This window comes from Phallusia mammillata, chromosome 8, assembly GCF_965637545.1.
Source record: "Phallusia mammillata chromosome 8, kaPhaMamm4.hap1.1, whole genome shotgun sequence".
NCBI lineage: Eukaryota > Metazoa > Chordata > Ascidiacea > Phlebobranchia > Ascidiidae > Phallusia > Phallusia mammillata.
This window is the reverse complement of record NC_137259.1, coordinates 17,515,915-17,635,177: the sequence shown is the minus strand read 5'-3', so window position 1 is coordinate 17,635,177 and position 119,263 is coordinate 17,515,915. Positions and strand designations below refer to the sequence as shown.

General features: G+C 37.4%; 5 protein-coding genes and 2 long non-coding RNA genes across 14 annotated transcripts; 5 read left to right on the top strand and 2 right to left on the bottom strand.

Annotated features, from left to right (window-relative positions):
* Positions 1-2,307: 2,307 nt before the first annotated feature.
* On the top strand, positions 2,308-49,628 carry LOC145204341 (atrial natriuretic peptide receptor 1-like). Its single transcript, XM_080076852.1, has 23 exons — positions 2,308-3,175; positions 6,529-6,685; positions 13,293-13,441; positions 14,926-15,083; positions 27,515-27,678; positions 30,927-31,036; positions 31,245-31,353; positions 31,633-31,831; positions 34,976-35,056; positions 35,520-35,663; positions 35,768-35,849; positions 36,304-36,583; positions 36,999-37,070; positions 37,492-37,569; positions 40,284-40,461; positions 41,016-41,171; positions 41,544-41,699; positions 42,612-42,780; positions 44,371-44,517; positions 44,631-44,823; positions 45,258-45,432; positions 45,885-45,983; positions 47,969-49,628. Exons 1-23 carry the CDS (start codon positions 2,661-2,663, stop codon positions 48,145-48,147), a joined length of 3,750 nt encoding a protein of 1,249 aa, XP_079932978.1. The 5' UTR covers positions 2,308-2,660; the 3' UTR covers positions 48,148-49,628.
* A 627-nt stretch (positions 49,629-50,255) lies between these two features.
* Positions 50,256-58,786, bottom strand: LOC145205231 (uncharacterized). 5 transcript variants are annotated; one of them, XR_013853620.1, is made up of 8 exons: positions 58,728-58,768; positions 58,634-58,663; positions 58,422-58,573; positions 58,236-58,345; positions 57,923-58,102; positions 57,822-57,853; positions 57,306-57,385; positions 50,256-51,637 (listed from the first exon to the last, which is right to left on the bottom strand). It is a non-coding gene; the product is annotated as an uncharacterized LOC145205231 (long non-coding RNA). The 5 variants fall into 5 exon arrangements; XR_013853618.1 differs by having other exon boundaries at positions 58,236-58,351; positions 58,634-58,786; XR_013853617.1 differs by having other exon boundaries at positions 58,634-58,786.
* Positions 58,787-59,116: 330 nt separating this feature from the next.
* Positions 59,117-68,592, top strand: LOC145203738 (activin receptor type-1-like). The gene is made up of 15 exons (XM_080076023.1): positions 59,117-59,245; positions 59,507-59,610; positions 59,684-59,805; positions 60,124-60,260; positions 60,877-61,004; positions 61,092-61,169; positions 61,645-61,741; positions 62,460-62,650; positions 63,767-63,913; positions 64,364-64,448; positions 64,580-64,671; positions 64,904-65,012; positions 65,850-65,980; positions 66,170-66,277; positions 67,398-68,592. The coding sequence occupies exons 1-15, from the start codon at positions 59,164-59,166 to the stop codon at positions 67,509-67,511; spliced, it is 1,725 nt and encodes a 574-aa protein (XP_079932149.1). The 5' UTR covers positions 59,117-59,163; the 3' UTR covers positions 67,512-68,592.
* A 384-nt stretch (positions 68,593-68,976) lies between these two features.
* LOC145203737 (uncharacterized) lies at positions 68,977-85,392 on the bottom strand. 3 transcript variants are annotated; one of them, XM_080076019.1, is made up of 15 exons: positions 84,966-85,392; positions 83,237-83,408; positions 81,807-81,949; positions 80,828-80,857; positions 78,723-78,879; positions 77,219-77,376; positions 76,609-76,660; positions 75,362-75,524; positions 73,854-74,020; positions 73,200-73,368; positions 72,563-72,633; positions 72,014-72,191; positions 71,449-71,568; positions 70,961-71,063; positions 68,977-70,346 (listed from the first exon to the last, which is right to left on the bottom strand). In XM_080076019.1, exons 1-15 carry the CDS (start codon positions 85,021-85,023, stop codon positions 70,231-70,233), a joined length of 1,857 nt encoding a protein of 618 aa, XP_079932145.1. In that variant the 5' UTR covers positions 85,024-85,392; the 3' UTR covers positions 68,977-70,230. The 3 variants fall into 3 exon arrangements, with proteins under 3 accessions (XP_079932145.1, XP_079932148.1, XP_079932146.1); XM_080076022.1 differs by lacking the exon at positions 84,966-85,392 and adding an exon at positions 84,494-84,658; XM_080076020.1 differs by lacking the exon at positions 84,966-85,392 and adding an exon at positions 84,259-84,310.
* On the top strand, positions 81,946-83,050 carry LOC145203740 (uncharacterized). Its single transcript, XR_013853378.1, has 2 exons — positions 81,946-82,214; positions 82,551-83,050. It is a non-coding gene; the product is annotated as an uncharacterized LOC145203740 (long non-coding RNA).
* A 3,010-nt stretch (positions 85,393-88,402) lies between the features above and the next one.
* Positions 88,403-104,778, top strand: LOC145203739 (glial fibrillary acidic protein-like). Of its 2 annotated transcripts, XM_080076024.1 has the most exons (13): positions 88,403-88,482; positions 90,289-90,375; positions 90,871-91,000; positions 94,654-94,852; positions 97,447-97,604; positions 98,189-98,345; positions 98,975-99,139; positions 100,183-100,308; positions 100,960-101,040; positions 101,519-101,658; positions 102,084-102,169; positions 102,341-102,451; positions 103,722-104,778. In XM_080076024.1, exons 1-13 carry the CDS (start codon positions 88,464-88,466, stop codon positions 103,811-103,813), a joined length of 1,551 nt encoding a protein of 516 aa, XP_079932150.1. In that variant the 5' UTR covers positions 88,403-88,463; the 3' UTR covers positions 103,814-104,778. The 2 variants fall into 2 exon arrangements, with proteins under 2 accessions (XP_079932150.1, XP_079932151.1); XM_080076025.1 differs by lacking the exon at positions 102,341-102,451 and having other exon boundaries at positions 88,408-88,482.
* Positions 104,779-110,340: 5,562 nt separating this feature from the next.
* On the top strand, positions 110,341-114,725 carry LOC145205354 (uncharacterized). The gene is made up of 3 exons (XM_080078048.1): positions 110,341-110,425; positions 111,057-111,371; positions 114,493-114,725. Exons 1-3 carry the CDS (start codon positions 110,349-110,351, stop codon positions 114,581-114,583), a joined length of 483 nt encoding a protein of 160 aa, XP_079934174.1. The 5' UTR covers positions 110,341-110,348; the 3' UTR covers positions 114,584-114,725.
* The last annotated feature ends 4,538 nt before the right edge of the window (positions 114,726-119,263 follow it).

Sequence of the window (119,263 nt, the reverse complement as noted above, 5' to 3'; positions counted from 1 at the left end):
TGCGGAAAAAAATGATTATTTGTATTTGTCATAACCTTTTTTGGTAAAACAACTTACCGCCCAAACGTTAGCCTCGCAACGGTTTGTAAAATGGATGATTCTGTATAATACTTTCCGTATAATTTAGATGGATTGGTGAAGTTGTTTCAAATCAGTATTTGTGCGAATTTGTTGAAATTATCTTCAAAACCCAGTCGTAATGACTGATTCAAAGTCACTTGGCATTCTTTTTTGGTTTTTGGTTGAATAAGGTAGCAATTTTCTGCATTAAAAAACAGAATTTTGCATGGTATATTTTAGCAAAACGTAATGATTTTAGATCTCGACTAGTGTGACATTAAAAACTCGTGTAAATAAAACGAAGTTGCGTTTGTAATAAATTGTTGAACTGGCATTTCGAAGATCTGACGGAATGCCATTCCAGGTTTTCGGACCAATATATCGCACAGATTGCTGATGGGCACTAGCACTAACAAAGGTTTTAAACAGCTGGAATCGGCACGAGTCGGAATAGTTGTAGCTTTGATCTTAAAGAAATCCGCAAAAATAGCTGGAAGTATGTTATTGATTGTGCTTGCACATAAAAGTTAATATTTCAAGCATATAAAGCTGGTTAATTATGAGCTGCAAGCAACTTGGAAGGTCATTGACATGTATACATATATTTAAGTAGGGGACCTAACAGAAAGCCTTGGGAAACTCTTAGTGGGATGTCCATTTTGTTGGTTGATACACAACCATCATAAAGAACTCATTGTGATCGACCATTCAGGTAGCTCCTAAACCAATCCAGTGCCACACCTCTAATCCCACATGAATACAGAGTTTTAACATTATCTCACGATTAATTGTGTCAAGGAATATGCCCATGGTATATTGCCTACTGCTTAAACTCTCAGTACATCCGGTATTAATTTACTTGCAACCTTTTTATGTTTTGGAGTTTACTTTTGCCTTTTCAAAACCAGTGAAAAATGTACCAGATTGGAGTGACAAGTTATCCCAGTTAATAAACTAAATATAAGCATTGTTAGGGTCATTTTGGGTCATACGTTGTGAAAGGTCGACTTCTTTAAGTAGCAATTCAAATTCATAATTTATTTTTTCCCAACCCCACCCCTTTTAGAGGCTAAACAAATTATTCAGCTCCTGCGCCACCTAGCGAAAATTAGCTTAATGTGCGGCTGACGTGAGTTCTGGTGTCAGTAGCTCTACCCGATAATAGCTAGTGTAATTAGCCAAGCGTGCAACTATCCTGTGAAATAAATAGAAATCAAATTACTTAAAAATGTAAAAAGTTTACAAACAAGTTTAGATTACAACGCAATACATCCCTTGTCACCTACACAGTGTTTTAGCTTTATATTTAGGAAACAAAGTTTACATGAAAATTTAAAGATACAATTTCCACTAGAGGACGTTTCGGGGCTGTTTTTTTGCTGCGATTTGCAAAGGGAAATTCCCTAATACCACGCGTGTGTGTAAAATAGGAAAATGTGAGCAATTAGGGCAAGTCGTACGTCATATTATTAGTCTCAAGCCTGTCACACGGCCATTATTTTGACGTTGAAATTGATGCCACAATGCTTCAGAGCGATTTATTCGAGCAATTATGATCGGAATGATAACGGTTTCGACTTGCTGACGGAAAGAACGTCTGCTCTCAGGAATTTGTAACTGACCAAATGTGGCTAAAACCACTGGTAAAAAATTACGATTGATGAAAACAACACTTTTAGAAAGAATCTGTAGCTCTATATTAAGTTTCAGCGGTCGCTTGCGAATATTTTTATCTAAATTACAATCTAGGGGGAGTTTTGTTCACAATTTTTAGCCGAAAACAAAATGTTTTTCCGTTTCAAATACAGGTTACAGCAAAATGACACTTATAAATTAAGCTGTTTTTACTGCTACATTTACACCAAAAATAATGTTTTGCAAATAAAAGAACAAACAAAAGGTCTTATTTAAGTGATTGTGAACGGAAAAAAGCATGTTTACGCCTTGCTTACTTGTGTTGTTAATCCATTATAATAGACAGTTCATTATTTCATATTTATCACCAAAAAGGTGATCTATAAATGCGTTATGTGCAATTGCAAGTAACGTTTTTTATGAAACAATAGCGATTCTTATTCGCGAATTAGAATCTATTCGGTGCGCGTGCCAATCAAAGCGACCTCACAGTCTTGCCTTTGTTCCGAAAGCCGAAAAACTGACAGTTTCAATGAGATTCGGAAGCGGTACACAAGCGGCCTCGCGCCATACCCGTCTGATCTCACTCAGTGACAAGAGAATTCACAGTCCTGCGGTGCTCGACTTAATGTAACCAATGAAATGGCGCAAATCGACAGCTAAGAAACGCCCAGCTTGTAATAAGCTTACGAGATGTGTTGGTGCCGTTTGGCGGCGGCCGTCGTTGCTTGCTGACGTCTTTGATTTTCCACGCACACAAGGTTACGTAAGAGTTTGCTTCTGCCTTCTTCACTGCTCGGGCAGTTTTTAGCAGGTGTGCGGGCCGGCGGCGCCATTACACTGAGTTTCGCTTTGCCAGAAGCCAAGTAAACTAACAAGGCCGATACAGCCCTTTTGAATGATACTATACAGAACTTTTAGCAGTTTATAGCGTTCGGTTTGACAAGTCGGTCCGTGTTGAAAAGATGTGGCGCGTTTTAAGCGTTCTGACTCTGATGTCAGCTTTCTTGGGCTCCATAAATGCAGAAAAGCAAATTAACATTACAGTTATGGTGCCTGGTATTCAAGCGTTCACCTATTTGGCATTAGATACAAAGCCTTTGCCGGGTGATTTGGCTGGGGACTATCAAGACGCGTTGTATTCTCAAGATCGAAAACATAATGAAGATTTCAAAACAGAAGAGCCAACTAAAGCGGATGACTTAGGGATTATAAACGACTCTACGCATGGAGACACCTATGATGAAAGCATTTACAACCAGGACTACTTACATGGATATTGCATTGGCGAAGACGGTTTACCTGATATAGAGTGCTTAGCGCACGACTATAATATCTACCCTTGGTCATACTTGTTTGCTAAGCCAGCGCTGGACCTAGCACTTGAGAAGATACGAAATACTCCAGGCTTGTTGGATGACTTCGACATTCAACTTCATTACTTCGATTCGAGCAACGACAACGGATTTGCATCGTCAAGGTAGAGCGATGATTTTTCATATCAATGCGTGTGCAGAGTAAAATGTCAGCCTTAATGCCCGCAAAGCGCATTAATTTTGGCGTGTGTTTGTGGTTTGTTTATCCGACCTGCGTTCGACCTTGTGCAGCTTTGACGCAAACGCGCCTACAGAGTTGTAGCCTAACGAGTTTGCTGCTGAATGTCACATGACTAGAATTCGGTTTTGCGCGAGTTCACAACACAAATAATATTACGTGCTAAACGGGTTCGAATAGGTTTCATTTTCACACCGATAGACAATAAATTCAGATGCAATTTTATTGAAAATTTTGCTGACTACAACAAATAATGTATTTGACCAGAAACTGATTAGATTTTCACTCTTAATTTTTTTTGATGCGATATAAATTGACATTACTTTCACTTTTACGTGCCGGATAAAAATCGAAAAAGAGAAAAATCGTGCTTTTCGACCTAAAAGTTAAATATGAACTATGTTTGCAATTTCGTGATTCAATTTTTTTCACCGGCCGATTCCTGGTATATTTTTTTCGTGGCTTACGTCAGATGCCAATAAATTCGTGCGCAAAAAAGATCAGACGTTATCGCCATTAAAATGAACAGCGTCAACGTAATCATGTCGTCACGAGCACTTAATGCAACCAACCGCACATCCGAAAATTTGCCAGTAACCGTTTTCCGCTGTTTACCACTCGAACTGAAAATCATGATAAGGATTTGCCCATCGGGTTTCATCGAGCTGTTTTCGCGGTGATAAGAAATCGTTTTTTTCGCGTGAAAAGGCGACAAGCGACTGAAAACAACTTCCCCATTCCTGGCGCGTTTTATCGCATAAGTCTACACTTTTCAGTGTCCGCATTTGACTCGCGCCTGTGACAAGCATCGTTGGATAATCATAGATTCCCGGAAGTCCATACAGGATGCGAATACTTATGGGGCTTTATGACACAACACAGCCCTCTTCTTTAAGTGCACGCCTGGTCAGTTTTTGTGACCCACGTGACCTAGGAAAGCGAGACACGTGATCATCTAAAGATAATCAGTGAAAACCGGATATGTGTCGCTTTGCTTATATTATGTTAGGAATTTGGAAATTACTGATTTTTGGATAAAAACTAAAAGCATTTGTCTTTTCCCTTTTTTGATTAAACAAACAGTGCCTATGATTGCCGTAGTTTATTTATAAGAATGCGGTCTTATTTGAGTTTTAATTAATACTATCGCAAAAAAAGTCAAAATTTATATAAAGCGGTTAATATTATTACCACTTACAATTAATCTTGAACGTTTTCTGGATAAAAATATATTAAAAGAAGTGTTTTTAATATTAACTTTACATGATTTAATAACTAGGTAATTGCTCAAACTATTTTGTCTGCAACGAGATTTATCGATCAATACCAAATTTATTTTAACCGCCGCTTTCAATCTTAGCAGTTCTTGTCAATCTTAATATTTAAGAAGCCCCAATAAAACCTATCCCCTCATATGTGAGTTATTGCTAAAGTCGTCTCGTGGTGTAGTAAAAGCCGCAGAGATAAATAGATAATGTCACAGTCATGTGTAATTGTACGGTGGGCGGTGGCCACCTGCACTGGTCCGCGCGATCAAATATAATTGTAAGTTATTGCTGCCATGTAGGTCGGAAAATGATGGGATCCGTTTTCTAGCACCTTCATGTAATGACATATTTGCAGGCGCCGGAATAGCACAGTTTCTCCCAGCGTAATCCGACAAAACCGGCAAAATACGCCTTTAATTAGCGCTGAAATTCTGACTTAAAGGCCTATGGTGTAGATAAACTTACACATGCTCATCAAAATGGCTCACCGTAAAACCTTCACTTGCGCATATTTACAATCTTCTTACCATTAATGAACCATTACAGCTTATGAAAGTTAAAAATGCCAGATAGCTTGCGCATGACCGTTAAATTTTATTGCAGACATTTATACCACATATGCGTTCAGGGTTAAATTACTTTCTGCAAGATATTTTGTTTTTATTAAGGCCTGTCTCTACTTAAGGTTTCTGTAGTAAGTTATTAGATTTTGAGTTAAGTATTGAATGTTTTTTGCTTGCAAACAAACATATTAATAAAATAATACTAAAAAGCGCATGTCAAAACGTTAATTGTTGTCAAAAGAAATTCAGTTAAACGGTGTAACGTTTTTAGACACTACGGCTAAACGTTGAAACCGCTATTGACGACTGTTACATCTTCGTTGCCGAATCATATATTACGATAATCGAGAAATAAAAACCTTAACATGTAGAATACATAACATGCAATTTGATAAGAGCGCAAGATTATGCAAATTGTGTTTCCTGTTTAGAGTTGTTTTTCTCAGAAACAAAGATAACAAAACATAAACAATACATCATTATCTTTTTCAGAGCAAATTCTATCACTTAGAACCAACTGTTTATTATTGATTACTCTAAACAAGTAAAATTGCTTCCGTTCTGTGAAAACCGGTTCCGAATATCGGCGAACAAAGTACATCCATTTTACAAGTTACTTCCTTTGTGGCATGCCTGTTCGTAAAACAAATCGATCTTTAATTTGGTCGCTTCCTTTCCTATCACCCCAACCCGTCGCGTCTACTCTACACTTCGAACTGGTGTTTGGCGCCTATTTTTAACTCGCCTATAAACAAACCAGTCAATTAAGATCTTGAAGCTATGCTTATGGCACGACAGTATCCTCTGGCTTGACGCAAAAATTTGAGATAAGGTATGGAGTGTAAATACATAGCTGTCGTTGCTCCTGACACATTTACCGCCGGAAGTAAACGGTGTCAGACCTCTTTGGCACGTTTCCGAAATTCTCCTGCGGCATTTATGCCTTGCAAACGCCCAATGTAAACTGAATTATGAGACCACACCCTTGTAATGTACAGGTTGTGTACACTATGAATACAAACGCACTGCCATAACAGTGAATATATGGGTTTTGTTTTCAGCAACCTGTGATGAAACAGGTGTAAGTAGAGAAAAAAGATATGCTTACTTTCGAGTGTCTTAAAATAGTCTTACAACATATATTTTCTTTGAAATTTTTCTCGTTGCACAGCTGCAAACTTTACACACTTTAAACCGGGGAACTTTTACAAACTTTCGCTGTACTAAAAGATGGACGTTTTTACATTTGTTTTTGAAACCTTTATTTGGATTTTAAGCACTACAAAAGGCAAATTTTGCACGGGAAACTATAAACTTTATAAAGTTTATTTCTTTTAAAATTGATTTTCATAAGAATCCTTCACATAGTTGCCAAAACGAGCTTCCAAAAAAATACATTATCTTGCTTGTGTAAAAAATCATGATTTTTGTACTTAAACTTTTCACAGAATATCACAAATCGCTTCGGTGGACGCCATGATGCAGGATCATATGACCGCCATGATTGGACCCATGGATGCATTCTCAATGTCTCGCGTTGCTTCGTTCAGTTCTCATTGGAATCTTCTCAACCTAACACCTGGTGCTGTGTCCAGAGGCTTAAGGGTAAATCAATGCATTCAATTTCTAATTTTAATTTGTTTAAGTTTATTTTTGTTAAGGCGGTGTTTGGTTAAATATTTGAATGGGTTACCTGGTTTGAGTTTAATTTTATTAAGCTACGGAGTTTTGCAGTGCATTATTGGCTTTATGTTGGGTATTAAACTTTGGGTAATTTGGTCTGGTTTGTTGAGTTGTAGAAATGACAGTTTGCCATCAAGTCTAAACGCTATTCAGTCAGTTGCTATCAAATACAAAATTAGTTAATTTAACAATCAGTCCCAAACCGACAGAACCAGCAAACTCACAATTAATAATGAAAAACTTGGCGATAAAAATATACTTGTTACATTCTTTTATCGGTAAGGATACATGAAAATCGTTTTTGAACATTTATGTGGCTTTGTCAATTGAAATCACATTGGTTGTCTGTTTCGTTATGGGAGTTGTCGCGCATTGTCATTCAACACTAAAGAACTCTGCGTGGTGGACGTGAGATTTTCCATGCTATGCTTACCGGGAATTTTTGACTTCTAAACCACGTACTTGACTGTGGAATGTATGCGGTCGGTAACAATCTCACGATTTGATGCCGTTTTAATCCGGACCTTTAGGAGAAAGAGCCACAGCCCAACTAAAATTGACTAAATATTAGTTGCAAAGTTGCAGTGTTGTTTGAGATTTCAAACTATTGGTAAAGGAGTGTTTTTTCTGGCTTCGTTGTTAAGTAATAAATTACGAGGTGTATTCTTGGAGTCTCTTAATACGCTGAAAGGCTATCTTTATCGCTGCAAGGTTTGTGTTGCGTATTAACTTGGCGTTCTAAATGACGTTGTAAATACCGGTGTATAGTGCGCATGCGCAGTACGGTTAATTTATCACCCTTATAACCTTGCGTATAAATCTTGACATTGAAGAGATGTCCAATAATATAATAGGGTAAATTATTTATATGGGCCTACTGCGCAATATACGGAACCAGTGCCATCAGCAAAGGTTTAAACAATTCTTTTTTCTTATCATTTTTTTTAATGGTAAGTAAAAATGTATTTTTTAAGAGTATATAAAACAAAGTGCGAATTTATTTTGTATGTCATACGGTTTGTATGTCACGGAAAGTTTTGATGGGCTCATTCGAGTACGTACACCCTTCAGTTAAAATGAAACGGACTTTGATTCGGGCCTGATTTTACCATCGGCCCAATTTGTGTCGTAATTTACTAACATTTGGACCCAGTTAGGGCTTTGTTTCAAAAACAATTTTCGTTTAGTCCGGGTTTCGGGCTTGTTCTTTTTAGTTTAGGTCCGAAATTTGATTGTTTACAGTTCTTATGCGAATTCTGGGCTAAAAAAAACAAAGCCCTAAAACTGTGTTTTTGTCCACCATAAACATGTCTTTTCATCATAGATAGAAAATAGGCTTTCAAATTCCGGAAAGCACCTTGTCTGTCAAGTAGGTGCTGACAAAAGCAAGCGGTAACTATAAGCGATAAACAATTGATGCATCTCTGTATGAAATACACTTATCGCCAAAACGAGCATTGTATATGAACAGGCTGCACAATTAAGGAGAGAAGATTTAAATCGATGCCAGTAACAAAATAAACATTGGCAAGCGTCGGTTTTGCGCGCGTACGATATGTTTATTGTCTTGTTTAGCTTGGCACGTAGGTTAAACTGGTTGGCTTGTGCACAATTGCAGTGTGATGAAGAGACAAGATACCGTCCTACGAGCGGACTTTGCTCAAATACAACTTTACTTTAATTCATGAATGACGAGTAAGTTGTTTGTTTTCGTAGAATTTCCACAAAATAGCAAAGTCCGGTTTCGCACTTCGATAACACGAGATGACTTAACTTGATAGATATACATTTGTCTTTACCCTTACGCCCGTTTGCTCGGTTAGATTTATATGTTTTTTGCCATTTCAAACCTTAACTGAAAAATAAAGGATTTTTAAAATTGAGATTTGCATTTAAGAGCACTGATTATTTATATTGAAAAAAAAGTAACAAGCTTTTGACATGGTTGTTTGCTAAGCTGCTTTAAATCTTGTATTTACGTATTTTGGGTGCGCTATTTGGGTTGTAGACTGTTATGTTGTGCCAAGCGTCAGAAACTGTAGATAGTTTGCTGGAATACGAGTTCAAAAAGTAATTCCGTCGACACAACTTCAGATGACGATTTTACTGAAAATATTACCACAGTTTTCGGCGATAAAAGTTTAATCACTATAAAAGATCACAAAAAACTCTCAGAAGTTCTGGTTAAGTTATAGATGTATATTTTGTTCACTTAACAATTCGGCTTAACATGAAAAACGAATTTCGCATTCATGACCTAATCTACTATACTACGCAGTGGGGAACTTCACATGAAAGAAACCTTTACTAAGAAGGCGTTTCTACACTCAATCGGCAATTGGCAGCGCGTTAATCTTTCGCAGAAGCACTTTATGGCCAAGTGGCTTAGACCGCATACCAGACCACATGCGTCCTCAGTGGCCAACAGCTACCTCGACCTTGTATAGGACACGCCCTCTAACTAACCGCCAATCAAAAGGTTATTTTGGTCATAAAAACGTTTAAAGGGAAAGTTTGGCTAAAAAACTTTTAAAGGCAAACTAAAATTATAAATATTATCAATTTTTTTAGCACTCAACAAGTATATACAGGCTATTTGCTTTTTATGGTAACTTTACAATTTGGAGACAATTAATGTAACTTTTTAGTTTTAGTGCAATAGGTTTACGATGTGATATACAAGTGTACTAAAAGAGTTTTAAAAACTAAATGAATGCAAACGAACTATCAAGTGTTTTTGGTATTTTTGAGCCTTGGTAGAAAACAATTTTTTTATCAAGTATTTTTTTTTTGGTTTCTCGTTAATCTGTGAACGCAATTCTTATTATAACGGATGTTAGGCGGCAATTTTATCACTCTTAAGCTGAGAAAATTCCAAGAGGACGCATCAGTTTTTCTTTAATCTCCAACGACAACATGTTTTCCCTGGTCATGGAGGCTGCAAATTTTGGGCTGCAACCGTATAATTACTGCCCTCTCATGCGAAAAGCTGTCAAGGGCGCGATAATTGTGGTTTATCGGTAGCTGTCGTAGGAAACATTTCTTCGAAGAAATTTTGGCTCGCCAAGCTAGTGGTTAAACCGAACTCACTGCAAATCAACGCATTCTGGTGACATTCAAACAGTTTGGTGCAATTACATTCAACTCGGAAATTCTGTAATCGGATTTTGATCACGATATTATCTGGCTTATGTAAGTTTTCGCGTTTTATCGATGACTTTTTACCTCGATTTGCGATCGTTTTGAATACAAACTCTTGCCACAGGAGCAAGAAATTGCATTTATATCTCAATGCGCGCTTGTTTTTACCCAACACATTTGTTCGCGCAATGAAACTGATAAAAATGTTCCGGGACAAGTGTAATGTCACTCGGTTGGGCAATATCTCCACACAAACGAGAAAGCCTAAATAAAGTTAACATTTATAACATAACTTTGCATACATATAATATTGCTTAGTTATTTTCAGACAATGCTGTATGCTTCAAAACAGCTGACACGGAAAAGAAGCTTATAGTGTAACAATATTTTATTAAAATATATCTGTACACAAAGTGACAAAGCCTAAATAAAGTTAACATTTACCACATAACTTTTGCGTACGTTAGACCATTGCTTAGTTATTTTCAGCAAATGCCATGTGCTTCAAAACAGCTGACACGAAAAGAATTGATAACGGTTCAACAATCGCTGTGGTGATTATTAGTGCCAACCGTTGCAACTTTTAGAACAAATACGTCTATGTGTCCAATATGAATTCTTTGGCAGTTTGTTGTTGATCAAATAATGTGCTTATATGTTTTCTAAGATTGGATAGCATAGAACGAAAATCCTCTGTCAAGTATTGTTCCTTTGTATATCTGATCTATGTTTATTTAGTTTGTTAGTGTGATTGGTAGATGTATTCAGCTGCAAAAATGCAACAGGCCGCTATTGGTTAACCTTGAGTGGGTGTTTTGTTAGGATAACTCACACATAACCAGGATAACCAGTATTTCCTGGAACTTTATAGATTATTTTGATTAATGAGTTTTCGTTTTGACAGGGTGCGGTTAATAAAGCTTAACCTAACTCCGCAGTTGGGTAAATGTTAAACCGTTTACACCTAACGACCGCAAAACAATAATATTTGAATATTCTTCAAGCGCGACACCATATTCAGGCAGGTGTTAGCCCAACAGGTAGCTGCTATTGATTTTAGGATAAACTTCGTTGTTATATAATTATCAGCTGGTACCGAACGTAGCTTTAGTATCTCGCTTCTCCGAAGAACGATATGTGCTTATTTCTAGGTAAAGGCTGACGATTTGAAGTTTGTTATCTGGTGTGACGAATTGAACACGAATAGATTTCCACTGAGACATATTAAGGTCATGAAATGTTAACATTTAGTAAGCAGTAGGTATACTTTGTATGCTGTAGATAGATAGTTAGTTGGGAAGGTTGTTGTTTTTGCCAAAAATACTTGTTGTGTGTGTTTTGCGGGTAAAGAGAAACGTTTGTGTTGTATATCGTGGTCAAGGAGGACAATAGTTGACCTATTGGTGGTATTTTCTGTAGCAGGTGTATTTAAACTGTCAGTGCCCTTTTAATACATGTGTTTTGCTACCTTACTATCAAATTTAAATATCAAAACATGGAAGCGCCTAAAAATGGTTTGAATCTGTGATTTGCTCTTGTAACCTTCGGGCTTCTAAAGTCAAAAAACGTTAGAATTCTTGGAAATTTTCTAGGGTCTTGCCCATATTGGGTTTGGCCATGCGATATATCGGACCTTAAGAATGCGAAAACTACACCAATAGCGATTGCATAGTGCACACCTTACATAAGAAATCGTTTATATCATGTCAATACACCCTATTTTGCCGAAATTCACTGCACCCTTTCTCCGCAAAGACTGGGAAATAACTACAGTTGACCTACTTCCTGGAAAGTAATCGCACAAAAATCGGCAAACGCCAGGTCACAAGTCATAGAAATCATAACAGCGATTCGGCACTGATGGGAATCAAAACGGTAGGGGAAGTCCCATTTAACAAGATCTCCGCGATCTCGGGTTCATGGGTCACACCGGCGTATCGAGCAGGGCTAACCAAATAAGGTAAGGGTCACAAGTGGACTGGCCCGCACCCCGCGTGGGCACGCAAATACCGTGGCGACAAACGACGTCGCGTCGCTAAGGAGAAAGTGTGGCGTGTCGCGTCGTAAACAAGTTTTGACGTTTTTGTGTCGGAATGAGACCAATGATTGTTTTCGTTGCAAGCCGTCATTAGTGAAGTATTTTGATAACGTATGTGGCCTTTTACTTTGTTGTTTGTCTGATCTTTCCACTTGATAAGTTGCTTTTTGAAGTTGCAGAATATAATGTTGACTGCTTTCCTCGCTATACTTTCCATTCTTAGTTACATGTAAAAATATTCTACAAGGAGCATTTCATACATTGGTAAAAACAATTGAGATATAATGTTTTCATGGCTCCCAGGCAGTTTTGTATCTGATTAACTCCTTAAAACTAGTCGCAATTATTTGTCGTCAATCCGGAAGTCGTTGCCGCCCGCCTTTTAGGCGAAAAAATTCCCAACAACAAGAGTTTGTGGCAAAAAAATGTGAGTCCTTGCCACAAACACTAGCGTCAAGCAACCGTATAAGCAATAATGCGGTAGCTTATGTAACCCTGGCGAGTGTTCGACGTCACGAATGTTTGTTGTGCATCGTCATCGGAAAATAAATTTCGGTTCATCTTTCAGTGATGCGAGAAACAGAGACACGTTTCCTAAACGCCTTCTCGGCCGCAAAACAGCCCACTCTCGGGCTAGAACTCGTTGTTTTTGAATAATTCGGAGACCACGTTGACAGGCACAGTTTATTTATCGCGCACTGACGAATGTACACAGACTTAGGTCTTCCGAACGTCTGTGTCCGTTTTGTGCTGCTTCTGCTTTCGCCGTGTTGCTGTAGATCGCTCGACAAGATGACCTTCTCCGCTCTGTTCGCGTTTTAAAACCCAGGGCTCGAATTTCTTTGCTGTCAGGCTACATTGCTGTCCGTACAAGCAGCTAAAATGCCTTTAAGCGTGAATTTGCCTCGCAGCAAAACGCTACAACCTTCAGTTTTTAGTCGTCAACCGAACAAACACATGACCGAGATAATTCAGTCCACTTTGAAAGGTTTGTGACATTTTCCCGCCGAAACATAAAAATAATGATGTTTGTGAAAAATGTGGTTGTGTTGCATCCGCGGGTTCACGATGGATCATGTGAGATCATTATCGTGACAATTCATCATTCTGATGATGTTTTATCATAACCGTGATACGCCAGTTACTCATGCTCAAATTAGATTACATTCGGTTGCATAACGTATATTATGAAATCACTGGGCTTTTTCTTGGTAATTGTTTTTCCCAACTATTCTAGAAGTTTGATCAAATTTAGTATGCGCTCCTTGTTTATGCCAAAAAGCCCCTCTTTAAAGACTTTGTAATCACTTTTTTCCCTGGTGAAATAACTTTTTAATGTTTCCTCGACAGTTTCCTTATAAAGGAGAGAAGGTTCCGGCTACGATGGTCCGGACTGGCCCGGTAGAGATGGAAGTGGGAAACTGTCTTGAATCTCTTCTCTCGTATTACAACTGGACAACCACAGCCGCAGAAGTGTTTGTGGATGATATGCAAGAAAGGTGATTTGTTCATAATACTTAGATTTGGTTTTTGAATTGGTTTCAAGGACACACTGATGTTGTGGTCATAATCTCTGCTGAAAACTTAAAGTCTAAAGATTCATTAAAGTTTCGTGTGACAACCAACCACTCATGCCGCTTTTTGTATTTCAACATCCACAATGTTATAAGTACATGCGATTTGACTAAGTCAGGTTGTTTTAAACCGTGGATTTATTGTGTAAGGCCTTGTAACATAACGTTTTCAATTAATTAGCCTACCTTTAAGCTAAAACAGAAAAGTTACAAAGACCCAAATTGAAACATAAAGTCGTCTGAAACGTTAACATACAATATGCAAATATGGGTAGCTTGAACGGTTTAATTTTTAACAACCACACGGCTATCTACATTATAGTATATAGGCTAAGACGTTTATTTGGTCTGAAACTTAAAAAAGATTCTTCCACAAAACAGGAAATCAAAAAAGTCGTTAGTGACTACAGATCCCAATAAGATCCCAGCCACCATCTGGGTTTTCTGATAAAAAATCCTGCCAAACTGGTAACACACCCCATACAACTCAACAGTGTCTAAGCTATCAACAGTAGCATATAGAGCGTACAGTATGCTACACTAACGTTGACGCATTACAAGTTTCGATCTTTAAGATAGAGTGATCTCAGCACATCATTTCCTGGAACTGCAAAACCGTCTGATTGAACCGTGGTGAACTTTAGCGAGCGGACTTCTCGATTTCGTGGAAAATCGCGCGTCCGTTAATGAGGTTTTCCGCAAAATTCTTTAACCGCGGAAGGCTGTAGCTAGCTTGCGGTAGTGAAATACACACATACACATGCTTGTGGAAATGTGAACCGAAATTGTTTATTCCGCCGAAAGGACAAGACCCCTTAAGCACACAGAGTTAAGTGGGTTGCGCAAAAGTCTTATTACTGGTTCAGCGTCTTTGTCAGTTTGCCTACAAGATCGTTTAAGGTCCTACGTACACACAGACATTTTTTGCCATTTAATTACAAATACATGCACGTGTATAACTTTGTTTTATAATTTAAAGGTATTAAGCACATCGAGTGTGGTTTGGTAATGTTTGTTGCACAGAAAATACACATTTTTTCGAATTTTAACAACTATATTTGCACTATAAATAAAATACCATCTATAAACGACGTTTAGTTTTCGTTTCGGCAACGAAATTGTCGAGTGTGCATTTCCCGCTCTATATCTTTCAATACAACGATTTAAGCCGGTATTTTTGCAACAACCCTGGCATACTATGTTTCATACATATATGCCGTTATCGCTGGTTTGTGTGTGTGTTTTAGGGCTGATTTCAGTAACGCATGTATGTTCTTTTCAGCTTTATTGCAAAACTTAACCTATTAGATCTCATAATGATCTTGGTGAATAAAAAAGGGTTCGTGTACATTATCAGGCCTCTTTGAAAGAACAAATTTCGGCTATTTACTATTCTTTTATATTTGCAGATTCCATTATTTTATCGCTGAAGGGATTTACGAGCAAGTGTTGGAATCTCGTCCAGATTACAAAATGATTCAAGTTCGTCTTTCCGAATATTTCGATTACAATAGCGAAATGTATCAGTACGCAGATGCAATGAGAGCTATCAACAACATTGCAAGAGGTTTGAGATTTCATTTTTCAAAATTATTCAGCCACACTGCTAATCTGTGTCCGATATTTGAAGCAGTGGAGTAGTGCATTGGCAGTAGTTTTACTCACTGTGTTGAGAGCAATGGGTTGAGTTGAGTTTATTTTGCTCTGTGAATAAACACATAGCGACACAATTGTAACAAACCATCACTAAGCCGGAAATAGCTGCGCAAATGTAGCGTGGACATTTTGCCAAAAATACACTTGTCGGATGAGCTGGTTTAAATTTATACTATGACCGGCAGTAACAATTTATTTATAGCTATTGCTGCACCTATGAGAAATATATATTTTAAATATAGTTCTCCAAAACAGTTTTAGCGATTTACATTTCACAAATTTTAAACCAGTTTTAAGACTTACTACAGGTAAAATTTTAAACACGGTTTTTATCTTAAATTGTAAAATTATCGTTTTTCTTTTTTATCCTGGAGCAATAATTTTAGGTATGGTAACTATATTAAAAATGTAATCCGGAAAGACAAAAAACGCTCTGTGTTTGTTAATCTGCAAGTGGGATCCTCTTAACCTTACGAATTAAAAACCTAATAACCTGCCGTCAGTTTAGTGTCGAAAGAAACGTTTAGGAAACTAATTTTTACACAAAGGATTCGGTGTTCTTTGGTGATAAACGCGATAAATCAACAACAAACACGAGGCAACCACTTTCCGCAAGGCTTTTGACGAGAATGGGTGAAATTAGCTTTATCTCAACACGCTTTACCTTGCCCTGTGTACAGTTAGGATACTTGCAAAGAACGATTTGCATATCTGGGAAAAAGGTTAAACCAAAAAGATCAGTTTGAAAACACGGACTCTTCTTAAAAATTAAAAAATGGGTCCGCACATTTTTTAAGGTTGTTAAGGGGTATAAACAAAAATTATTAAGTGTTTAAATTAGTTTTTTTTTGCATCTTGGGTTGCATTTTTAAATCGAATTTACAAAAACATTTCAACAATGCCATGTTTGAATAAGTGGTTCGTTTTTTTTACCCAAGTGTTATTTCTATGGTTTTTACTGATAATCAGTTTTATTGTTGTGAAGTTTGTTTGGTTTGCTGAAAAAACATAACACAGTGGTAGCGCGACTTGGATTTACTATTGCTTGCCGACTGTTTAAGAGAAAACCAGAGATAAGCGATCTCGTATACAGCGCGGTTATTTACCTGTTTACACATCGACTCGGCCATTTTTTCTCGGCGGGAATGTATTTTCGAAATCCGGGAGTCGCGCAGCCTCGGCATCGGGCTGATCTCACAAGACCTCCAATGATAATTCAAGATCGCATCTGATGCTATTCTCCGAAGCCCTGCGTCCCTTCAGGGCATTTTGCAGCAGTGTTACCTCACTAGAAAGCACACAGCAAGCGCAGATTGGCCACCGGCGCACTGGTGTAGCCTCTCTGCGGTCAAAATACCATCCATCACCATATATTAGTTACCATCCAAGCATTATTGCCCGCTGGTTAGGTTTTGTGCTGAAATATGCGCAGCTGGTCCAAATTTTTGAGAAGTGCTTCCTGGAAAATGAGTGTTGATTTTCCAATCCTAAAGAAACGTTTTTAATGGTTGTTCTTGGTTGACCTCTATGGTACATACTTGCCAAGTTGCAAAAACTTGTAGAAACTGCTTTAGTTTTAAAGAAACGAAAGGCACTGGCTGCAAAACAATCCTAAGTTAATTGAAATACAACAAAACAATTGCATTAAAAGTTTCAAAGTTTAAGACCAAAGTTATAGATATGACGCTCTGGAAATAGAACGACAATTCTCCTCATGATTATTCACTTTGCGAATAAAATATCCTAAGCGCCCAGAGTACTTGAACTTATGAAGACACTGCGTTTGTCCATGAAGCGTTTTTGACACTCCTTTGCACAACACAGCAAATTCGAAACCTCAACATCAAAAACGTGTTTGGAATTTGGGATTTCGCGAGCCACAACATCTCGTGTCAACTTGAATCACTTTTCGACGAATTGTTTTTCACAGTTTCTTTCGAGAACGACAGAGTTTCACGTCAAAATATGCCTAAATTCAACAATGTGTAACCACAAGTTAGCAAAACGAAACTTCCTTGGTGGTCTTTTCAAACATTTTCATGATTTTGAAATTTTTTGGATTGTATTAACATTGTTTCGTCAAGGCTGAAAAAATACTGTCCATGGCAACACCTGAATAGCCGTAGTTATTAGGAACCAAAGCTCACTTTATTGTTATCTTAAAGCGTTCAAAGCTTAGTTATGGAGGAAGTTTGCATTTTAACAAACATGTTTGTGTTTATAAATAAATTATTTTCTCTTTTTCAAAAAGCACAAAAATGATGATTTTTGAGTGCCATGCATTAATCTTTGTGCTAGTTTTGTGATTTATTTTGTTTAAAGAATTCAAAACATTTGTATTCCCCCTTTTAGTCGGGCACAATGTCAATACATAGCTCTTTCAAAACAACACGCTATCAGTTGATTGTCCCAAAGCCAGTTTACAGACCTGTTTTCAGAGTTTAAAATTGCGCAACGGTCTTGCATTCAAATAAGACCTCCTGAAAACCAGTGTGTAGTTATCGCAATGCTTCCTTGGTATGCAATCGGGCTAAATCGCCGCTGGAAAGTTTGCAGTGGCAACATAAGGTAGCTCGGTTATCATGGGTGAGGTTGTTGGGTCAACTTGAACTTACGTGCTGTAACCGACCACTAATGAAAACCATAAACACAGCAGACCTAATGAGCAGCTTGATGAACGTTAATTTAATCTGATCAGCTTTCTAGAAAAATTGCTCGCTATGTTCTTTAACGTACCCAATGCCTTCTGATACGATCGCCCAGTACGTTGCTTGGTGAATGTAGAAAATTATGGGCCGTTTGGTCATAGATTTAAGTTTTCAAATAAGCAATTTTAGGCGCTAAGTTCTATGGGTTGTCACTTCCTACATTTAAACAATTTCGTTTTCAATGCGCTTACAGCAATAGTATTTTTTAGTGTTAAGAACCGCCCCTTTTGAAAACAGCGTTCAAGAAGGTCCATTGAATAAGTGTCTAATTTGAAATATTTTTTATGTTTTATTAGCAAGCGGTGACACTCGGGCAAAATAGTCCAACACCTGAAAGAAACACTAATTTAAAGCAAAGCGTCTTAACCCTTTATTATTTAATAAAACGAGGCCGAACATGCATATAGCTTTCAAGGTAGCTGCTTTATGAAATCACCTATCGTTTCGACAAAAAAATAAAAAAGTTTGAAAGCGTTTAACCCAAAACAGAAAATATGTTTTTTTGCAACTGAATATTGTTTGTCAAGTTTCAAGTTTAACATTTTGACGCAACAAAGCGACCTGAAGCTTTTATCTTAATGTATTTGGTCGTCGATAATACGACCCGGTATTGATGACTAACACATCCTCCTGTTTGTTTTTCGACTTTGTCTTGTTTTTGCCAGTCATGGGCATTTCTTCTGAATCTGTATTGTACAGATTTCATCCAGTCTTTTCCTTGCATAAAAAACTTGAAAAAAGTGGTTTACAGATAATATTTTTAAGAAATACTAATATTATGAACACAATAAGTTTTTACATTCTTGAAGCAATTTTTTAAAACTTGTTTTACATATTTAAACTTAAAATCATATCTTTGTTTGTTTGGGAAAAAATACAAACAGATTACGATACCAAAAAGTCAAAAACAAGTACATAGTGGTAAAAGATTTTCGCAAATGTTATTTTTTCTCGTAAGCAGCATAATATTTTATCGACAAAGCAATCGCGTGAACCACTTTATTTTTCACACCAGAAAGAAACTTTCAGACCGCGGTTGCTTAAACACAGAACTCAACGCCACGAAGAGCGTTGTACTCTTGACTTGCGAATCGCATGAATATGCAAATTATGGCCCTGATTGCATTTTAAAAACCCGGAACAAATCGTTTTGGCTTCACCGACCTTCGCTCTTTATTATACAGAGGACTCATAATCGGTATAGAAAGTGGTCGGGGTTGTGTGAAAATATAGTTGATTCGATTAGACGTGTGATTTATCACTCCTATATATCTTAGTTTAGATCTTCGAGGGTGAAAACATTGGTCTGTCATTATGGGCCCTGAAGCAAGCTAATGGCCTTACGTCAGAATAAGAATTTACAAAGTCGGAGAATTAGAACTTGTGTGATGAGAATGGATATAAGTACGTTTTAATGTGAACTAATTTGTACATGATTGCTAAAAAGGAAATTCCTTCGTTGGAAAGTTTACCCAGAATAATCGGTTGACATTTAAAACCATCTGCACTTTGAAATCTATGTGACTTTTCATCAACGGTAATCAATGATCTGTTTTTAAAAATACATAAGACACAGACTCGGCACAGCCTAGCATTGAAGAATTTAGTAGAAGCTTTTGATTTGAGCATAAATCTTCTACTTTAGAGTCTTTTAAAAGTAAAATGCAGGAACGCTGTACCCATTTAGTTCTAAACTCGTTGGAACTACTAGTATCTTAATATTTGTTCCAAAAGATGGCAAAAAACGATATAAACGACATTTCCGAAGATTTTTGTTTGAAAGCCGTTATTTTGCCTTGACATTAATTACACAAAGTCTAATCCAAAAATTATGGCAATCCCCACATAAATTGGAGTGAAAATATATGTAAACTTTTGAGTAATGAGTTAAACGGTTTTGGTTAAAGAGAATAATGCGATTCGGTAAATATACATCGGGTCGCAATTGTGTAAAACCGTGACATTTTGATAAAGATCGGCAGGCGTTTATTTGACAAAAGGACAGTCACCTTTCTCGAGCCTGCAAAACATATAGGCACCTTGCAAAATGCATAGCAAGAAATCAGATTGGTGCTTCAAGATGTGATGATTGCACAGTGGTGCAGGCCAACTTTCTCTTATCTGATGATGAATACTTAAAAAAGGTGTCCCTCAGGGATCAATTTATGGCCATTGACCTCGCCTCGACTTACGTCTGTTTTGCTAGGTCTGAGAGCCTGGCAGGTGAATGCAATCAATCCTAAAATCGTCCAAAACACAATAGGCAACATGCCAAAGCAGTAAAAGCACTACTAGTGTGGTAACTTATAATTGGAATTAAATAAGATCATGTCAGTGCAAACTATTTGGGTTAAACATATATGCCTTAAATACAATGTAGATGACTACAGGCCCGTTAAAACATACAGTTTGTAGCTTGCTAATAATACGGTTGTTAAGAACATCTGCAATTCTACTCGCACTCGACCTGTGTATTCTAAATAGCAACAATGTTTCAACCTTTTGACCTTTCAAACTTGTATTTAAATTTCAAGCACTAGCATTTTCGGTGACGTGCATTTATCATTGTTGACATTTCTGTCAAAATCATTGCGTCATGTATAATCCAAGATAACCGCCACCTTGTCCTGAGCGAAGATTGTGATTTTCGCTTTAAGACATTTCTGCAAGATGCGTCAGCGTTTGTCGCATTTTGCATGCAGTTGTTTACCCCCAAATGCAGTTCAAATGCCTAGTTTGCGGACGTGTCTTCGCCCACATATTCCATGTAAACGATGCTCTTTTGTGGCAGATATTATCAAGAGCACGACTTTTGTGGGCAATCGAAACGAGCTTAGGTTACAATCGAAACTGCTTGTTTTACGTACCACGCCATTTACGATAAAGCTTCATGAGAAATTGGACCCAGGCTTGTGATAAGAAGGCTTAGTAATTGCGCTTCAAGTGGTCTATTGGTGAAATAAAGATAACTGTGCACGTTTGGGCTTTCGTGTTTCAAAATCCACTGCTTCAAAACATGTACGATAATTTTTTTATGAGTTTAAGATTGAGGAATCTTGCTTTAAACAAGGTTTAAATACAAATTGACCTAGATATTTGAAACACGCTTATTTTACACTTTTTATTTGCAGTTTTATTGATTAATTATCGTGCAATTTATCACCCAGAGCGTATATTGGTCACAATCTCATTTTTATTGAATAAAACGCACGAAAAAAAACTAAATTCGATTTGAATAAAATACTTATGATAACTAAAATTTCAATAGTTTTAATTTCAAATTTGGCCTAGTTTGAAATAGATTTTATTTGCATAGAATTTTATGCTGTTAATGCATAATATGTAATTTTAAAGTTAAAGACAAACGTTTGATGTTTGTTACTTAAATCTACCATCAGTCCGCATGGCGATTACACTGTGAACATTTTTGTTTGCTGCAAAATGCACCGACACATAGCAAACGACCGTGCAATCATGAAAGTAGATTGTTGTCAGTTTTTGCAAGGTGAAGGTTTCTTTCATGTTGTAACGAGTTTTTGCGTGATACGCTCTTTAGTGGGCGGAAATGCTTTCAGTCGAGATTTCTTGATAACTAGCGGGGAGATAAAAGATAAAAACCTCGGGCTTTTTGCTGACGATCTGCGGGGTTTGATGCGTCATGAACCGGTGGACGGAACAATGCCACGACCGGCAATTTACCCGCCATCTGTATCTATTGAAATGGCTGCATGACCTTATCGTTAATGGTTTTTGTCATGTTTGGGCACGATTCTGACGAAAGCTCGTGTTTCATTATTTGCTCGTTTGCGAGAAATTATTTTCCAAATGTGTTGGGATGATGTATTGCCTAACGAACAATGCAACGGTCTATCCACTTGCCGAAATCTATAATAATAGATTGTTTTTGCATTCGCTAAAAGGTAGGTTTCTAGAGATGCCAGATGTCCTAATGTGCAAAGTTGTTAACATTAAAGCTATCGATAGCAAAATGTTTTGTTAGTAGATAGTGCTTGCTTTCACTTTCAAACACGGTTCTTCTAAATGTCAGGGTTTGCGTTAGACTTGAACGTGACTTGTTAAATGTGGCACAGACAGAAGCTTTATTGTCAACACTTCCAGCATTTACATTCTAATATATGTAATCACATGTAGACTCCTATACTCGAATCTGTTTAAAATGATAATTACGAATATAACTGCCCAAATAGACGTAAAACGTTACATGTCTTATTGTTCAGAAAATTCGTTTTAAACCGTAATCATTACAGCACTGGAATTTTCAATCAACGTCAATTCCAGTTTACCACGTGTTCGATGCAATTGCGCATTCTAAAGGTCGATTTTATAAAACGCAAAACATTGTGGTGAAACAAGGATTAGATAAGCCACGATATCCGGCTACGAGATTTGGGTTTTCGCTTCTCGGCACAGTTCCTGCATATGTATGTTGCATTAGAAACTAAACGTGATGTAGGGGTTAGACCACGACAAGTTGTTCCGTAGAACTTTGAACCACAGAACGACGCAAACACACAAAATTAAAACCAGATGAATTTGTTTTTTACGTTTCGTGCGCTGTTTTTAGTGGGTTGTGCAAGTAGATTGCTACAGAGTTGTAATTTGGACCGGGTTTCGGCCGTGTTAGGGTTTAAGTTATTTAAAACAGGTTTAATTCGGACTTGACTTTACACTCAGCATCATTTGTGTCGCAATTTCACCAACTCTTGAGCCTAATTCAGTCTTTTTTTTAAATCGGGTTTTACTTGTCTGATTTGGTAATAACTAATAAAACTTGTGGCAAAAAACTATAGTGTGTTTTACCAACCAAACATTTCTTTCCGCAACCAATTACAACAGGCAAACACAATTTTTTCAACTCACTACAAGTAAAACTTAAATTTTCGTACCAAACTTTTCACACAGCACAGTGTTATAACACTCTACATCTAGAATTGAAATTACATCATCAGTTTACTCATGATCCCGCTATATCAGCGTGGCGCCCTGGGGCTGTTTGCATCGTAAATTCGACGTCCGGAGCCTAATTTCCCAATTGTTGATACTCCAGCAAGAAAATTCCTTATCTTGGAATCCGACCTTTCAAGGCATATGATAAAGCAACTCATATCACCTCAACGCAAACGATCCGCTGCCCTTTTGCGCACGATTTCTAGTGGTTAGATTGTATGCCCTAAAACGGAAGACAGTGTTTTGTTGCATTTGTGCTAATTATAGAGTGTTTTTGATGCAATTTTTCACACAATTTATGTGCACAGATGATGAGGTAAACAAAATATTGTATAGGTTTTAATTTCATAGAGAGAAATCGTTTTTGTAACAACTTCTAACATCTTGAATGTTTTAAGTCATTTGTTCAATATTTACAGCGACAAGGTTTAATTAAATAGATCGTTCCTAACCAACAACAGTTATGTTTGCCTTGTAAAATGTTACATAGACTTCACAACAACTAAAGTGTAAGAAAAAGCATCAACTGGGTTAAGGATACTATAAGCCCGTGTTTTGAGACGACTTTAGATCTACAAACTTCTAGAGAAAAATGCGAACATTGCATTTAGTTTTTGCATGAACGTATATCTGCTACCCGCAGGAGGGCGCCAGATGCTTAGGCATATGCGACATATGCTCGTTAGCCAGATGATGGCCTACGATTTATTTAAAAGTTTAAAAAGGAATCATGATCTGTAGGCGCATACAGTTATTGAGGTACGAAGTCTGCATTTAAAACTCAAAGTAAGTTTAATGCACTAGCAACCTTTGAGTTCAGCGGATTGGCGAGCCCCGATTAAAACACCAGTGTTTATTTTCCGCCTTTGGGCGTTTCTTGTTGCTACTGAACACTCGTAACGTTCTGCACCAGTTACACAAACCTTTCCATCATGCAATCGTGTATCTTTGAGGTGTGTGTGGTGATGGGCTTTCTAAGGTGGAAATGCAAGGACTTTAAGACTGGTATTGCTTGCTGATTTAATGCCTTAGAAAATATGGCAGTATCAGGATTAAAACGATTTTAAGGCAAGTTTGTTTGTTTTTGGTTTTCAGTAATCCACTGCCTTACTCCCGGTGCGTTTAACTGCCGCTGGGCGTTGGTGACAATTTTTTAGTTGATCGATAGCACCGTATCTCTTCGGAAGGCGCTCTTTTCTATAAAACAAATACCGCAATACAATACACAGACACAAAGGCCCTTGCCTGTTAACCCTATGCCATATACATTACAAATAATCAGTAAATATTTTGTTTTGTCACCCAAAAATCCCGAAAAATCGTTTTTTCTGCTTTAACGTATTAGATAGCCTTTTTTCACAGACAATGCACGGAAAAAAAGATCTCTTTATGATCCTTATCTAAAAACATCTTAATTTGACTGTCAATGGTCCTTTTTTTTTCAACGTAATGGTCTCCGAAAATATAGATTTTTCCCTTGGCATATTGGAAAAAAGCCATCAAAAATCAAATATTTTCTTAAAAACGAAAAATACCACAAAGCTAGTATGTTGTAAATAACACATAATAGCAATGCAGGTTTTTGGCATTTTTAGTTGTCACAAATTGTTTTAAAGTGTTGAACCATGCGTTTTCCCACGTTTATCGCCACGCTTTCGTGAGTGTCTTGAAATTGCGTAACATCGGGCATCTATTGGTCTTGCCTTATCACATTCCAGCTTGACAGCAACCCAATGCCACCGGCAAACGACTTCCACGAATTTGATGCCGATCATCTCAACAGGTCTGGTGAAGCGAAATTACGCCTATGCAGTGAATTAATAGGTGCTGGTTACGGCCTGTCTCGATCTGTGACAGCTACGAGGCTGTAAAATGTCGAAGGAAGATTAACCGGGTTTGCAACCGTCCCGAGCCTTAAATACAACCGCTCCTTGTTGAAGATTGCAGGAATAATGTGATTTAGGCTTCTCGTAATCACCGCTTTTAAGCTACGTAGGTCGTTGTTGCGTTATTTGATATAAAACCTGATTAATGAATTGGGCGTAAGATTGATGGTAGACACTTCAAAAATCGATTGTTCTTTGATTTCTGGCTGAAACTTTATCTGCACTTTATTATTTAACTTTGAGATGGAAATTCAGTTGTATTAACATTCTGTTTCATGAATTACTACAAAAACGGTTGATAATAAAGCATGTTAGCCTTTATACCGGTACATGCCAATTTATTTATCCATAGAACGTCAACAGTTATATTGGACTGTAGGCAATTTTTTTGACCAGTTTGACATTTTACAAAGCACACGTTTGTCCATCTCAATGTTTCTTAAACGTTTTTTCTTTAAAGTGCACCTACAAAAATTTCGGGGCACACTGTTGATATAAATGTGGAAAAATTCATTTTTTGCAATTTAGGAGTCGAATTATTTAAAGTAACTTTTCCGTTATCGTCGTGTGGCTATCTTTTAAGAACCACTGATCTATTCGCTAAACTTCGTAACGAACTGGTTGAACCTCCATGTTGCAGGACTTTTACACAGCATAGCATTGTCATCAGTTGGTCGCTAGCTACGGAAAACCTGTTAGTCTGCGACGACGATTAAAAACCACAAAAACAAATTTAAGATGCCCAACTCGATAACCTTGTTACTGTGCCTCTTCCGTGAGCAAACATCCCATGGTTAAACCGCCGTTTCCGTAGTACATGACACATCACAAGTTCACTTGTTGTTGTATGATATCACTAAAGGACTGAACTAACATGAGTTGGAATTCACCAGGGGTTAAAGAAATTAGGCGACACTGTCCACGGTGTTATTTACCCTGATAAAGGCGACCTGTATAGGATGTCAAAACGTTGGTATAAAAATACAATTCCCAGAAGAGCTCTAAAATTTGTTATTATTAAGTGGTTGAACGTTTAATACGCGAAACATTACATCATATTTGTTAATGCACGGTTGGACAGCGTAATAAAACGTTACGACACTTCTATTTAACAGCAATGTGATATATATTTTTTGTCCAACACAAAATGCCTTAGACTAAGAACTCGTGATGTAATGAATAAACTTGGGCAGAGTTGTAAACGGGCCTGAAATTGGAGCCTGATCCCGGCCCAACTTATAACTCTGAACTAGGGGCCTTGGGTTTTTTTTGTTCTTTGTTGCACGTTAAAACGTGTATATTTTTTTTTGGCAGCTTAGTTTTGGCTTAGTACATCATGACTATTTTGTGTTGTTCCAAACTGTAGTCGATTTTGGTAATGGGAATATAGTGAAGCCTTTACAATTGCTGGAAATTTCCTCAATGCCCGTTCCCTAAATTGTGCGTGCACTCCTGCCGTTCCGGGGCGTACATGACAGCTGTCAGTATAAATAAACCTTGCACTCTAAATGCAAAACGTGAAAGTTACCAATTCGCAGTACATTTGCGTTATGTAACATACCCAGAAAACACGCCTTTAAAGTGACATAAAAGAGTAAAAAGATTAAACGGTGCCACGTGGTGACTTGAACTCGGATAACTTGATCAACGGGCAATTATTTGTGGCTACAACGCAATAAATCGCACGAAGGTTGCGTGCGAGTCTTGTCGAGCCCAAATATTCGCAATAAACCGACTTGGCAACTTGGCAAAAGCAAAAACCTGAAGGCTGACGCCCACTGGCCAGATAAACTGCAAGGATAAGATTTTATCTTGGCTTGAAACGTTGAAATATCAAATGCACGCGTGTTGGGACTTGTAAAACAAGCTGTTACGTTCGTAGAATCAACCCAAATCAAGCAATGCCATCTTAAACGGCCCGGCCAAGCGCACATGAACTATCAGACCACAACACGCTATCTTCATACCACTGTAATGGCTCAATTGAAATAGCATCGGTTGCAGAGTTACACGACGCGACATAATCCCTTAAAAGCGACTTGGGTTGACTTTTGTGGCCTTCAGCACGTGTAGGCAGCAGCAATATGTCGCGTGCAAAGAACTCAGAATGTCATGTTAAATATCAGACTCGTGCGACATCTCCAATGCAGCAATCAATAAACGAGTCACTTTCGTACTCTGCGGTATCGTTTAAAACTGTTTTCGAGTCGAAATCGTGTCTGTCGTTGGCCTTGGTGCGTGACAATTTGGTGTCGTATGATGAAGGTGCCGAATTGCGGCAATGTGTTTCGAAATTTCGCACCCAAAAGGAAAATTGGAATTGGTCGGTTGTGGAACGCTTATCGAAACACGTGCATATATTTTTTGTCGTATTATTACTTTTGTGTCAGTACAACTATTTAAGACAGTTTTCTAAGTTACACAACGTTAAGCTAAATATGCGTTATCAATTTTATGCAAATGCCATAGCGTTTATTTATTACCCACCAATTGTGTCCTTCACTTTAATTCGCCCCATAATGTTTCAACGTTGCGCAGCTATTTCCGACTAGGTGATTGTTCAACGCAATTGCATCGCTATCTGTTCTTTCACCAAACGAAATAAACTCAACTCAACCCGTAGTAAGTTATTGATCAACAGGGGTCATGGTAAACCTTACGTTTAAAATTTTTTAAATATATTTTTGTAAATAATATTTTTAAATATATATTCTTAATAACCCACTTTGATGTTGTACCTTAGATTAACATTTTTATCCATGAATGTCTACGTTTTTCAGTTTTGATCATCAGTGCTCACGACGCAGTGGTCCGGGACTTTTTGAAGCATGCCGATGAATATAAACACCAATCAGGTGATTACGCTTACGTCGTGGTTGACCTCAACAACAAACTCGGCCCTAGACCGTGGGAATGGATTTTACCGAACGGTTCCAAAGCAAGGGTAAGTCTAGAGTTTTAGGTTTGTTTTTTGTTTATCACCTTGTTAGTTGTAATACTGTATACCTTTATACTTTATATACTGATCTGTTCAAAAATTCTTCTAATTGGAACCTTTAGGAGACAAAATGTACAAAATATATGCAAGACACTTTCTGCCCCCCTTTCGAAGACTAGTCATATATAGATAGGACCCTCATTGGAATCTAAACTAGAGATTCGAATACAATACTTATATATATTTGATACTCATAATCTAATATGGATTTCTGGGGTCCCTTTTTACGAGTCATTTCAATCAGGGTTATACCGTCCAAATAGCGGAATGTATATGACATAAGTATGCATAATAATCATAAATGCGTCACATATCAGGGTGTTTCAACAAACAAAAATTACTTCGAAATTTTGTGCACAAAATGTTGCAAACAGTTACGCTTTACATGTTATTTCACGGTTCAAGCAGCACCTTGTGACTTGCATCTACACCAGCAGCAATGCGCCTAAAATAGCTTCTTGACCGGGTTGGAATGCTCCTTAGCTTGAGAACGATACCGATCACGGTAAATAACCAACTTCATCGGACCAGATCATCGAATATTTTCGCGCAAAATGAATTCAATCGGAGGTTAATTAAGGATTTTCGAATTAGTTCAGCTCTCTTAATCCGGACTTGCAGGATGCGATATTTTGTTGCATAAGATTATTTGAAATTTTGAAAGTAACGGATAAAATTTCCAAGAAAAATTACTGACTACTGAGAATTTGATGACCAGTTCGGGGACGCCCAGAAAAATTTGAAATTCTTGTAAGTTTTTGCACGCAACGCTTTTTCAAAGCAGCGATATAAAGGATTTAATTAAAGTACAACCGAGCTTAAAAGGAAGATATTCTCTCTTAACTCTTAAATAAATGTTTTAACAATATCCTAACTAAAATTTTAACAGCTTTTCAAATAATCACGGCGTTTACTTGAGGCCCAAAAAACTCGAAATTATAGTTGAATTTGTTTCACTTAAAATCTCTTTCCGCTCAAAATAAATTCCAAGTTGCAGAAAAAAAAGTAAAATTAAAACTTCTTGGAGTCTAATTACAGGTTGCGTTCATGATTATCATCTTTGCGTTCGTTTGTGATTTCTTGGAAGCCGAGTTTAAAACGGTTCGTTGGTTGACAAAGCACCATCTTGATCAAAATCCCGCCCAAAATTAACTCACAAACGATATGTTCGCATACAAAACAGTTTGCTAAGTAAAATTTCGCGCAGCACGTGCTGAAATCAAAAGTTTTTATCTTTGATAAGCCGAATGCAGAGTTGCTGCAAATCGAGCAAAAAAGGTAATCGTTTCCAAGCGAATGCAAATATCGCTTCGGGATTTAAGTTCATTGCTGCAAATTTGCAAATTTAGGGGCTACTGTAAAACGCAAGCTGTAACTAGCAACGCTCTGTGCTCAAACAAAAAAGGAAAAGACAAGATTTGATTCAAACCCATGATCTCATATCTTGATCAAAACTTTGGTTTTCTCACTAAAAAAAGCAAAGCCTGAATCCGACTTAAAAGTTTTTGAAATTGCAGCAGAGATGATTCTAAGTGTGAAGTCAGGCCCGAATCAAGTCTGTTTTTTTCAAACTTAGGCCGACTACCCGACTCGAAATACCAAGTGCAGTTCAGTCCAGCTACTACACGGAGCAGAAAAGGTCCCAAAAAATTTCCACCGCACACTGTCCTGGGCTAGTAAACAAACCATAATTGCTACTTAGGCACGTGCGAAAATTATTACAGCGAAAGGCACCACGATGTGTCAAGCCCTTCACAACGTAGAGTGTGGTCTAGCAGCAAGTCTTTACCACGAGGACTGACTTGCGTGCGACAAGTCAACGCTAATCCGGTGCGTGCGTCATTCGGTCTCCGTCGTTCACCCCATTTTGTGGACGAACCGCTCAAGAGGACCAAAGTTTATTTAACCGGTGAGCGATTCGCTCCATTTATCTTTGCCCGGAGCCAAAGCCGGCCAGCTGCTCAGAGTGGATTCAACTACTCAACCCGTTTTTGGATACTGACGTCCATAAGCATTGGTCCTATCGGTCAATTTTGATGTTTGATCGAACGCTTTGAGAAACGGCTTTTGAGATTGAGTTTCAGTAACTAAACGTTTGGTGAAATGTTGCTTTAAATAAAATATGCGTAGGATAGACCTAACACAAAAATTGGTTGATTATTGGCAAGCCCAAGCATTTGAAACAAAATGTGAAAAATTGCTACTTTAGGCTAATTTGGACAACATGAAACAGCGTGTGTCATGTTTTGCGCATTGTTTAAACTTTGCGCTGTTTTTGCCAAGTTATGGAGCGTTTCCAAATTTCTTTCGCTGCAAATGCTGAACATAACTATAAACAATAACTGTAGATATTGTGAAAATAAATTAATTCCAACCGCCAGAGGCTCTAATCTTCCCAAATTGAAGATTGAAATCTCTATCAACATCCACGGCTTAATGCGGCCAACCTTTTACTTGCAAATGTTTTGAATGCCTTTGTGTTGTTGTGCTGCAAAGGGGGTAAGCAGCACAATATGCCGCCGGCAATGGCGATAATTAAAATTCGCAGCGAAACGGTCGGGCGACAAACGTCCACAACAAACTCTGTTTATTTTCCCTTTACCTCGATTGAGCGCCTTAGGCAAGCAACTGGACATTATGACCAATTAGCCGGTCCGTCGGGCAGTGACTTGCGATTTTTCCTGCGAAAATTACTCGCAAAAGGCGCAGAGATATTTTGCACTTTCTGGAACCTTCTTGATTGACGCAGGCGACAAGCGGTACGCGACGCGACGTGCGACAAGCCTCGGCCGCAGAACAAATAAATTTGCCCTGTTAGTTGTGACTCCAACCATGCGAGTTTTTCCTCTCACACTATAAGCTTAGCGGCGGTATGACGCATGTACGACATCTTGACTTGTTGTGACAGCGGCTCACAGCCCAGTGCGACAGCTCAGGGTTCGTAAGTCCACTTTGCAAATCCTTCTTCGGTATTTCACTGCCATACTCCATTTTATTTCACAATTGCTGTCAGTCAACCAACGAAAAGTTCATGATACGTTCAAGCTAGGGGTGCACCTTCCCTTCAGTTTTCACACTGACAAATAACAAGTGTTTTGGAGAAACGGGGCTAACCACTAAATCTCTACAGTACATAACTGCTATGGTACAACTACTGAACTCAAAATATTGATATTTGTGATTTATGTTTGCAGGACGAGAGCATGAAAAAGGCGTTAAAGAGCGCCCTGATCATCACACTGAAGCAACCGCATTCTGAGGAGTACACGAATTTTGTGGAAAACCTTAAAACCAGACTGGGAAGGTAAAAAACACAAATCAGGGATATTCAGAATTCAGAATCTTTTAAGTATCAAACGATAACTGAAAATAAGAAATAATTAATCAGTGCGTTTCAACAAATATAAGTTATAATCCTTTTTCGTCCCTATAATGCGTTATATTGGTTGATTGGTTTGTGCAGAAAATTGCGTTTAAGTCCATTTTTTTTAATTTTCAAACTCGACTTTCAGGGACCTAGACAGTTCCTTGGATGCTGAACTTTCGAAAAACGTGGCCAAATTTCTCACTGAAAAACAACAAAGAATGTATGGAGCAGAAACCGTTGATGAGTACTTCCAGGTAAACCAAAATTTAATTTGTTATATTCTGCAAATATGTGATTTCAAATTATACTAGTTTGTAGAAATAAAACGTGCATATATTTTTCTTACATTATAGAAGTAGAAGTTTTTTTTACAAATGTAGAGGGCCCCTCCCCGCCTCAACAAGTAGAAGTGTTTTGACCATTTTCTTCAAGAATAACTTAATTAAATCTATTGAAAATATCTATATACCAATAGACAAGAATTGCTTGACAAAAATCTAGGCTTTGGCACATCAAAACACTTTTCTATGCAGAAAAATCAGTTTCCCGCTTATTTTCACGATTCTCTCCTGATGGTGGCGCACGTGCTCAACCAAAGTCTTGCAGTCAACGTTTCAACTTCGGAAAAATCGCGTGTAAGCAACCGTCCATGCTCCTCAGGAAAAGAACAAGCTATTTTCCCGAACGGGACTTTTCTTATGAAGGAATACATTGTAGGAAAAACCTTTAATGGTAAGAATTGGAAATCAAAATGTTGTTGGGATTCTGGGTTTAATACCTAATGTGTTTCACCGTATTTAAACCAAAGGTCGGATTTTAGTGGAAACACTTTTTAGCCCTTCTGAGAATCACATTTAGATCCCGAAAGCGGCCTATATTAAAAAAATCAAATATGCATGCTAGAATACGAATCCCCTAAATTTTAAAAAAATATGTTTTTTTAAACAAAATCCATGTATTTAAATTACCGAAGGGGCTCTTTATGCCTGATCCAAAACCCTCCAAGCAAACAGTTTTAAAATAAAGGGTAATTTCGTTCGCGAAAAGTCAACACCACATTCGTGGCATGATCTTGCAAAGAGAACAGCAATTGCGCCCATAAATTACCCATCAGTCTGACCCACATCACGTATAATGCCAAATTGGTGCTCACGAAATTCTCAAGCAATATTTCGTATATAACCGTCCCAAGCTGTGCTGGGATCAAACACCGTGTCAACACAATCAAATATTTATCCGTTAAAAGGCGCGCTAGCATCACGTTTTTTGATTGACACTTGTTTCGTGTTACCCAGTCAGGTGGGACGCCTAAATCCTGCTTACAGGTTTGATGATTTTTAGTAGTAAAGTTCGTGCTTTAGTACGAAGGATCAATAAACGATTAGTAGAAACTCGATGGGTTGGGCTTCAATCACAACCATTACCTTATCCGTATTTTTAGCGCCGCGCTCATCTGAACGTGACGGAGAGATGCACGGCGCTCCTCCATTTAGATGAGAATGTATTACACACTGTATTGCACTTTGCTCCAAAACAAGCACGTTTCTGATATAGTAAACCCACTTTAAGTTGAATCATTTCTTAGTCAAACTGTTTTTTTGATGGCTTATGGACAGGAAAACAAACACTTAAGTATTTTAGCTGTTCTTATTTGACTTTTTCGTTATAGGCCAAGCCCTCAGAGCATATATATGTTACAGTATTTTCCATGTTTAAGTCTTTCTGTAGAAGGTCAAGGTCAAATTTTCAGATTTACTCGAAAATTTGCTATTATCTGTGTAACTGAATAGATGTTGTCGTTCCAAGAAATCATGTTGTACCAACTAGTTTTTTTTCCCTAAAAGAGTCTTTTCTCCACACAACCCTTTACACAACGCAACTAAATTGCCCTTTTTGAATCGATTTAAACATTTCAATAGCTTCATAGTCAACGAAAAATCGAAGTCTAGCTTTTTGCCCTCACACAAACAGGCAAAGCGCCAATTGACTGCATTTTACGCCAGAAACAAAACAAACAATAGGATTAAACGCAAACCTATGTAACCTGTCAATTCCTACATGAGATGTTTGTTTTCACAGACTGTGTCAGGCAAGGGGCAAACTCAGATCAAAGTAGAGTCGTTTTTGCGGGATTAATACTATTTTCTTGACCTGAATATCGGTTGCGTCAGTCGTACTTTTGAAAACAGTTAAATTCGTTTTCTTTGACCCACATCGATACTTTATAAAAACTTAACAACTGTGTAAAAACAACACCAACATTTTCGATTGAAAACGTTTTAAACAAGGGGATAACATCTTTAAATTTGTAGTTTGTTTGTGGTGTTTTTGTCTTTTTAAAAAGTTTTTGTATCATTTTAGAAACAGTATACACGCAAAAGGTAATTTAATTAAAAACATAACTGCCAGATAACTTGTGTATACAGATAACATCATACATACAATAAAGCATGTCGCTTTTTACGTCTATTTGGGCCGTTATTTTCACCATTAAACGTATGAACAGATCCGTATATAGTGTTCCATCATACATACGTTTCGGCAATTACTGTTTTGTATCCTTCCTTGTGCTAATTTTCATCTAAGACATTTGTTTAATACATTTTGACACGTTAGAGTTGACGAAACTCGCTTAGGAACACGCTTTAACATACCATGTAAGCAGCCTTACTACCTGGCCCTTATAACGCACGGAAACACCACAAAATACCTTTCTACCCTGTTTGTTAGTAAGCTTTCAATCCAGGCTGTAAGCCAACGATTATGCTGATTTAATTGCATTGGTACGGGACCACATGTTAATGCAGGCTTTCAATTCGGGCTAAGTTGGCAGTAATCTAGGTTAATTTCTCTGTGTTTGTTGCTCTACAGGTTATTTGTTATGCATTCACGGCAAATTAATGCACATGCCTTACTGATATCCATATAATCTCGTTATATTAATTTGTAGTTGGCATATTTTGTGAAAAAATGTATTTGACCTATATGTTGGCACTTGTATATAGGTAATGTCAAACCATGAGAAAATTCTCAATAGCTTTAGCTGTTGAGCAACCACAATTGGTCAAGTGATTAACATAGCAATTTGACCACATAACGGTAATAAATTATAGGCCAAGGTCTACAAAATCATTACATCATGATGTGACTCGTTTTTTTCGAAATCAAACTGTAATAATTTCTATGTAAATCAGTCATACACTTACATAACAACAATCAACTACGAGGTAACGCATAAAATCATAATATTGTCATGTTATTAATTTAACAAACAAACGCAGCTTTTCTAAGAACACACACATAGTTTACGATAGAATGTTGTTATGTGTAGATTTCAGGCGAAAGCGTTAAGACTGGGAATGTTTAAAAAACTTCTCGCTAACAGATATGTGGTGTGGCAAACACAAATCGAACTTTGTTCTGTTTTTACTGATCCGTATCGCTAGCTCCTGACAGACGTTGCTGTAATCGAAAAATCTGTGAAAACGATTTGCTAAGGAGAGGTTGGAGACGGTTATGCAATACAAAATTTATCTGCTTGCCAGTTTTGTGTGGAAATAGGAAGACATGTTTTGATTGATTACCTGGGGTTTATTTTTTGGATTTTCCTTTTAAGATTATTGGCTTTAGGGTGAAAGAGTGATTACACTGAGCAATAACAGACCCTCCAACAGGCAATTTGGTCATTGACGATCACTGTTTATGACAATAAATCATGGGAACTGAAGTTGCCAGTTAGGCGAAGTATAAATATTCCATGCAGTTTATCGACTAATTCTGTTTCTTCGAAAGCATTTATATATATATGTATTCGGAGTTGGGCGAAACGTTCAATTACATTTGATGTAAACGCACGAACGTAATTTGTTATTGCAGGTGTAACTGGGAAAATTGTGATGGATAAAGTTGGTGATCGCCTCTTTGATTTTTCAATCATGGGTTACGACCCGAAGCAAGGTGAGTAAAAACAACACGTTATACAACATTTAAGTTGACTTAAGTTAAGGTGGCGAAAAACATCGTAGCAGAACAATTCAGCTGAAAGATTCACCAGTCTGAAATAGTTGCGCAACGTTGGGACGTTACAATATACCTGCTGGTGGTGTAACAGTTCACTCATTTAGTGTTACCTACTACAGAAATATTATACAGAACGAACAGGTTGCAATCTTTTTAAATTGTTGTAAGTACGAAGCAATTTCAAAAACGAATTAGATCTGAATCCTTTTAATCATGCATAAAAATATATGCAGTGGGCCTTATTAGGTACCGTAGATGGCGAATGCGTTGCGGCCAAATCGTTTTCAATGAATATCGTCGTGTTACTTTACCATTTTATCTGGTTACTGAACCCTTAAGAATACCGGCTTATTAACAAAAACACGAAAAGAGTTTCTTAATTTGTGATTTGATTTCATAGATATCTTCACTGAAATCGGCAGTTACGACGCCACCAAAGGGCGCTACAGCGAACTACCTGGTAAATCAGCTCACTGGCCTTCTGGAACTGTGCCAAAAGATGTTCCTAAGTGTGGATTTAACGGAAAGAAATGCATTAAAGAAAGTAAGTTACAGAATAATAGCCCTCAAATGTTGTGAACTTCTGTGCTTTGAAACAGTGCACTTTAATAATATATTAAATACCTGATGTTCAAATCATTTTTATAGGACTAACTGTGATTGAAGCCATCGTTATTTCAATCGTATCTCTCGCTACAGTTGCTGTCATCATATCGGTCAACACATACAGGTACTTCTTGTTCACAACGTCCTGTTTACATTATTATAGATAGTTTAGGGCAGGAGATTGGAAATCAGCTGTTTAAATTTTTTTGCAAGTTTTAATTTTTTTATATGCTATAGACCAAATGGTTCATTAAACAAGTTGCAAATATGTGCTAAAGGCGCACACAGATTCCCGACCAAGACAACCAAACACAGTTGAAAAGAAATTGCAGTAAAATGTTGAAATATCAAAGACGGATAAACCACTTCAAAACTGCTTACATTTCAACACATTTGTAGGCAAAATACTTAACCTCTGTAGGCTGAAACAGTAGACCAGGTCAATCTAGTTTGCCCCTTCATATAAATCTCATGCCTTTTCCTAACTATGTTTTAAAGTTGTTAACTTCTAAAACCTCTGAACTGTGAAGTAAAAGAGTTAAAAATGAGTAAAATATCCAAAACAAAACCATTCACAGGCGGCACAAACTTCAGAAGGAACTTGAAAGCCAGCTTTGGCGAGTTTACTGGTGTGACGTTACGTGGCCTATTGACCCCAACGGGATCCTCGGGGGTCAAATGGACGGGGACATAGGAGTGTTTGGGGATGTCCCTACTGACAGTGACCCATCCCTGGGTGAAGTTATTTCATATTACGTCCCTTCTTTGTCCCCTGCCGTCGCAGCGAAGCGAGCACACAAACGTAAAAGAAAATGGTCGTCAAATTCACGGAAAAACGAGAGAGTCTGCGAAAACGAGGTATTGAAGTTTTGTAAAAAATTTTTGCAAAAGATCCATAAGAGTTGAGCCATAGATCTGTATAAACAACTCGCGTTGGTACTTTAGTGTTTAAGTAGCAAACCTTAGTCCTTTATAGGCAACAAGAAGAACAAATTATCGTGAAAACTAAGTTCTTAATAATGAACTTAAGAATTAAAACACCATAGACCTATTAGTATTTTAGATAATATTCAACCATATTTGAATATTTGTCACTAATAGACCAGATTTGTTTAATCTTTTTATTGCTTGCTAATGCTTTAGCCGTACTAATTGAGTAAATTTGTTGCATATTTTGTTATTACTCTCTGAAAGTCAGCAAGGTTACTCATTTCTGTGAAAACAAACCACATTGAGAAATAGAAACGCACCTTAAACAAAACCACTTTTTCAGCGAAAAACAAGTGCGGGATCGTTGATTAGCGAAAAGCCGTGGGGTGGGGTCACCACAACTGCCGTCTACAAGGTTTGTATTTATTCCATGACGTTAAGTTTAAAGTATTAGTTACTTAGAAGCATTCTCTACGGGCCTGATTTTAAATTCGGTTCATTTGTGCCGCAATTTGACCAACTTTTGAGGACCTGTTCATGCTTGTTTTTGTTTAATCGTGTTGGGCCCGCTTAAAACTCTGGTTCAATATAATCTTCCCTCAGGCCCAACACAAAATAGGCTTATTCAAAAAGAATTGATCAGAATGTAATTTATTCTTTTCCAATCAAACGTACTCGTCGTGTATCAAAACTAACAAATTCATTTGGCGTACCAAGCTCCAATGCACTTTGCTTACATGATACATTATTGAACTATAATAAATTTGTTAATGAGTTGTTATGGTTCCCAGCAAAGAGAGACATTTTACTGTTTCCCTAATAAGCTATTTTTGCAGGACAAAGTAGTGGTCGTCAAGTTATCCAATAGAAGAAAAGTTGAACTTACGAAGAACCTTATGATGGAATTGAAACACGTGAGTCAAAGTTTTTATGTTTGTTGCAGCATGTCTACATTTGTGTTGGATAAATCTGTAACAGAGTGTACCTCGAAACAAATCAACGCATATCGAGGTCACCATCTTACTTAATCTCCTTAGTACAAAATGCATAAAATATTAGGCTTTATTTTTCAAATACTTATATGTTAGGATATTGTTTTGACACAGACTTTCTATTCGTATTGTCTTGCACAAAAACAACACATGTTAAAGGCCAATGGTAGATATGATTGAGTTTGCCATAAATTAATAATAAGTATTTCACTATAGCAAAAATAACTAATCAGCCATGACGCTGCAAAAAATGGTTTTGGAAATACCGGACTGGCAATTATAATTTTCTGAGAATTCTAATACTGTCACTGCAACGCGCTTATAGGTAGGTTATTCAGTGTTTCGTGCCCACCGCTGCCTTGCCCCGGGTTCGCCAAGGCCCTCGTCAATGTTTATGTGTATTTACGAATTGGGTAAGAGCATTTGTGCCCGCAAGTATAGGTGCTAACAAAATGGGTCACAGGCCTGATTTGTCAGTGGCTTTTATTTCCTGTAAGGTTATAAGCTTACCAGAGAGAAAATCTTTGAGGTTTCAAGCGGGTTTAAAAGCAAGAACTGTTTAGTAATCAAGTTACCTGTTCCTTAGTTTGCATACTTCGAAAATAATAACTTTGGAAAATTCGTGAAAATTTGTTTAAATCGTTTAAAGTACGTTTGAAAGGAAGTAAGTTGACTGCCGTGGCCTTCACTGATGATGGCATGAGCATTTGCCGGAATGTTTGAACAATAATGCATGTAGCTTTTTACGTCCGTTATTTTTTATCATTAAACTAAGTTAAAATTGTGTAATTTATCATTTTACTTAATTTTTCTATGGTTGACTGCGTGAAGCTCGTTCAGGCGTGTGTGGAAATGTTGCTGCTGTTGCCATGATTGCCAAGCATTACTGTCTAAGCTTTCCGCCACAAGATATGATCTTTATGTGGACTTTGGCCTGTCATGCACAAATAACAACACGAAAAGTCTCCAAGAAATGCGTTTGAAATGCGACAACCAGGGAGAAAATCCACAAAATCGTTGTTTACCAACTCACAAACCCGCACCAAGGAGTGTTGAACAACGCACCTAAGCAATGTATATTAGCTCCATATACGATGAGTCATACATATTATAGAGTTGCTTGTTTGAATCGTTGCAGCAGACTTACTTGGTTGGGCTTATGTGTTTTTGTTAAGCGATCCGTTTTGAGAGGTTGTTAGGTTCGTGTACATTGTTCCAAAGAAAAATAAGTTGTTAAGTTATGTTATTGTCTTATTCAAATAGAATCATAAACATATGATTAATAAACATAATAGTAAAACACACATACAACAGTTGACATATTCAAAGTAAACATCAAGTCAACTGAGCAGACTGAGTGCAAGATCATGTAAGTTGCGACACATGGACAAAATCAGTCATGCTGCAACTTAGTCAAACATAAATAAAAGAACAACTCATTTGGGGACAAATTTAAAGTAAACATAAACCATTAACCCGTATCTTGTCGTCTCGCATTTTTTAACAGTTGCGTTTAAGATTGGTTTGAAGCAAAGTGATTGATCTGGAGCTGATATTGGTTTAAGTCAGCCGTCTATAATGTTGCAAGATCAGCCCAAATCCAAACATACAACATAGGCATCATATTTTTAGAGATTGCAATCTGGTTCACGTTGAACTGTAAAGCGAACATGCCTGGAGTTCAAACACCAAACAAACAATGCGAAAACTGATCGGGAGTGTAATTTATCTAGACTTTGTTATTTTCCAAAATATTTGCCATTTCTTCCCCGAGGTTATGTTTTCTTTGCCCGTTGTGATCACAAAACAGTTCGCAAACGTGCAACTATTGAGAAAATCGTCGGCAATGATTTTTTGTTTGACTTTCATTCAAATGTTAATCCCTTTAACCGACAACAAACCTTTGGTTGTTTTGAGTCAACATTGAAAAGATATTATCGCAAAAAGCACTCCGTCAATAAAACCTTCCGTATGTTGTTCTTCCAGTTGTGTAAACATTTTAAAGCAGCCACATAATCGCAAGGCGTTTTACCTTTTGACAAAAAGAAAAACAAAACAACAACTCTTGGTAAAGGGTTTCATTCAGTGTTAGTACTTCGCAAAAATCAGAAAATTATCTTTGTGTACTGAGCTGTCATATTAGACACCTGTCAATCAATTTCTGCTTCGACGATAAGAACCAGAAAATCGAGGTAATCATAAGTGAGAAGTGCAAAGTCCACAAGAGTTTGTGCACTTCTGAGAAACAGGCACTCCCATATACACGGCTAGTTTTTGATTTTCCCTATTAGGTTTTCTCTTGAAAAACAAAATTTTATTACGCTCATTGAAAAATATCTGTAATTGACTTCGTTCAATTAACAGAAGCAAAAATAAAAAGTTGGAAAGCGATCTTTTCTGACCAAAGTTAGAAACTGCTAAAACATGTTTTGTTGCATCAAGCATTGTCCAAAAATAACATTGTTTTTGCTAATCTTGGCTCCTAGGCTGCATATCAAAAGGATAAATTCTAACTAGTGTTAACTTGCAAACCTAGAAATCGTTTGTTTGTTTGTTTTCGAACAAATTTCTTCATCTTTTTTCCAAAGTTAGACACCCAAATCTTCTTTAAACTAAAACAACTTATTTCGTTTCAGATGAGGGACATCACTCACGATCATCTCACACGGTTTGAAGGAGCTTGCATTGAGTGGCCTCACATTTGCGTTCTTACTGAGCACTGTCGGAAGGGGAGTCTGAGAGACATCTTACTCAACAAAGAGCTGCATCTGGATTGGATGTTTCGTGTCTCACTTATGATGGACTTGGTGAAAGGTGGGAAAAAGTTTGTGTTGAGTCATGTTTTGCGAATTTGTTCATTTTTGACCGACTTTGTTTCGTTGTCAAAATATAGTTACTTTTGTTTATTGCATAATTTTGCCGAACAAATTTTGTTGTTTCAAACCTATGCACAGATCTGTTTATAATTCTAATTAGGAATATATGTGCCCAGATAGACGTAATAGCAACTCAGTTGCCCATTTTCGTAAGCTAAAAAAAATTATTGTGCAAAAAAGAAAGAGGGATTTTTTTGTTCAAAATAGACCAAATGGGTAAACAGTGAACAAGAGAACGTAGATTATGAGCTTTCCACAAAACACTTCCCACAATCACATATTTTAAATTTCATTTGCATTCAACACAATTGCAACACCAACCAGCCTTTTTCCCAACTGCCACTCAACACAAATTCTATGAAACAACCCAAATGCCGCATATCAAAATCAAAATCAACATCAACAATGCATTGACCGCATACGACAGCCTTCCGACTTACATTGGTGTCATCCGGTATTAACTCGCAGATTACATACGATTTCTATGTCCAGGTATGTGTTTTCTTCACGGAAGCGCACTTCACTCGCACGGCAACCTGAAGTCGACCAATTGCGTGGTAGACTCACGTTTCGTCCTGAAGATCACCGACTACGGCTTGGCTTCATTTCGAAGCACGCCAACCTACGGCGACGACAAATACTCCGAGAGTAAGTACTAAGGGCGTGGGTTCGAATCCCGCAACGCAAACCTTCGTTTTTAGTTTTCTAGATCAAAGTTTAGAAGATAAATAATTCTATTTGAATAAGACACTAAAGACGTGTACATATTTCGTCTATGATTTAAGTGAAATATATATGTATCTTAATAAATAGCAATTTGCTTTAGGCATTATTAAAGTTTACAGTCTGATAAGTAAGGCAGAATATAAATGTGTTTTGAATATGAGCATAGGCCGTTGTACTAAATCAGAGCGTAATGACAAAATCGCGGTATTCCTAATTGCTAAATTTTCACTATTTAGTGGTAAACAGCAATCCACAATTTTTACCACCTATTCAATTCCATATATTCGTTTACAGAGAAACTTTGGACGGCCCCAGAATTATTGCGCAGCTCTGGCCGACAGGCAGGTGGAACCCAAAAAGGCGATGTCTACAGCTTCGGGATTATTCTACAGGAAATCGCTTTGCGCAAAGGAACGTTTTACGTCGGTGGGATCCCCCTATCTTGTAAAGGTAAAGTTATGACATAAGTGAAATATGACAAATACAGTATAGGTTTCCTGATTTAAGGGTACGTGATCAAGTATTGGCGCGACGCACACAAACACACACCAATATTTCCTAAGTGTCTCGTAGGAAGTTAGATGGATGTTAATATTTTGTGAAACAATATTTGTCTTCACACTTGTTTACAGATACGTATGATGCTGCAAAAGCGACATATGTATGACATAATGTTTTTCATGAACCTTAAACAATATTTACCTTATTTAAATCGCCTTATTTAGACTATTAGTGCGGTTATAACTTTAACTGTTATACTGCTTTAGGTGAAAGTGACTGTAGACATTTTTGGAAAGTGTTTAATTTTTTAACTTACATAAAGTTAGCCACACACCTAACGAACTGAGAAACAGTGAAACAGACAAAAGTTTTCGCAGCTTCAACGGCGTTGTATAAAAAACTACCTGGATTAGAATATGTAACAAGTAAACGATTTTGTGCGAAGTGTAACTGCATGAAGGCACCTTAAAGAATCTAATTTGTTAAAGGTACAATAATATTGAACCAAAACAGCCACATACCAAAGTCACATAGGAGACAATTGCTAACGGCACTACTATTCCTTTTGATGGTTATTCACAACAAGGGACCAAGATATTTCCCCAAAACGTGATAATTTTCACTTATATAACAAAAATCTGCACGACTAATCTTGTGCAATTTGTCTGATCGTGAAACAATGCAGATCTTGATTTGAAATGTCAAAAATATTTATTCATTTCCAAAACACATCACCATTCAAACTAAAGTCACGACTGTTAGATAAACTTTAACGGCTTTTACACACGTATCGGTATTTCCCACAAGTTCAGGAAACTTTTCCGTGATTGCGGGATTAAACCGTTTCCGCTATTTCCCTAGAAATCCTCTGCAAAGTTCGCAATGGTTTCCGACCACATTTTCGTCCTCTTATCGACTACTCGGCATTGGGTGAAGATGTATGTGGGCTGATGCAGAGATGCTGGCAAGAGGATCCCAACGAGAGACCCGATTTCACACAAGTTAAGAAGATTGTCGAAAAGTTCAACAAGTAAGGATATAATATTCGTTAAGTTCAAATACTGTTTAAAGTAACTGACTGAAAGGCAATGTCTGGCCGATTATGTTCGATGCCACAACTGGGCATACACCACAGAGGAACTGGATACACAGTGGCCCAGAAACTGCTTGCCAACCAAAAGAGATATGGCTGTCTTAAAACTGTTGCATATTTTTTGCAACAATGGTTCAATTATGTAGTTTTCGTTGTTTAAGAACAAAATAAGTTGTGTTTGACCCGAGAAGCAGTAACAATTATAGATGGAGACTAAAGATTTAATTGCTGACAATCAAACAGTTCAAACTTTTAAACTTCCATTCACAAAAGAAGATATGCGATGTAGTATCGCAGAAAACAGACACACTTCTATGGGAATGTGGACCCAAGTTAAAAACCATTACTTAAAGAACAATGTCGAAAATTTCATCCAATCACATTTCTCCCCGTTGTCATGTGACATACACATTTTATGACGTTCACAAAATGCTTCGCTTCCCTAAGCAGCAAAGTCATGGTGATTTCGTAAAAAGTGGCAACACAAAAAAACGTCTTTTTTAAAATATTTAAAAAGCGATCATAAAAATACCACCATATTGATTCATTATAACCAGGCCTGTCGTTTGAAAATCACCTGCGCGTAACAGATATGACTTTGCACAATCAATTCGCGTAATTATTGACCGGATTTCGTTCTGACTTCTAACTCCTCAGCAAAATTTCCGTTGGCTCAAGTCCAGCGAAGTTCCGTTCTCACAATAATACACCGCTTGTTGTTCAAAACCTTTCGGAAACAAACAAACCGCTTCGTGGATTTATATTGCGCTCATTTTGCGCAATGCCGTAAAATTTCACGCACACTCATGGGCATTTTTAGTACAGATTTCCTGGTAAATGCAACTGAAATAGCTGTTCAAATTGATAAGAGCCGGGTAGTGTGATAAGTTCCGCGAATTTTTAAATCTCCAGCAATGAGTCATTTGCCTTTAGGCTCTTTAGACCCGGCATTTGCGGCCCAAACAATTATTCTTCTCTTCAAGCACCGCTATCAGAATGACCTTTATACGACCAAAGTAGGCTAAGCCTCCACAATGTTGTACTTTGTGAATGAATGAAAATCAGCAGTTAAGCTTGCTAAATGATTCCACTGTATTTTAAACGTTATAAAAATCATGAAAATGGTCAATTTCTTAAAACAAATCAACACCACGAAAATAAAAACGTAAGAATAAGTCTTTTTTATATTTGAAAAATCCATGGAAGGAATTAATTAAGAAAAGTTATTTATGATCAAATACTGCACTGGTGAGATCTTATAGTTAGGAACAGTGTGCACTGTCTGCAGGTTCATGTTGATGCTTTTACAAATCACACTTTTTTGTAGAATAAAAGGAATCTTTCCACAGCAGTTGTCCAGTTTTGGGTATTTAAAACAGTCATGTCTTAAAAGTCGTAACAGCTGCTACCAAAATCGCAAAAAAGTTACAAACAATTTTTCACAGAAATTTCATATATTACAGTTTAGCACTATTTCAAACTTATGATCAGTATTCATTGTGTAAACTGTGTTTTTGTCGCTTGCAGAGACAACCCAGGGAATTTGGTGGAGAATCTTCTGCACAGAATGGAACAATACGCGATCAATCTGGAAGGCTTAGTTGAGGAGAGGACTGCAGCATACATGGAGGAAAAACAGAAAGCTGACGAGCTACTCTACCAAATGCTACCTGTGTAAGTTTTATCACATCAAACCATTTGAGAGAGAAATGCATGCTGCTTAAGCTTAAATGGTATCTTCAGTTCCTTATTCAAATAGAAATTTTAAAACGCTTCTTTGTTTACAGACCTGTGGTTGACCGCTTGAAACGTGGAGATGCTGTACCTGCTGAAGCTTTTGAGAGTGTTACTATTTGTTTCTCGGATATTGTCGGTTTCACATCTTTGTCCGCAGCATCGAATCCTATGGACATTGTCAGTCTACTGAACGACCTATATACATGCTTCGACGCAATCATCGACAACTACGATGTTTACAAGGTAAAGAATACAATTTGTGTATTGCTTAAGCAGCATGCATTAAGTGCTATCAACAAGGTCTGTCCACAATGTCAGATTCGTAAGTAGCGGTTGGATTTTATTAAGTCGGTCTTTGCCATTTTCGTGTTGCTTCGAACTTACGACAGTATAGGCTTCTTGACAACCAGGTATTGCCCATTTTAGTAGTGGTCAGCCTTTTTGGCATAAACTAATCACCACTTTCTTGGTCTTTTGACTTTTATTGGTATTTAAACTTGTAGAATCAGCAATTTCGTTGCTTAGCGGCTAAAGACTTGAATGAATCTTATGTCAGTTGATTTAAAGTCAGACATGTTAGTGTTTTGTTACTTCTGGTGCTTACACACCTCAGATAATAACGTACTACTTCACATGATCATCCCTTGTCTGATTTATGAATATCTGAACGATTTCAGGTGGAAACGATAGGAGACGCTTACATGATGGTATCGGGGCTTCCAGTACGGAACGGAATCAGACACGCAGCCGAGATAGCGAGAACAGCATTAGCTTTGCTTAGAGCTGTAACCAACTTTAAAATCCGTCATCGTCCCGCAGACCAACTTAAACTCCGAATCGGAATTCACACAGGCAAGATTTTGTTTGTTTTCATTATCAATTAAGTCAAAGTCAGCAGAGTCGGCTTTTCGGGTCGTGTTCGCGCTTGAGTTCAGGCATGACTTCATACTTGACCTTAGTGGTGCCGCATTTTCACCAATTTTCAAGCCTTGTTCCGGTTATTGAGTTGGGCTGTGTTTCGGGCTTGAACTTTTAGGTTTAGTCCGGGTTTTTGCATTATGTAGCTTATAATGTAGTACTGAAGGCTTTGTACCGAAAAAGCATATTAGCTGTACCCCTTCTTTTCGTAACTTTCTCTATAATACTGTAATTAAATTTACAAACAAAAATAGTTCAAAAAGAGTAGGCTCGAACTTATATTAACCTCACACATAATCGAAATATTTCAGTAAAGTTTGTTCTCCACTAACTGCACATCTCGAAATGTATTTTTAAAATTTAATGGTTTTTGTCATCTGTTGCAGGACCCTGTTGTGCCGGTGTGGTTGGTTTAAAGATGCCAAGATACTGCTTGTTCGGGGATACAGTGAATACGGCGTCTCGTATGGAATCAAGCGGACTTCGTAAGTAATCAAATAATGTTGTCACAAATCTGACCATTTTATCCATACTCATTGGTGGACTTTTTGATTATTATCTTTTAATTGTAGTGGACAATCTTGCGGAATTGGTCTGTCATTTTCGTTTTGCATATAAAAATATACAATGAAACCCAAACCAAAATAGAGTTGACCATAGTTAAGATTTAATCGCATGAATCCGCGTGAGATTTAAATCAGCTTCCGCCACAAATGAAAGTTTTAATTACGCTGCGGCAAAGTTAATGTAAACCAGTGGAAAACTATCAGGTTTTTCGAGAGTTTTCACGCCGTATAAATTTAATGCGTAGATGCAATTTGGAAACGTTCCGTTACATCATCGCAATAATCATGGTCTAACACTTAACTGTTGCATTATTGCTAACCCTACAAGAACAACACAAAAAAATTACCCCTTCATTTACCCCCTCAAACGAATGCAATTTTCCACCATAATCTCGCGGAACTATATAACAAAACTGTAATTACACCCTGAGAAATGCTAAATTATCTATTTGGGGGGAATTACTCAAAGGTTGAGAACCACTGGTTTAGCTGATTTCATTATAAGGAATACAACGCAAATTTTATTTCAACGCATTTAAGTTTCAAAACTACAAACAACGTTAGTTTAAGATTCATTTTCTAAAACTTTAAACATTGGCAGTTACAGATATATATTTTCGTTTTCTAAAATAAGTTAAACCAAAAGAAAACCGTTTACACACAAACTGCCTGAACCGAAAAAAATATATTTATAAAATTGCATTAGGAGAAATCATAATTTGCATTTAGTGTTTACAGAAACGGTTTAAAAAGGTTTGAATTGAGTGCAGAGCTATAACAACCACCGCCTTAAACCTTGAAATTACCCGTTTTAACTGTCAACATTCGAGGAGTTTATTTATTTGTTTAAACTTTCCGCAGCGACAAAAGAATACCTTGTTTTTATTGCACACCCATTTACGCCTTTTTGTGTACAAAATGTTTATCCACAGTAAAGAGAAAATCGCCGACAAAGTGTCTTCCTGTTAACCGTAAAATACATCATAGTTACTTAATAAAGAACTGCTGGGGAAAATATGTATATAAGTCTTTGTATAAGTTCGACACTTGATATTAATAGAGTATGTGGATTGCGTTCAACTGCTGGCCAGTTCTGTAGAACCGTCTCACGAAATGTTATGAGATAAACCGACTGAAAGAATGACTTTTGTGATAGAACCGGTTGACAAAAAAATTGAATCCCACCACTGAATACGTCTTTGTGTAAGTTTGGCAGATGACAATAATAAAGTATTAATAAACAATGTGGAATGCTTGCAGGCCCGGTTAGCTTTTGTTGTTGTAAGAGTTGTGTAGAAAATGAATTAAATTGAATGCTTGTGTTTACGGATTTTGGATCAACGAATATAATCAAATAACGGATGTTATGTTTAGCCATAGGCGGAAAACTAAATTGTCTTGGACACAGATAGTTCGAAGCGATAAAAGTGTTTGAGATTAGGAGTGATTGAAACGTTTGTTTATGTTTGTCTCTATCCACGTCCTATATATTGCGAAATTCTGGAAAGTAATGTAAAATGCAAATTGGAAGTAACAAAGCCGAAACTTCTACTAAGTCATTTAAGCAAACTTTGTTGAAGGTTTTTTCAGAAACAAAATTTACAGTTATTTAAACAAATACCTGTACACAATTTGCGGCAATTAAAAAAACAAGCTCAATTATTTTTGCGTATTTGAAATTTCCTGTTAAAAAAATATTTGGCTTTTTGTTCCTTGTTCAAAATATATGTTTTAAAAGAAGTCGTAAAATCAATATGTGTCATACACGGCATACATTTTAAAAGGCACACCATAGGTACCTTGTTCAACAATTCTGACATGCATGCATCTAATTTTGACGTGCCTAAATAATCTATTGTATTTTGTGTGTGCAGCGCATTTACCGGTGTTTTTCATTTTTCCAGCTCTCGCGATTCACGTGTCACAATCGACAAAGCGCCTTCTCGATCGATTCCAGTGTTTCAAGCTCCAACTTCGCGGGGAAGTCCCTATGAAGGGCAAGGGAATGCTGACGACCTACTGGCTTCTCGAGGAATCTTTCTTCGACGTGCAGTCGTTAGATGAAAGCGAGAGCCGCGTATAGATCCGGAGCACCAGGGGCGTGTTTATATCCGGACCTTTGCAGTAAAGTTCAACTTTCATCAAAGAGCCACGTGGTTTATAACAAAAATGGGCAAACAACCGAAGAAGAGATTTGTCACATGAAAAATGGATGTATTACAGAGCCTTTTTTTATTGTATTTTTCGACAATCAGGCGGCAGTCCGAGAACTGAAAATTGCCCTTTGTCGTTCACGGGATTCGAACCCAGGATACTCCCGGGGACGAAACCCGATCAGATATATCACAGAGCCTTGCAGTAGCAGATTGTTTCGAATACCGCAAAGCAACACATGCAACTCAACAAAACTCACAATTTACGCATTTGGATTATCTAATCTATGCCTGCCTCTTTATTGGACTTACACTGGTGTGGTAATTTTCTCCAGAGGAATATTTTACCCCACTTTGTTCGGTTTTGTAACTTGCACCCTTGCTCTGCTTTTAACTTATTTTTTCGCCTTCGTGACGAGATCAAGTTTTTCCTGTAAAGTGATAGTCACGTGACTTTATTCGCAGTGCTTCCGACAATATTTTTATAATATTTTATTGCCTTTTTATGATTTCTATCGTTTTTCCGTTCTGCCGAGTTCCATTGCCAATCCCTTTACCTTTTCCCCTTGTCAAACCTTTCTTTTATTTGTTTCGAAGCATTCAATAACTTACGTTTTTCCAAAAATGGGTTTTGGCTTGAACTTTCAATTTTGGACTGAGTTTGCCCGGCTTACAACTCTATAAGCTAGCATTCACAGCACAACCTAAATGAGTTAAACGTGGATACAAAGTACAAAACAAAACAGCGGCATTTTTTCATGATAATATACAGTGTTGTTTGCCAATAGTAATCTAATTTCTATTGCATGATTTCTATCTTTAGAATTACGACGTACTCTTCTGTGACGACATTTTCGTACATGAATCAACGTACATAATTTTACTTATAACTGGAACGAAATTACATGACCGTCGCTTTTTCTTTTTGAAGATTCGCACAGTTTGAACAAAAAACAACACTGTGATTTTTATCATCGCATTTTTTGACTTGCAAACTATCTCAATATTTTGTTTCTCTTGTCCACGCCTTTTTTACGAAAACGTTCTTTTTTGCTTCGTTTTTTTTTTTTTTTTGACAAAAAACAATAAATTGGGGTAAAGATCTTAAATCCAAAACCAGACTTGGAAACATTGTGCTAGACAAAATTTATGCCAGCAACTACTTTGCACCGACAAAGCAACCCTTTTTTCCAACCCCATCAGTGTCGATTATAGCGATTTTCAAGTGATTTCTTATTTCTGTTCGTTCCAGCAGCGACTTGCGAACCAGTGTACGCTTGCATCAAGCTATTACGGTGCCTGTTCGGTGCTTTCCCTAAACCTAAAAGCCTTCAAGGTTCCGGTTTAGGGCATTTCTACTTATGTTTTTTTTTTACTGCTCTCTATGCGTCAAACAAAGATGTGCCTACTATACGTGTGTGATGACTGTAGGCAGATAAATTAAAGTCAGTTACACAATTAATTACGTTTGGACAGAAAATAAAGATGTTTGGAATAATATATCAACAATACATTCGCCCACAGGCGGAACTATAATGCAGTAGAATATTTGTACAATAAATGGACATACTTTATATAGGCCTAATGTGTCATATTTTAATGTGAAAATTTGAACTGCCTATACGCTACGAAGTGTAAACTACTCGATCAAAAACTTAAATTTCATTCAAAACGTTTTATAAACTGATTCCGTCACAAAACCGATTTTCCCGCTCACTTCTCAGAATAACAGAAGCACGAGAAAGACTTACTTATTAATTTTAATATCTCGTATTGATTGCAGACACTAATTCTGGGTAGTCAGTTGGGCTGAACTGTTGATGTATTTAGTAATTCTATTTAAACGTAAACGAGTTCAACACAATTACGGAAGTGTAAATCCATTGCTGACGCACGAAGCAGTTTGATTGACATCAGAATGACGTCATTGCTGTGTTGCTATGATACCACGGCCTGTATTCTCCTTAACTTATCTTAAACTTCTAAACGAATTGTTTTAAATCTTAACCTATGAAAAACAATTCAACATTTGAGGCAGATTTTTTTGGACAAAATGTTACATGTTTTTTTACTACAGATAAAATCAATGTGCAAGTGGACCAAAGGAAATAATATGTAACTCAGTGCAAAAAGTTAGAATGAAAAGAATGAAATGATTGTGCAGGCCGTTTTAATAGTTGCTGCATGTTCAGAGACCTATTCTATGGCATTTGAGGAGTAAATTTGTTTCATTATTGGCGTTTTATATACTATTCCAACAACAACATTGGCCTGATGTGTTTAAATGCGGTTTAAAAACTGTTTTAAACATTTAGAAATAGGCCAAAACTGCAAGTTTTGTGAAAGGTCAAAAAAATGATGACACTTAGGTCGAGCGTGGTTCAAATTTCAAACATCACACAAATATCAGAAGGTCACTTTTACATCAAAGGAGAATTTCGTGTCGGTGATGTCGGAAATATAAACGTTATATGTTTATCCAAAATCTCGTTAATCACGCGCATCCCACGACTGGTCACAAGGTTTTAAAGAGTGTGACTGTTTCCGTTTCTTAGTCCAGTGTTCTGTCGACTACACGGCGCACTATCGCCATCTGGCGGAGAACCGGTTAAGCACGGAAGCAAGCGGTGACGACAATTCGAAAATGAACAAGTTATTGCAAATTGATTGACCAGCAACGAAACGTCAAAGATAATGTTCGACTGGACCATAAGTTTCGTATCTATTGTCACAAGCAAAACTGTTGCAGTTAGGTATGACACCACACAAACTGTTGTTGATACAAGAAGCCGTTTTGTGAGGTTTCTTTTTGCCTGTAATGTCTGCTCAGTTGACATTCCTTTGGTTTTAACTATCGGATATACAAGCAGCGCGGGTAAGGCAATAGAACAAAACACTGCCATTGTAATGAGCAGAATGAACTCAAGCAAGGGATCGTGTTTCCATTCCCACTGCTCTTTAGGGGTCCCTATGCATCCCCGAGTCTTGTTACTATGAAAGTCCATTGGTACAGTAAACATCAAACCATCGTAAACCGCAAAAACCAGTATTATAACTAGCACTGCGACAGAACAGCGTCTGTATGTCTTTGAAAGTGCCATTTGCAGCATTGGGTGATTGTAGAACAGTTTCAGTTTGGTCCATAGGGCAAGAAAAGTGCTGGCCTGTGACAAGGAATGTGACCATGTCACTACGATGGCATAAGCGGAACATACTTGCCATGAGGTGTCACCAAACGGCGCCCACAGAGCAATCTGCGCAAAACTGGATGATGTAAAAGTAAAAAACAGACCGAGGAACATAAAAATCTTGATTGCAAGTTTCAAGTTTTTGTTTCCGTTTGAAGTTATAAGCAGCTTCCGGCGTTCGAAGATGCAAAACACTACGAGGAGGTAGAGAGTGGTTCCGGCCACGAGCAAACTGAAAAAATCCAGAAAAATCCAGTGTGAACTGAATTGTTCCATATTCACGACATTTTTTTGTTAAAAACTCATGAAAAATGATTGGTTTATCTGTGTTACATCTACTTATGTAATTGTTCCTGAATACATTAAAATTTGTCAAATGTATTACTAGCACCAAGTCTGTTGTAGAAATTCTGATTTAAAACTGTTTTAATCGGCTTTAACGCAAACTGTACTTAGAGCAACACGTAAAAACTTTAGCATACCGAGGAACAATACACACGCACGTGAAAAGTAATTTAATCAAAAATATAACTACCATAAAATTTGTGTGTATAAAATACAGTATGCAGACGTTTCAGCAATCGCTGTTGTTTATCTTAGTTGAAACGTCTGCATAATGCTTTCTATATACACAAGTACTCTGGCAGTTAGATTTTTGATCAAACTTACTGATAACATACTTCCTACTCACATACACACGACAAAGATTTTGCAGCATATACCAGGTCAAAGACGTGTCACGATTGACATACTAACGATAGTAAAACGTTTACCAAATAAACAAACCCAAACTGACATGAGGTTAAGATCAAAATTTACCAAAGATGCCATTTTAAGTTACCAAACAATTACAAGCACTTCTTCGAAAAGAAACAAACAGATGACAACCATGGGAACACCTTTCTACCAAATCAAATCTACCAAATCAAATGTTATAGCTTTTCTGGTCTTATGATTGAGCTTTCTTTCGAGTGACAAGGCTAAAGTAATGATGTAGTAGTGAAGTAATGCAAGAAATTACATAACAAAAACGTAGAAATCAATATTTCATGCTCCTCCTACAATGACATTACCAGCACACAATGTATTCATTGTGGTGGGAATCCTACATCTGACGAAATCTGATAACTTATGATCAACGTTGATAATTGTACTTAGCATAGTTCACATGTTATATACTTTGACAAGTTTGATCTTCCTAACCTTGCACTGCCCCTAACCACCAATGATAAGTTACATCAAAATCCCTGAGTTTGAATGGGCAGTTTGTGTGAAGTGTGATAAGACAAAGCATGTAGAATTGAACACAAGTGTCATCATCAGCATAGCAGCAGTTATTGACACTTCCAGAACAAGGTTATTGATCTGAACTTATCACTTTATGGCGCGGCGTTTACAATCGAAAATATTGGTTTATAAAACAGCTGTGTTGGTTTGTTTCTATTTCATTGATTGTACACAAAAATAATGCTCTAAAATGTGCATTTGAAAAAGTCAAATAACGAAGCCATATTTTTCCTCAAAGACGACTTTATGCGAATGCTAGGCGCTGAGTGGTAATGTTTTTAGCTGTCACTTAAACGCATCCATGGCTATACAAATGACGTCAAAACTGATGGCTTCATGAGACTGCACACAATAAAGGCCTTTTTGATGAAACACTCTTTGTCACTTTGTAACATACAAAAACATTCTAAATATAAACGATGTAACTAAAGGGGCCTTCATGTCACTGATGATGGCATGAACATTTGCCGAAACGTTTGAGAAAAATAAAGCATGTCGCTCTTTACTTCGATTTGGGTCGATATTTTCACCATCAAACTTAAAAACATTCTGTATTCACACAATATATTTTGCACTAAATTTGACATACGTAAATAACGTACATCCAAAAAAATGACATCAAAGTGTCGTCATATTAAACTTTATGACGCAACAAATTTTGAGCAGATAAGCTCACATTGTTACACAACATGCCCAAACTCAAAACATTTCACACTGAATCCAATATACTCTGTTCCACGCGCGACACTCACTTCACTTGGCAAATTATCAACAAACAGCCGATGATCGATTACGACGACCGGGTTTCATGTTACACCGAGCAAGTAATATATTCAGCTTGTCATGCAAAGTCTAAGGTGAATGATAATAGTCGTGAAAATGAACTTTTGAATTTTTCATGTCGCAGCCCGTATTAAAAGTTTGTTTATGCCTGGTGGCGAAATTGGGCGGTTTATGGCTTTCTTTAAAACGTTTGATGAGCCACATTAAAACGCAGGAAAACAATTCATCAGTAGCAGCTGGAATAGAGTTGTAAGGGGACATGAAACCGACCAAAAACGGCAAACATTTTAAAAAGCAAAGCCCATATGCTAAAATTGCGGCACAAATGAGGCTAAGTATAAAGTCAGGCCCCAATCAAGTCTGTTTTATTGAAACCTAAGTTAAACAACGCTTTACCCAAATGTCGAAAAACCCTTCGAACAAATCAGTTTTTAATTGTTTCAAATATGCAACAAGGCTAGTAACAAAATGTTCCTAACTTAAGTTGGAAACTTTATCTTTTAAAGAGAGGTAAAATAATTTTATTAGGTTTGTTTTACAAAACACGAGGCGAAAAAACAAAACTATCTAAATCTTGATTATATCATAAATAAAAACACATTCACCATACACTTTGTTTCGCAAAAGAACAAAATACGAACATGACAACTTCTTCAAAGATGTTTGCAAAATCTTAAAACAAACCCATTTGTACAACGCAAGTCATTTGATTCTACAGCCAGGAAAATCTAAAACTAATCTACCGACGGTTACGATACAAATTCACCAAAACGGTTCCAGAGTACCACGCAACTATAAACGGCCACACAGCAATATCGCTTATATGATTCCATAGAGACCAGTATTTCATTTTGAAGCACTATGTACAGGTAACTGACTCACCCTCTAAATCCCCTCTTGTCCCTAAACGCCCCACGATATCGATAAACAATGTTTGGTATACACGCATTAAATTTGCAAGGACCGTCTGTCGGTCGTGCACCCAGGGTATAATATACTGAACCTCAAAGGCCACTTTAATAGCTGACTGTCACGCAATTTTGTACTCATTGATTCCCTGATTAATCACTCATTGATAGCAACGCGTTTAGTCATGATCCACAAATTGAGGCATCCCTTTTTTGCACTCCATAACGTTTCAACGTTAAGTAGCTGTTTCCAGCTCGGTGATTGTTTTAGTGCAATTGTGTAGCGAAATAAACCGAACTTAACTCAAATGAACACAGATTGAAGGTTTTTTTCTTTCATTAAACAAACCTACTTCAAAACAAGCTAGAACTAAACCAAAGTTATATTTTAAGAGAACTATCAAACAATGTTTTTTTGCAGCGGTAATTGTTAGTTGAAACGTATACGTGACAACTTTGCACCACGCAGCCAAACGTCAGAATAGGGAAACGTCAATTTTGTGACAACACAAGCCCGTAAAGAATGCATTCGTGTCAAAAGGTCGTGCAAAGTAGCCTCGTTAGATTTCAACAAAAATTCACTGAGTCCAGGTTTCAAAGTTTTGAAAAACTAAATGATCCAACTCAAATCACAATCCACAAAATATATTACAGAAGTCTTTTACACTTTTGTTTTTCAAAAGATTAGGCTCGTGGAGATAAATATAAGGCTTGAGCAGTGGTTCCCAACCTTTATCGACAAATTCCTTAAATATAAATTTAAAACACTATCATTCCTCCCCGGTAGACTACATAGTAAATGCTTTTAACCACATTAAGATCATTTGAAATTGGGTATTTTACCAACTTCACAGGTTATATTCCCAGAGCTGTCTAACAACATGGGTTTCAAAGTTTCAGTAAAACACTACCTTGAAAGAAAAACAAACCGACAATAAACTTTAACTGCTCTGAAACTTTTGTCTATCCGTTTTAATCAGCCCTAAAGCGCTCGTGCACCTTGTGGGAATGCTTGGGAGACCAGCTTGGTTCGGTACAACACCTTCAATGGGCCTGGCGTCTTACGCCTTTTTCTAACTAGCTTTGCTTTAAATTAAACCAAAGCCCTAAATAAATTTACCTTCATAACAAAATACCGCCAATTCAATCTGCAATTGCGGCAGGGGATTAAAACGTCCGTGAGCCAAAGCCATAATCGTATCGCATGCCGCGAAAAACAATCTATGCAAACCCTTTGGCACGAATCCACACTTTAAGACAAAACCACAGGGATTATCAATTATGATGCGGCTTCTTATACGCCAACATACCACGCTATGTTCATTAGCGAAACAGTCATTACCCACTAACTTAATCAGAGATAACCTACGGGGCTCGCACCTTGAGTTTTGAAAAGCAAGGCTCAAAAGTTGGTGAAATTGCGGCACAGAAGTTGCCAAGTGTAAAGTTTGGTTCAAGTCAAGTTCGTTTTATTTAACCTCAAGCCCTAATCCGACCTGAAAACCTGGCCGTAAATTTATATTCCATACAAAAATCCACTTAATAAATTGCTATGCCTACATGTGCTTCATACATACCGTTTTTACGAAAATCTCTAGCCTAGTTTAAAAGTGCAAACTGACATTTGTCGACTTTTCACAGCAAATGTGTAAGAACTGCTACAACCAAGCTTTGCACAAATTGTTCTTGATACTATTATGCAGATCGGTAGAAGTTTTATTGTTTAAACAAATCGATTACACCGACTGTCGGCACACACAGGGAAGGTCTTATTTGCATGCAAAATTTATAGTTACTCTGATTGGCGTCTACAGTTACAAAGGCTTTATATAACGCGGCTCTTGGCATATGCCTTTTTATGTTTTACTTCGCTATATGTTACGCAATGACTGAACGAGTATTATACAACGATACTTTAGGCCTAGGCATACATCATGGGTTTTAAGTTTTTTTATCTGTGTTCCAAATAGCCTATGTATGTTTTATTTCCATTCTTGGTGGGCGGAGACATCATTAACTCGGTATGCTCACAATCAATCCACTGCAGCAACCCACCTCATTGCAAGTTTGTTTATTATTTGTTCGTGTTTGGGATGTTGGTGATTTGGTACAATGAACCCATAAAGTTTGATCGAAAAAGATTTTGCTCAGGGAAACGCAAACGGGAGAGTAATAAAACAACTCACAACCTTTTCAATAGACGATTGCACTAACCATTTAGCCATCAATTAAACGTATGCGGTCCAAAGTACCTTTATCAATTTGAGAACCAGTGCGTTAGATCAAGTAAAATGCATACACATGTCCACCCACTCTTAGTCTTACCAGTCTAGTTGCTTAACAGGCCCACGGTCAATTATTATTGCCATTTTAAAGTTTTGTCGGTATAGGGATGTTTGTGTTTGACCAGACCCAATATATTGAATATAGTTTTTTTTTTAATTTACAAACCAATAAGCAATATGTATACTGCATTTCGATTTAGATAAGCTCATATGAATCAAGGTGTTGAACAGATCGATATGTAGTTTTTACTTGTACGTTTTGTGTGGGTAAGCTCAGTTCATACTCGTGGGGCAACAAAGCATTATAACTTGCATCGTACTCTTCCCAGCAAAGGCACAAGATTTTTTACTAGGCGTGTCAAAATTAGAAATGGTGCTTTTTCGTCCAACCAAAATTGCCAACCACCGCACCACCACATTCGTTAGTATAGTGCTGGTTGCTACAAGAACGGTCCAAACACCACAAGGCAAGATACTTTTCATGTCGAACGAACAAACTTGTGACGAAAGTCCAACTTGAACTTTTGACTTTGTGTAGCCCACTTACCGCAACATTATCCGTGAAGTTATTTTGTCTTGTTGGAGTCGCGGTTGCTCAACAATTCTATGTTTAAGGAAATTATAATTACAGACCTACCCATTTCAAACATTTCCACTTGTAAAGATTTCCTTGATGTTCCAAACTTCAAATGCCACACAACCAAATGGGGTTGAAACTAGTGATGCACCGAAGTTTCGGTTGGCCGAAACATTTCGGCCGAATCCGCTGTTTTCCAATGTATCGGTTTCGGCCCGAACTTTTTTGAAAATTCGGCCGAAACCGAACTTTTTTATTGCATTGAATTAAGGCCTTAAATTTCATTTACGCCCATACGAAACATCATTAATTAACTATTTGTTGTATCTATGAAATACCAGCCACGTTGTCTGCAAAATATTAGATGTTTAGCAAAGTTTACCCAGTGTGAAAGTGATTTTAGTTTGTCAAAATTGAGTTCATTCGCATCAACAACACAAGGTTCAGTTGAAACCATCCAAAAAACGGGGATTTTAGGTTCGGCCTGATTCGGCCGAAATTATTCGGCCTCATGGCCGAATATTCGGTTTCGGCCCGAACCTTTTTAGGCGGGTTCGGTGCATCACTAGTTGAAACCAATTTTCTTTGTCAACTGCAGTGTAGGTCAACTGTACCATAGTGGTAAATGGGAGAAATCAACTTTATAGCCTACATATACAGATATGTACGAAACTTACGTTTACTGCACATGTTACCGTGTTTTTCGTTTTCACATTCATTTTCTAAAACAACTTGATACAAAAACATTTCCATTTAAACATTGCCTACACTTGTGGTCAAAAGATGGTGCAACAAAGAACTGTGTATACATCTACTGATTGAAGAAAATTGTTCTGTGCTCCAGCAGTTTCACGTCCCTACAAAAACATCCTTTAACATTCAACATGAAAATACTTCTGTTCATAAAATTGCGTCAAAGTTCTTTTGCGTCAAATAGTGTCAAAGTTCTTCTAATGTCAGTGGAAGAGTCTAGTAAAAAGTATCACTTACTGAAAACAGTTGCTTTACATGCAGTTGCTTGTTCACAAGACGTTTGACGTGATCAAAACGAGTAATCAACGCATTTTACACGCAAGGTTCTGCCTTCAGCATCGTTTTGCCTGCAGCTTTAGTTAGTTGTCGTTTGCGTTTCTTGTTGAAATGCTGGGCTAGTTTTTGCCTAAATGGTTTACTTACTTTACAAAATGTACTGGATAACGTTTCTGGCAGCTTCACAACAAATTAATTTCCAAACGTTGTTTTTTTTTGCTCTACCGAAGCCGAACAAACAAGATTGTTTTTAAATTCTTTGTAGAGCATTAGAAATGCTATTTTTGTCGGTACAGCACCTATAGGTGTTATAACACTGTAAAAAACATTAATAATACACAAAAAAACAAATTTCGTACCTGTATTTCGCTTGATTGGTGACGGATAACCTTCAAAGTAATTGCAGTTAATAGATTTTTCACTTTAACCGCATGAACAAATGCATAAACAAACAATTTTCGTTCAAAATCCTTGTTTACTTCAACCAGCTTGTTTCAGATTTGTCCTTGATATTCCAAATGCCCTTGCGTGAGGGTCAAAGTTCAACCTTAATTTTTTGACGCACAACGTAAAAATAAGAGCATTTTTATTTTTAAGTATTGCATTTTATTAGGTTTATCACAAGCATAAATTCAATAGATAGCACATTTCAAAGCGAACAATGCCTTGTAACATAATTTCTAAAAAAAATATGCTCGGTGTTAATGTTTAGTGGTGCGTAACAGATACTGCTCACTCAAGCGCGTCAATTGTTTTGCCAATTAATCTGTTCAGAAACATTTGCATTTTTGTTCATTGAGTTGTTTTCTGGTGTTATTTGTGTAAGGCAAGGTTTGCTATATTTTTTATTGGTTCTCAGGTTTATATTTAGGCTTTGTTACATTTGAGAATGTGGCAAGTTGTTCTGCTACTACCCCTGTGTTTGTTGAACAATATTTCTGTTTTTGCATCAACTTTCGCTGTAAAAAATGGTGAGTTATTTACAAAACAACTGACTTTGAAAGAAAACCTGATATTAAGTAATACTGAAAGAAACCCAGATCATCATTACTGGTGTGATATCCAATTGCACTTTGTTAAATATAAAATCCTTTCTAGCATGATGAGGCTAACTTTTATTTTTTTATGCTGGTTACACCTGGTTTAAATTAGTTTTGGCTCTCAATAAGAACTTTAAATAACCAGATGTTTGCCAGGAAACCAGACAGTTTAAAATTATTTTTTGTTTGCAGGAACCAAGTTCATTGTTCCAGACTTTGTTGACAACTCAAGTCATAGTTTACAAGATATCTTCTCAGATAACCAAGATATAATATATCCAGATCCAATTGGGAGGGTAAACTACAACAAATCAAGTCCATTTAGGCATTGTGTTTTAGTTTTTTTAACCAAACTAACTCTTTTCAAAGGATGATGTAGTATTTCATTGTATCTGTGACCAAAAGGAAGAACATCAACATGTTTGTACGGAAGATGGGTATTGTGAAACTGCCCAGTCTTGTTATTCGTATCTCAACACTGACTACCCAGAGTAAGTATGTTCCAAATTTTGACTTAAAACTATATTTTTTGAATTTCGGTGAAAATTAAGTTCATCTATTTAAGACGGTTTAGCTACAGTGCGTCTACCATTTATCCACCAATTGTGCTATTAACTTTGTCTCGCTTTTTAACGTCTAAACATTGTGCAGCTATTTCCGGCTTGGTGAATATTTTAGTGCAATTGTGTCGCTACCATTTTGCCCGATCAAATAAACTCAACTCATGACAAAATGTACATTAATGGTAGCAAAACCTGGGTTGGTAACTTTAATTGACAATTGTTAAATGTTATATAACTGTCACACAGGTCAAAGATCATTAAAGGTTGCTTGAGTTCAAGTGAACTAGTAAGATTTACATGTTCTGTTGAGGGCAAGATTGCGATTGTATGTTGCACGAGTCATCTTTGCAATGAAAATCTCCACCCAACCTTGACCCCACCAGGTAAGTTTCCATGTGCAACAAAACCTGCTTGCTTTTTTATGTAGCCCTTTTCTTTTGGGGAAGTTTCGGTGGTACTAAATACCGCATGTGGCCGCATGTGACCGCATGTGACCACATGTGACCGCATGGTATACCGCATGTGACCGCATGTTATCACACGGCAGGAATCTGTGAAGGACTTAAATATGCTTTTACCAAAAAATAATTTTGCGGACTTTTGAAAGCGCTGACGGTTAGAGCTATTAGGGTTGGGTGAAGGTTTGAAATTAAAATCAATCTAGAATCTGGTCTATTTTACCCCTAATGGGGCTGGAATTCTTACATTTCACATAACATGGTGTATTTTAAGAGGAATCACATGCGGTCACATGCGGCCACATGCGGCCACATGCGGTCACATGCGGTATTTAGTGCCACCCGGGAAGTTTTTGTGTCAATAAATAAACATTGTTTGTGTACCTATATCACTTCTGGTTGCAAAAAACTATTCAGGTTGCTATTTTTAAGGTATGTAAAATCACATATGTAAATGTGTTATTTTGTAGGTTATGTCAACACTTAGTAGAAAATGTTAGTGTTTTACAGCAAATGACATGAAACTGAATTCTGTGTTTAGTTGAAGAACCATCAACTGGAAATTCTACAACTCTTATTGCAATTATCCTGTCTCTCTTTTTTACTTTCTTTTTTGTGTCGGCCATCGTGATATATTTTGTGAGACGATTCCATCAGAAAAGAATGCAGGTAAAATATTCTGACGTCAACCAGCAAACATTGGTCAACATAGCATAAGAAAGAAGTGTTCTTAACATGTTTTTCCTGTATTTCTAGGAAATCGAAGATCAAAGAGAAGCTGGAAGATTGGAGGGTGGACTTCGAACTACTAACATTGGGGACAGCACATTGGCTGTAAGTTCCTATGTGTGCTATTAAACAGCAGCATGAGTTTAAACTTGTCAATAAAATGACTGCTTGGTCAGCACAACCCGTATGTTCACAAGGTTGTGTGTTCTAATCCTGTCTCAGCTACACTGGCTGTAACTACCCCTGTGTGTTACAAAACAGCAATAAAACAAAACAAGATGGGTTTAACATAGTTGTTTGGAGGGCCTTGTGGTTAGTGCAACTGCCTTGTGTTCACTAGGATGTGGGTTCTAATCCTGTGTTGGACTCATGTTTTCTTAAGAAATAAACTTATGCAGCAATTCTCCAGCCCGGTTGAACCCGGTGGGTTGAACTAACTTGAAATCCATAAAATCAAATAATAATTAGTCAAGGGACTTAACACAGGCAACTTAAAAGGGGAATGATTATGAGCGTAACACAGACATTACCCACCCATCTAGGATAAAAATAAAACAAACAGCATATTTCTCTGTTATAGGATTGGATGAATTCAGCTACATCTGGGAGTGGTTCAGGTCTACCTTTTCTTGTCCAACGAACGATGGCAAGACAAATTCAGTTGCTGACATGTGTAGGTGAGTTTTACAACACTCGGTAAAGTGTATTTTTACTGCTTTAATCCAGAAAGAATTTGTGATGTCAAGATTTTGTAAACATGTTCCTAAGTGAGGGCAGGGACATTCAATTCAGACAATCATTAACTAAAGAACAAGGACAAAATATAACCATATTATTGAATGCTGAAAAATTATTATGTTTGACATTTATTTTGAACCTAAATTCATTGAGCTAAAACTCTCCATAATTTGATTACCACAGTGACTAAAAGAAACCAAATCATCAGAGCATCGTTCGATTTTGGTTATGTATCAAGTGTATCAATTTATTTGTGCGTATCTAGTTTGTTTGTTTTGTTAGATACATAAAACAAAAAGATCTTTCCTTTTGTAAGGTGTAATGTCAAGTACAAACTTTACTGATTGAGTTACAGCCCTACTTTTTTAACTTTTTTTACACACCAATCTCTGCATGGCTAAAATGCTTCGTTTTATGTTTACCCCCCAAAGCTAAATTTACTTGTTGTCGAGACCTTTATATACAAGAACAATTATGTACAAAACTTTACATTGTAAGGGCTCATTTTAACCGAATGTTGGTTTGAATATTTGCATCACCTCTCTTGCTTACACAAAAATTTGTCTAGGCCACATGTTCAGCCTGTCAACCACATATTTGTGGCAAAACCACACACTGAATTGCTGTAACTGATGCTTGGGTTTGGTTTTCTTTTAGGCAAAGGACGTTATGGTGAAGTTTGGAAGGGAAAATGGCAAGGAGAATTAGTAGCTGTCAAAGTTTTTGCTTCCCGTGATGAACAATCATGGGCTCGTGAAACTGAAATATACAACACAGTTCTTCTGCGACACTCGAACATACTTGGATACATTGCATCTGACATGACGTCAAGAAATTCTGAAACTCAGGTGTGTTATATGACATTTTTTTAACTGTGTTGTTTTTAGGATTGGTTTGATTGGTGTTTTTGCCCCTATAATAAAAAAAACTTAAAATACAAGTAAAAAGAAATGTCCAAAAGAACCCAGTTCTGTTTTTTGTAATCCTGAAAAATGTTTTAAATGGTGAATTTTCAGTAATATGTATATATATATATAACTGCCATGACAAAAAAAACAAGCCAATATACCTTTTTGCACATGTCATCTCAAATGAAAGATATTTGGAAAAGTTTTGTTTTTTTACAAATAAATTCACTTGTTTGTTTCTTGTCAGAATCTTTAACACCATAAAATTTTATACCTGCCATCAAATTAAAATTTACCACCATGCTTTAAAACTGTATCACATAGCATGTACCACAGCATTTCCCAGGCCGCAAAGTCACGCAGTTCGGCGCTCCACAATGTCTGGAAAGCGCTTATTTATCAATAAACGGTGGTGCCAGTGGGCTTGCGAGCAGGCGTCAGTCGGCTGTCTGGTCAAATTACCAACACACCAAGCACTTGTTTCGACTGACGCCTTGCCGTTTCCTGCGGCTTTCGCGCACAAGGCAACGTTGTATTGTTGAAAGTTTGACCTTTACGAGTATTCTGAGATCGATTAGCTTCTGTTTTTGCTTTCTATATTACTGTTTAAGCGAGTTCAAAAACACGACAATAATATAAAGTATTATGCGTCCACAAATGATAGTTAGTGATCAAAAGTTTGACCTCGTATGACCCAGCAGTACCCCCAAAAGCCCCCAGAAAATGACATTTTGAAACGCGACCAGAAGTGACCCAGAAGTGTCATACTTGGTTGTCTGTTCTTATTCTACCCCCCTATCGCTAGTCGACTCAATACGAAATCACTGCAATAGGATCTAAGCTGTTTTATCTCTATAGAGTTGTTACGCTGTAAAGGTATTATTAAACGAAAGGCTACGCAATCCTATACGGTCAATGTCTTGTCACCAGCTGCACTGATAAGGCTGTATGGGTCAAAACAGTATGCACTGTCTGCAATCTGGATTATATTTATCGGGAAAAGGTAGTATTTTTTTCAGAAACCCTGGTCTAAACTATATGTTTTATGTGTTATAGATGTGGCTGGTGTCGTACTATCACCCGAACGGATCCTTGTTTGAATTTCTTCAACGACGGGAGCTGGACAAGAACTTAATGTTAAAACTTTGTCTGACTGCTGCCAACGGCATAGCGCACCTGCACACTGATATACTGGGAACTTGTGTAAGTTAATTTGTTTTATTTTGAGATTTTTTTAAACAAACACAAGGGGCATTTTTATCTTAACCTCTTTTTGCGCTGTTTTGGTTGGATATATTCCTTAATCTGCGACTTTTTTGAAAAATTTTTGGGTCTGTCTGTTCAGGCTTGTATCGCGAATGTCTTGTCAACGGTTGCATCGATGAGACTTTATATTGTATTCTTATCAATGTTAAAATGCTTTGTGATATCGTGTTATGGGTAAAAAGGTATTTGTAAATACTAAAAACTTTGCCAGTTGGTACTTGTTAAGATTTTTACGTAACTTTTACTCCCCGAATTATTCAGGGACGTTTTTGAAGCTGCTAGTATTTTTTTCAACTCCTTTGTCACCTTTATAACTTTTGCTTTTAAATCTTCCTTTGCAAGTACAAATAAGTTACAAATTTGACTTCGATACTTTTTCCGTGGCAGGGCAAGAACGCTATCGCGCATCGTGATATCAAGAGCAAGAACATATTAGTAAAGGATGATCTGTCGTGTTGTATTGCTGATCTAGGTAAGTTTCACATTTTTTTTTTAATTTTCACTTTACGAAATCTCCTGTTTAAATGATCAGGGATCGTATCTTTCCATAATTTCATCAAATTACCCAGACGCAAATCCATGTGTTAATATGATTGTTTTCAGGTCTGGCTGTTACTCATTCCCCAACCGAGGATAAGATTGTGATTCCTAAACATAATCACAGGGTGGGGACAAAGCGCTATATGCCACCGGAAGTAAGTATAATGGTTACAAGTTCAGACTCATGTAGTTATTACTATCACGGCTTCCAGCACATAAATATATAGAAGTAAATTTTTCCCTATTTTTTTACGACGTACCTCGTAAAACCCATAGAGCTCATGAAACCACTGAAAATATTACGTGAAACTTTAGAGACTCATGCTTAAAAACTCTGAGTTAGATTACATGTAGATGGCTGATTTACAACAATTCTCTTCTCTTTAGGTTCTTGAAGAGACTCTTAACACCTATAGCTTCGAATGCTTCAAGCAAGCCGACGTTTATTCGTTTGCTCTGGTTCTGTGGGAAATAGCAAGACGCTGCGTATGCGGAGGTTGGTGAAAGTTTTAAAGTTGCTGATATGGAATTTGTCTGTAAAGTTACGCCCCCACAAGAATGTACATTTTCAGGCTTAAGTTTAAATGTGGCGAGGTGGATTTGGACTTGACTGTGCTCAGCATCATTTCACGTTGTTGAATCCAACTTTTTGGTCTGATTGGGCTTAAAGCAGTGATTCTCAAACTCGGTTTTCGGGGACGCATGCGGCTCCCAACTACTTATTTTGCGGCTCGCACCAGACCTCAGAAAACCACCAAACATTGCTATTTTAGCTTTCAAAGTCATAATGTTTAGTGATTTTCTCAAGGTTTCGTTTTTTTTGCTGCTCCCTACACACTTAAAAAACTACCATTTGGCCCCGACAATAAAAAAGTTTTGAGACTTTAAGCCTTAAAGCAGGGGTCGGCAACCTTTTTCGCACTGCGGACCGCTTTATGAAGTGAAATTTAATCGCGGACCGGTCTTTAAAACACTACAAATATTTGGCAATAATAACACTTAAATTAGTTTATCATCCCGGGATACATGGGCAAAATGTTTTATAGCATTTAACCTGAAAAATTATACGGCCCGGTAACCAACTCGTCGCGGACCGGTACCGGGCCGCGGACCGGCGGTTGCCGACCACTGCCTTAAAGGGTCCAGGTTTCGGGCTTATACTTTCTGGTTAAAGCTCGTTTATAAGTTTATAAAAGGATTCTGTGTATCTAGTAACGCTAACAGCTAGCTATGTGTATATTTTAACACACTCAGTACTGTAACCAGCTATATGCTTTACGTATTAATTTCGAATTTTTAAAAGTTATTTCCAAAAGCATCATTTCTAACTCAGGTATTGTTGAGGAGGCGAAACCACCTTTCTACGATGTAGTAAATTATGACCCAAGTTTTGAGGAAATGCGTAAAGTAGTTGCAGTGGATGGATATAGACCGGTCATACCAAATAGATGGAGTTCTGACCCGGTAAGTTACACTTTTCTTAAACGAGTCTTGAGTTGTCATACACACAGTTACCTAACATTAAACATTACATGAAATTTGCATGATGAGAAACGTGGTTAATATGGTTTTGTTTTTTGGATGTTTTTGATGCTTTTTGCACAAAAAAATACGAAAGATGAAAAAGTTAAAAATCCATATGTACGTTTGTAGTCGCTGTCTCTGGTGGTGAAGATTATGAAGGAGTCGTGGTGTGAACATCCACATTCAAGACTCACAATCCACAGAGTGAAGAAAACTTTGATGAAAGCGATGGACCAGGTAAATCTCATCGCTGTTGAATTTATTTTATGCAGAATATATATTGTTGGTACAAACCCAGGGTTTATTCTAGGTCCACTTTTCTGAAAATAAGCCATTATCTTAACTAATTTAAGTTTTCATATATATATAGAGAGAGAGAGAGGTATTTAAAGTTGTGCATTGTGACCCAGCGGTTCACCCACAGTCTCTCTTGATGTGAAAATTTTAAAATAAGTACACTTCCTAACGAACAAGACTTCTTATTTTCAAATGTAAAAACGATTTTAATTCAAATGAAACCGACATATTCGTAAGCTTTACTACGTAGTAGATGCTGAACCATAGAAAAATCATTTTAAATTGGGTCTTTTGTCAACTTCACGGGTCATATTCCCAGAGCGTAAGTGTTTATTTACAGACAACAAGTAAAAATTAAAGTAAATTCCTTCCCTCGAGTTCTAAAATTCCTCCCCGGCAGGGAACCATTGCTCTAAACCAGTGGTTCTCAAACTTTTACTGATCGCGTACCACCTGGCGAATTTTTCTAACGCTGTGCACACCTAAATCTTGTTTAAATGGGTAGACCAAGAGTTTTTCTTCACTACACTAGCTAATTTATGAAGCTAGCATGTTAGCAGTTTCTAACAAACGTCCAAGACAGTGGTTGTGCAAAAACCATGGCTGATCAGTTAGGCCAGTGGTTCCCAACCTTTTTTGTTACATTTCTCCCTTCGCCCATTTTTAAACTATTCATTCCTCCCCATAAGAAGAAAAACAAATATAACATAAAAAAATATTGCAATTTGAAATAGACCTTATAATTAGGGATGTCCATTCAGTATCCTTTACCAAATGTGAACCAGGTCCAAATTATAATAATGTATATACAAAAATATTCTGTAACATTTTCAATGTAATTTTTTTGCGGTTTTTATGAAATTCCTCCCCTGAACTCATAAAATTCCTCCCCGGTTGGGAACCACTGAGTTAGGCAGTTGAGCGGAAATTCTTGATGTGGCTTGAATTAAGTATAGCAGAAAGCTACTCGCGTACCACCTAAAAAGCCTTGACGTACCACTAGTGGTACGTGTACCACAGTTTGAGAACCACTGCTCTAATCACTTGATTATATCTCCAGCTTGCTCCAGACGTGAAGGCCTTCCAGTCTGTGCCAGCCACTAGCGATGTTGACCCTTTACTGGCCCTTGCACCAAAAGCTGATGACAAAAGCTACGCCAACAACTTATTGTAAACACAAACACTTACGCGCCGAACAAGAGCTGTAGAAGAAAAATGCGACAAAATATTGAAATCGTTTTTGAAAATCTCATTCATAGTAGAATGAGTTTTATTACAGGCTGTGATGTTATAAGATATTGCAGTGTTAAAATGTCGGCAGTTAGTGATAAACAGTTTGTTTTTTGGAATGTTACCATCTGACCATGTTTGGATGCAGAAGCATTGCGTGTATAGTTTGTATTGTAAAGACGTTGTAAGCATATTTACATCAGACCTTATAGTACATCAATCTAGGCGCCATAAAAATATGTTCTATTTTTTCTTATCCCACTTTATTACTGCCTAATGTTTGAAATCACGCGAAATGACAGTGACATATGGAAATGTGAAATTAAGTATTTTGCTTGAGTTTTTATAACATTATGATTAATGAATTTGTATTTTTATTGCTGGTTCTTGAAATATCGTTCATTATTCACTTATGACATGTTTTAGGAAGCAGTTTTTTCACTTGAAAGATTTTTATCCTTTTGACAGATTTTCTATTGGATCAGTTAACATTAAATTTAATCATTTAAATGACTAACTTTACCAAGTTATTGAAGAATGGTGCTATGGTGCAAAACTTTGTTTCACGACTCCTATACCACATTCATGTGTAAACTCTTTTTAGCAGTTGCTATTTGTTTTGCCTTGTATACAGTTCTGCTATTACAAAATCGAGAACTGATATCTTTATGAACATATACACATATTTCATTTAGTGCCCTTTCGTGCTAAAAACTTTTATTTGCCTTGTACAGCATTTGCCTATTTGTATCACCAGTATCATATAAATGCTAATACATTACGTTCTTTTGGTGCCAAAGTATAAAATTTATTTTTAAATTACAGTCCGTGCTATTGTTAATCTTTTGTTATCCAACCTAATCCTAAAATTGGGCTCATATAAAAATGGTTTTGCCCACAATATTTTTGATTTCATATTACTTACACACTATTCTTTTCTCTATCTTTTTCGTGGTGCTTGTGTAATGTTTCGTATTTTTTTACCCTTGTACATTAAGTTCGCAAATACAACCATTTTCACAAAACTCTCATTGATATTAAAGTCATTTTTCAAAACAGAATTTCACAGTACGCTGATGCCTGTAAGGTGTGTTGTACCTTGTTTGACACGTGACGCAAGCCAGAAAGCCGACAGTAAGTTTGTTTGAATTTCATCTTCGGGGGGCGGACAACGCCTGAATGCATAATGCTTGTCATGATTCCGCCGTCAAGCTGTCTGTTTTTTGAAAGCTCGTTGAATCGTTTTATGAGTTCGGAGCAAAGCCCACGTTACTTGCTCAAGGAAACACAAGTGGTCAAGGCAGGGTTAGAACCAACAACCTTGTGAGCACTAGGTAGTTTTACTAACCACTCGGCCATCCTCGCTAACCTACGTCGATCATACAAAATTTGGCTATATATTCCACCGATCCTTGGCATGGCTTTTATTCTTCTCACTGTTTACAAAATCGATTGAAGTGCAATAGGAAACGCTGGTAACAAGAAAAAACACGAAGACACAAATGCATCCGATGTTTTTGACAGACAAACTAGGTTAGGAAGGGGTAAACGCACCAAAAACAAGTGCGAAAATGCTGCATTTTTTTAGGTTTAAAGCAGTGGTTCTCAACCGGGGGTCCGCGGACCGCCAGGGGTCCGCAAAGCGTTTTCAGGGGGTCCGCGACAACTTCCTAATTTTGCAGACAACGGTATTAATAAAGCGCTATTTAAAAAATATGTCTCAGCGTTTTAAAATAGCATGAAATTTGTTTAAAATCGTTGTTCATAGGCGACGAACTAAAATGCATTGTGACATTTTAACCCCATTGTGATGCAACAGAGGTAGATTTTCAGTGGCAAACAACGTCACATCACAATGTAATGGCTCTTTATTATTGAGTTACGATGTCGCAGCCCAGTCAAAGTGATTGAAATTTTGGTCCTGGACCAAACGTGGTTGGTATATTCTGCACCTTTTTTGGGTTGCTTGTTAATAAAAAAAGGACAAAAAAATCCAAAACCTTCAAAGGGGTCCGCGATTAGCTTGACAGCACCAAAAGAAGTCCACAAAGGCAAAAAGGTTGAGAACCACTGGTTTAAAGAATAGTGACTGCTTTGGTTGATACAGAAGGAGTTGCGTGTTTGCGATTTTAAGCAGGTTCTAAACAAGACAAAATACCACGAATCATTAAACTAGCGGCGATGTTTGGCTTTTTAAATTAGGCAAACAAAATAGAATTTATTGTAATCAAATTTAATGGCAAAAGAAGTGGGACTACATACGTTAAACTGACACGTGAACGCAAATTGCTACAGATATCCTAAGCAGCGTTGAGAAATTACGATGAGATATCGACTGATTTCGAATTGACATATCCCATCAACGTTCTTTCCTTGTTGTTTGTTTGTTTGTTGTAAATGTTAATAAAACAAAATTAACTTTTAGAGCTTTTCCAATTATAACCTTTAAACGTCTCTGGCAGTTTTGCGTGATCAAACTACAGTGTCCCATATGGTAAAGATTTCATGTCATAGTTCTATTAGGTTTTGGTGGCTTCTTTTTTTCGTAAATACAACTTGGCCTTTTCAGCAATCTTCCACAAAGTGGTTCAACAGCATACGGCCAATGACAAGGCAACATTCTGGGTACATGAAAAACTAACAAATCAAACTCTCTCTTCCTTCTACTCCCACTTTCTTCGGTTTATCACAAACGCAACAAACAACATTGCCACGTTTGCTCCCATCAGGAAAACTATTAGGTTTTGACCGAATGTTGATTTAGGTGAGTCGTCTGGGTCTGTTTGAAAATAAGATGTCAAATTTTAGTTGTTCCAGAGGTGCATGAGCTTCAAGGTTTTGGCCTACAATATTTTTAATAACTACAACATAGAATGGAAATGCAAAATGAAGTAGTCAAAAGTGTTTCGCCATGTGTTCGCAGCAGACCAACGAAAAACTATTAATTTACTCATTCTTCAACTGGGACATGGGGTTGATACAAACTGAACTTTGATTTTTTGGCCTGTAAAACAAATCGTTAAGTAACAAAGAAACCGATTAGTTGCCTTCTATTTTTGGTCGTCAAAAATTCTTAAATAAATTTACTGAAATCAGCAAAAACGTCACATAGAGCAGTGGACCGCCGGGTCGGGTTAAATGCTATAAAACATTTTGCGTATGTATCACGGGAATGACAAACTAATCTAGGTGTTTTTATTGCTAATTATTTGTAGTTTTTTGAAGACCGGTCCGCGAAAAAATGTCACTTTCAAAAATGGTCCGTAGTGCACAGAAGGTTGCCGACCCCTGATATAGAGTGCAGGCGACTTAGTGTATGAGTAAATTTAAAACAAAAACAATATCATTTTCTTGCATTGGTTTAGTAATCTGCAAAAAACAACTTTCACCCACCAACGCACGTGGTCCGGTCCTTCGAAAGTTGTCTTCCTGGGAAACATGAGCAGCGAACGTTTTCCTTAAAGATTTCGCACAGTTCTGGGCATCCGCCGTTGTTCTGTGTGGATTCAAACACGTTAGGGGTCGTATACAGGTTTGGAAGACAATTCGTAAATACAACAGAAATCGATATTGATGTAACAGAGTTATATGTCTGCCCGAAACTCTATTTTAAACAGTGGCAGAGTCAGGCCTGAAATAAACACGTTTTATTTGAACTTAGGGCCGAACCCGACCCGACGCCTAAATCTAGTCTGGTGGGGTAAAGAGAAAACAAATGTGTGTCCATAGAAACTTGAAAGCATGATGTTTTAAAACAGCGCAAATATGCAGTTCGAAAACTCGTAACAAAAATCTTTGACAAATTCAGTCTAAAACCCTGGTCATTCACCTAATTTTTTAATGACAACAACAGGCAACAAACGTTGCCATGGAATACTTACATCATCACATGGAGTTTTCTTGGGTTCTTCTCGAATTCTGACAGGTCCCACAGTCATTAGTTTGGTTGGTAACTCTTGCTTTTCCATGTCAAGGGATCGCTTCGCTCGTGTTGTGCAGTTCTGCAAAAAAAGATTAAAAAAATTGTTTAACATGCAACTTTCGTTAACTGCATCAAACCATAAAGTTTAAAATTTGGTTGTGTATGTTTAAGAAACAGCCACTGTTTCTGCACATTTGCCGGCGACGTGAGTTTTGAAGGGTACAATTAATTTAGCCAGTTACAAAAATGCAAAAAAATATTCAGTTTAACAAGCGAACGAAGAAAGCAAGTTTATAGAGCTCTTCTGGCAAGTTTTTTTATTCCGACGTTTCGACGTCCTATAGGACAGGTCGCCTTTATCCGGGTAAACATCACTGGATGCGCGTAGTGCAGTGCACGATCAACAAATGCACTGTATAGGACGTCGAAACGTCGGAATAAAAGCATTTGCCAGAAGAGCTCTATAAACTCGATATTATGTCCGACAGCAACAGCTTATATATGTAACGAACATAGCAACTTACTGCGCAACTGTCAGGAATATTGCTGCTGCAAACTTCCACAAGACAATGAACAAAAGCGATTGATTCGAAATCATGCGCAAAAACAAACGACCGAAACCGGAAATCAGCATCTTCCGATCTTCCGCTTTGAATAATTTCCACAGCGGGTCCACCCTTATACATCTCATCTATTGGGCAACTAAAAGACAGAAATATAAATTACATAATGCCCTTCTCGTGAAGATATTGTTTTAACCCATGTTTCAACGTCCTTTTTAAGTCGCCTTCATCAGGGTGATAACAACTCGAAACAATCGAAACGAAAAGGATTATTAAGTATCACTGATGATGGCACAAGCAATTGCCGAAACGTTTGAACAATAAAGCAAATTCCTTTTCGTCTATTTCGGCCATTACTTTCATCATTATGACAATAAAGTGTGAAAAAATAATAATATAAAGGAAAACATGCCCTAAATAGGGCCTTGCGAGAAAACTTATACGTTTAGATTTACAGTTTAATTCTTATTTTATTAACATGTTAAGCTCAATAATTATTTAACTACTTACTAATCAGTAATAATATCGTAACGATGTTTATCGGAAGAGTTACTAGTGGGGGTTGCCCAGCAATCCACAAGCTGTGAATAAAAAATATTTTTAGACTTGTTGTTTACGTTGTACAAAAATGTTTGTTTATCGAAGACAAAGTAATGTAACCGTTAATGTCAACTTTAAAGTCGTAAATGTATGCATTACTGATATCAGCCAGTAATAACGGCCACTCAAATACACTCATATATAAATCATACTGAGCCAGGCCTATTGAAGGTGTTATACCGAATCAGCCGGTCACCTAGAACTTCCATAGCTCGGTTGGTAGAGAGAGAGATAGTCCTGCTCCGATCATGGGTTCGAATACCAGCGCAGGCTAGGTATTTCCAGCCTATATGCCTTGCCATATCGGAACGCTTGGTGACCGGATGATTCGGTATAATACCCACAAAGGCCTGACGAACTGTGACTAATTACAATGCTTACATTCTATTTGATTATTGCAATCAGTTTTCTCTTCAGTATTATTTGGCTTTCTATTCATTTATTTCGGCTGCATATGTTTTGGCAAAAAACAAACCGCGAATAAGAATGGATATAAGCTAGGCTAGTGAATATTTCAATTTGTTTCTGCAAAGTTATTTCAACTTACAAGGAGTTGTAGAGCGCCCGGCTGGTCGAAAAGAAGCGTGGCGCGCGTGTATAACCAATTAGGAATTGTTACTTCGAAACCGGGTGCCATTGAAGTCGTGAAATCAGCACTGTAGAAAGATAGTGAGACGCTAAAGTTGCCCATCGCTGTTTTGTTGATGTGGTTGGTTCTGAAAAAATACGGTTTTAGTTTAGTCCAATGGATCCCAAACTGCGGGCTTTTGCCAACACAAGACGCCGAGACAGGAACTCACAACCTCGTGATCTTGGCAATATTATCATTATCTCATAACAGTTCAATTGTATATTCGTGACAAAAACAAATAATTTCAAAAAATTTCTTGTAGAAGGATGATTTTTTCATTTAATTTTCACGTCATTGTGGTTATTGTTGTTGTCTTTTTAGACACTGAAGATGCTTTTTGAATTATAATTCAATATTTTATTTGTCACGCATTAAAACATTAAAACAATTACATAAAGCGAAATATATTTGCTCTGTTCAAGATAGCTTACTGATTATAACCTGGAAATATACGTTTCCAAACTTGTGACGTAATAAAAAGTGGAAATCGTTACTAGAATGTAATAGAATTGGAAATTATTTCCAGAATCCATTTACGAGGTCTTATATGACAAAGTTTTTTATACTAACCTTATAGTGGGGACAATTCTCCCAGAGAAATCAATTGTAATGTTCTTGGTGTAAGTGCAAGTGGCGATAATAGAACCTGGCAAGGAGCGAGTAAAAACCTCATCTCCGACAAAATTTAACACCTTCATGATTGTGTATTCGTATTCCACTGTGAACTGGTTAATCACCTGTGTAGAAAGTTACGGCATGAATTGTTAATTTTCAATAAGTCTCAGAAAAAGTGTTGGAGTCAGGGTTGGTGCAGTCGTACGTTTTTAGGCAGATTCGGAGTCGTTTTTTTAAGTATTGCAGGGTCAGATATGGAGTGATATTTTTGGCGACTCAAAACAACACTAATTGTGCAAAGGTAACATGAAGGTTTTGTTTTCGTAGTCGTTTTCTTAATATCGTGGAGTGGTTTTGGATCGATATTACGCGAGGACAATATAAAGACAACCTTGTTTTAGGTTGGAATCAGTGCTGGATTAAGGGTCTGCTGGCCTGTAGGCACATGTTATAAGTGGCCCGAAAATCAGGGTTACCAACTAAAAAATTAGAATTATCAGTGTTGCCAAATCAAAAAAGTGGCCTGGATTTTTGACTGGCCTGTAGGCACGTGCCTACTTTGCCTAATGGTTAATCCGGCACAGGTTGGAATCGACAAATTTTAACTGACTCGAAATCCTGGCCTAGGTTTTTTTGTCTTGGCATAGCCTAGTGGTTCCCAACCTTTATCGAAGAATTTCTTCCTTAACAATTCAAAACAGTAATTCCTTCCCAATACACTACATAGTAGATGCTAAACCATACAAAGATCATTTACAATCGGGTATTTTATCAACTTCACAGGTTATATTTCCAAAGAGCTTAAGTGTCTATTTACAAACCATACGCAAAATTAAAGACAATGTCCTCCCATACGAAGTGTTCCTCTCTGGTTGGGAACCACAGGCATTAAAACAGGTTAAACAATCAAAATGCTTTATTGTCCTAAGCTTGCCACAAAGCATGATTCAGTCGCACTAAATTGTTTCCGGGTTTTGTATTACCCCAGTTGCCCTCTAGCTTCACCATGCTAAACCACAACGATTCGCGCACTCTTATCCTTTATGCTTCATTTCATGTATTGTTAATATGTTCGTTTCTGTGTTTGTTTTCTCAATTACCGCGTTCTTTCGCCTCAAATACAAAATTTCACGTGAACAACTATTGCTAGTCGCCTTGTTTTCATCGCATTATTTATACACAATAAAAAAATTTTGTGTTATTTCTTTTAAAGGCGAGATAAATAAACGATTAATTGATTGGACAATAACTATGTCATAACAACAGCATCCTATATTGTCAGTAGTTCTATATCTTTACATAATAACCCTTAGCCAAATTTGTTTTCTAAATTTACTTTGGTGAATCCAACGTTTAGCCCTAATTCGGGCTTTTTAACAACCAAAATTCGAGTTTCGGGCTTCAAACTACGGTCTAGAGTCCAATCACCGACGCTAATACTTGCAATTAACGTAATTTCTTACCGTTATACTGGGACGACATTCACCAATCGGGAATATCAGAGTGTTGCTGGCAGTCAGGCGGCATTGTGGATCCACTTCACTCACTGACATGACGCTTTTGTTCCAAACAACGAGGTCATCGGTTTCCAAAAACTGTATCGTGTGTAGATCCATACTTCCAACACTAAGTGCAATAAAAAGTGTTTGATACATTTTGCATTGTAGTTCAAGCCTTTCAACCAAGGCTGGTGTTCATAAAGTTTTAAGTCAGGGTTTGTTCGGGTTAAGGGCTTGATTCAGATGACCTAGCAGCCGACCACATTAGTGCCGCTTGTGCTTTTATTCTACCAACTTAGGTTTTAATTCGGGCTTTGTTTTGGAAAAGCGCGGGTTTAGTTCGGATTTCGGCCCCACTTGCAATTATGGTAGAGTCTACATCAGTGGTTCTCAAAGCATCGAATCTGTCTCGTATTATTATAATTCATCACGATTTTTATGTTTTTTAAGGTTTGCAAACTCGTACCACGTGACCAGCACTGACTCGGTTCCATTCATTACATTCGCGTCAATTTCAAATTTCGATGGATACCCGAACAAATTCACCTTCATGGTAAGTGGTATTAAGGTGAAGGTTTCTGATTCTTTTTCAAGTGGTACAAGTGGTACGTCAGGGATTTTCAGGTGGTACGCCAATAGCTTTCTTCTAAACTTAATTCAGGTCATATCAACAATTGCTGCTCAACTAACCTAAGTGATCAGCCAAGTTTTTAACAGAACCAATGTTCAGGACGTTTTTTAGGAATTGGTAACACGCTGGTTTCATAAATAAGCTAGTGTAGTCAAGAAGAACTCTTGGTCTACCCATGTAAACACGATTTAGGTGGTACACAGCGATAGAAAAGTCGCCAGGTGGTACGCAATCAGTATAAGTTTGAGAACCACTGGTCTACATCATTCATAAAATACATTAGAATGCGCTGGTGAACACACGGGATCTTATTCCTACTGTAAATGACAGTGAAATAAACAGGCTGATGAAATCCAATTTGCACAAAATGAACCAATGGTATTACTGACAAAAGAGATGCTTATGCTTGGCTTTTTCATATTTGTCCAAGTTAGTCATTTACGATGCTTTGAATGCAATATTGCATTTGCCAAAAAATCATCTTGGAAAAAAATAATGCGAGACACTTAGTTTAACAATTGCAAGAAGATACACCAACGTTTATAAAGTAATAAACATTTTGGAAATGCATTTTACTTACTCTAGGTGCACAGAATTTCCAGAGCAGGTAACATTAGTAGTTTCCGGTGTTGCTAACAAGGAAAAAGAATTTGTAAGACACACAGAGTAATGACAGGTATGGTAAAAACATAAACAAAACCTCGGTACAGTTTTACATCTTAAACTAAGTCATAATGGCACTGGGTTGGCATTTTTAACCAACTAAACGTTTTGTTGCACTTGTGAATCTCAGAAAAGAAACATAAAGACCTAAAAATGTTGCACAAACGGTTTTAACCCAAATATTGTGGAGTAAAATGAAAACTGCGCTAAAACTAAGGACTGCTGGTACATCCTGGTCCGAATGGACGTAAATAGCGAATTGTGTTTTCTTTCTAAACGTTTTTGCATTAACAATTTAATGAGCATTTGCAAAAACATTAGATTTGCAAAAATTTGCAAAACAACCTCCGCGGTTCCTCGCGCCCCAAAGGGGTACAAAACTGCCTTAGGGTAAGGTGATGCTAAATCTGAATTATGTAAAGCAGTTTCTTCACCGAAAATACACTAAATCAAGTTGTCATTTTTCCTTGTTTTGGGATCAGTGATCAGTGTAAGTGGTTTGTTACAAATAAAAAAAAGACTGTTACCTCGTGACTCAAATTCAACGACGAGGTTCGCAATCACATTGTAAAGATCGGAATCCGGTTTCGTTAACGCAACAAGTCGAGTGGGCCAACAATTTCTACACTTCAATCGTTTTGCTGGGTTGAACGCATTGTGGTAAGCATGACCACATTCACAAGTCCTGTAAGGTCAAACAAATAAGTTTAATTTATTAGTTTTCTCTATTTGCAACTATAATATACAACAACTAAATCACAGTACGCCAGGCCCATTGAAGGCGCTATACCGAATACCACAACTATACTTTATTACCAAACATTATTGGAAATTGTGCACATTGTTTTAACGTAAATGTCTAGATATTGGTCGTCTAATAGGATATAGTGAAACTAGTATAGGGAACTTCAGTTTGTTGGAAGTGACAGGTCAAGACGTCGGAATAAAAATACATTTGCCAGTAGAGCTCTATAAACTTCAGGTCAACGTCTTGTCACCAGCTGTACTGATGAGACCGTTTAAGTTAGAACAGTGTACATTGTCTAATGGTAACCTATCATTGTATGGACACATTACCATATATATTAGACATATTTTTGTTCATGGTTTATAACCAGCGTAGCTACATAAAATCTATTATAAGACTCATATTAAAAAAAAACTGAGACAAAAACACTGTAAAATTGTATGGGCAAGATCTGTCAGTCTTGATTAACTGACACGCCTAACGAGGGGCAAAATCGAAAAGCTTAGGGCAGTGGTTCTTAACCTTTTTGGGATCGTTTCCCACTAAAGTCGATCACCAAGTTCGAATTTCCCACTCTGTTATTTTAATGATGAGTTTTGTGTTCTACATTAACTTTGATTTCTTTGATTGAAATAATTTTGTAAAGCGATTTGGTTGGGATCTTAAAAGCTTGCTGCAATCCTATTTAGTTTGAATAGTGCTTCAGTGAAAGAGTAAAAATATGTGAAAAGTTGAATCCTTTCTGCTTGCAAAACTCAATTATTGCATCACAATCAACATAGAAAGACATTTATTGGCGCACAATAACAAAGGCATTAATGCTTTCAGACATGTCTGTGATGTAACAAACGTTTTTTTTTTGGATTGTATAATTTGATTTTTTATGTGTCTTGTAAAACCAGGTGAAATTTATCTAATGTTGTTGCTAAAAATGCAGTAAATTAACATTCAACGGTCAATTCGAAGCCGGATTCGACCCACTGGACCGAGTTTCGTTACTCCTGACTTACATAATTTCCCTCTGAATACGTTAAATTTCCCACTGCTGGTGGGAAATTTCCACCGGTTAAGAACCACTGGCTTAGGGGGTAAATAAAATAGAACAAAATTGTGTTAGATATGAAAAAATGGAGTGTTAAAGAAATGTTTGCTTAGAATGAAGCATCACAATCTGAAACGAGGTGAAACAGGGTTGAGAACCAACGCCTATTCCTGGTGCTGTGATTTTTTTCAGTGCTGTTGTGTTGCTATGTATTTTTTTTACAAAGAAATGAAAAACTTACCCTACGCATTTTTCTTGCTCGCTGACAAACTGAATGACCGATTGAAAGTCCAACAACGTCCTGTCATTCGCCTTTAAAGAAGTTGCCTCGCTCACCAAACTATTTGTGAAAAGTCCTCGATTCACAGACGGGCAGTCCGCCGAATCCAGTGTTCGTCCTGTAGAAATAAACACGAGTTGCAAAAGTCACTTAAGCTCTGCTTATCTTTTCGTTCAAATTACTCAGTTTTTTTAAATTATCTTATCTTTTTTTAATAGAACCTTTGAAGCAGTTTTGTGTACATTTGCTTCTAGTTGTTTTCAGTAATACACAGTAAAACAGTTTAAAACGGATTCGGTTAATTCGGATTTTCGCCTATTTCGGACAAAACTTAAGAACGTGTGATTTCTAAAGTGATAAGGCTTTAACTAACCGACTTCGGTTAATCAGGATCTTCACCTAATCCGGACAATTTTTTTGGTCCAATGGGTCCGAACTAACCGAGGTTTAATGTAATTGTTTCTAGTTGTCTTTAGTTATAAGCCATGTTTGTTAATCACTGAAACTTTTCCCTAAACGGGCATGTTGTTTTGCCAAACTGTACTATCATTTGCAACTATCTTATCATAATGTTTTGTCAAACCTTAACGCAGTGGCCCAGCTGAGGAAGAATTTACCTTAGTGTGTACATGTGGTTTGTAAATAGGCATTTTAGCTTTGAAAATCTAACTTGTAAAGTTGATTATAGACCAAATTGTAAATGATCTTAGAATGGTTTAGCATCTACTTTGGGGAAGAATAAAAATATTTTGAAGTTTATAGAGCTCTTCTGACAAATGTATTTTTATTCCGACGTTTCGACGTCCTATACAGGTCGTCTTCATCAGGGTAAATACCTGTATAGGACGTCGAAACGTCGGAATAAAAATACATTTGCCAGAAGAGATCTATAAACTTGATAGGCTACTATGCCTGCAATAGCTTATTTAAAAATGTTTTTATTGTTAAGTGAGAAATTCGCCAATAAAGGTTGGGATTTATTGCCTTAACGCAAAATGCAAGATAACAGGCTAAATGATTCATACAAAAACCAAATTGTATAGATGAGTCAAAATCCTGTATAAAAACATACACAAAACAGTGTGTGCTATAGGTGTACATAAGCTATAGGCGCATGCAGAGCTACGGGACATGGCGTAAACTGTATTATTTCCGGTTGTTTTGCGACCTGGTTTATGTGCTACGCTATTTAATTTGTTCAAGGGACATATAATTGTCACACTGTGTATGGTATTGGTACGTAGATTGAAACATTTTACATAACGCACTTTGCTGTATTTCATCTCTAAATTTGTTGCTCGTTTGGAAAACATTAAATAAACCAAGAAACACTGGATATACCCATTAGTTTGTAAATTATTGATAAATAAAAGGATTCCTAATGAGGAATATAACGGCCCAAAAAGACGTAAAAAGACGAGCGTTTCATTGATATCTCTGGATGGCATGAGCATTTACCGAAACGTTTGAACAATAAAGCATATCACTTTTTACGTATTTTTGAGCTGTTATATTCTACATTAAACTTATGAACTGATCCGTGTATAGTGTTCCAAAATAAATAGCGAACCAATACGGGTCTGTTAATAAAGATGAGGCTGTGAAAGATTGCTAATGACGTTCAACAAAAAATACTGCGTCATTACGCAGAAAGCGGTCTTATAATGACAATATTCTTTTTTTTTTCGAACATTTGTCCTAGTTTCAATAGTGCCTTCTTGGTTTTCCGAGCAGGTTCTTTGGGTAAACATTTGCTATATATCAGTAAACATTTTTGACAAATTTGACACAAAAAAACAATTCTTGACTATGATAAAGGGTTAATAAAAAAGTATGTAATTAATCTACACATATGTTAAGCCTTCTTCATTTGCTCTAGACAAAAGTATGCAGAAAATAAACCAGTTTAAAACCAGCAAAGTTTTTATTTGTCTCTTAGGAGCCAAACTAACACAATCGCCTGAGTGAACACTTAAATATGTTGATTAGTTCACATTTGGATTGATCTGTTTGGAATTGCATGGGGCAGAAACATAAAGTAAAAACAAACAGGAAATTAAACTTACGCCGACCGGGAGTTGATCTCTTCTTTCTTTCTGTAAAAATAACAAACAAAAAATTAGTTTTTTCAACTTGTTTGAGCGTTGTATAACAAGTGAGGATTTGGTTTGTCAAATTTTTCCCAAGCTGAATTTAATATTTGTTCTATTATTTATGCCTGACTGAGTTTCATGCATGACTGGTTTTTTCCTGAGGGCAACTTGCATGATCTTGCACACTTAGTCTGTTCAGTTACAGTAGGGGTACAGTTATGTTTACTTTTTGTTTTTAATTTGTGTACATGTCAACTATTGTATTGGTCGGTTGCAAATTTTTGCCGCTGATTTTGCCTGTCGTGGTACAAACTCTGCTTAAAATTGTTTCCAATGGTTGGCCACAGTTTTCTTGGAAAGCTTAGGGAACAGGACACAGTAAGAGCGGCCATGGGAGTTTATACCATGATATAGACAGGATCGGCGGCGAATTTTGCAATCGTTACCGCAGCGCAAGCTTCTATGTAACAAACACAGCTTTTGAACAAAAAAGTACCAAAAGATTTAGAAACACTAGACCAGGTATAACGTTGTAGCTCGATAAACCCAAATTTTTGAATATCTTGGGCAAAATGCATACACTCGTATTGGTAAATGTTCAAACAATTAATAATTTTTGTAGTAATAATGGGAGCAGGGTATCATACAAACTTTGGAAACTTCTCTTTTCGATTAAACACCAACAACTTGACGCAACAGAAACAAACTAAGTTGTTATTTTCAGATAAACGGAGTTATTACGTGTTTGCTTTTCGACAAATTTGTCAACAATTTTTTTCTTAATCGTCGTATTTTGAACGTTTTGAATTGTCAAAACACTTTTCATGCAACTCGGAACCACACACAAAAACTAAAAAGGAAAACACACAAAAACTAAAAAGGAAAACACACAAATTAATCCTATAAATGTAACAGATATAACTATAACTAAAATAACTCGATAAAACCTTACGTTTTGGACAGACGATCTCTCCAGTTTCCTCTTGAAAATAATCGCAAACGCAGCCTTTCAAAACGACAAGGTCGCCTGGGGTTGGATCAATGAGTTTATCCAGCGCATTGCCCCAACATACAGCTTGCGAAACCAGGGGGAGGCTGCAATACACAAAAAAAGTCAAAGGTGTAAATAAAATCTTGTAATTTGACAGCTCCTAATATATTACTGATGTTTATGTCATTTTAGCGAAATTGATTTGAACTCAACTATTTTTTGCCTTGCAGATCGAAAAATAGCAATCTGTCTACCTAATCACAGTTGAACGTTTTACGCTATGACTAGCAATGAAGCAAGATTGTCACCACTAAATACTGAGTCCAAAACGTTTTTCGTTACAAAATTTTACCGACGAAAATAGTTCGTGTACGTGTTTTGTTGCATTTCCGACAGAAAGAATAATAAAAGATTAAAACGTTAATTCGTTGGTTTCTTGGCAAATTCCCAGCATTTGTTAGTGCGAAATATCTGAGTGCTTACAATGTCATGTGTGGGAGGTTTTAGCTACAGGGAATACTATGTGAAACCTAGGCAAAACCTTGAACGTATCTGATAAATTAATTATTTTTGCAATATCAGCTACCGCCGGTAACTTTTGGGAAGCAGGTAAAACATTAACAGCAAGATTGTTCATGATTTTTTATGCGCAAATAGGCCATTAGAAACAACTTTGGCGGGAAAAATTTGATAAATATTTTACAGAGACACTGAGTACATATGCGGTCTGGAAACTTATGGAATTCGTCTGGCAATACCCTTATTCGAATCCGGAATAGAGAAAAGAAATTCGCTTCGTTGCCTGTCAAGTGTATTTCAACGGATCTTCGAGTTAAATTTAGAATGACAATACGCTAAATTCCTTTCCTTTGCGCCAACATATCCTAAACCTGTGGTACTAATGTAGCGTTTTTGTACTTTATGTACCATTTTTATGGAAAGTATCGACGTTTATACAATACAATATCACGTCGAGGACCTTGGTGGTACAATTTTGTCGTTACATGTTTTGTACTTTTACCTAGAGAAATAAACTAAGCTACGATATGGAAAATGGATTTTGAATTATACATGTTGCCGTTTTCTTTGATGTTTTTGTCTTATGCGGTTTCCTTATAGGTTCTAAAACTGGACAGCTTGGTGACTGTTTTACTGCAGTTGTATCGCAAGTTCAAGTACAAAATAAAAACAAAGCCCAGGAGTAACAGACAGTGCACACTGTTCCGATCTATTTAACGACTAATCAGTGCAGCAGCTTATCTAATCAGACGTTGACCATAGAAACTAATAATAGCTACCTTACGACACTTCAGTTTGCTGAGAGTGTAAACAGGCTTAAAAATGACATGCTTTACCAAATTTGTTCGATGCCACAAGTGGACATATGTTACCTGTTGCATTTTCCAGTGATGTATTGCTCATACCATGAAGAGTGGTAGGCCAAAAAGTCCACAATGCTACCCCAAGTATAAGAATTGGGTGAATTGATGTTCATACAATGCGACAAAGAGTCTAGAAGTTTGTTACCGCCCTCTACAGCTTTTCCAATATCAGGGGCCGATGCTACAACAATCACAAGCAATGACAATAAGGTATTTATTTAAATACGTCAATACAAAGGTTGTAATTAGGTATCATTAAGTCAAGAACGCGTTAATTTAATCTGCGTGAAGCCTAAACTCAAGTTTAATTCGAGTCTTTAAAGCAGCAGTGATTTAAAGCCAAGTCATAAAGTCACTAATATTTCCCAATTGGTATAAAATTCAGCAGTAAAATGTGAACACCGCGAAGCATTTATTAGTACGCGAAGGTCTTTCCGCCAATACAATACATCAATGCCTTCTCCCATTCGGCGCCTCTAGGCAATGGTGGAATACACTCAATCAAAATCAATTCACATTTCTCTTCTATTTTGCTTCAGGTCAATTTTTTTCATGGACGTTTCAAGCGACGGTTTAGGGCAGGGGTGGGCAACCTTTGTTACTGTAGGGCCAATTATAAATGTCAAAATTGGATCGAGGGCCGCACATGTGCATGACACAAAGTGATTTTGCTTTGTTTCTTACCAAGTATGCTTAAAGTATAATTTGTATTTGATTCTAGCCACATTTTGCCAGATCGCAGAAAACTAGCATTAGGCGCATTAATCAGCTCAAAAATATGTAATAATTGGACTCGTTTGCCAGTACTTTTGAAATCCAAGCGTCTCTGCGGGCCGCACACGCTTTAATGAAGGGCCGCATGCGGCCCGCAGGTTGCCCACCCCTAAACTTTAGGGGTACTTAACTAGTCATTATTTAACGACTGCGCGGTTGTATATTCCACAAACAAAAGAAAGCCCTATATTAAACACTGCAAAACCAAGTTGGTTTAAATGATAACACCAACACTTGGGAGTTTATGTCTAGCCTACCTTGGTTAAGTTAAAAAGCAAAGTATTAACAGCTGCCAATTCGGAGTTTCTACAAAAATCTTTGTTAAGAACATAAATTATTCATGAATATAGCCTGCAATCTCAGGAATTTATGTTAGGGTGAGTTATGCAGGGCTATCGGTAAAAGTCTGACGGAAATCTGTACGCAAAGTTGCAGTAACATTGTCGAAAACGTAATTCCTATGCTTCAATGTATGAAAACACTAGAACTTACACTTTCAGAATTATGTGTGTAGTAAGTATGGTGGTCTTGGAACTTATTGCTTGTAAAGTAAAAACGCAGTACTGAACAAAAATCTTCCCTACTTCGTACCGTAACTACCCTGCGGTCGTCTGTATTTCCATTTTCAAAATCGCCCCAGGCATTTTAAGTAGCGCACATGTACAAATTCGGCTTCCCTTTTATACTAAACAGTATATAATCCAAAAGCAAATGACGAACTAACGCATAATTTCACTAAACTTTAAAACATTAGTGCAGCCAACACTAAGTTTAACCGTAACATCAAAATCACATATAAGCTATTGCTACCAGGCATAATATCAAGTTTGTAGAGCTCTTCTGGCAAATGTGATTTTATTCCGACGTTTCGACGTCCTATACAGGTCGTCTTCATTAGGGTAAAGAATTACATTTGCCAGAAGAGCTCTACAAACTTGATCAAAATCACATATTTCTAACTTACCTGTTACGAACGCAGCAACCTGAACTAATAACAACAAATCCAACACCAGCCTTCTCATTCTCCTAGTTCTGCTAGCACTGAATAGACAGAACGGTTCAGATCATCCGCATGACATATATATCAGTGCACAATGAAACGCTGGCACAGAGATCAGACTGACGGCTCTTGTTGCTCTGTACCTGTAACGTTTATGTAGACCAATTGCCAGGCTTGCAATGATGAGACGCACCAACGCTCGGCGCTTCTTTCGCAGAAACTGACGGCGGAAACATGACTAACAACGAAACATGCCAAGCGGCCCGTGAAACGCCTCTCTCGGTACGCTAAGGGTAAAATCTTGTCCGGTACAAACGCGCCCATAAACCCTTGTTCGTTTTTGACTAACACAGATATTGAATTTGCTTTCTAAATACCAATCTCATCTCGACAATGATTCATAGACGTTTTCAATAGAATAGGCTACGCTTTAGATATAATTAGGCATAAAGTCCTTAATAAACAACATAGCCGCTCCAACAGACCTTAACAAACTCCATTGGACCAAAGCTGTTTCGTGCAGTCATTGGGGCGTGAAAATGTTCCATGGTTGCTGACTGTCTGTGTTTGCACATCAAGAAAAATTCACGTGTGTTGTACACAGAAAAGTTATGCAACTTCTAGCTTTTGAGACCGTTGCGTTATGCCGTGTGGTATGGTAGCTTACTGCTTGTAAGTTTGAGTGTTCTTAAGTCTAACATGTCTTAATAGACTGTACGTTGAGTTTTCTCTTTCTCCAAAATACTAGACCTGAATTTAAACTCTAAGACTTTGCATGCTGGCCTATTTTATTTTGATGGTTTCTGTCGAAAAACTAGTTCAAAACTTCTCACTCTTTGTAGTCACTGGCCACTTTTACACCTTTTTGGGTTCAAAATAAAAAGTCATATATACGCCTGAAGGCGGTACCGTAAAGGTTTCGAGGCCCTGGTCTAAACGATCGATTTTAAACAGGAGTCAATTTATTTAAACTGCAAAGCCTCCAACACAAATGCATGGCGTAGACGTAGGGTGATTAGATACGAACATCTGGTAAATGATTACAAAAATCCACCAAGCTGTCATAGACACGATGGCTCGCAAAACTGGTAATGGCAAACTTGTATAGCGCTGTCTGTCGACGGAAGTTACTGGTTTATCGCAAAAGTATTGTTGTATTCAGTGGAACCCGATCGGCCCACTGCGAGGCGGTGCATCAAAATAAATACGAGCTTTTTTGTCATTTAGTTGTGACACATCGACAGATATGTGCGTTAAAATAACGTTTGTGAACATGTTGTATTTGTTTAATCCAATAATCGCATACATTAATTTAACTATCCATCCTAAAAAAACATGATCAACGAAGGCACAATGCTGAAATTGGTACAGCTAACAAATTCAGTATTTTTTTCAAAAACATAACTGCCAAAGAACTTGTGTACATATAGAATACATCATGCAGACGTTTCAACAACCGTTGTTGTCATCATTAGTGCAGGTTATCAATCGAGCTAGAACAGGGTTCACATAAGCACAGAAGAACACAACCTGCACTGATGATGACAACAGCGATTGTCGAAACGGCTGCTTGATGTATTCTATATGTACACAAGTTCTTTGGCAGTAATGTTTTTGATGAAAACAGCTACGTTTTTGATACTATTCAAGTCCGTGTACCTAAGAAACTCAGTAGGTTTATGTTTGTTCATAAACTTCATTGAAAGACATATTTTATCGTAACACAATACTTCTGCCAGCGCTGTTCTATTGGTGCTATTTAAGATGGCAACATTTCACCTTTATGTATTAGAAACCACAAAGAAATACATCGCGGGTGGGGCTATTGTGGAGTGACTAGCTTTTGCTACACAAGTTGCATAAGTTAAGCATAAGTTGCAGACCTCAGACCAAAGTTTTTTGTATATATTAACCTACAAGAGCATTGCTTTGATATGGTAAGATTGCAATATTTCTTGCATGTAGGATTAGTGTGTTAAAGAACAATTTTACTTTTCGTTGCTGAAATCTAAAAAAAGGCGTAAACAGCGGGAAAAGGTTGGACAAGTGGTTCCAACCGGGGGTGAGTTTTAAAACTTTAGGGGAGGAATTTACTTTAATTTATTACATGTGGTTAGTAAATAGACACTTAAGCTTTGGGAATATGGCCTGTGAAGTTGATAAAAGACCAAGTTTATTGATTTTTGAATGGTTTAGCATCTACTTTGTAGTCTATTAGGAAGGAAAGAAAACGTTTTGAATTGTTGTAATGGAGAAATTCGTCAATGCAGATTGGGAACCACTGACCTAGTCGTTATAACGCAAGTTGAAATGAACGATATTGGGAAAGAATCTTGTCAAAGGGTCACTTAAGATGCTCTTGAAGGGATTTTCAATGCTACTTTAGGTCTTCAAGTACCTGCCATCCACTGTCAAATAAGCTTGCTAGCAGGATATTTAGGCATTTACAGCAGATAAGCTACATAAGTAAAGTTCGGGCTTGTATAGATTCTTGCAATAATATGTAGAAGTTGCATTTACGAGAGCATATATTGAGTTAGTTTCGTATAATTATTAGTTCGTGTCGTGGATTTAGTATCCCCAGTGTTGAATAAATGATTATTTTTTATGATGTTAAGGTGATTTTTTGATTAGGCGTTTGGTAAAGCAAACTGGTGACCGAATCATTTTCAGATCTGGGAGAATTCCTACACCTTTTTATAACTTTCAACGTTTTCTCGGATAAGAAGAACAGCAAAACCAGGTAATACCACATCGCAGTGGTGTATGTGGAACAAAGATACTTTAAAAGGTATTTGCACACCTAAAATATCATGATGAAGAATTATACATGTGTAGTAAATTAGAACAAACATGTGGCTTCTGTCTATAAATTTCAAGGTGTATTTGCAAAACAAGCATGAATGTGTTTACCCACAACTTAATTCAATCACTTCAAATATACATTGTGTTCTTTGTCTTAGAATAGGAGGTTGGCAAGAGATTTGTATAGGCCAGTTGCGTCGGCGTTAGCAGAGCATTTGTGCTGGCCAATAAAAACGACTCACTCATACTGTTTATAAATGAGAGTGCGCCAGATCCGCAAGAGGGCGTTATAGCAAATCCAGTCCGTTTTTCTACCATTTCTATGCCAGTTAGGCTTTCCAAATAGCGACCAAGTTGACCATGATCACGTTTTCCAACAAAACACACAACGCCTCCAATGAACCACAAGACCGTATACGGCGTTCGCACAATACTGTTTGCCCGCCTCTCGCTCTGTGGATTCACAAAAGATCTGCTTTTTCTCTTCACACTGTTATACATTAACTTTGAGCGCACATAAAGACCCCGCCTAAACCTCAAGCAATCTGCTCGCTGTATGTTCTCACTGTTAGGTGGTTGTGTATGCCTGTTGGATTCACGTCTTTCCCAGTGCTAACTTCAACGCCGAAAAATCCGAATCGTTTTGCAAGACACAGAATGGAACAACAACTAGAAGGTGCAATTTTGCTGTTTCTTAAGTTTTTAGAGACGTGCAGCTTTGTAAACGTATTGCAAGTCATTAACTTTTTTAAGTCGTAAACATCTGCTACGTTTAACATACGCATGTACACTGTGTATGTCAGGGTTAATGATATAAATAACGACACAAGAGACGTAAAAAGCGACATGCTTACTTGTTCAAACGTGTGTTTTTGTCAATCTTTTACGTGATTCTGGATATGAACCGATGTGGCCCTTCATATCACATGCGCATTTGCTGCAACGTTTGAGCAAAAAGCATGTCGCTTTTAACGTCTATTTCAGCCGTTACTTTCATCATTAAACTTCAGATCTGTATATAGTGTTACAATGTACATCAGGTGTTTAAAAACTGCATCAATGTTTTGTTTGCTATGAGTCAAGCGCGCATCGTAACATTTAGGACCTTCGTTTGCTATGCCGGTCGAAAAACCTGCCCAAAATTTTAGCGCGACACACAACTGTTAAGAAAGCAACTCTGCAAGCTGATCAAATCTCTACATTGTGCCTTCGTTAAACATGTTCACTGGCATTGTGATATGTTTTGTTGATTCGTGAAGCGTATTAAGTACTTACGGTGTAATATACGAACAATGCGTTGAGGTTAGGAACTGCTTAAGGATTGATTAATTCGTAAATCGACATCGTGGCAATCATAATAACATGGCTTTGGATTTTTATGACATGTTTGTGCATTTAGACCTTTCAAAGACAGTTGATTAAAAAGCTCTGTCCAGATTATAAACCAACTTCGACATAGCGCGTAGGGATCGCTTGATTTGCATTAACTGCATAAATATGGCTTGAATTAAGTTCCAAGTTGTTACTTAGCAATTTGAAAGGTTTTTATCACAGTTTTGTGAAGTAAGCAGTTTGCAGAACCCGCCTTACGTGTCGGTTTACATGCACAATATTGACTATACAAGGTGCGTTGGTTAACTAACATTGTTTCCCTAATCATCCTTCAAACACACGACTCTGAAAATCACAGTACAGCGACAACGTTCAACAGTAACAACGAGAATACAAAGTATGTTCCAAAGGCGCTTTTTACTAATTTTTGAAAAAAATGTCTTCAACTATATCATAAGCCTGTTAAAAACCGTCCCAAAGAAATCAAGTTAAAAGAAGCGCTATTCAATTACTACATACAAACATGGCTCTACCCAGTGGAGTTGTGCGCTATCGTTCTTAACAATAGCAGATAAATTCAACTAGGTCTGCGAATCGACAATTACTTCACTGCTGTCACCAAAGCTTCGCTTCAGCAGTTTTCATTTAACTGTAGCGTTGTGTAGTCTATTGCAGACCGCACATACGACAACGGTCCGAATACGCCTATATCTACATGGTGCAAAACCTATACGATTTGCTGCACACAGTGTACACTGTTTCTACCTATAAGACCCCATCGGTGCTGCTGGTGACAAGACATTGACCTGAAACAATTAGAATACAGCAATCCAGTTGCTGTCTTATTATTGTAACAGCATATTGCTTTTACAATACGACTATGTTTGAGTTTTTTGGCAAATGCCATTTTATGCCTGGTTATGCCTATACGCGTGGTTGAGTCTGATAGTACCGTCCATCATCTATTCAGTTTCATGGTGGTTGAAGTATAAGTCAATGATATGGTAACAACTTTTATGAGCAATAAGGATTGATGTTTATCTGCTAAATTTTAGCTTTTCCTATTATATTGAGTTTGAGAACCTGCTCTATGTCATATGAACCCAAGCTGTTTTGCCTTTTTCTCACCCATCGTCTTGTGTCCCAATAGCTTCGTCTCGTACCGTTCAGAAGACGGTGACGACAAGTAGCAGCAGTAGCAGTTCGGCAACGCGCAGTGGCACCGCATCCAGCACAGGTAAGATTGTGGTTTGAATGAATAAAACGTAAATTTGCCTTGAAATGATAACGATAAATAAACTGGTATAGTAGCGACTTCAGAGCGTTATTGCACTTAGTACCACAACGACTATTATGAGCCGTGTACTGGCGATAGACTATAACCAACAAGTCTGGGCATAAACTTAATGCTTACTAACATCTATATAAATGTGAGTTTTTATAGCATAGAAAATGCTCTTACATTTTCATCGTGGATTGCCAAATGGGCATGTGTTAGGTGTAGGCCTGTAGGTGAAATGTTTAAAGCAAATTAGGTGTATTTGTATTCACCCCGCTTGTTATTTTTCTGCAGCTTTAGATAGTGAAACTAAAATCTTTCGGTCACATTAAAATTAAAAACTTAATCAAAAAAGAAGCATTAGCTCTTTTCTAATCAAAATTAAAAACATCTTAATGCCTCAGTTTAGGTTTGAGTTGAATTTCTCTTTTTAAACGACAAGATCTGATTTAGAATACCGAAGCATGTCGAAGTCATCCCCAGTCGCATCAAGCTACCAGCTTCGTTTTGGAAACCGCTCTCGCAGTATGGGGTATTCCCCACATAGTGGAGGATCTGCAACATACAGGAACGCATACAGAAGGTGAGAATCCGGTTTCACGAGATATACCAAACAAAATGCAATTTAGCCATGACCTTCAGAATGAGCTTCACGACTGGAGATAAAATTCGTTTTCCAACGATTTTTTTGTTTTGAACGAATCAATACGTGTTGTTGAGCGTGGTGTGTGGCGCAGTATAGCTGCAAGGCTGCTTAGCTTTTCTGGTGAAGTCTGTCGTGATTGGTACCTGTGTAATCACGTGCTATTTGCAGACCAATCACGCAGTCTGTCTGCCATAGATTTAACGCCAAAGCAAAATTAACTGACAGACTAGCACCAGATAAAAGTAAAAGACTTTTCAAATCGCAAGAAGGTCAATAATTTTCGAAAATTAATACAGTGATAATGAACCACTAAAACCTTGTAGAAAAACAGTCTATGTATAATGTGTGCGGTTTATAATACTAAGTTTCTAACGTTTCGGGAACTTAAATTTTAAAAAGAGGAAAACAGTCCTAATAAGACCCAAACAGGAAGTACACAGTTTATATTTCCTCAGTCACAATCAAACACCGGTCACTAAGTCCACTTGCAAGGAAATCTTAGACTTCCATACAGATATCCTGAGCAAAACAAAAGCGAAACTTTATCCTGTTTCAAAACTTTAGCAGAAAACAACCGCTTGTCCTGTTTGTAGTTCCTGTGCGTTAGTGACCAAAATAAATCTGTGTTCTTCAATCTATTTTTACGAAAGTATTGTTAAAAGCACTTCTTCAAACAACAGACTGAAAACTTTAAAAAGTCTGAAGTCATCCACCGTTTTTTATGTTTAGATATATATATATTTCACCTAAGGAATAGGCATCATCAGTATCTTATCCAAACCAAATCACTTTAGACAATACCCAATTTGTAAATATGAGTAGGACTTAATATTTTCATTTAAAGACAAAAAACGTAAAACCACCCAGTACGTTGTGTTTTGCATGAATTTCTACGTGACCAACGCTTTAAAAGTTTATAAAATTGACTTAACTATTTGCCATCAATTGCTTTCAAATGCCATTGTTGTGTAAGCTTGTCAAACGAATACCGCGGTATTATAAGGCATAGAAAACACAAATGAAACTCAGAAGGTCATTTAGCATACACCTGGTGACATTTGCAGGGTTCGTTCTTAGCTCAATGCCGAAGTTGTGTTCAATATTTAACTAGTTTTGATTTAGTCGCGACATCCATAGGCGGCAACTCCCAGAAAACAAACAGAATCGCTACGATTAGCGTCCCTCCTGTTTAACTACAACACAAAGCACACGTGAATAAACAAGACACCCTGGAAAACTGGAAAAGTTCCGCACTGTAAATGAAATCCATCGAGTAATTGGAAAGTTTAATGCCGGTTTCTAACGATCTGGCTGGTAGCTTCAAGTTCGGACAAAAATTTTAACTTTCTAGATGAGTTATTCGCCCGTTATCAAGCGAGCATTGCTCCTTTAACTGCTTCATATCTATTATTTTTACATAAAAGGTGTATTAAATATGATAAAAAAGTGAAAAGAAAGAACCACAGAAACGCAAAAAAATTAAGGGCAATAGACTTTCACATGCCCACGCCGTTTATGCAGTGTAAAGAAAAGTCCAACATATTTTGCCAGCTCTAAAATTTGCTCTAATAAGGAGCAGGGTCGCAATTACCAGATTTTGCGGGTTAGTCGTTACGCTACGGCTGTTGAGTCTTTTGCTTATTGGGCACTTCACGTTAAAGTAACCGTAACGGAATGCAAGAAACACCTTAGAGTTGGAGTAGCAACAACCAATATAACCCATGCCTGCAATGGCCAATACTACAAGGAAAAACATTTGAAAGTAGTTTGAATTTATTCGGATAACTGGCCTCTGGCGAATATTTCATTTCTTTTTAAAAGACATTGAAAAATGCATTGACTAAATTTTTTACTGAAACACGAGCGTGTTTTTGCCAACTGTAAAAAAATCAGTTAAATAAATGCTTACATCAGCTACGTACGACGTTGAAACGGAATCAAAAACTGTTTGATAACAGCAAACAATACTAGTGGATGCAAATAGCTACTTAAAATTGGTCTTATTTTTTAGTGGGGACAATGTACAAGTACTAGTAACACATCTACATTTAAATATCTACATTTAGAACAACCACGATTTTCGCTGTACTTGTATAAACAGACTTTTCAACGTCGCCCAAGTCAACCCAGTTTGAACCGACTGGTAAACAGAAATGCAAAACTTCAGCAGTTTAAGTTACCCGCATGACATTTCGTGACCACAAGGACCAGAGACCGCCGCGTCAGCAGAAAAGACACCAACAGCACAACAGTGTTTTCCCATCAATCGAGATTTGATTACTGCACAAGCCAATCACTGTCACAAACACAATGACACTTCAAGCAAATTATTTAGGTCTTTTCATAAGGAAAAGGTCACTGCACATCAATAGAGGACCCCCTTTATCACTCGGTAACGCAACCCGCTGTTTAACAGCTGTATGAATCACCATTTGACGGCGGGAGACAATTTGAAATGTCAAAAAGCCCGTTGTTGTCAAATACTGATGGTATGGGACTTAAGTTCAGGCGTTGTTACCCCACCCTAAATCTCCAGGGTTCCCGTCAAATAAGAAATACTCGTCACCACATGACAGCCCCCGTCTACTAGACATTGTGTGGGTTTTAATACCCTAAATGTCGCGGTTATATAACCTTAACCCACCACGGTTGGGGCGCGAAAATAGTAAAGACATTCAAGCATTTTCTCTTAAACGTAATAGCCTGTTGTCGAAGAAAGAAATATGGAGAAATTTAAACCAATACCAGTCACGTAGAATATGCTACTGTTTCAACTGTACTAAAATACTATTTATGGACCCTTTTTTCGTGGTGTAAAAAAACAACGAAAACTTTAAAGTTTGTTTGGATTGTTCATATGAATCAAATCAACTTAACAAACTTGTCCAGCTAAATGTGAAAACAATTGTGTATGGGGCCTAAATGGTAAGATGGAAACCCAATTGAAAGTTTGGTATTACCGCTGTACGGAAAATAATGTATGTTGTTAACCATTAAATAGGGTGTAGTTTATGGTAATTGAGAGCATATGGAAAAGCAACAAGTGCATATATTCCTCTGTTGGGATGGTTGTCACGCATATGTGAGACAAATGTTTCAAATGCACGCAAGTGTTTTGACATTGGCTGATGTCAATCATACACAGGATATAAAACCTGCAGACGATCTTTAACACGAAGATCAACTTCGACGGTTTTGACAGGGAAGATTGTAGATGTTTGTTACCGTCCATCACTTTACACAAAGTCGTGTTGTTATTGCTTTTTTGAATATAGAAAAACTGTTATGTTGATAGACAAAAAATAACACACCAAACTTGTAGCGTTATTTTACTCAGCCACTCGTTTGATGATTTCAAAAAGTTTAACAGTACATAAATAACCAGCTTGTAAAGTGTGCAATATACAACAAAACGAAAGTTGCCTCACTTTAGTAGCTGACCCGTGTTTACAAATTTACCAACTTAATGCCCGCGTTTTATTACCTTCTATTTGGAATCCTTTTTGCATTATAGACCGCTGTATACGTTTCATAGACCCAATTAGAGTTCTAAATATACAATTTCCCAACTAAATTCCTTTTTCAAACAGCTATGGATCGGGCGGGGTTGAAGCAAGCGTGACAAGGGTGACAGTTAATGACGGTCTAGAAATGACCCCAGGTCTTATCAGCACGAGAGCGGAAGAAAAAGCTGAACTGGGTTGTCTTAACGACCGTTTTGTGTCATACATCGACAAAGTCCGGGCTTTGGTGATTCAGAACAAAACCTTGGAAGTGAAAGTCAAACAGGTACGCCGGCCGTTGTTGTTGACTTTCTAAATGTCAAGCCCATTAGCAATGAATGGGGCTTGGTTGAAGAGAGTGTATAGTCATATTTAGCACCACATCGCCTGTGTATTGAGTTTGCTCATTTCAAAGGATTTGCTACGGAAAATCTACCTCTGTACCAGTGATAGCTATGATTTTCACACAACACCGATAAAAGCAACGCACTTTTTGAAATTTTGTTGAAAAAATTTACTGGATTTAATTAATGTTTTTGGAATGATATAAAACTCTTGCCTGGCACACTGTTCAGTTAGGAACAAAAAGGATAAAACAAAACTTACACCTTTACAACATACAGACAAACTTTGGTGCCCAATTATTGTGCCTGTACACAAATAGTTAGCAGTAAGGTGCACGAAAAACGTTTAAGTTACGCCTTTTACTGCTGACTTTTACTAGAATAAAACACGGGCAAAAAAGAACTACCTTTGTTACATAACGTGACAATTGACAACAAAATGTCACCTAAAACGTTTGCGGTAAGTTCTCAACAAGCAAGAATGCTTATCAAATTCAGCTGCCTACGCAAGCGCACGCAACAGCCAATGCCGGCCCAATCTGGTTAATAACATGAAATTTCCACACAATAAGTCAAAGTTACCGTTATTCATTGCACCGATATAGTGTGCAACACGCCCCTTTCTGGTGTGTATTCGCCGAATCTTAAGGGCAATTTTGGGAGGCCACGAGGCTAATATTTGCCGACTGTCGAGTCTACGGCGAAACGATAAATCAATCGCTACTCCAAACATTCACTGTTAGTTTGCTATATTGCTGTACGATTAATAAACGATATGCTTGCCCACGGCCTGTGTATTTTTATTGCGTGGGCCGGTCAGTTTGTCAACTACGATCCATTGTGTAACATGGGGAATAATTTGAAAGCAGCATAGCTTTCTCACCTTTATTGGCGCCTAAAATGTTTTTAGCTACTTTCGTGCTGATGAAAAACACTTAGGTATTAGGTGGTTTGTTATTATGGGGTGCCAGCGTACAACGCAATTTGGTAAAAGATATACAAACGGCCAATGATTGAAAAACCGCTGCTTCTTTATACTACCACACACCTATGTGTTTATCCATCAGAAGTTTCGATTTAGGTTAATTGATTTAAACGCAACATTTCCACTCGCTGTGCAAACGTTTTCCTATTCTTACAATTTGATATTTTACAGTGAGTAGTGCTTGCTGCAAACAAGGGCTCTAAAAAAGTTCAGTTAAAATTACCTAGAAAAGCATCAGTTACCTGACAACATGAAAGGAACTGTTCCGCTACAGGGTTATCACACGACAACGTTACACACACATGGTCAAGTAGTAGCGATAACCGCACTATCGCAGTTTGATTTATGATGTTAACTCGGCAAATGGCGCTTTACATGACTATGTTGACTTTTTTGCAAACCGTTTATGGTTTGGAATATAGAAACAGAATCAGACATAAGGTACAATGCAGCGCATGATACTTAACAAATACAAACCAAAAAGTAGCGTAATTTCCATGAGGACGTGGTATAGTGCAACCTATTACTTATCTTTTTTTGGAGAATAGCACTTTCCTAATTAAAATCGTTTTTTTTTCTATTGAACACCCTCCTAAAGGTTTAAAAAACAAACAAGAAATTACGATATTTCCAAGAATTATTTTCGGTCTAGTAGGAAGTAGGAAGAAAACGGGCGTTCTGTTTTTTTTTCAAAAGAAACCACCCGTGGTGAAAATTGAAGTCTAAAGTCCTTGAGACGTAACAAAGCGTGAGAAGCTCAAAGAACTAAAAAAAGCTTTTCCGAATTGACATTACTATGAGCGAGCTGTTATCACCTTATTTTTACTGAGTTCGTTTCGGTTTGCAGATTTGAAACGAAGTCGCGTAGTGTGCACGTGCGAAACTAAACCACACTTTGATTTGAGGTTAGCGACGTTCAAACGCCATGAAGTCCTTATATTCAAATATATTCAACTAACTTGCCCTTTTCTGTTTTAAAATCTACACCATATAGTTGTAAATTTTGTGCGTACCCCCATGCTCAAAATCCACCATACTGGTTGTGGTATCACCAAATAATAGTGAAAAATAATCGTATTAAACCATGGATACTGAATGCTAGATCTGCCATAAAGTCACGAGCTTTCGTGTTAAAGTTTTAAAATACACAGACCATTTAGGCTGAATAATCAATATGCACGTTTGACAAAGTGTTACGTTACGTTCATCAAAGACATTTTCACAAAAACGTCGGGAGGTTTTGATGTCTAAGTTACATCCTATCGTTAAATTTTTGAGTAGACCTCCAACTTATAATACACTACACTGACAACAATAGCAAATAAGTAAAAAATAATCGTATTAAACCTTGGATAATGATAGATCTGCCATAAAGACACGAGCTTTCGTGTTGTAAGCATGAAAGTACACTAATTATTTGTAGGCTAAACCAATCAACACACACACAATTAGACGCTCGTTACACAATTAGTGTTTGACAAAACGATATGATACGGTCCAAGACAATTCACAAAAAATCGGATGTTCTTAAGGCCCGCTTTTATTTTACAGCTTGAGGCAAAACGAGGAACACCGAGTCGAGCATGTGAAATGTATGAAGCTCAGCTCCACAAGCTGCAGAAAGAGATGGAACGAATTGTGTTGGAGAAAACCCAGCTCGAAATCGATTTTGACAACTGCTGCATGGACTTGGACGACCACAAAAAGCGGTAAAAACGTAAAGTCCGAATAAAGCATGACTTAGGCAAATATGTTTCCCAAAATATTTGCTTCCCTTCAGTGAAACCCCCCTACAGTGGCGTAATTGCAACTAATTTGATGACCTTTGAAACACAAAACAGACAGAGTGCCCCAGCCTACAGAAGGTGTTAAAGATTTTTCTTTTGTCGGCCCATTTACTGCTAAATGACCCTTTTTCCGCTAGAATGTATTCATATGATTACTTTGCTGTGCCATATTTTTTTCCTGTGTCGCTTTTTGAATTTTTAAGCTAACCAGAAGAACAAAGAACAGTCAAACATTCTAAAATATTCAACAAGTTTTGAGAAGAAAATCATCACTTATAGACAGAGGTCCAGAAAGAACGTATTTGCCAAAATGGTTTAATTTAAACGGCCATTTGACGAAAAAGTAATCGTCCATCACAAAACGTCTGACAAACCAAGTCCAAATTTGGTCACTTAACAGCACTCCAGTTTGTTGGGAGCAACAGCCTAAAAAAACATGCCCATCAATCCTATTCGAAGCCACAGATGGGCATAAACCACAAATGTTGATGCTTTTTGCTTCACAGGCTCGACAGAGAAAGCGGTTACCGCATCGAAGCCGAGGATGAAGCTAAGTCGCTTCGCAAGGATGTGGATCTCGCTACTCTGAGCAGAGTCGAGTTGGAATCAAAAGTCGAGACTCTAAGAGAGGAATTGGATTTGCTTCGACGTTCATCAGACGAGGTTAAGAATGTTTCTAAATAAGTTTCACAACATAAGATAAATTTTAAACGTTCAAGGAAACTGATTCTTCAGTGAAAACATAACACGTGTTTTATTCTTAGGACAGTGTTCACCAACGCGCCATATACTAATGATATTAAACTGAAAAAGATTGTCCAACAACAAACCACGCAGTCAAGACTGTTGTTGTAACACTCATAATAGATTTAAATGGTAAAGAAAAACGTTTAAATATTCAATCACAACAACATAAACTGCATGTTGGATGAACATAGTATGCGGCAAAGTTACCCAAACAGTCGTTTACATGACGGGTCAACTGTTTGCTGATAAAGATTATGTGGCCTAGTAGTCTACAATGCAAAATCTACCACAACTTTGGTGCCGTTTTGGAGCGCTTTACTATACGTTAAGCTTTACGATGTATTGTTTCTCAACGTACTACAAGCCAAATACGCCACATGGAAACGCTTTCTGCGTGGAATAAGGGGAAATGTTGACTTACAGAAGCACAACAACCACAACAGGGCAAAAACCTTTCACGATTTTACACAAAGCCCATTATGTCGCGTCGCGTATAAAAACTCTCTTTTCAAATTCAATTGCAAATCCCCTATTTGCTATTTCAGGACATTCGTGCCCTTATGGAACAACTGGAAGCGATGGGAACTTCGGAGGTGGTCGTCGATGGCTCTGTGGCCGATTTGTCTGAATCTCTGAGGGATATCAGAGGGGCTTACGACAAACTGACAAATAGCAACAAGATCGAGATTGAACAGTTCTACAAGAACAAGGTTAAAGATCCCTAAGAATACAAAACCCTGTGGTCGGTTAATTATATGTTGTTTTCTAACCAGTCCAATATTGCCACGTAATCCTCAATCTTGCTTTATCCTAAGGCTTTTACATCATCCTAAAATTATGCATCAACCCAATGTTGCATTATAAGATTAGTTTTTTCATTAGCTATTTAGCTAATTAAGTTTAGGTCACTTGGGTTTACGTTTAAAAAGCTTACAACAAGTTCAAATTTGCCTCAGTGTAAACTTTTTAACTTATCTGCATCTTATTATGATTTTAATACGCTTGCAAACAAACGGTTATCGAAATATATATGTAGAAATTGTGGGACGCAGTATTTTGGATACGGCCCAAAAAACTTGTTGCTGTTCGTATTTTTATCGTATGACAAAGAGTTTAGTTGGCTACCCAAGTTAACTTGTTAAAAACGGTCTCCCTGAAGTTTTAGCGAAACTTCCGGCGTAAAAGACCATCAAAATACAAGAAAACCCTGGTTATTCCCTATAATAATAACACCACGAACGTAAAATACCTTGATACGTTTCTAGCGCTTCAAATTAATCATCTTCGTAAGACCATTAATTCGAGTCATGGTGCAGTTTGGTTATGATGCAAGTTCTACTTATTTCCTTAACAGCACAGGAAGTAATAAGCAAAGGAAGTACCCATGAACAACACTTAAACCTGATCAAAACCGCAAAACTTACCCCTGGCTTCATTATTCATTTGCCCATTTATGGCCCACTAATTGAGAAGTGCTGCTGCATACGATTAGGGTTAATAAAAAACACCCAATAATTAGGTGTAGGTGGTATTCGCGGTTATAACTACACCCACGCAAAATGCCTATGACACGTACTGATGCAAAAAAATTCTGATGCTATTAGTTACAAGTCAACTAGTACTTATTACTTGAGCGACGAAAGTTTTGCCGCGTAGATCTGTTGTGTGTTGTTCAATTTATTTTGTTGGCTGTATTGGCAACGTTTAACCCAATATTAAGCACCTTGATTGATGTCAACAACACGTTTTTCAGATTGCAGATCTTAACAACCAGCTCAGGGAAGAATCAAACAGCGGAAAAGCCTCGAAGAGCGAAGTGAACGATGCAAGGCGACAGATTCAAACCATCACCGTCGAAATTGAAAGTCTCCGTTCCTCGGTATATATGGACACATTTATATTTTCGTGAGGTTTTCGTCCAAAAAGTTAAATTTGATCGGATGTATGTTGAAGCCAGTCATCGCATTCATGTACTGTGCGATAACGACCTTGCACTTTGGTTGAAGGGCACAGAGTTGTAAGCCGGCCCGGGCTTTTCGGGCCCGGTTCGGGTTCGGGCTTGTTGAACGGTTTTGCTGAACAAACGGCTTGATTCGGACCTAACTTTACACTCTGTGTCAGTGTTTTTTTGAATAAATTCAACTGGCTAAGTAGTCAGTTGCTGGAACAAACTCAATGTCAGACAGCTCTAAAACGCCATGTTCACGACCAATAGTCTATTATTGTCTATTGTGTTTGTTGTCTTGGTCTGTTCTCAGGCTTCAATGTATAGACCTGTCAATCAAACTTTCGGGCCTAAACGGGCTTCTCAAAAACGATTCGGGTTAGAGCCGGGTTTCGAGCTTGTACTTTCGGGTACAGCCCTGGTCTGGGCTGTGGTTTCAAGGCCATTTACAACTCTGGACGGGCATGTTAGGACAAGATGATCTGTTACTCGGTAATCAAGCATTTATGTTTAAACTCTCTTGTATTCCTCTTACTTGTATGCCCGTATTCCAACTGACAACAACTTTATTATGGAAATTTTCAGAACTCTACAATGGAAAGTCAGTTGGAGGAATTGGAAAACCGCTACGACACGGATTTGAGGAATTGTCACAACCGCATTCAGGTAAATTGGTCATAGAAATCGCCAAAATAATGCGCCTTAGCGCCACTTTGCGGTAAAATGAAACTGCCTGTGTTTGTTCTCAATGAGTTTGCCTTCGAGTGTTACTGCAAGTCCGATGTATAATTTTTTATTTGATGTTTTTGGACTTAGAAAGCTGGGACTTAGTTTAACCCTTCAGGTTTCTCAGGGTTGGAGAAATGTCACGCAAGTTTTTGTTCAGAAAAATACAATTAGCCGAATTGTGATTATGATTCACAACCTTGTCGACACAGTGCGGTTATGCTAATCATTCGGTCACCGTGGAAGTAGAAGCTTCTCGCAACATGAATGGTTAAAACGTTTCCAATTAAATGTTTTCGATGTATACAAGCTCTTGTGCAATTTGGTTGTAAATTGTTCTGCGATTAAGATGGACTTGATGCAGTATTTAAGCACGTACAAAGAGGTGCACAAAAAGTCGAATCATTTTAACTTTTAGGAATTGGAAGAGGAATTAGACGGTGCTCGTGGCAAGGTTGCAAGGCAAATGGTGGATTACAACGAGCTTCTTAACCTGAAGTTGTCACTGGATTTGGAGATTCAAACATACAGAAAACTGCTAGATAGCGAAGAGGATAGGTAAAAAAAAGTTATGATAAATTACTCTCGAAAATATTAAAAGCAAAATGTAGTTTGGACATCTATAAGCCTCCTTCGAGCGCTATACGATAAGGCTCTGGACGAAAATAGCAAGTACTATGATAAATTACTCCATTAAGTGGCTACAAACAGGACAAATTCACACATTGCCTGCAATCATTTCACATGATTGTCAATCCCTATACAATAAGGCTCTTGACAAAAAACAGTATTAACTGCACACTTAAAACTCTAATAAACAACTGCATTAGGAGGCAAGAAGTAGGACAACATGAAACATTGCCTGCAATCATTTTACATGATTAGCAATCTCTAAAACATACCCTATTGTCAAATGAGCAAAATCGTAAAATTTGAATATCTACAATTGCCGATCATGCTAGCAATTAAGCTCTCATCAACAGAATCAACTCAACATCGTTCGTGTCGGTCAACGCTTCAGGCAGCAGCGGGGAAAAGAGCATTGTGATCGAAAAGAAAGTGGTCACCGGTAAGCCAAGCATACAATCACATAGCTCAAGCGAATCAGTAGAAAATGAGCCTATACCACCATTAAACTGCTATTTGCCACAACGTCAATTTTATACCCTGCTCCCAAACGACCCGTTAAGTCCCGCTCCCACGTCTGTGCACCAACGCAGTATTTTGTGGTCATTTGAAGACACTACGAACGACGGTGGTGATGGAGTTATCGACGATGAGCTCATTAACATGCTCAGCAGCGCGGTGGACGACTCGGCCGAGAACAGCACCAATGTGAAAGTTTCAACCGGTGACCAAACCGACACTGCCACATAAGTCATATCCATTGCATCGCTACTTTGTTTAACAAACTTCTCATTGCCGCTTTTGTGCTAGCCTAATTTTGTAGTCGGGTGATTCCGAAATTGCCGCTTTGTAGTTTTTTATGTATCTATGCAGTAACATCCTAGCCCGAATCAAAGAGTATTAAATGAGAGGACCCAAAAGTAATTCCAACTGGCAGAAATTATAATTTGTTCCGTAAGAAACATTTCAACCGAGCGCTTAGCTTCAATGATTTGTCCCTGGAACAGTTGGCAAACACTGTGAAGAAATAATTTACAAGTTTTAACTACACTACAAAATCTCTTTACTGGAAAATTGTTGGCGATTGTAAGTTCAAGATTAAATCACTGATAAACTTTTGGGTCTGTAGCAACATTGTGCCATAATTGATCAAATAATTTGTCGATTTTTGTTGTGCCAACCCGTTTACCACCAAAAGGTAAGGTTTTTTTACAATACTTTACCACTTTGTATTACTATAAAGCACTGCCTAGCTGTTCTTCGAATAAAATCGAAATGTTGAACAGCAAAATTGATGGCTCATTACATTGGACAATCTTTAACCAATGATTAAAAGAAGATAATTTGTCGCAACGATATCCAACAACTCACTGCATGAAAACATACGTTAATGGCTATAACATCTTCAATTACTCAACTGCTGCAAATGTAACCAAGTCTACGTCGGCGTAGGACTGGAAATTAGCTTCATAAAACTGCTCGAAAACACACTCCACGGATATGTTTCTAACTTTTCGTATAAAGACCCTAGCCCAATTGTGCTTAAGGCATCGGTTAACGCCAAAACGCCCGTATTACTATGCTTTGTTCTTTTGTTACACCGGAATTTTTACTTTTTGGTATGTTTCTAACTCTTCGTATAAACACCCTAGCCCAATTCTGATCAAGGCATGGGTTGAAGCCCAAACGCCCGTATAAACTATGCTTTGTTACAGCGGAAATTTTTACGATTTGTAAACAGAACCAACTAAAAATAGTCTAAACTTAGCTGAAAACACAAAGTACTGGTGTATATAGAATACATCATGCAGCTAACGTTTCAACAATCTCTGTTGTCATCATCAGTGCAGAGATTGTTGAAACGTATGCATGATGTATTCTGTATACATCAGTACTTTGGCAGTTATGTTTATGATTAAATTACTTTTCAAGTCCGTGTATAGTGTTCCTAACCTTTAGTAGATTCGCTTTGTAACACTTCCAACGATCCACAGTTGAAACAAGGACTTCCACCAAGGGGGAGGGAGGTAGTTCAAGTTCATCATCGTCTTCTTCATCTTCCAGTGAATCTGAGAGCGAGATTTAATTTGCGGGAGATTCAAGATGCTGAAACTGATTTATCACAACTATATATTCACATGTAATTATTATCATGCATTGCTTAGAGTCATGGCTTTTCGTGGTACCACTGACAAACTATTCCAATTTTATATGGTTTGAAAGTAGTGGTGTTGTTGTTAGTTAGAGAATTTTTATGTTTTTGTTGATGTTTCGAATGCCAAATTGCTGTGTAATGAAAGGGTTATTGTAACTCCATTCGGTTTAAACAAGTTTATATAAGTCATTTGAAAAGTACACTTAAAACATCTTCACAAAATGATTCTTTTGTACCAAATTTCACCCAAACATTTTCCCATGTAAACTGTGTTTCACCTTGTGCCTTTCCAACCGTATGAAACATCAGCAAAAACCGAATTCTCTACTAATATGTTACGACAAACCATCTAAATTACAAACAAAGCCTGCGGTACCACGCTGTATATAGCAACCCCTGCTTTGTCTGTGGGCTTGGCTGCAAAACAAATCCTGGTAGTGACGTCATCAATTTGCGTTCAATCATTTCGGTACTATTCGAAGTTTCGAACATCGGCTGCTTACGTGTAGTGAGACTCTAAGCTTGATTTAGCACATTTTAGTCGCGTGTACAAACGACCGCGGTTGTATGAAATACACAGAAGCTAAATTCCAAATTCTCCACACTATGCTGATTAAAAAATCGTAGAAATGCACATATTAAGTAGGTGCAAGTTTCGTCTTGTAACTATTCGAAGCCTAAAATGGTAAAAGATCTATAATAAACGATGACATAGAAAATTGTTGGTTCGAACGGTGAAATATTTGTGTATAACGCACATTCAAATTTACGTTACTTGCCCTGTTTTGTGAAAATTGAAAAAAGTGTTTTGTTTTTTCGTGCTCCAAAATTCAAATTTCCTTTTTTGCACTCGGGAAAATTTCTTGCATACCTTGAAATACAATGCAGCGTTCTTCTGTGAGTTTGTTTTTTGAGAGTTAGAACCAGATCAGAGTCATGTGATGCAGAGTAACAATTTCAAAATAATATATTTTCGAAACATACAAACATTATGCACGTCCGGACGTATTTTGACTAACGGGTGATGTTTGTACTAAAAACCAAACTATACTTTTAAGTCAGTTATTAAGGCGTTACATACCAACAGTCATCATTCATTCAAATTTTACTTCAATCAATTATTATTTGAAGGTTGAATAATTTATGAACCTATATATCAATACCACTAGTTGTCGCAGTTGAGCCGAAACGAGGCAAGTTGCGATAAAAAACGTCCTCCTTAACAAGGGCTTCTCTAACTAGGCTGTAACTCTAAACTTTGGCGTTTTATAGAGTTGGGTCGGCGGTCTATGCAATAGAGCAGTGGTTCCCAACCTATTTCGACAAATTCCTCCCTTAACAATTCAAAGCATATACATTTCTCCCCAATATACTACATAGTAGATGCTAAACCATACAAAGATCATTTGAAATTGGGTCTTTTATCAACTTCACAGGTCATATACCCAGAGTTAAAGTGTTTATTTACAAACCACATCAGCAAATGCAAATAAATGCCTCCACTCAAATCTAAAAAATTTCCTTTGGGAACCAATGCGCTAGAGGTAAACTGGTAAACTATAACCTACATTGGTTTTTGTGTGGCAAATAGCCTGAATTTTAAACTATTTAGGCACTACAGGCTGAAAATGGGTTCTACCTGGAAATTTGTTTTCCTAAAGAGTTGGCAAAACAAAATTGCTGTTGTTCGCACGTACACAAAGATCCGTACTTTAGCCGTACAGGAGTAACGGTTGGAAATCGATACGGCTAAGAATCACCGGAAATTAAATGAAGACATCCGAAATCAATAATTGAACAGAACCGCACGACCACTAGATTACACCCAAAATAAAACACCTTCTCTCTTTTGTTTGTCAGTAAATTTGCCGCAGTTTGATAAAAATTGAAAATTCTTCAAAGTAAGGTATAAACGGCATGACTGCATCAACAACAACTGTGTCATAAAGTCACCGGGTGCACTGATGAGACCTCATAGGTGGAAACAGTGTGAACTGTCTGCTGGAACAACGAATTTCACGTTAATTGGAAAACACAAAACAACCTTGCCCTCGTTAGACTGCCAAGAATAACAGTTATTGCAAAATTCACTGAACTAAAAATTAATCTCATTAAAAATTTGCCACACAAGCCAGATTGCCACTTCCAGTTCTTCGGACTCCAGACGTAATTTGTACATTTAGATTTAATCAGTGACCTTCAGACCGAATGCATGACCTTCTTTGATATTTAACAAGAAAATGGATTTTAAATGACATAAGCTTCAGTGAACAGTTCCTAAATACTAATTTCAATACATGTGATGTACAAAGTCAACAAACTTAAGAATTGTTAGAAAATCCGGTTTTGTAACAACTAACAGTTTAGAAATTATTTTAAGTATATAAGATAAAGAAATTAAATTTGACCGGAAAAAAAACTTGTGTTCAACAATTTGAAGTGAATACAAAAAATGATAAATTAAGAACCCTGCAGCAAAGATACTTCATCGTAACGCAAATTATTGGTCCAAATATGTAAGACAGAATTGAAATAACGCTTCAGGGCTGATCCCAGTATGAATATGTTTATCTTAGAATTGAAACAAAATGTCATGATCAACTTCAACGGCCTGTTTGACCTTCTACCTAATAACGTAACATTCAAATTGCATTGATGTGACGTCACATAAGACGAAATAATTGCCAGGATAATAATAAGAAACGTGTGGAACGCGGTTGGTTCTACAATTTGTGGCAGGGTAGCGAAGCCCCCCACGACAACACATGATGAATAATTAACACCGGGTAAAGAATAGACCTGAAGTTCAAGAAAAGGCGTGAAAATCCCTTGGCATCGGAGCAGAGCCCGTAATTACAACTTTGTTCCAATTCTCAGTTATTGTAACGCGCGCGCTTCCGTGCACAAGGATTACAATTTCGCTGGAAGTGTGCGTGTGAAAAGATAAGGACGTAAACATGTTATGTTGCAAATGTTAGTGGTTGCTTTTATAAGAAGCAACTCCTGCAAACCAGAAGTCGCGCTATTTGGGACAACGTTTACTTTACTTGACGGTAGCGCGACAAGGAAAGATAAAATAGTCATCGGGGGGTTTTTAAATAGAGTTTTAAAATCAAGAAAGCACTTAACAATTTTAATGCAAGTATATAGAGTGAGAAGGTTACATTATTTTATGTTTTTTACAAGTGTCGTTTTTTACGATTCTTGATTTGTTTGCAAAAATATTAATATATTTAGTTAAAATGTTCGGCGGGTATTTTTCTGTTGAGACAGTGTCATTGTTAGAAATCGCTTGTTTAAACTTAAAAAACAATATTCACGTATAAGTAGTGGTTTATCATTGTTATACTACTAAAAGTTATATGAAACGTTGAATTTTTTTCTTAAGGTGGTTAACATGCTAAACACAAGAAGCTGGGTAAACCACGTTGATTACATTTTAGTTTAAAACGTTATTATTATATCATCAAGCGAAATGCGATGATGTTGGGCAGAGTTTACATATAAGCCTTGCGATAGTTAGCACAAAATGTAAGGAGACAAGTACACATTTTACAACAAGAACGTGTGGCACGAGGCTATTGAATCACACCTGTTTAACAGCGTAAGGCAATCGCGCTATCAAGTATAATTGACAGCTTAAGAATTGACCCTCGACTCCCTATAGGATTTCAGTGCCAGCTCGGTCATTAATATTAATGAAACGATTTCCTAGTTAAACACATTATCCCTGGGTCTGACGCGGTATGATATCCTTAAAATTAAGTTAATTCCAGGTTAACATCAGTTTGTTCCCACTTTTTTGGCTTATACGATTTTAGAAGTCCCATGTGGCTATGTTGCTTTAACACGAGAAGGTTAGAATGTTGTTAAAGTGACAAAGACAAAAGAACGTACAAAACAGTGGTGTGCATACTGCAAATCGCGGGCCTAAAGCGGCCTTTTGAATAAAGGTTGTGCAGCCAGCGAAGACGTTTAAATTTCAAACAGAGTGAGGACCGTTTAACTGTTCCAGTTTTAGTGCAGTGCCAGCGAGCAATTCCAATTCTTAGTTTGTTTCTGAGCAAATCAATGTGCTTGTTATTTTGCGACCAGATTCACTGTAAACTCTAGAGATAGTTGTCAAATCATACAAACATACCAGCATCAAGCCAATAAATGATAAGCTGCAAACAGCGCAGATTCTCTGTTTCGACCTATAAGGTCTCATCAGTGCAGTTGGTGGCAAGATATAGGCCGTATATTGGCTAGTGTTGCTCCTACGGCACTCCAGTTTGATAGGAGTAACAGGCTGTGACACCGAGCCGACGTCACTTTGGTTCCCAAACAGTTGCTTGGCCATTGTAAGCCAGTTTCCTCTGTGGTTTATGCCCAGTTGTGGCATCGAACAGAATAGGTGAGGTATGACGCTTTGGGTCGAAAGCCATGCCTGTAGGTCGAAACAGTGTTCACTGTCAATAGTGTTTGGTATCAAATGAGATAAATTTTGTTTTATTAGGAAAAAGCTTGGAAATTTATTAAACACTTGTAGTGTAAGACAGAACAAAATGGGAAAAATGACAGTTGTTGTTTGTCCATCATAATAACCAGTACCTTTGTAACGTATAACATAGTTTCTGAGATGGTCAAAAGGAAAAGAACATATACTTCAGAATAGCTTGTGGTTGCCTATAGATACCCATGATGCCGCATAGGTAGACAAAATATATTTATCTTGAGTTCTCAAGGATGAATGACTTGATGTATTCATAAATTTGAATCAGGATTAGACCGTTTTTGTTTTATACGAGATTAGAAACACAAGTGCTTTTACTGAACATGGTATTCTAAAAAATAGTGACATCACAATGACGCACAATCGAGGTATTTTCTACGTTTGTTTGTGGAAGCATCGAAACAAAAGGTTATGCTAAAAACGGAAGTGGATTGTAGCGTATAATCAATCAACGGAAGCACAGAAAGCCAAAGGGTAATAACTCATACATAATGAGAAGCCAAGATAAATGGTTGATTTTCTCCTGTAGTGATTCGCAGTCAGCAGTGGCGATTAGAAAATCTGTCGCGTTTTAGCGTAAACCCAATCGTGGGTGGGCAGATGCGTTGCGGCGAAATAGGGAAAATATTTGGGTAAAAATCAATGAAAAATCTCTGTAGTAGCGATAAAAGAACGAAAAAGCGTAGAACAAACATTGTCACGCGACTCAAACACTTCAGCCAGCACGCTATGTTTCCATAAACGATTCACGCGAGAAGGCAGACGCGTCACAAATGCCACGGGGTAGCAGTATATGTTTGAGTAGCACGAGAACCGCAATTTGGGGTAAAAATGATCAGAGGATTTGTGCGACGCCATTTGGGGGATGTGGCGTATTGTATGGCGCCCCGGCTCCGGTGCCAAATATTGGTTCAGGTCACATAAGATTTTTAGTAATTGCGACATATGGGGAACGCAAGGCGATTACAAAACCTGACAGATAGTCAATTACGACAGAGCTCGTCAAACAATTTTCGAAGTTAATATATTAACCCGTACCTGAAGTAGATGCAACCACAGTTCCTCTTACGCTACAGAAGTGTAGTCTGTCTCGCGATAAAGCAAAGCACGTCATGGTGGTTTTTGCGACTTGCAAGTCAAAACTCGCAGCAGTGAATATATAAACCTAGACGTAAAGTGAATTGAACCATAGTTCGTCCGGCGCTACAAAAGTCGAGTCGGTCTTCTGCAATACAACAAGGCACGTTACGAATGTTTTTGCGACTTACAAGTCAAAATTTGTGGAAGTAAATTAACCCGAGCCTAAAATGGATTCATTTCGTTTGACGCTAAGATATCATTGGTCTTTTGCGATAAAGCATAGACACCTTACAGAAGTTTTGCGATGTATAAGTCAAAATGCGTAGAAGTGAATATGATATCCCGAGTATAAAGTGAATTTAGTTTGTCTGGCGCTACTGTAAGTCGAGTCAGTCTTTCGCAATAAAGCAAGGCATGGTGTAAGAGTTTTTTCGAATTTGAAGTCAAAATTCGTAGCAGTGAATATATTAACCAGCACATGAAGTAAATTCAACCATAGTCTGTCCGATGGTACCATTCCAGTCGGCCTCTCGCAATAAAGCAAGGCACGTTATAGGAGTTTTAGCGAATTGAAAGTCAAAATTTGTAAAAGTGAATATATCAACTCGTGCATGAAGAAGATTCAACCATAGATCGTCTGGCGATAACGGAACCTTAGGGAGTATTTGTGATACTTATGATAGATTTCAAATTGAGACAATTTGACAACGGAGTGTGTCATGCTCATGCACACCTGTTATCAAGTCTGAGTTAAGAAACGAACTATTCAAAGTAACAGCGTAGTTTTTGGTCTGGGATAGCTAATAACAAACTTAGTGATTTTTAACAATTCGTCTTTTTCAGAACACATTTTTGTAAAACAACGAAAATATTGTACATCAATATCAAACTATGGCTAATTTATTGCGCACAGTCATCGTCTGTTTATCTGTCATTGCTGTCACGAGAGCTGCATCTATTATAGAAAGGTAGGTTGGGTTTAAATGATGAAAGAAAAGTCGGTGTTTTCAAAGAACTCGATGGCAACTCTGTACCGCAAACAACCACGTCGTTAAATTGTCATGAATTAATTATAATCAATGTCTCGATTCCTCTAGACTCAATAAAAAGGTAGTAGGGGTTCAAACTGCATAATTTCGGGACTAAAAGTACAAAAGTGCCCATATTTCCAGCATTTCTTTACCGCTATGTCACTATTAGTAAATACAGCAATAACAATAAGGTTGAAGCTAAACACTTGGACTGGACAGATCCTGACTATAAAGATTTGAAAATAAATTCTTTACACTGGGTTTGCTATTTGTAAGACCTGAACGTTCGCAATCAAACTTAGTGTGCAAGTATATGAACCGTTGCTGCCAGGCATAACATACGAACTAAACGATTCTCTTCTGGCAAATCTATTGTTTTTACCAACGCTTCAACGTCCTATTTATAGGGTCTCCATTACCATGCAAGGTTATGTTATACGCAAACAGTACTTATCGTAGAATTAATTTGTGGTTGTTACACAACATACCCAAAACGATTGAAATCGACATCCTATATATTATCTTACATTTGCATCGGCTTTACCAAACATACAACTTTCAATCACAGACCCGAAAACGACACACCGGCCAATACAATGCCAGAAAAACAGCCAACCGAAAACGAAATGGTTGAAGATTTATTGCTGATTCAGCAGTTATTGTCACTTGATGACTCCGACTTTCTTGACCTTTTACTCAAAAACTACGAACCCCGTTACGCCAGCGAGCTGGATACGGCAGCAGAGGAAGATACCAACAGCGCCAGCAAGCGGAGCGACGAACTGGTGCAGAAACGCTACCCGATGGGGGACTTTACCCACTTGGCTGCGAACATGAAGGACAAAGAGGCGCAAGTGAAGCTCGCAGCTCATTTTGCGGGAAAGTAAGTTGAATGCGGTTGGTACTGGTTTAAAATTGGTCCCAGAATTTGACCGAAAACTCCCACAAACCATTTAAGTATTAGGCCGAGTCGCAACACAAGTTAAAGACAGTCCCTGGCATCTACGCGAGATGGTATATCATTGCTCGTACTATTCAACTTCATATTAAAAGAGCTTGATATAATTAAAACTAATACATCGTTTTTTTTCATGTAGTTATGATTTAATAATACCAAAAATGCAAGTTGCAAATACCAATATGTCTGTTTTTACTATTGTTAATTACTTATACGTTTATTGTTAATTACTATTCAAATCAACTGGCATAAACCATCGTTGTACAAAACAATGTTGGCACGCAAGGTCATTATTACTATTTTAACATGACAAATAAACCGGGATGCGGAGTTCAAAAGGTTGCCGACCCATGGCCTAAAGGTAAACGTTTACCACCGGGGTCTTTATACACGAAGCATAAGTTTTTTTTACACACACCGAGAGAATGAAAAATGTTTTACGCGATTTTGTCCATATTATTTGTACAATGTCTCACACACACACACAAGCTGACAACTTACGGATTCGTTTACGCCTTGTTTTTGTTACGGTTTATTTGGTCAAAGAAGCAAGTGGGGCGATTTTTTTTCCAAACAGATAAACGCGAGTGACTCGTTACGCGACAAATCAGTTTTAAATCTCCAAATAGTTCAAACGACATTTTCGATCGGTCAGCAAAGCAGATTTTCAAGCCTGATTTGGGGTCCTCAAATCCGATTTTTTGTTAAAACGAAACCCGAATTAGGCCTAAAAGTTGGTGAAATTGCAACATCAATGAGGCCGAGTATAAAGTCAGGCCCAAATCAAGCCCGTTTTATTCAAACTTAAGCCAAAACCCGACCCGAAAAGCCCAACCCGACTTACAACTCTACAAAAGAGCAAATGTATATGTCAGAATTGTAAAACAGATGACGTTATAGCTTTTTGCCACGTTGACAAAACAAAATAGCAATATGGCGGCCAAATGGGGTCAAAAAACGATACATTAAGGTAAAAATAGACACTTCGTTTGCGTTTGGTCAATTTCTCCTTTTGTTCAAAACGTTTTATGGAGGGTTCAATGTCACAATAAGTACATCAGTAAATCACCCGGTTCTATATATTCACATAACGGACGCCAGGCCAGACTGTAGACCAATTACAGTGGTCGGGGTATTTTACTGCCACGACTGGCACATCGAACGCAATAAAATCCCGCGCAAATCATCAGCAAATTTAAATGCAATAAAGCCAGGACGCGGTCACAACAAAGACGCCAGTGACCTGATAAAACGTCAATCATTCTCAAGGTGTCTGTTCTCCGAATAAAACGAGATGGTATCGCACATCAAGCCAAGTTTCATACATTAACCCTAAGGTCAGTGACCTGTAAATGGGGATAAGCTAATGGGGCGGCTACCTGGTGAGCTTGTGTTATCTGGTGGAGAAATTACACCAGGAAAAAACGTCCAGTCATGTAATTTGTGTTGTTTTGCTTACCATCAATTCACGTGTGTTTGTTAGCATACAGATTTTAGCTGGGCTGCGGCGCGGTGCGTTTCTCTAGTAAACAAGTTCTTTGCTGCAAAATCGTAGTAGATTACCTTGACCAACAAAACAAACGTTTGCAGCTTGTCGCCAATGTGATTTGCTGTCACACTACAATCATGGGCGACCATGGGGTTAATCATAAGGGTTTGGCCGCAACTAGAAAATGTAATACCACATTGGAATTGTCATTGCTCTGGCAAATAGTGGAGAAAATAGGATAACGCAAACTGCACGCGAAGCTTTTAATGCGCACTTAAAACAATTGTGAAAAATGTGCAGCTAAAACAACATTCAATTTGCAAACGACCTGGGGTCATAGCCTTGTGTGCAATTTACCTTAGCTTTTTTACTAAATTTCGCAACGTTGCATAAAAAACTGATTACAAAAATCGAAGTTTCGGTTACGTGCTGCACGGTAGTGTATGGAAAAACATTTTTTGCACCCGCGAATCAACCATCAACAAACGCAATCAAATCCGCAAGATCGGGTCGTCTGGGATCAACAGGACTCGTGAAAGCTTTGCAAGGCAGTGAAAGGTTCGGTAAACACAAATAAACAAAAGCTATCTGATGGTTATCAGCGCATAATGTTTGTCGCACATGGCAGACTCAACCAACACTAACTTCATTGTGGTCAACACACCAATGGGTTACTTTGGTGCAACAATGCCAAACTGTTGACGAAAGCGATTTTCACGCTAAGACAAAGTTACCTTAATAGCGAATTTTTAAAGTGAACAAACACTGCAATTTGTCAAATTTTCGAACAAGGCTGTTTTGATCCTCAAGAAAGATTTATCAGTATCCCCTCAATTTTTAGACATAAAAATACATGGGCAAACAGAGATAAATGCAATTATGACACAAACACATAAAGATAATCAGAAGCAGCGAAAATATTTTGATGTCTTTGATACTTGCTGTAAACCGTAGCAAAAACCAAATAGCTGCAAAACATAGTTACTGCAAATGTTAGATTCCAAGATTGCCGCGAAGTGCCAAATTTTGCGGTACACAACCGATTGATTGATGAGTTGTGAACGTGATTTTTAATCCATTAGTAATGGAACTTTAAATCCTATTCAGCCATAGCGTTCCAGTTTGAACAAACAAAATAGGTTTATTTGCCACAAACCGACAAATTAAACGTGAATAAATAAGCTTTTGCTGCCACTCGTTTATTTATACTTAATAAACGAGTATTGCTCTTCCAGCAGTTTTATTATGAACAACCGACGTTCCGACATCCCATAAAAGACACCTTCATCAGGACAATGGCAAATCTTGAAACAAAAATTTCTAATACAGCGACAAAAGCCTGTGCGGCTACCAATAGATACAAACGGAGTGATAAAACACATTTCAACGGTGTAAATGCAACCGATAATAATTTATCGGCATTGAAAATGTGGAACAATATTTTTGTACAACCAAATTTTAATACACTTGATTGTATAACCGTCAAATTTCAGTTTAATGTTGTTGCAATTATCTCAAAGAACATTAAATCTAACGAAATTATATCTATCTTTTTAGCGTCGGTGTATCCTCGCCCTGTCTTGATGAAATGATTCCCCGCGTTCGGACTGTGCATGACTTAATGGAAGTTTTCAGGCTTTGCAGATGAAGACTGACGTTTCCCATTGACTTCGTATAACATGGACATCTTGCTTTAACTACTTGTCATTTATTTCCAGTTTGTTTCCGTCTGTTTCATGATAAAAACCTTGTTTGTTTTTTTCTTACCTGATTTTCGTATTCTGTGTTGATTGCAACTATTGTAAAGCGATCAGTTCCCAAAAGTGGTTTTTATTGGTGTTTGGAATTACTTCATGTTACCCTTGTGCAAATAAACAAATTCCATTTAACTGCAAAATTTAGACGCAAACTTGCAGTATCTTAACACGTTGAATGGAAATATCAATTCGGAATAGATCTGTCGATTTGCCTTTACATTTTTGTAATGAATGTTCCACATATTAATTGTACGCTCGATTATGTAAGGCAGATAATGATTGAGTTATAAGTCGATGACTTAGGGGCAAAGGACCATAAGTACAGGCGATTGGCGAACAGTTATCAAAATTTTGCTTTCAAAAACTCCTAAAATAGCCATAAATGTTAAGAAAGGCACAACGTTTTCAGCCAAAATACCTGTTTGTTCAAAAATAGGATGCCACTTTTATAACAGCTAAAAATATATGTAGAAAAAATAATGGTCACAAATTAATTTTTGTCAAACAGAAATTGTAAAGCATTCTGTCTGTGTCGGCACAAAAACATTAGGTCAGTATTTCGGAAACAGCAGATAAGAATCAAATGACTCACAAGTTAGCAAATAATAACGTATTGTGACGTCATATCAGCAGTGCAAGTCAGAGATTGGGCGGTCGATAAAAGTTTCAGTACAAATTTTCAAATGTTCGCACCTGTTACCCATAAAACTGGCCAGTAATATATTAAGCAGCAGTCGCTTTCAAAAACAAGGATAAATTGCTTAACAAATCATCTTTCGGTGATTCATAGGTTTGACACGAATAGACAATAGGGCTTGTGAAGTTAGGACCATCAACGAATTCGAAGAACAAGGTTTCGTCGAAAGTGTAGTAACTGACCGAAAATAGGGTGTTTTGACCCAGAACAAGTTGTTCTGGGTGATTCTGTGAATTTGTATGACACTAAAAGCAACTTTTTGGATCCTGGTTCAAATTACTGCTCATGTAGTTTGCTGAAAATCTTTCGACAATAGTACACAAGGAATGTATTGAATTTGTTCTCATTCGAAAAATTTGTGAAGAAACCAACGTGAGAATGTTTGTAACGTTTCTTAGACCCTGTTGACGTCAATCACTAAACGCAGTATGTTAAACAGAACGTAAAACATTAACACAGTTTCACAAACAAACAAGACAAACTTCAAACACAGAAGTCTTATTTCCAAAATTGCGTCAAGACCCAACACGCAGTGACATCACAAAGAGTTGCTGTTTCGTCATATAGGCCGAACCCGAATTTGAGTGCATCCGAGTCTTGGCGAAGTCTTAAGTGTCTTCCAATATCAGCGTAAGCACAACAAACATGCGAACTGCATTAACATGATACTGTGTTTACAATCGAACCCAGCATGAGAAAGATATTAATCGTCTGCTGAGAGAAAACCCTTATGGTTAAACGAATGGTTTGATTATTTGATAAGATCTACCACTGCATCCTTGCAAAATTTCAAACAATGCCGCTAACTTATAACGGGCTGAACCACCGACGAGAAAATTCTTTACAGGAATTTCTGGTCAGCCTTGAAAGTAGAGTAGGGTTCAAGTTTGAGTTTAAATATAACTGGCTTGAATCGGGCCTGACTTTACACTCAGTATCATTTGTGCCGTAATATCATAAATGTTCGTGCCCAATAAGGGTTTTGCTTTGTAAAAAACGGGTTTCGTTAAGGTTTTGGAGTTGAACTTTAGAACTGCAGCCTTGATTACAGTAATCCAAAAAAAGTCTTATCCATTGAAAAATCCACCCGATATTTAAATAAGGTTAATATTTGTGTGCATTTATACCAGTAAGCAAAAGCAACGAATTCACTCCGTGGCGCCTTTTTTTGATAGGCGCGGATTTGCCACAACACGAAGGATCTAATTAAACCCACCATCTGCATTGTAATGAAGGTGTTTGATCTTTACATTCAATCAAAACGCGTTTTTAATTCGAGTAAATATGGTTTTACAACAACAACAACACGATCAACAAACCGAATTAAAACACTTCGGAAAACTATTAAGAATTATTTAGCTTTAACCATTTTGTCCAAAAATGGCTTAAAACCCCGAATGGATATCTAATTAAACTGGAGTTTTAAGGAATATCTAATATTTCACGCATTGCCTCTGAAAGATTAAGCTGCGTGATGTTTTTGATGTTTGCGAGAAATCAGATTACGAAACGGAAATTTAATATTGATACCACATGCTTCGACATGGAAACACATTCAAGTTGCAAAGGTCAAAATGTCCGTTTAAAATCACTTCCTTAAACAAAAGATAACATCAGCTTTCATGTTGTAGATCGTTGCACCTCACGTACTCTTGCCATAACTTTTCAAATGATAACAAAAGTGCCAAAATTGCGATGAACATTTTTTTAAAATTAAGGAAACCTCGAACCTTTTACGTACGAGACAATTAAGGGCCACCATCATCATTTTAACGATCAAAGAAACGTGTGAAAAACAGAGAAAATCGCTTGATCAATAAAACAAGTGAAACAGTAATATTTGTTTCTGCTTGAATTGTATTGTTTTGTAAAGTTTTTTGACACGTGTTGAAAACACATTCCTACATATTCTGACATGTGTGGTTAATATAGGTGAAAGGAATGCAAAAACGACAACGCAAAACGGCGAAATGTCCAAACAACATCAAACTTTTGCGGTGGGACATTTGAAAAAAATGAGCACGTTTGAATTATTTATTGCCTGTGGCTTAAAATTGGAAATTGGTAGATGTTCATTGAATAGTAAACAATTTATCCCCCACACCCGCCCAATATTTTGCTGTTTTATCGGAAAGTCTGTTGGGTTTCTGAAATAAGCGAATGTTTGCGTTTAAACACCAACGGTTGTTTGTTCATTATGAAAAACTTCTTTAAAGAAAAAAATGCAGAGAATTTAGAAAGTCGGCAATCGGGTTTGTAATTCCCCTAAGTTACAACACAATTTACCACAACGAAGTTGTTAAAGGCTAAAGTGCAATACAGAGTCAGCTGTTGGCGTTGTGTTCAAACATGTATAAGCAGTAAACAACACCGGAGTAAAGTTGCGCAATACCAAAACATGATTAAAGAAGCTGAAAAGGGTGAACCCGCAGATTTGTGGTTGAGAAGCAGAGTAAGCAACTTTGTTTACTGACCTTTGTACTTGCAACGTAAGCTACAACTTGTACCAAAGTTATCCAAACTAGAAATGCCGTTTTGCAGCAATATAACCCCCATTTGATGTGCCTGACAGCATGTTTTCCTAATAAATCTTCTATACAGTAAACCAGTGGTTCTCAACCGCGGTCCACGTCAATTTTCCTGCCGGTCCGCCAAATATATTACAATTTTATATCTTAACTGCAAAATGCAAGATGTTGAAGACAGAGAAATCGTGTGGAAGTCAACGCTCTACTTCGCCTTGCAGAAACTTCATTAGAACCGCGTTTAACATTGATGATATCAAACAGATACCAGCAACTTCTTATTAAATTGAATTTTTCATACTTCTTTTGAATTGCATATTTTTGTCGTGATTTCATTTTGGGTTGATTTTGAAAGTCCACCGGTCCGCAAAATTTGTTTTGAAAGTTTACCGGTCCTCAAACTTAAAAGGTTTAGAACCACTGCTTTAAACCACCAACGACAAAACTAGGTACAAAGATTTGCAATAATGAACAAGAAACAATTATAATGAAGACAACATGAACATATGTTCATTACTAAAATCAGTTCTGAAGCAATTAACAAACTGTTCCAAAAAGTCAGCAAACAAACTGTTTCAAAAAGATATACATACGTATTTACTTTGTGTACATTGTAAGTCTCTTACTCAAATAGAATCTGTAAAACAGAAAACGCATTTTTGGCCTCACAAGTTTTTAGGACGTTGGTTTAATGTAAGGAGACAAACAACAGTTGGAAATGACTCAAAAATTCTTAGCGGTATCAACAAGTTTCATATCACGCGAATTTCCTCACTTAATCCCCACTCGGCCTTGCTCTTGACAGCTTTCGCGTGGGCTGAAGAATATAGAAGATTGACTCATGAGAAAAAATCATAATCCTGAAATTGACGTGGCCCTTAAGAAGCCGTGACTAAATGGAAAGCATGTCCGGTGGACGACAGCATCAATTGTGGCTAACGCATTGAGTAGACAAAGGCCTTTCTTACGTGCAATCTACGTCATAAGGATATAAGCACAAAGCATGGCTTCAAATGAGTCACTTTGGAGAAGACCACCTATGCCATGGAGAACGCCACAACGAGGTGTTAAATACACTCGAGACGCAATTTCAAGAGAAAGAGCCAACATTTGCGCCCGGAAGGTATGCTACACTTTTAGGATGTCTGTCATTAAGGGTTTAAGGGTGTGGAATTTCTTCAAAAGGCAAACGTCATAGGCAGAGAGAAGATACAGGCCAAATTATGCACAATAACACATACGGCTTCCCGCTCAAATTTCACAAAAACGTGAAAGAACACAACATTTATATGAAGGTCTCGAGTACAAATCGGTTCTATCTATACAATAAGGGTTGTATTTAAAGGTTT

Bases quoted from the DNA above. Each gene is read 5' to 3' on its own strand.
- LOC145203737 (XM_080076019.1), bottom strand. From the start codon at position 85,023: ATGAGAAGGCTGGTGTTGGATTTGTTGTTATTAGTTCAGGTTGCTGCG. The intron at 75,525-76,608 runs GTAAGTAAAATG...TATTGCACTTAG, and splicing joins GGAAATTCTGTGCACCTAGA to TGTTGGAAGTATGGATCTAC. The intron at 71,064-71,448 runs GTAAGTATTCCA...GAATCCACACAG, and splicing joins AGAAAACTCCATGTGATGAT to AACAACGGCGGATGCCCAGA.
- LOC145203739 (XM_080076024.1), top strand. The intron at 99,140-100,182 runs GTTAAAGATCCC...CACGTTTTTCAG, and splicing joins AACAGTTCTACAAGAACAAG to ATTGCAGATCTTAACAACCA. The intron at 102,452-103,721 runs GTGACCAAACCG...AACGATCCACAG, and splicing joins CAATGTGAAAGTTTCAACCG to TTGAAACAAGGACTTCCACC.
- LOC145204341 (XM_080076852.1), top strand. From the start codon at position 2,661: ATGTGGCGCGTTTTAAGCGTTCTGACTCTGATGTCAGCTTTCTTGGGC. The intron at 44,824-45,257 runs GTAAAGAATACA...GAACGATTTCAG, and splicing joins ACAACTACGATGTTTACAAG to GTGGAAACGATAGGAGACGC. The intron at 45,433-45,884 runs GCAAGATTTTGT...CATCTGTTGCAG, and splicing joins CCGAATCGGAATTCACACAG to GACCCTGTTGTGCCGGTGTG.
- LOC145203738 (XM_080076023.1), top strand. From the start codon at position 59,164: ATGTGGCAAGTTGTTCTGCTACTACCCCTGTGTTTGTTGAACAATATT. The intron at 59,806-60,123 runs GTAAGTATGTTC...ACTGTCACACAG, and splicing joins CTCAACACTGACTACCCAGA to GTCAAAGATCATTAAAGGTT. The intron at 60,261-60,876 runs GTAAGTTTCCAT...TTCTGTGTTTAG, and splicing joins CCCAACCTTGACCCCACCAG to TTGAAGAACCATCAACTGGA.
- LOC145205354 (XM_080078048.1), top strand. From the start codon at position 110,349: ATGGCTAATTTATTGCGCACAGTCATCGTCTGTTTATCTGTCATTGCT. The intron at 110,426-111,056 runs GTAGGTTGGGTT...TTTCAATCACAG, and splicing joins GCTGCATCTATTATAGAAAG to ACCCGAAAACGACACACCGG. The intron at 111,372-114,492 runs GTAAGTTGAATG...CTATCTTTTTAG, and splicing joins GCAGCTCATTTTGCGGGAAA to CGTCGGTGTATCCTCGCCCT.